General features: G+C 33.1%; 21 protein-coding genes across 21 annotated transcripts in view; 11 read left to right on the top strand and 10 right to left on the bottom strand.

Annotated features, from left to right (window-relative positions):
• TRIADDRAFT_57838 (uncharacterized protein) overlaps positions 1–2,308 on the top strand; it is a gene marked incomplete at both ends in the record, with an annotated part of 5,736 nt that extends 3,428 nt beyond the window's left edge. Inside the window, 6 exons of the mRNA XM_002114204.1 lie at positions 156–384; positions 457–1,578; positions 1,654–1,802; positions 1,872–1,997; positions 2,075–2,122; positions 2,207–2,308. Coding sequence (XP_002114240.1) covers positions 156–384; positions 457–1,578; positions 1,654–1,802; positions 1,872–1,997; positions 2,075–2,122; positions 2,207–2,308 — 1,776 coding nt within the window. The remainder of the gene's footprint in view (positions 1–155; positions 385–456; positions 1,579–1,653; positions 1,803–1,871; positions 1,998–2,074; positions 2,123–2,206) is intronic.
• A 4,547-nt stretch (positions 2,309–6,855) lies between these two features.
• TRIADDRAFT_57837 (uncharacterized protein) lies at positions 6,856–16,147 on the top strand (the record flags this gene model as incomplete). Its single annotated transcript, XM_002114203.1, has 21 exons — positions 6,856–6,919; positions 9,539–9,826; positions 9,990–10,379; positions 10,589–10,726; positions 10,893–10,988; positions 11,160–11,462; positions 11,603–11,812; positions 11,993–12,093; positions 12,228–12,410; positions 12,589–12,657; positions 12,777–12,897; positions 13,004–13,129; positions 13,279–13,345; positions 13,810–13,849; positions 14,015–14,106; positions 14,236–14,338; positions 14,571–14,718; positions 14,859–14,925; positions 15,182–15,248; positions 15,766–15,807; positions 15,956–16,147. The coding sequence occupies 21 exons, from the start codon at positions 6,856–6,858 to the stop codon at positions 16,145–16,147; spliced, it is 2,907 nt and encodes a 968-aa protein (XP_002114239.1).
• A 2,270-nt stretch (positions 16,148–18,417) lies between these two features.
• Positions 18,418–21,642, top strand: TRIADDRAFT_27353 (uncharacterized protein; the record flags this gene model as incomplete). The annotated part of the gene is made up of 13 exons (XM_002114202.1): positions 18,418–18,546; positions 19,032–19,169; positions 19,253–19,357; positions 19,511–19,629; positions 19,774–19,866; positions 19,986–20,114; positions 20,297–20,412; positions 20,508–20,592; positions 20,700–20,796; positions 20,891–21,062; positions 21,162–21,239; positions 21,311–21,425; positions 21,528–21,642. The coding sequence occupies 13 exons, from the start codon at positions 18,418–18,420 to the stop codon at positions 21,640–21,642; spliced, it is 1,491 nt and encodes a 496-aa protein (XP_002114238.1).
• A 655-nt stretch (positions 21,643–22,297) lies between these two features.
• TRIADDRAFT_57835 (uncharacterized protein) lies at positions 22,298–26,339 on the bottom strand (the record flags this gene model as incomplete). The annotated part of the gene is made up of 11 exons (XM_002113885.1): positions 22,298–22,393; positions 22,482–22,597; positions 22,824–22,890; positions 22,974–23,128; positions 23,268–23,378; positions 23,490–23,577; positions 23,756–23,839; positions 24,348–24,373; positions 24,693–24,800; positions 24,960–25,008; positions 26,301–26,339. The coding sequence occupies 11 exons, from the start codon at positions 26,337–26,339 to the stop codon at positions 22,298–22,300; spliced, it is 939 nt and encodes a 312-aa protein (XP_002113921.1).
• A 1,208-nt stretch (positions 26,340–27,547) lies between these two features.
• TRIADDRAFT_50449 (uncharacterized protein) lies at positions 27,548–35,311 on the top strand (the record flags this gene model as incomplete). Its single annotated transcript, XM_002114201.1, has 24 exons — positions 27,548–27,646; positions 28,790–28,865; positions 29,118–29,374; positions 31,307–31,437; positions 31,587–31,662; positions 31,813–31,935; positions 32,010–32,128; positions 32,234–32,294; positions 32,390–32,579; positions 32,681–32,833; positions 32,901–32,974; positions 33,039–33,137; positions 33,206–33,258; positions 33,350–33,446; positions 33,517–33,591; positions 33,672–33,758; positions 33,844–34,107; positions 34,198–34,285; positions 34,360–34,458; positions 34,555–34,650; positions 34,724–34,799; positions 34,883–34,982; positions 35,057–35,131; positions 35,204–35,311. 24 exons carry the CDS (start codon positions 27,548–27,550, stop codon positions 35,309–35,311), a joined length of 2,676 nt encoding a protein of 891 aa, XP_002114237.1.
• A 2,871-nt stretch (positions 35,312–38,182) lies between these two features.
• On the top strand, positions 38,183–41,284 carry TRIADDRAFT_57833 (uncharacterized protein; the record flags this gene model as incomplete). The annotated part of the gene is made up of 4 exons (XM_002114200.1): positions 38,183–38,504; positions 39,590–39,663; positions 40,240–40,338; positions 41,006–41,284. 4 exons carry the CDS (start codon positions 38,183–38,185, stop codon positions 41,282–41,284), a joined length of 774 nt encoding a protein of 257 aa, XP_002114236.1.
• Positions 41,285–45,950: 4,666 nt separating this feature from the next.
• Positions 45,951–48,346, bottom strand: TRIADDRAFT_27796 (uncharacterized protein; the record flags this gene model as incomplete). The annotated part of the gene is made up of 8 exons (XM_002113884.1): positions 45,951–46,109; positions 46,249–46,386; positions 46,461–46,564; positions 46,638–46,687; positions 46,826–47,134; positions 47,223–47,298; positions 47,723–47,819; positions 48,230–48,346. The coding sequence occupies 8 exons, from the start codon at positions 48,344–48,346 to the stop codon at positions 45,951–45,953; spliced, it is 1,050 nt and encodes a 349-aa protein (XP_002113920.1).
• A 3,114-nt stretch (positions 48,347–51,460) lies between these two features.
• Positions 51,461–54,860, top strand: TRIADDRAFT_64058 (uncharacterized protein). The gene is made up of 7 exons (XM_002114199.1): positions 51,461–51,561; positions 52,729–52,821; positions 53,092–53,242; positions 53,327–53,554; positions 54,063–54,156; positions 54,298–54,408; positions 54,650–54,860. Exons 2-7 carry the CDS (start codon positions 52,729–52,731, stop codon positions 54,729–54,731), a joined length of 759 nt encoding a protein of 252 aa, XP_002114235.1. The 5' UTR covers positions 51,461–51,561; the 3' UTR covers positions 54,732–54,860.
• Positions 54,861–55,678: 818 nt separating this feature from the next.
• TRIADDRAFT_27735 (uncharacterized protein) lies at positions 55,679–60,878 on the bottom strand (the record flags this gene model as incomplete). Its single annotated transcript, XM_002113883.1, has 23 exons — positions 55,679–55,828; positions 55,929–56,121; positions 56,210–56,254; positions 56,395–56,522; positions 56,594–56,775; positions 57,013–57,080; positions 57,165–57,272; positions 57,385–57,464; positions 57,547–57,655; positions 57,754–57,836; positions 57,983–58,065; positions 58,165–58,434; positions 58,520–58,588; positions 58,717–58,782; positions 58,845–58,965; positions 59,053–59,225; positions 59,361–59,493; positions 59,605–59,659; positions 59,813–59,945; positions 60,053–60,167; positions 60,301–60,393; positions 60,675–60,719; positions 60,741–60,878. The coding sequence occupies 23 exons, from the start codon at positions 60,876–60,878 to the stop codon at positions 55,679–55,681; spliced, it is 2,640 nt and encodes an 879-aa protein (XP_002113919.1).
• A 779-nt stretch (positions 60,879–61,657) lies between these two features.
• Positions 61,658–63,385, top strand: TRIADDRAFT_57829 (uncharacterized protein; the record flags this gene model as incomplete). The annotated part of the gene is made up of 8 exons (XM_002114198.1): positions 61,658–61,699; positions 61,856–62,043; positions 62,146–62,263; positions 62,494–62,583; positions 62,717–62,786; positions 62,910–62,970; positions 63,061–63,211; positions 63,338–63,385. The coding sequence occupies 8 exons, from the start codon at positions 61,658–61,660 to the stop codon at positions 63,383–63,385; spliced, it is 768 nt and encodes a 255-aa protein (XP_002114234.1).
• A 2,144-nt stretch (positions 63,386–65,529) lies between these two features.
• Positions 65,530–67,678, bottom strand: TRIADDRAFT_57828 (uncharacterized protein; the record flags this gene model as incomplete). The annotated part of the gene is made up of 5 exons (XM_002113882.1): positions 65,530–65,748; positions 65,877–65,940; positions 66,348–66,504; positions 67,312–67,415; positions 67,659–67,678. 5 exons carry the CDS (start codon positions 67,676–67,678, stop codon positions 65,530–65,532), a joined length of 564 nt encoding a protein of 187 aa, XP_002113918.1.
• A 4,650-nt stretch (positions 67,679–72,328) lies between these two features.
• On the bottom strand, positions 72,329–75,453 carry TRIADDRAFT_27646 (uncharacterized protein; the record flags this gene model as incomplete). The annotated part of the gene is made up of 13 exons (XM_002113881.1): positions 72,329–72,487; positions 72,580–72,638; positions 72,747–72,865; positions 73,240–73,458; positions 73,567–73,649; positions 73,791–73,901; positions 74,048–74,173; positions 74,325–74,416; positions 74,566–74,592; positions 74,681–74,770; positions 74,906–75,006; positions 75,143–75,189; positions 75,358–75,453. Coding segments are annotated over 13 exons (1,329 nt in total), but the record flags the coding sequence as incomplete, so codon positions are not given.
• An 8,408-nt stretch (positions 75,454–83,861) lies between these two features.
• Positions 83,862–90,446, bottom strand: TRIADDRAFT_64057 (expressed hypothetical protein; the record flags this gene model as incomplete). The annotated part of the gene is made up of 17 exons (XM_002113880.1): positions 83,862–84,160; positions 84,259–84,336; positions 84,532–84,565; positions 84,653–84,723; positions 85,011–85,084; positions 85,637–85,784; positions 86,019–86,149; positions 86,265–86,333; positions 86,467–86,505; positions 86,589–86,664; positions 86,827–86,881; positions 86,995–87,052; positions 87,260–87,318; positions 87,865–87,989; positions 88,430–88,517; positions 89,746–89,821; positions 90,317–90,446. The coding sequence occupies 17 exons, from the start codon at positions 90,444–90,446 to the stop codon at positions 84,107–84,109; spliced, it is 1,365 nt and encodes a 454-aa protein (XP_002113916.1). The 3' UTR covers positions 83,862–84,106.
• A 2,549-nt stretch (positions 90,447–92,995) lies between these two features.
• Positions 92,996–94,345, bottom strand: TRIADDRAFT_57825 (uncharacterized protein; the record flags this gene model as incomplete). The annotated part of the gene is made up of 3 exons (XM_002113879.1): positions 92,996–93,074; positions 93,504–93,657; positions 94,012–94,345. The coding sequence occupies 3 exons, from the start codon at positions 94,343–94,345 to the stop codon at positions 92,996–92,998; spliced, it is 567 nt and encodes a 188-aa protein (XP_002113915.1).
• A 548-nt stretch (positions 94,346–94,893) lies between these two features.
• Positions 94,894–96,242, top strand: TRIADDRAFT_50448 (uncharacterized protein; the record flags this gene model as incomplete). Its single annotated transcript, XM_002114197.1, has 4 exons — positions 94,894–95,056; positions 95,275–95,334; positions 95,964–96,067; positions 96,156–96,242. The coding sequence occupies 4 exons, from the start codon at positions 94,894–94,896 to the stop codon at positions 96,240–96,242; spliced, it is 414 nt and encodes a 137-aa protein (XP_002114233.1).
• Positions 96,243–97,085: 843 nt separating this feature from the next.
• Positions 97,086–101,993, bottom strand: TRIADDRAFT_57823 (uncharacterized protein; the record flags this gene model as incomplete). Its single annotated transcript, XM_002113878.1, has 23 exons — positions 97,086–97,148; positions 97,250–97,385; positions 97,504–97,664; positions 97,745–97,861; positions 97,940–98,071; positions 98,158–98,225; positions 98,329–98,422; positions 98,519–98,668; positions 98,775–98,910; positions 98,973–99,127; positions 99,250–99,357; positions 99,402–99,499; positions 99,651–99,687; positions 99,762–99,829; positions 99,926–100,010; positions 100,081–100,202; positions 100,284–100,426; positions 100,509–100,599; positions 100,685–100,816; positions 100,924–101,052; positions 101,159–101,263; positions 101,346–101,600; positions 101,711–101,993. 23 exons carry the CDS (start codon positions 101,991–101,993, stop codon positions 97,086–97,088), a joined length of 2,868 nt encoding a protein of 955 aa, XP_002113914.1.
• Positions 101,994–107,016: 5,023 nt separating this feature from the next.
• Positions 107,017–109,847, top strand: TRIADDRAFT_64056 (uncharacterized protein; the record flags this gene model as incomplete). The annotated part of the gene is made up of 13 exons (XM_002114196.1): positions 107,017–107,064; positions 107,592–107,648; positions 107,712–107,810; positions 107,927–107,992; positions 108,061–108,163; positions 108,267–108,339; positions 108,455–108,500; positions 108,597–108,659; positions 108,735–108,827; positions 109,131–109,271; positions 109,372–109,476; positions 109,612–109,704; positions 109,806–109,847. 13 exons carry the CDS (start codon positions 107,017–107,019, stop codon positions 109,845–109,847), a joined length of 1,029 nt encoding a protein of 342 aa, XP_002114232.1.
• Positions 109,848–115,698: 5,851 nt separating this feature from the next.
• On the top strand, positions 115,699–118,336 carry TRIADDRAFT_57821 (uncharacterized protein; the record flags this gene model as incomplete). Its single annotated transcript, XM_002114195.1, has 6 exons — positions 115,699–116,131; positions 116,550–116,822; positions 117,091–117,621; positions 117,740–117,874; positions 117,974–118,132; positions 118,218–118,336. 6 exons carry the CDS (start codon positions 115,699–115,701, stop codon positions 118,334–118,336), a joined length of 1,650 nt encoding a protein of 549 aa, XP_002114231.1.
• Positions 118,337–125,137: 6,801 nt separating this feature from the next.
• On the top strand, positions 125,138–131,383 carry TRIADDRAFT_57820 (uncharacterized protein; the record flags this gene model as incomplete). Its single annotated transcript, XM_002114194.1, has 13 exons — positions 125,138–125,228; positions 125,565–125,690; positions 126,080–126,184; positions 126,510–126,623; positions 126,747–126,860; positions 127,068–127,421; positions 127,497–127,778; positions 128,119–128,214; positions 128,795–129,106; positions 129,264–129,542; positions 129,646–129,762; positions 130,038–130,882; positions 130,973–131,383. 13 exons carry the CDS (start codon positions 125,138–125,140, stop codon positions 131,381–131,383), a joined length of 3,246 nt encoding a protein of 1,081 aa, XP_002114230.1.
• A 1,563-nt stretch (positions 131,384–132,946) lies between these two features.
• On the bottom strand, positions 132,947–138,779 carry TRIADDRAFT_57819 (uncharacterized protein; the record flags this gene model as incomplete). The annotated part of the gene is made up of 11 exons (XM_002113877.1): positions 132,947–133,132; positions 133,234–133,267; positions 133,538–133,579; positions 133,750–133,858; positions 134,023–134,278; positions 134,814–134,896; positions 135,914–136,073; positions 136,504–136,664; positions 136,977–137,258; positions 137,368–137,694; positions 138,758–138,779. 11 exons carry the CDS (start codon positions 138,777–138,779, stop codon positions 132,947–132,949), a joined length of 1,662 nt encoding a protein of 553 aa, XP_002113913.1.
• A 2,958-nt stretch (positions 138,780–141,737) lies between these two features.
• On the bottom strand, positions 141,738–143,991 carry TRIADDRAFT_63329 (expressed hypothetical protein; the record flags this gene model as incomplete). Its single annotated transcript, XM_002113876.1, has 13 exons — positions 141,738–141,808; positions 141,923–141,994; positions 142,063–142,151; positions 142,242–142,297; positions 142,374–142,443; positions 142,594–142,697; positions 142,777–142,908; positions 142,985–143,066; positions 143,138–143,267; positions 143,433–143,542; positions 143,633–143,693; positions 143,784–143,846; positions 143,958–143,991. The coding sequence occupies 13 exons, from the start codon at positions 143,989–143,991 to the stop codon at positions 141,738–141,740; spliced, it is 1,074 nt and encodes a 357-aa protein (XP_002113912.1).
• Positions 143,992–144,179: the final 188 nt, after the last annotated feature.

Raw genomic sequence — 144,179 nt, 5'->3', positions numbered from 1 at the left:
TTTTCCAATTTTTCAACTGCAAATTCATACGAGCTTTGTTGAAACAGAGGCAAAAGGATATAAGTTTTCGATGTAGGTTTTTAATCTATTTATTAAATTTTCCTTTTAAGTTATATTGACAAAGTCATAAATAATTTGTTCGTTTTAGATCAAAGCTGGATCATATAGATGAGGACAACCCCGATAAGTACCCTTCTGGATTTCATGTAGAGTTGGCTGTGAGCGTATTAAAAACTCATCAGGGTCCAACAGATATGGATGATGATAGTGATGATGAGCCCGATCCGATACTGCCTCCAGATGCTACTCATCTTCAGGAGCGTGTGATATTATTTCCATGTCTCTCATCCAAGAAGGAGCTAGAAACGATTCGTTTACAGTATGGTAAGGATATCATTGAATATCTGCATAAACAGATCTTAACTGATGTCAGCTAATATTAATATTTTTATTAAGGCCAAATGGATACTATTTCATATGAAAAGTTAGAAAAATTGGACAATGCTCGAACAGAAGCATTACAGCGAAAGCAAAGTGCTGATTCAATTTCAGCTATTAGAGATACTAGCGGATTGAGTAAATCGTCTTCCAATCCTGGAAATATCCTTGATTTAACATCTGACGCTGTAAATCGCGCGGATGAAGCAGAGGAGAGATTTTTAAACCGAGCGAAAGTCGTCGTAAATGTCGAGCAGGAAACTACGAAGACAGAGGATACATTATTAGATTTTAGCTCTTCGAATGTAACAGCAGCTCCTTCACATCAGAGTGTTTCTAACGATAAATTCTTACAGAAGAGCCCGCCAGTAAAGCTCGTATCTCCAAGTTCTGAAGTTAATTTGATCAATCTTGAGATAAGTCAAAAGTCTCAAGGGATGCATCGAAGTAAGAGCGCTGATCGGATATCTGAGTTAGTAAATCAATCTCCGATCTCGCCTACTGACCCTTTTTCAAGTTTTTTCGATAACAAATTACCTACGAAAGCAGTTTCCTCCGATTCTTTTGATCCTTTTGCACCAACTGTTAAAGCTAGTAATAATGCTTTAAAGAAACCTGAAACAAACCCTACTGGCGCTGTTCAACTAGACGCTTTTGATCCGTTTTCTCAAAATAATAATAAAAGTGTTTCTGGCAAGGACGATTTGATATCCATATCTCCAAGGGCAAAGGATTCTCCAGATGTCTTCGACTTCGCAACTCAAAGAGCCCCGAGTCCATCAGCTCAACGCACTCATAGTCCTGAAAGCATAATTTTTGATCCTTTTGGAGCTACGGGCGATACAAATCAACGCCGTACTCCAGAACTATTGCAACCAAGTAGCACTTCAAATCAACCAATCATAAAGCCACAGAAAAGGGAGTCTGATAATAAGAAACAAGGTTTTCGAAGTAATTTAGAGTCACTTGCACAGGGTAAATTTGATCTTAATCTGAACCAAACAAACAACATTGGCAACAAGCAACCAATGGCAGCTCAAAAACCGACACAGAAATCACCGATTGGAAATTTGCCTACCGGACAAAGAGCATCATATGTTATTGGATCAAGGGAAGAACGAGGCTTACGTGGTTCTATCGGTAAAGGATAATGATGATTTTAGTAACTTTTAATTTCAGCAATAAATATATAATTTAAATCAACTGAAATTCTAGGTGTCAAGCCAAACGTTGCTAAGAATGAGTTCAGCGATTTACTTGGTGCTCAAGGATTTATACCGAAGGCTCATGACAAAGGTCACGTAACTATCAATGAAATGAGACGAGAAGAAGTCGAAAAGACAACTGACCCTATTAAATTAAAAGTTCGTTGTTTTTGATTGATCATTTTGATTGGATTTTACTTGGTAGTAATGTAATAGTGTAATTTTTAGATTCAAGATTGGGTGGGAGGACAGAAGGGTAACATTCGGGCCCTACTTTGCTCTTTACACACTGCTGTTTGGGAAGGTTGTAAATGGAAGGAAATAGGAATGCACCAAGTGATAGAATCGAACAATGTTAGTATAAAAGAAAAGATTGGATAAGACTTTACTGAGCATTTAACTAATCTTTAAATGCTTTAATATGTGATTAGGTTAAAAAATACTACCGAAAAGCGTGCTTGTGCATTCATCCGGACAAGGTAAAACTGTAAAGGAAGTTTTGGAATGACATCGTTTGTTCAACGATTGAAAATTTTGTTTTATTGATGCAACTTTGACTTTAGGTTGTTGGAGAGCCACATGAGAAATTGGCTAGGGCAATATTTGTAGAATTAAATGAAGCTTGGACTGAATTTGAACAGTCTGGCGCTAAGCCACTTTTTTGAAATTTTCGCACGTACTTTTTATATTACTGCTGTTGAGTTCTAGTGTAACAAATCCAGTTAAAATACTTGTTATATAGTGCAAATTTGATATTGTTAATTAAATTAATAGCATAGATTCATATTATTCTACAGTTATATAAAGGAAAAACTAGTGTCATTAATGTCGGTTTACGTGCCGCTTAGGGCATATACCATATGAAAATTTTAAAGTTACAGGAATATCTTTTGTATGAGTGTCTGCGAACACTTGAAGTAATTCGTACAATATTAGATTTAGTTCAGCCCATCACGCTGCACGAAATCAAGTATATTCTATGTGCTTGCCAATATTTAAGTCCGTATAAGGCTGATACATTCGCTTTTGGAAATATCGAATTACATTTACTGAAAAGGCATTAATCTATTTAGAATATCCGAAATTTTGCAGTTACTGATAACGAACTGATGGTTATGGACCTACAGAACATGCTGATATATGAGCTATATTTTACTATAACTTAAATAATTATATTTAGGGTATATCTGACTTTAGATATAGTGGCAGTTTTTGTGTATGAATTTTACTACAAAAAGAAGATGAATCTTTTGGAGACTGATACTCAATGAATATCAGCTATTGATGGTTTATTACCTACTTCATACGCGATTCTGTGCTCACGATGCTAGAGTCTGCGAAGCTATGGCACTTTTATAATTCTAAGAGTGAAGCCTAGATTGAAATTAAAGTTGCAAAGAAATAATTGTGACAGAATATTCTTTGATGGTTGTACTATAGAGTGACAGTATTTATGCAGTACTTAGCGATGATTAAGCGTTGTAAAATATCATTTTAATAGCCTTGCAAGAAGAGACGTTAGCAATAAGATTAATCCTTGCAGCCGCATAAACTTTTTGGTTTGAATCTGAATAAGACAACCAATTGTCATTTGTGCTAATACCTTGAAGTTAAGTATGAAGAATCTTAAAATTTTTAAATCTATAGTATACGCTTAAATTCAATTTATCGAAATACTCGTTGCAATCAAATGATATCGATCGATACTGTATGAGTCATACGGTGATGGTAACTCAGATAAGTTTTCGGCAAACTCCTTACTGTTTGCGTATCGTTCATCATTCCTGCTACAAGAAATATGTTTGCTATTAACATTTTTCCCTCCGCTTAATTAAATGTCTTATTTTAAATCTATCTTTTTGGTTAGAAAAGCAAATAACCTATATACTATACACGTCGTCGTCGTATATTAAACCACCTATAGCAGTAAATGCACAGATTATACGATTTGAAAAAAACTAACAAATAGTAACAATTCACAATGTACAGTAATAAGACATTATCGTTCCTCAGGCTGAGCACATTTTTAAATACCCTGCTCTTTAGCAAACTACCACAGTACATTTAACAATATGCGTACAGTACCATCTATAGTGTACATAATTTCATAAATAGGTTTTATCACGAAGCACTAGAAATATTAAAAGCATGATAATATGCAGTACGTATTCTTTCTCATGATCCGTAGTTATGTATAGTTTCAGAGGATGGACTCTGATTAGAGCTGCATTAATTGTAAAGGTATGTAAACAATTTTTATCGACCAATCGCTCAGAAGGCAAATTAATATAAACGATTTATTTATCATGATATCTCAAATCGAGATTTGTCACGAGGAACTTACTACAGTATCCTGGAATAGTACTGTCAGGCTTATCCTCCACGATATTTGCCTGTAGCACGACTCAATACTGATAATATCAGCTGCAGGATTTACTGTATACCCATACATTATATGGTACATGCAGTACACGTAAAAACACTGGTACAGAGCTTGTGCAATAGCCATTTATCGAGTGTCAGTAATAATGCATCAAACGTAACTACTTGCATGCTTGTGATGTTTTCTGCGATAATTAATTACCGTAACAGGAGTAGAGAATACGATAGTTCCTTATAGTTTCTAATTATTATAACTTGAAAATCAAGTGTATTCTTATCACTCTGATAGCATCTTAGATAGTATATTCATGCTCATGTACTGCATATAATGTATTTCGATGTCAGGTTCAGTTAATCAAATGAGAGATAGAAAATTGAGAAGAGAATCAATTTATTAGAAAATAGGTAACAAAGAGATAACTGCACATGTAAGACAGACGGCATATAGTAAGATTGGAATAAAACTGAGTTCATAATCGATTATGCAGCTTATAGACTTTTCAAAGTTGCAGTAGGAGATAAGCATAGAATAGTAGCACGAGCAACAGCAGCATTTTGTACAACATAACAAAGTAATTCATATCATATCAGAAAGAGACATACACGTATAGCCTATATCTAAACATGTGATAGCTATGATAGGAATGATCTCTATGTTACCGTATTCTCATGCTAGGTAATGTGTTCCACTAACATATTATACATGATTCATAGTACTATATTCTGTAGTATACTCGTATAAGATATAGTAGCGATATTAGTATCTACGCAATTATGAATCTACCGCTCAACTATATAAAGAAAGTATGCGATATCGCGTGGAACGGCATACGAATTACTGTATATACGCGTATAAGAATAAGAATATTATGCACTGACATTCAGTTATACTTAATACAGTATCACAGCTAGAGATATCAAAAGTATATGTTTGCTGTTTTGATTGTCCAAGAAACAATACCGTAGCGTTATATACCTCATATATTACGATTTTAATCTATAAACTACTATACTTGGTTCTAAATATTACAGCTAGAGTGTCTAAGACTACGCTAATAAATGGTACAGTACTTGGGTAAATTTATTCTCATAAACAGTAGTTAAGTAAAACATGATACTTAATGTAAATACTTGATAAGTAATTTTCTAATATTTTCTGACATTTTTAAATAATAAAACCAGAAGCGCAGTAGTAAGATCGATTATTCTTATAACCATAAAACGTAAAGCTGTTAAGCGTTTTAATAATTTAATAGGATAGGATATGCTTATTCTTATGTCATGCCTATATCATATATACAACCCTGCGATGCTTGATATCTAATTCATTTCGAGTAATGGATACAGTAATTACTGATATTAGAATATAGTACGTCTTCTAACTATAGTAGCTCTTTAATAACACACCACACGTAAGGTATGTAGCATGTGCACGTATATGCTCTGGCTATTCGTAGCAACGGATTCAGTCTTATAAAAAATATATAACGGCAATAGAAATATAATTTTTTCGATCACTAGATACTCTAGTAAGAGACTTTAGGAGAATTTACTTCATAGCTATAATACTTTTTGTTTATTAAGGATGATTTCCATGTATCCGGACTATTTTAACTCATGGCAGTATGGACTATTTAGACTGTTTAAATAATAAGTAGTTGAACGACATTAGGCTAGAATTCATTTAAGAAAATCAATGATGTAGCATATTGGAGCTATATCCATACATTGAGAAACTAGCTGCGGCGCTTAGCAGCGGTGTAAAGGAAGACAGTTAACTGTAAAGTAAAATTAATGGGAGGTATGATAAGGTACCGGTCGTCGTGTATAATTTCAAACAATATAATCAAAAGCGATCTATTGTCGACCGTTATCAAGATTCTTTCTACCAGGTTAGTATCAATCATTATTGGTATAAAGAATAACTATGACATTGGATGTACGGTGTGCCGTACAGGAAAGCCAAATACAGTCTTTTGAATAGAAAGAGTAATTAATAATAGTATTATCTTCTATAGCAGATTTTATCATGAAATGCTAAAAACTAAAGCTAATAGCAATGTCTGATATAGTATAATAGGTGTATTTGATGTACCGCCCACAAGACAGAGGAGCATTTATGGATCAGCTGGTTAGGCTAGTAGACAATAATTGAATCTTCATTATTTGCATAACAATTTAATTTTAGTCTGCAGTAAACAAATGACTATTCTTTACTATCGCCTTGTCAACTCATCATTGCGAACTTTTTTCTCCATCTTCAAAACTTCTAATACGCCGTATAGGCTGGATAAACAAAAGAAATGACAAAAAGAACCCGAACCCTTACTGTTAGCTTACTATAGATTTATTGCGTTCCTATTAAGCAATATAATAAATAGTTGATCAAATGATTAACAATAACGTTTCGCATAGTCTACGAACGTTGTTATTTGATGCTGCAAATATATTGTATTTTACTCAACTAAAACCATATGTGGTCGTTAAATGAGCACTAATACTATAAGAGTACCACCATAGCTTTTTTTAAACTGCTTTGAGAACGAAAGAGAATAATTATTTTTAGACATCGAGACTCAATTTTATCGTGACTCAACGTTTAGATATTTTAATCATTTTATGATTTCGCTTATCTTGTATGGTATAGGGCAAATTTGGTTCTGTTTAAACATTAAATTACTATACAAACAATTATTTTATAGTTAATTTTTTAATTAGTGATAGTCTCGTCAAGCCGATGACTACGCGACCAAAACTTATTTGATAGCGTAGTGTCAAGTGGAAGTAATCAACGACAGCGACCAACTCGTATATTAGAACGCTTCTAAGAATGGGAAAGTTGACATATTTCATTCATTCTATTGCCTTATTACTTTGTTTAGCTATCCAAATTGGTAAGTCAATTTTAAATTGAATTTTTGATAACGTGGTTATAGTGAGTATGTATTATCGTTTTTCGCATCGTAATACAGTTATTGGCCGAGGCTTAAGGGATATCTTATGTAAATAGCCTTAGAGTGTGGCCAACATTGTCGTTATTCGATTTTTACTAGTATCGCAAATATCGGATGACAGCATGTAATCGCTTTCATTTATTGGTTATAATCAAGCTTTACTATAGACCTAAATCTCACAATTTGTTTCTTTCAGCTATCACTAAGTGATAATATTTCCCTAAACTTTATTACTAGGTTTATGATTGATAAAATATGCCGGCCTAATGTATGTTTTAATATTAAGTAAATATCATCTTATTTACCCAATTATTTGTTGGTTAGTCAGTCAAGTTCCTTTCTTTAGTCAATCTCGCACCTAATCTTTAGCTGCTACTATCCCTTTTTATCTATCTAGCTAATTCAATTACATTGAATTACCCTAATGTTATAGGTATCCGTACAGATTTTTCTATATCACGATGATTGATGAGATGAATTAGTTACGCTACAGCGTCCTCTTATTTTAATTTTCAATCTTATATTTCTTAGAGTTTTATTATTGAAAGCTTTGGCGCTATTTTGTATGATGCATCACTTGTAGTTAGTATTGGTATTTCGTCGATAATTTTATACTGGATTGTAAGAAACGCCATATCGAATGAATAATATATTATTTACTTTAAACGCATGAAGTAATCGTGCAATTACTACTAGTTCGTATTTTAGAATTATGACTTTTTTTATCGATCTATTTCGTACTCTACTTCTCATTTTAATAAGCTCAACTAACGCTGATTAATATGACTAGAATTAATTACAATTTTTGTTTAATTTGTCCCTGAATAAAAGAAAAATTAGTGCGATGAAATATGATCTTTAAAGTTCTCGAGGAGATCAACCTAGTTAACAAGTAATGTAGAAGGAACAGTCTTCGCCTCGACATGGTATCGATGGTGTTGTAATAAAAAGTCTAAGAGTATTAGTGATGCTAGGAGATTGAGGGATACTTTTGTAATAGCTCATACACATACTAATCGAAAATGTCATATCTTTACAATATATCTTGTTATACTGTAAAATTACTGCTAATATAGAAAATATATTATGGTGAATGTTTTTCATTATAGCGTTAAATAGCTAAACAAGGCTTTTTGAATAGAATACTAATTTAAGATGACCCTCCTATTGCTGTGCCTATTCAGTCATTAAATCGCGTACGATCGCAGATAACACCAGTTTTCCCCATTGACATAGTCTTCACTTCTCATTTCGGTTAGTTCATTATCGATTTATCAAAGCCCACAGTTTGGAGTAACATTAAAACAGCTTTTAATCAGAATTAGAAATGTGTTTTAACAAAACGCGTATACGCAACGATTTGCTAATTGAACTATTGGATAGTTGATTTGTAAAGCAAACATGAATTGTTCTTGTTAGTGGATTTGACTGTTGATTAATTAATTATATAGGCGATAATAGTTTGAAGAGTAGGAACTGATTATATTGAGCGAATTTAGGTGATTCGAATAAATGAATATCTTAAGTTATCCATTTCAAAATAACAAACTTTGGTTCGGAGTAGGCTTAACAAGCATAAAATAGCACTAACGGTAGCCAATCTTTTAATTTAAGTCTTTAGTACTTATAATGAACTGAAATAATATAGAATCGCTACCTCTGCTTTTACACCGTAAACTGGAATGATAATATTGGTTAATAACATAATAAATCAAATACCTGCATACGTATACTTACACAAAAATGCAATGTTAGACAATATGTACAAATTTTTTAAATTGGTGATGACATGTAATCGTTCTACATATTTCCTTGCTTTGACGGAAATCAGTTTAAAGAGTTAAATGGTTTCTTCTACATTCAAAAAGTATCGTTTTTTCAGTAAAAGTAGTCCTTGAACCACTACTGTATATGCAATATACAGTACAAGCACGGCGTGTGATTGTAGGATCTTGTAATTGTATTTGATCAACGTTCTTATTAAGATTTTAGAGGCCAAGTGGTTCCATTTACATTTTTTATTTCTATCTATCATCAACTAAAGCATTTCATTATAATTATTGACTGCATGAATTTTTATTATTATTGCATATTGTGGAATATTTGAGGCGATATATTTGTCCGGGCTTATCCTCTTTGAGTGAAATTAACTAATATGTATAATACAAAGTATTATTTACTTTGTTTTCATGAGTTTTGAATCTACTTTAGTTAATAGTGATTGTACTTCTATGCTATATTTTATCATCTTTACTACAAATCTTGAAATTTCGCCATGACTGAAAGCTAGTAGCGCCATTTAAATTCTTAATATGAAATACTTACAGCAAATTTACGCTTTACAACTGATAATGGTAGATGATACATTTCCGATTTACACATTACTTATAAAAAAAGACATATGACAGCACTATAATTGGAATCTTTATGATATTCTTAACAGACTTCTTTACGGTAGATTTTAGAATTTTACTCAGTATCTTCATTAATTATAGTAGATGATATTATTGCGAAGATTTTTTTGATTAAAATTGATTCCTTTTGTGCTATCAATTCCAGATGCAACCAATTTCGGCATATTCTATAATACGAGTGGCATCTTCAATGACATAGTAGAATTTACTTGTTTCTTTGAGGGTCCAGAAAAAGTCTCGCTAGAATGGCGATGGGATGCTGATTATGCTGGCATCAGCTTGTATAGTGTGCAGCCACAAATACAAGAAAATGGTATTGTTAAAAGAGTGATTAGGTTGAAATCTGATAGTGCTAAAGCTGGGCCATATCGATGCACTGCTTCAACTAATGCTACTACCTCATATGCTAACGCAATCTATAATAAGGATCGAGGTATTGAACTTTGCAAATTATTATTTTTTTGCTTTGTTGAAAGGGATATCTTTATGGCACATAATGTTTGATATCTTTTATTTCCTGCTACACTGTAGCAGGAATACTCTGTAATGCAATAAGGTTTGCTACCGTTACGGTATGTCTTTTATTCTTTCTACAGATATTCAACCTGTCCGGCCGTATGTTGCTAGAGCAGTTCAGGAAAGAACGACACTAAAAATCGTTACTGCCTTAAGTGGGTCATTTAAGTGGTTTCGACGTGGTAAAGAAGTTCAGACTTCCAGTTCTATTAATATTCAAAATAACGGGAAAGATATAGTCTTCAGTTCAGCCGATGCCTTTAACAGTGGAATGTATAAATGTGAATCAAGCAATGCCGAGCGAAATGCCTGGGTAAATTTGGTAATTCAACCTTGTTCAGCAGGGACGTATTCAACTAGTCGTGGTCGTTGTAATGGCACATGCACGTGTTTTAATGGTGGCATTTGTGATGCAGCTAATGGTAAATGTATTTGCAGTCCTGGCTTTGCTGGAGATAATTGCGAAATAAGTAGGTTTTAAACTTGTAGTTGACTAAAATTTACAAATTTTGATGCATTTTTATAGTTCTAGAGTTCTCGCTGTATATTGTAATGCTGTTGTGAATTTTTTCGAAACATAGGATGCATACAATTAGCGCCCTGAGCGTTTTATTTTCTTTTGAGTAGTGCATTACCATTGTACGTATTAGCGGAAACTAATCACTCATTCTTATCTTAGCTTGCTCTGCAGGTTATTTTGGACATAATTGTGATCAAAGATGTCCAAAGGGATCATGTACCAGTCAAGTAGTGTGCACAAGAAGCCCTGGTGGTTGTACTTGTGTAACTGGCTGGAAGGGAAATGACTGTACTGATCGTATGTCTTAATTCTTTATTCATTCTATTTTAAATTCTACATCCCACGACAGTATAATAGTGCCTATACAATTCCGCTAGTTTTTTTATTTAATAAGTAATCACATAGCTACAATCATTTTGCTCTTCGCAGAACTTATTTCATAATATTATCTAAATTATTCTAGCATGCACAGCAGGTACCTATGGAGATCACTGTAAATTAACTTGCGATTGTCCAAACGGTGCTACGTGTGACATTGTTAATGGAGCTTGTCCAAAAGGTGAGATCTAAACACTGTTATATCTGTAGCTAGTTAGCAATTTATTATTAATATCCTACTATAAATCGCCATTTATACTAGGAAGGCTTGATTAAGTAATTTTACGCTGTCATTGATGTAATAAAGTCTTCATTATAAGTAATACTGGCATTATGTTTTTATTTGCTTCAGTGCCGCCAAAGATCCTAGTTAGTGAAAGCACGAGCAAATTAAATATCAAAGAAGGTGAAGCCGCCCTTCTTCGGTGTTTCGCCTCAGGTTCACCAATACCTAATATTACCTGGAGCAAGCAAAACCGAGATATTACAAATTCATCATCAATTTATTCCTGGCAAACTTATCATAAACTTTATGTTCGAGTTTCGTATCTTTATATTCCTAAAACATCCTTAATTGATAGCTCGACGTATACATGTACTGCAAGTAATAACATATCGAATGCTCAACGCTATCACATGACCCTTAATGTATCGAGTAAGTGAGATAGTATTTATTATATTATTGAATCAGTTCTTGCAGAGATATTATTACGAGGGTAAAGTGCTAAACTAGAATTTTTATCCTAAGAGGTTTTAGAGATTTCTTCAGACTAAGCACGCTGCTTATACACTTAGGTATTACAGTGAGACCTGTTACAACAGCAACCACTATTACTACTGCTAGCACTAACGCTATAACGACCCAAGTAACTACTAAAAGTTCCGCGCCAACCGAAGGTACGATATCGTCTCAGTGGTGCCCTTCTACATTAGTATTAGGCATCCGTTGGGATAGAACATTGATTGGAAAGATCAATTCTAAGCCCTGCCCTGCAGGTAGTACAGGTAAGATTACCATTCATAAAAGATAAGAATGATATTTCTATATAATATTGCATCTTTTTTTAAGTTAAAGATAGCCTTCGGCCTTTAATAGCCAATTAAATATCTTGAAAAAATAAATAGAGAATATGAATAGCTTTATTTATCTTCTTTTACGTTATATTCCTACATTAATTATCTAAGGTACGGCTACCTGGTATTGCCTATCAGCTGATTATTGGTCAAAAAGCTGGCCTGATCTTAGCCAATGCAAATCTGCACGATTCACTAGCCTTAAAAATCAAGTTAGTGCAATGTTGATTTCTGAGACATAATTTACCGTATTTCCTTACTAAGGCGTAAACAGAATGTAGAAATAAGCTTTGTTAAATTGTCATAACTGCTAGGCATTTTTGATAAAATTTAATTTTAATTTTAGGCTAATAGGCCAGATTCCAATAGCACACTTTTAGCGGCTTCACTTAGACTCAGTACAGGTTTTAATCAACCCGTCTATGGAGGGGATATCGTCACAGCTATTGAAATATATAATCGATTATTAGCGAAAAAAAGGGACGAAATCAGGAAAACTGAAAAGTCTAGTATTAACAATTTTTTGAAGGTGAAATTTCTAATTGTAGAACAGCTTAAGATCAGTAATTATTAGCGTTGCAATCAACAGTTGTTATACAATTCAAATTCAGAATATTGCGTTTATAAAAGAAGTATTAACATTGAGCAAAAGTCTAATCGCTAATCTATGTTATCGTACGTGTTTGCAAATTTCGTTCATTGGGTAGGACCTAATTGAAAGCTCTAGTAGCCTTATCGATCCTCTACACTATAACGGATGGGTGGGACTTAAAAAGGTAATCACTTGATAATGGATGTAGTGACTTTTGATAAAAATATAATGTATTCAAAGTATTGATCGATTGTAACTTAGAGCATATTGTTAATGTCCTGTAAATTACTAATCTTTCACTAGGCACAAAGAATGGCTCTGGCCACAAATTTAATGCGTGTAATTGATAACATTGCATTTCTCTGGACTAACAATACGCGTAATGTTGCTGAAGCCAATATTACCATAATTACTAAGAACATTGGTGAGTAATAAATTCTAGAAAAGTATCCGTATTTAATAGAAAATTCTGCTATGAGTGTAATATATGCTTAAAAACTGTATTAATGGCTGTTGTTCTTATTTTCAAGTTGTTGTAAGTTCAAAGTTGAGAGTGAATCTTCCAATGTCTGTAACATTTCCAGTTACTACTAATCCTGCTAGCTTTGCTAGCACATTAAAGGTTAATCTTCCTTTAGCGTTGGCAACTTCAGGAGGTAGTTATTGCTAGCATTAAAGATTAATTTTCTGTGTGTCACTCTTGATTATTGTAAATTTTTTACTATCCTAAACCCTTTCTAAGTGAGTTTGTGTAAATTCTGCCATCTCGGAAATAACTGGAATTTCTTACTTGGTATTTTAATAGAATCACAACTTGCATACGCAGCCTACAAACAGATATCTAATTTATTGTCAGAATATATACCTGGAATGTAAGTAAAAATATATCCGAAACAGCATTATCAAGACGAATAAGTAGGTTGGAAGTACCGATTAATGTTATAATAAATTCTCTTAACAGTGATAATAAAATTAGAAATAACACAAGTGTTGCCGTTGATCAAAAAATTTTGGGTGCCATCGTTTCTATTTCGACGAAGCCTTCCTTATCTTTAAAGTTCTTAAATGAAAATCCCATTATCTACATTATCAAATATACAGAAGTTCGGATTATTTACTTATAAAATTTTTTCGATTTTGATAAGATATCGTTTCCAATCCTGCATAACAAGTTAACAGCGTGAATTAACAGGATTGTTGACTGTTTGATTAGGCTACCAGAGATGATGCGGAGAAAAAATGCGTTTATTGGGATTTCTCAACTTCGTAAGCCTATAACTATGCAACATTAGATTTTAATTCATTGTAAGAATAAAAATATTTTGTCATTGATTAGGCAAGCTCAAGGATTATGGAATAATCGGGGTTGTTCAGTGGTATTATTTAACAGTACCCATATCACTTGTCGATGCAATCACCTTACTAGTTTTACCGTCATAGAGACTATGCGAAAGAATTTAGTGAGTGACCGTGGATTCTGTTGTGATTTTTCTTTAGCATTCATAAAATGATTGAATATATTCGTATTTACACTTTCTTAGATTCCTCAAAATCTTAAGGAAATAACTATTATCGGTTGCAGTATAGCCACTGGTGCGATTGTAACGGCATTGTTAATTCTATTTTCGTTTCGGTATGATTGTACTTTCTGATAAAGAATTTTTAAATCATTTGTTAAGCTTTATATTTTTTATTTTTTATTACTTTTGTCGTGAAATACTTGCTGGATTTTCAAATGTAACTAAAAATTTTGTTTTTACAGATCGCAAAATACGTTCATGAACCATATTCGTTTAAACATCCTGTTTACCTTGTTTGTGTTTGAGTTACTTTGTCTATTTTCAATATATCAAACCAAAAATAAGGTATGATCATAACATTTTAGTTTTGTAATTTTCAGAAGAGTATTTTTACTAATCCAGTTTTAATATATGAAGGATAAATTTAATATCATCCTACAACGATATACAGTTTCTTAACAATACGTTACAACCCGTTTTTAAATCTTATTTTTGCATATCTTTAAGTCTGTAAGCTTTAATTTTATGAGGTTTGACTTCTTGACTGGAAACTTGGGTTTTATTCTGTTTTAATTAGGACGTTTGTCTGGCAATGGCAGTTTCTATAAATTACTTTTCTTTGTGCACGTTTTTCTGGATCTTTATCAGCAGCTTCGAAATTTATCGTCGAACTTTTCATATAATGGAAAAATTAAAGAAAAGATTTTGCTACATATTCGCCTACGGTAAGATGACAAATACTGAAACTAAATTTAGATTATCTGTAGTGCATGTATCAATTATAAGCGTTTAATACTACCAAAATATTAAAGTGTGCAGCATTCATATCTAAAAGAATTCTCATTTGGGGTGTTCTAATTTATAGCTATTCCGGCAATTACCGTTGTCATCGCTGGATTTGCCGCTTCAGACAATTTTGGCACGGATAAGTTGTATGTTATTAAATTAAGAATTAATCTCTTACTTGTAGTGTGACATGAATATACATGTCGTGTTTGCTACGTTTCTGTTTGTTTAGTCTGATATGATAGTAACATTATCACTATTATCTTGAGATGTGAAAGTAACTTCAAAGAGGATTCACTAACTATGGATAGTAAAATTTTTTATGCTTACTTGCAACTCTACGAATGTGTTAATGTTTATAAATACTGCATATAAATGTTTTAATTAAAAAATAACTTTTAGTTGTTGGCTGAGGATTGGTAGCGGAGCATTTTGGTTGTTTGTTGGGGAAGTTTTATTGCTTGTTGTAGTAAGTATTTTGTGTATGTTGCTACATAATAATATGAGTGCATCTGCTGTTTACTAATTATTGCATGTAACAGAACTAATATCCAATACCTAATATTCGGCATTTTAAAAATTTTTAGGTAAGCGTTATTATGTGCTCACGCGTAATGCATGAAGTATCAATGAGGAGGAGAACGGAACAAGAGAATTATGCGGGGAGCCCCAGGTTGATAATTGTATAATTATACTGAATTGTGGTGTTTGTTCAGGCCTAAAAAAGGATCTATTATAAGTTTGCTATTCTCTGAAATCGTGTTGACAAAAAAATGTAGAACGATAGCCCAGGGATCCGTTATAAGCATTATTTTGCTCATCATGACATGGACCTTTGCTATATTATATATGAGAGAAATTTCCACCATTATGGCTGTTCTATATCTAATTCTGAATTCGATTTTGGTAAAAAGCTAAATTATTTTGCTCAAGTCGTGATTTGATTAGTAGTGCTTAATATTATTATTATTTGTTAATTCTTTTAGGGAATCTTTTTATTTGTCTTTTATACTGTGGTTACTGGACCGGTAATTTTGATTGTCATTTTTTGAGATCTGATATTATAATACAGCATTGTACGAGAAGTACATCTATGTTTGATCGTTTACAACCGAAATTATCTCACAGTATTATCGTTACTAAGGCTGTAACATCATTTCTTGCTCTTTTATTTAGATGCACAATATCTGCTCTCAGTTTTGGCAATCACAAATCTTGGGAACGAGTGGTACTGTTAAGTTTGCCAGTACTAAACGTATGACATCACCTAATGATACTGCGAGAACGGATGATAAAGCAACTTACGTAACTAGAAATACAACAGAAAATTTTCATGAATCTAAGGGACCTTATGCGGTGAGCAGTTAGATAATAAATAGCAGCACCGGGAGCTATTTTAAGTCTTTGCATGGGTGCCTTATTAGCGTTGCAAGGTGTATTAAGTGAGAGAGTTCTAGTTTTACAACGTTACACTAAAAATACGTGTACCACAATGTATATATAGTACGGTAAATCCTAGTTTAATAAGAACCTTATAACTATTAATCGGCATATAAAACTTACAACATTAACCTACTTCTTTTATACTCTCCAGTCATACACGCCAAATGATGATAACGTAAACAAGAATACGAGATATTCGAAAGAGAGTGGCAATAACAAAATCACAAATTTATAGTCTTGAATAGATTTGTAATTATAATTCATTTTTTTGTTATATTTTAAATGCGATATGTGTATATTTTACCATATATGGATATGTATCGAATTGTAAATGGCCACCAAGTTATCATTTTCGAAATGGAATAACTCGTCACTAATTAATTAATTTATATACAATTTTTGTTACTGCCACAATCACTTAATATTCAGCGGCGAATTACAACTACAACTTCCTATTTCGTTTAATTAACTGGAATATTTACGGTATGTTTTGTGAAAAGAATAGAAATTTTATGTAGCGCAAATGATTGCATTGATACCATATGGGTATTTCGCATGAATTTACGGTACTTTATTGAATGACGGGTTTCACTTTAAACTTGGAACTGCTATATACATGCAGTTAACTTAATAATAAGCAATGATTGAGCTAAGTACTGTAGCAAGTGCCACTGTAAACCTTCGTTAGTTCGTTTAATGTTGTGGTCCCGACGTCTAGCAGATTTACAAATTGGTATTGCACACAGTCGCTATGTGCAGCATGCCTGTCTTGACTCTAATGGACGAAAATGACTCCCATGAGCTATAGAACAAATGAAAAATTTTAAATTTATGATCATTATTAATATTGGCTGTAGACTTCACGATTAAATCATTAATTTCCCTTTATAAAAATTGTTTATAATAGCAATATTATAATAATTGTTATTGCATTTATACGAGCGTATATTAGCGTGTTTTAAGATTTTAAGAATAATCTTGTTAAGTAACTACATTACACAGTAAATGCTAAAGTCTGTAAAAAAAAATTAAAAGAAAACTATATGAAAGGACTCCGAGTAAACTTGATTATAGCTTTTGACGGTCTTGATCATGATTAACTCATTGAAGATGATCTCCGGTTGCAATCGTTAATATTGCTTATTAGCCAGAAAAACGCTTATTTTGTTCTGTTGCGACATATTAGTAGTCGAAACTAGTCTTGGAAACATAGGTAAGAAAGACATTTTTTACATCTATCGTTGAAAAAATGCAATAGACAATGCAGGTAATAAACTCCAGCATTGATAGTATCAATAAATAATTATACCATCGTAATGGACAACTAGGACAAGACGCTCTCTTCTAACAGCAGTTCATAAGAGAGCGCTGATAATAACAGTAATATACATACAGTATACCAGACTTCTCACTATACAGTATACAGATCAGTGTACTGCATTGGGGATTATTACAGATAGCTTTGCAAAGTAAAATTTATTTGCTACAATAGGACTATATAACTCTAGAAGAAGAATACTTGGATTGATTAATTAATTAATCACTCTTGGACGGACAGGCCTTTTCGGCTTCATTTCGTCAGAAGGTTGTTTCGAATACTTCGTTATGACAGCAGGGACTTCTCGATAATAAATTCGTAAAAGAAATATTTACGAAAGTAATATTACGTTAAATCTTATCACCCATTACTAAATTCTGCATGAAAACAGTTATATAAGATCGTAACAGTTATTTAAATTGGTACCAGTGATTTAGAAAACAGATACAGAAGATCCATACTGAGTAGCTATTTTTCGATATTTACGGCTTCATTGGGCAAGAAAAGTCCGTCTGTCCCTAACCATAATCCTGCGGGTGGCCGGATGATTAATTGGCCGAGTTACTATACTAAGCCATACATTTTTGAAGTCCTACATAGATACTATGTGCTATAGTGTACTGTATGAAGGAAAGGTATCCGAAGGGTGGCCGAATGATCAAGCGGCCGTAAAATCAACGGTGTAGTCGCTGTAGTGTATTGTAAGGTCTGGTCCATAGCAATGTACAGTTCAGTAAGTACTTTTACTTTACTGTCTGTACTGCACCGTACTCTGCCTCTGTCTTTTAAAGAGACCTGAAAGAACTTGTTCCTGATCTGAAATTAAAAAACAATTTCTCCATTATTAAATCAATCTACCTAATCTTTGCTCGGTAACATGGATAAGACTATTTTGGAAACGTTATCGAACAAAGGAGAATTAAATACTTATGATCTATCTCAGGAGTTATCGGCTGATCATCAAGCGATAGTTGGGGCAATGAAATCTGTACAATCTCTCGGAGAAGTATGATTTCTATAATACACGTACAGTATACGATTTCAAATCTTATTAATTATGAGTTTTGAATTGATATTGTGGTTTATTCGAGACATAGTAATGATATATTAATATTAAATACGGAAACTATACTTGGTTATGGCGATATTACTTACTATTAACAGTTAGCCATTTTTTATCATAATGTACATGCTTAGCGTGGGCATATACGAGTATATCTTGTTGGTATACTGTTTTCCAGTTTTGACTCTTAACTTTTTGAGTACAGTACTATATTCGATTATATAATTATACGCATAAATTTTTTCGAGTACGCAAAGAATTAGACTACTGTAGTTTTCTACCGCATGATATACTAATAATGAAATATACTCAAGTAAGAATCTAGATAAGAAGGGAGGACTGGCGTATTTTCTTAGCTTATATAATGCGGTATAGCGACGAAAGACTATAATTTTGATTGTACTGTTTTTTACTTGTCAACTTTTGAGGTCATTTGTGTTACTCAGAAGCAAATAAATTTATGGGTTTTGACTAAAGAAGCTGAAGAAATTTTATCCAATGGAAGTTACGAAGCTAGGATCTATGAAGTAATTAGCGATGATGGAAGCTCGCAGAAATCGTTAATGGTAAATTTTTACTTGTTTTAAGCTATTTATAGTAGGTTAATATTACGTTATGGCTAATCCCATCTGTTGTTATTGATCCCTAGAATCTCTTTCCTAATGCCCGTATCGGACTCAATAAAGCGATGTCATTAGGTTGGTTAAGAATAGAAAAGAATTCCACTGGTGGTGACCCAAAAGTGTTTAAGAAAGTAAGATTTTTAGTGCAAATTAACATACTTTTATTTTATACTGTATGTATTAAAACGACCAGTGCGAAGATATTTGTACCGTATGTATACAGTAATGAAGTAATAATTAATAGTAATAATATATCTGGAGTGATAAATTTATGGCCAAAATAGGTAGATGAGATAGAAGATCGAACGAAGTCGGTTGTGCAGAAAATAAAAGATGGCAAAGTAAAAGATATCCCAGATGCAACCTTAAAAGAATTGAAAAAGAGAAAATTAATAAATGCTGTGTAAGTGAATAGCTGATTAGATGGTTTGTGTACTATAAACAGTTTCAAAATATTCAGCTCTCAATTTCTAAATATCCTCAGAATTCTTTTTGTTATTACCGCAAGCGTCGCGATTTGATCAATATTTATAAATTTTAAATGTAGGATTATTAAAAGTTTCGATGTCACTAAAGGACCGCATTTTACAACTGAAGTTACTAAAATGGAAACTGAGTTATCTCCGGAAATGCTGGCAACGTAAACATATATAAATAGTTGTTATTTTGATGTTGTACAGTCGTCAAGTCATTTTCCTATTTATTTTCTGGAGTATATTGTTACATAATCGTCTTAGGCAGAGTCGATTTTCTTTGTAGGAATTCTTGGAAAGAGAAGAAGTTTAAGCCCTATAACTTTGATTCGCTTGGTATTATGCCAAGCAGCGGGCATTTACATCCATTAATGAAAGTTCGCGCTGAAGTTTGTCAAATATTTTTGGAAATGGGGTATATAACATTATACAGTTATTGCTATGATGATATTACTATTTAAAGTCAATGTGTTAATTTAGATGTGTGCAATAAGGTATAATATTTTCAGTAATTGTAGGTAGAACGAATATACATGTTTCGTAGCTTATGCTTTATGAGCACAATTAACTTAAGATGTGTTTTGCTAAAATTTATAGATTTACGGAGATGCCAACTAATAATTACGTCGAAAGCTCCTTTTGGAACTTTGATGCCCTATTTCAACCACAGCAACATCCTGCACGGGATGCACAAGATACGTTTTTTTTGAGCGGTAATTTATTTCGTACTTTGTCGGCTAGCCTGTAGATTAATAATAATATGATATGTAGGAATAAGGATAGTCGGCTATATGTTACAATACTTTAGATCCCGAAAATGCGCGTGAATTTCCCACAGATTATCTTGAGAAAGTACAGAAAGTGCACGAGTCTGGTGGCTATCGATCGATAGGGTATTTTTGTTAATCTGAAACGGTTTCATGTAGATTATTAGCATACACATCAGCAATTATGTTGTTACCTAGTTTAATTTAATCGCCAACATGCTATGTATTTTTAGGTATCGAAGTGAGTGGAAATTATCGGAAGCAAGAAAAAACGTTCTCCGCACCCACACTACCGGAGTTAGCGCTAGGATGTTGTATAAGTTAGGACAGGTGATACCTGTTTTCTTGATTTAAGGATCCGGTCTGTTGGTATGCATTATAAGCTTTGAAAATTGCTGAATTATGTTTATTATTAATTTCCTAGATGGAAAAATTTAAACCTGTGAAATATTTTTCCATTGACAAAGTCTTCCGTAATGAGAGTGTTGATGCAACTCACCTAGCTGAGTTTCATCAGGTAGAAGGAGTTGTTGCAGATTATGATGTTTCCCTAGCGAGTTTGATTTCTATTCTATATTCGTTCTTTTCCTATTTAGGTAAGTTTACTTGCTACTGTATAAGTAATTAACCTTCGGTAGATAACTCATATCTGTATGATGAATTACAATAATGATTCTTCTTTACTTTTTTGGAAGGAATCAAAAACTTACGCTTTAAGCCAGCGTACAATCCCTATACCGAACCTAGCATGGAGATATTTACTTTTCATGAAGGTAATCTGCGGTAATTATTGGGGATCTTAACTGTTGCAACCTAATTTAAATGACCTAATATATGTGTTCAGGGCTAAAAAAGTGGGTAGAGATTGGAAATTCTGGTGTTTTTCGCCCAGAAATGATTAAGCCTATGGGATTACCAGATAATGTCAATGTGTTAGGGTGGGGCCTATCTTTGGAACGGTAATTAATTCGTATTCATATAATAGCTGCTAAGTGAATGTGTCGGTGATGTTATACGCTCGTACTAATATCGGTACTTCTATTAACTTGAAATTCTCAAAGACCAACCATGGTTAGGTATGGAATTAACGACATTCGCGATCTAGTTGGTCACAAAGTTAATTTACAAATGGTTTACGACAGTCCAATTTGCAGACTTGATTCGAGATTATATTGAACAGATGCCTTTAAACCTAGCACCTAAATATTATGTTTAATTACAGTCACGAATAAGTAGTACTCAAAGGCGGTGTTACATTGTACTCGTATAATTGGAGATTCCATACAGTACACAGCCATTCAATCACGGTACCGATTCTTTGATGGCATTATTGGGCTAATGCCAATGTTGGGTAATTAATACAGAATGTGATATACATTTTAATACTTATTGCCGCATAATTTTATTACAATTCAGTCTCTTCCGACGTTAGGAACAGCGATCTTAGGATTAATCTTGTATTGGTACTTTAGTAATATGAGTAATGTGACACTGATTTTCGCGTATGTTTATATAGTTAGATTAATAAATTTGATGTGTCTGGTCAAAATAATATGCAATAAAGAATATGTAATTGGTTTATAAAGATTCGGCACTGTAGTTAAATTAAGTAAATGCGATATGTTAATACATTCTCTGCATAATCCACGCCCGGCAATAGTTATAGCCATACTGCGTTCCCTCATATGAGTATTATGCATACCTCGTATATATGCACATTACGCAGGTGTTGCGGGTACAGATTTCGTTGTAGACCGGTATGATTTAATTTTAGGAAAAGTAACAAATTATACGATCATAAATATAAATGTATTTTTGTATGCTTGTGATACTAAAGCGTCATAGGCGTCAGAGTAGTCCATGTAGAAGGACTTGCAATAGAAGTGCTATTTAAAACAGCTTTCCCGACGGAGCCAAAGAAATATACCTGAAAAGGGATTAACAGTAAATCTTAACTTCAACGGTCCATGCCCTTTCATATGGACGGTATTAAAATAATCATGTATACTTCAGACCTTGAAGCCGATAGCCAGTAAAGCGTGTAAAGCCAGGACGATTAGAGAAATTAGAGTAGCCATTTGGCGATTTTCGTGTTTCAAAAGAGGCCAAATCGTAAATACAAGCACTAGTCCTAGGAGAACGAAAACTATTAATATTTTGCCGAGTTAAACACGCGACATTGTAAGTCCTACAATGAAACGATTCGTATTGCAATCAGTGTAATTTAAATTTCTAAAGGACTCCGTTCACATTCCACCTGGAATCTCGATCTGACAATATGATGTATACTGTGTAGATGTTTTAACTTGTGCTGATGCTATAAGCGGTTTCGATTTCAGGTGTATAAAGATTTATACCTGATGAGACAGCTGCTAGAATAACTAATATCCATCTTAACCATTCGAACGGAATAGCCCATAAAATCTTTGAATCAATATATAAACAATTCAATACAATATTATTTTCCATATTTTCACTTCATTACAAAGATTAATGAACTCAATTACCGACACCGGCACGTAAATGGACAATGAATAGCCATAAATACAAACAACTTCTGTTATATTCGCTCCAACAGTGTCGTGCCTCCACCAGAGTAAACCCCACAACAAAACTGGTAAAAGCCAAGCGTAGACATAAATTGCGCCAGCAGCTGCAGTAACTAAAAGTAATTTGCTTTATGAATACCAAATAAGATAACAAACAACGACATATAATACTTAAAATTTCAATATTTATTTAACTTAAAGAACAATTGGAACTCAGTAAATTATCATTATTGATTGATATAAATATTTAACCTTTATGAAAGTCATATGTCCATTGATGATCTCCAGCATGGGTGATGTAATCAGCTAGATTGCCACTGATAGCAGTAGTGAATACTAGTGTTGCACATATCCAAAAAGGACCTTTAAGAACGAAATGCAGTTGATGATCATTACATTACGGTACACTATTTAAAGAAGCTAAAAAGCAATTGTGTCATATTGATTCAAAGTTTATGATCTCTGCAAACGGACCATAAAAATCAGGGTTACTTCGTATATATTTTCTTAAATAATTTCCTTGAAACGATGGAATAACAGATCCGGTAATTCTCTGTAAAACCTGAAATACAGGCGTTACTTATTTATGTTCTATACCTTACGTTAAATAGCTTGCAGTGTCAGTAGCGAATTTTACCGAACTTTTAACAACATGCTCACAGAAACTTTCGAGATTTTGAACAAAGAGAAAAATTAAATGAAAACATTAAAAAACCCTTATTTTATCTAAGAAACGAAACCTGAGTTGTGGTTATGTCGAAGAATTGCATATAGTAATCGAAGGTCCACATGGGCATATTTTTCTTTCGTTTATTAGTCAATAACTAGAAGAAGAAATCAATTACGAGAATAAAACGCGTATTACTAGACATACATTACACACGCGACATACGCATTATGTTCGCAATTGTTGTAAATGACTCCCAACTTTCGAAAGCTCTTAGGTTGGCAGATACTCAGTAGAAGAATGGATCTATCATTGTTTATCTTTACAGAATTGTATAGTACTATCGTATTCATCGATTTCTGTAATAACCACTTTTGATTACTAGCGATATGTGTACAATATAGGGAATAGAATTTCAACTGTTCATCAAGTTATTCGTTTTATCATATTATCGTTCCAAGTTTTATCAGCTCATTTCGTTCGCATAGTATCATAGTCAGATACATATTTATCATACAATATGCACCGTAGGCGCTATTTCGTATGCAACATTTGTCACTACGATCTATGGGATAAAATGCAATTCTCTCAGTACTGCGTTTGCCCTTTGCTACAAACTGAACGAGTTGCATAACGTATAGTAAAGTGTCTATGGGATAACTTACATTTGAGGCTGTATCCTCTTGTTCATCTATAGTGGGGGATATAATGAACATCATATATATTTAGAATACACATACATTACCCTTAATAATTAATTAATGTGTAATATTATTTAAAGGCCATACAAATACTAGACATATACGTATTGGCGATTGCTTTGCCGTAGTGACTGAGTGGTATATACTATACGATTAACATTGGATTAATTTATACTGAAGTTGACGTTAGTAAATTTTCTGATTTGCAATATCAATCTACTATACATTTACCAGAATATGCAGTACTATAGTATACTATACAGTACACCTCACACTGTACGTACTATATTTTAAAAACTTTAGACTTACCAGCGCTATCAAATGAAATGGGCACCCCACGATTTGTTTGGAGACCTGCATCTCCAATTTCTCCAGCATCTAATGGTATAGTTGTCGCCGGATTTCCATTTCCAAACTCTATATAAAGTTATTAGCAAATCACATACCGTATTTTTTAAACGATTGCATTCAAATTACTATTTTTTCTCAAAAGTCGTTATTGCCAAATTTTTAGAGTTAGCTCCTTCAATTTTACCAACATTGTGAATGTTCAATTATAAAAGTAGCATAAAATACCTTGAAATTGCAAGCTACCAACGGAAACGTCGTCTTGGTCTTTCTGGGTCTAGATACATATTTAAAAATTTGTTTCCGGGCATTACATTAAAAGAATATTCAGTTACTACATTCTACTACAGTACACATACGTTATCAGGTCCGTCTGAATAGTATTACTGGATTACAACATCACTGGGTAGTAGGATTATACTTATTTATTTATTTGTTTCTTCGTTACGAACTTCAAGAGCTGTTGGTGAAATACTGACGTATACGTTTACATTAACATACTGTATGACTACTCTACAATATCTTGAACCTATAGTTCCATAGCCAGTGTTAATGTCGTGATATGCAGTAGAGTAGAGTTTTCAGCCTGCTTTCAAGTTCTACAGTTATCAGTGCTATGTACTGTATTCAGATTCAGATTTAGTTGGTGCAAGACAGCTTGTTCCTTCAAGCATTTTTGTAATTCTTTATAGTTAATTAACGGCATACAGTATATGCAATATGATTCTATAGTGTACGAATGTTTGTAATCGTAAATGGGAAGATGTGTATTCAGAGAAATTGGTATTTAAAATGTGCTTGAATCTACTATCCATAAAGTGAGTGAGCATCTGATGAACGTATTGCACGTACTGTATGCAGTGGATAAAGCGTCAAGTTTCAGGCTTCATCAAGCATCGAAAAGTGGAAGCTGTTAGCCATTGACTATAGTGGCTTTATTTGTGTATATTGTATTTGACGAGCAGTAAATTACGTAGTCAAATTGCGCAGCATTTCTATTACAAGCAATCGACACGTTGGCAGTTTCACTTGCAAATGCTAGTACCTAATATTACCGAATACAAATACTCAATACTTGTTGCTAATATCGGGTCTGCAGATTCTGCAGGTATACTGTTCACTGTTCAGTAATACGGTACTGCATAGCTGCTTCAAAAGACTTTAATGCGTTCTCCATGAATAACTACGACTGAGAAGTGGATGATTTGATGTAGTTACTGTATTTTAGCAGCATTCGTGTACGAGTAATCTCGTAAGTACAGTACAGATAAGTAATAAACAAATACCCATACAGTCCAGTATACGGTAGTACAGCACAGTAATAGAAATGGAAACGTACGCGGGCTTGCAATACTGTAACTGTATTACTACTGCAGTGTACAATTGTGCGAAAGACCGTACTGTACTGTAGATAGTATTCGTAGCAGAGACAAACATAAACTAGCTGAAGTTTATAATAAAGACAAAATTGTGTAGTAGAGAAACAGTACTGCCAATCATTTAGGCATTATTATGAATACTGAAATACAAGATACGGATCAACAGTAATATAGGATACAAATAGTAAACCTTCAATTCGGCATTAGCTTCTTCATTTTCATCGTTCATTTTGAAATGTAATAGCCGATCGCCTTACACAGTAACACGTAACACGTTTACTGTTTACGGGTCTGGTCTGTCAAGCTTACAGTACTGTACAGTACAGTACAGTACTTCTTATGGTAGCTCTAGGCTACAGTACATACTGTACAGTAAAAATCAATATTGTACTGTAGAGTACTGTGACAGTGAATGAAAATGAAAAATCTGTCAACGTTATTACAGTACTGTACAGTGTACAGTACAGTACAGTACAGTATAGTACCGTACTGTACACTGAATGTACTGTAGTACTGTAGTTTGATAAAAAGTCTTTACAATTAACACTACAGTACTGTACTGTCGTCGGAACTAGTTGGAACCACGAAACCAACAGTACGGTACTGTATTGTACAGTACTGTACTGTAGCATTTTTTCTTCTATTTTTGACCTCTATGGCTGAAACTATCCTCTTACTATTTATAGAGTGGCGGCAGGGACTGCTAAAAGAAAGAGACGAGACAAGGAACGATTGTATCCTCATGATGTGGAGGCTGATTATTTTTACTGGTCATTTCAAGTGTATCGCATGTCTGCAACGGTCCATTATACTGTCTATCATTGACGTCCAAATTAGCTACTATTAGCCTGTTAAGTTTGGACTGGATTGTATACGGTTTCATCGGTAGCATATACTGTACGTGTAGTAGAATGACCCCAAGAATGAATAAAAAGCCTCCACATTACTGTGTTTTGCACTGGTCGTTTCTTTCTTTTTAGCTAGCTCCCATGGTGGCGGGGATCTACAGTACTGTACAGTAACGTACAGTACAATTTACTGTCCAGTATCAGCTTCTAGCAGCCGGAGCTACAGTACTTACAGTACTGTACTGTACAGTACAGTATCAACTCATACAGTACTGTACAGTCATGGACTACTGGATGCACCGCACCGTACAATGTACAGTACTGTATATCTACTGTAGTGCTGTACTGTGTACTGTGAACTGCTGAATCATGGAGTACTGTACTGTACAGTACATGGTACAGTACCGTACTAGACAGTAAAAAAATAAAAACTTCGCTAGCCGCTCCAATTCATGCGTTCCGCTATCGTGTCACATTTTTTGTCCTCAATAATTATATTATTTGAACCTGTGTTGGCTGTCAGGTAGTCGGAATCGACTTGATATTTTTCTAATAGTTAGGGTATACTAATACACTTTACTCAGACAGTATGGCGTGGCAGCCGAATGAAGTTGATTTAAGGCAAATTTTGCAACTTCTTAAGGAATGTCAAAGCCCTAATACGGGAATTCAAACTCTTGTACAGAACGTATCCTTGATGCAATCTGCGATGGCATTTCTAGATTCCAATGATCGAAATTCAAATTTATATTGTCTGTATTTATATTGGTATAATATTAACCCGTTATTCTTGATACATAATGATAAAAAGTGGATAGTTCGTGCAATTTTACTTGTTGATTCTAGTATTTATAATCAATGTTGAACAACCTGATTGCTATTGATCGTTGTGCTTGGATGTACAGTACTGTAGTCTTTAGAATTTGATACCTTTTAACTGCATCATTGCGTTCTAAGTTTTAATGATCCGTAAAAGATACCACACATATTTCTGTAATCTAGCAATTGAAAGTTTTAAACTGTAGGTACGACAGTTTAAATCTTTCTATGGAATATTGAGATGTAACGTTTGCTTGTTGAGTAGACTGTAGTCATGAATTATGGCACCAAATCTTAGTTTGATTCAATCATAAAAGTTATTATAGTTTTGCTCCTTCCTGTACTGTATAAAGGCGACAATGCATGTTTAAACCGCACGTGTGCATTTTACTGTAGTATTGAGTTGGATTAAAAGTACGAACTGTATCTTATAATTTATCGCTAACAAGACTAAAAGGATCAGTACAGTATATTTGTATGTATGTATGTATGTATGTATATATACTGTATACTAATTGGACGATTGCCATGTGCAAGGTAGTACTGTTGCGTAAAATCTCAAAGAGTTGTGTACAGTAATCTCATAAACTAGTATAATCAAATCTTTTTGATGCCAGTTTACCACTCGTTATCACGTCACTAGTTGATTAGTAGAAGGTTCACTATTCATACCCGCATCAAATTTGTTTATACTGTGCTAAATGTGAGTTCTTATGTGATGATCTTGCCCTGTACAAGGTACTGTAGCAATTCTACTTATTTCGCAGTATCTAACGTATCAAGATTATGTTACCTTACGTAATCGTAAAGGCGTATTTTTAAGATAGGATCATTCTCTCTTGACAGCATCGCCCTGACTGCCTGATTTACTAGCTAGTTGGGTTAAATTTATGATATGACGCTTTTTTGCTAATTATTGTTTACGTTTCGCATCAGAATTGAGAGTGTAACGGAGGCTTTGATGTAAATTTCTTAACTAAGTATGCAAATTGCAATTATTCGGCAATATTAGAAATTAGAAAGTTTAAGTTGTTATCCGGATTTCAACAATTATTTGGTATTTGTACTAACTAAGATGACAACAGAAGGTTAGTTATATGATTTATGGTATTGTTATTCGTAAAATTGCTCATTTCACTGCATCTGATATAGCTTAGCTTGAAGAGGTTAGCTTCAGTAGCAGTGTCGACGTTGATTAATTACTCTTAGCACTCGATATAGTAAATATATACGTAGATGGAAACTGTAATGTTTGTATCAACAATCTAATATTGCAGTATAACGACAAGCATAAATAGAATAAAACTAATAAAAATCTTTTATACGTTCTACTGTTATAGATGATCATACTCGTTCATTAGCTGGATTAATTCTTAAAAACAACGTTAAATCACATTATGAAAAATTTCCAGAGAACGTAAGGCAACTGATAAAGTATGAGTGCCTGCATACGATTGGTGACCCTTCGCCTTTGATTAGGGCAATAGTTGCTATTTTGATAACTGCAGTTGCTCGAAACGATGGGTTTGCTGAGTGGCAAGATCTAATACCGGCACTTTTTCAGTTGGTTGACAGCGGAAACTATGAGGCTTGTGAGGTGAGATATACGTTGTTGGCAATGTATTATCGTGGTGTTAGTACAGTATTTCATGGTGCACTGCGGTAGTAATGAAGTTTCAATCGTAGAAGTAGAAAGGTGTGCGAATTGGATGTGAGGGTTTGATACAAATTTCAGTTTAGCTGTTATGGTAATAGCTAATTAGATTGAACCTACTTTTCGAATAACGCTTTATCGGGAGTTTATTCTTGGATGTTAACAATTCAATAGAAGAGTTCGATTCAGCGAACTGTCTTTTATTGCCTAGTTGCATGATTTATTTAGTGTTACTTAGATGTATTATATTGTATACTTCATTTTACTTGTTGTGTCATTCAGTCATCATAGTAATAATAATGAGAGAAAGCGTTGTTGGTTTATGATGTTAATCAAACCCTTTAATTAAGTAACCAAAATAGCTACTTAAGTTTCATTTTAGCACTATACTCGTAGTAGTATAATTTGAAAGATTTTTGGTGTTATCAATCGAAATTCGACTCTATAGCAGTTACGCTTGTTAGCTGGATGTTAGCATAGAATTGTCTAATATTGATGCAGTAAGTTTAGTATCGTACAATCCCATGCGGCGTTATACAAATTATTCTTGAATTTACTGTACTACATTGAGGTGTCACTGCATGCATCGTGAACTGCTTAAGGGTTTATAAAGCTGCCTCAACTCTACCAGTTGATTGCCTTCTTAATTGCACTACTGTACTACGTGGTAGAGTGCTATATACGCGTATTCATAGATGCAAATGTAAAAATCCCGCTTTTTATGGCACGGATCGACCTATACCACTGGTATGGACTATTAACAGCTTATAGTTATAGTCATTAATCACCTGTGCACATTTGGTGGACTGGCTGACGTTCTGGCTAATATAGTTTACAACTGCAACTGTTATTTCATACACAGTCTTTTAATTACATTCAGTTAATCTCTATCTTTGTCGGTTTACTGATCTTCAAATACTATTTAGTTTGCGCGTGAAGAATTTTTAGCGACAGTGGTTGACTGGTTCCTCAAACAGGCATTGTAATCTTTAGTTTATAATGTAATTCAGTTACCGTTTGGGAGATACGTGTACTCAAGATGAGAATTCATTTTTATTCCTTGATAAAATTTACGGTGCGAGCATATGCAATGGTAGATTCGAAAAGATCTTGGGTTATACTTATATTGTTTTAGATTGTTGTAACTTGTATGGATGTTCTACATGCACATAGTCATCTGAAAAATTTGATTTTTGACATTTAATATTACGGTCGTTTCACGGTTTTAGTAGATTGTAATTATATATATATATATATATATATATATATTGTTTGACGGTATACATTATAGTGCAGTATAACATCACAAGTACTCGCAAAGTCCTCATACTCAGTTAATTTCATGTTATTGAATATGCCTGTATCAAAAGGGCCATTATCACTCGATTGACCGACTTGGATTACGATGTACGCATATGCTCGTAAAGCATTTCAGTTACTCTTTAAAGATGAGTGCAATGTTATCACGTTTGTGCGATTTCGAATATAGATCTTGTTATTTGTATATAAATGTTCACAATCATTATTTTCAATTTTATGGACTGAATACTATACTCGAATACTCGTATGTACTGTACTATTAGTACACTTTATCGAATCGAAAGTGTAGGGCCTGCCATAGAATTTTTTTATAATGCATTGCATAATAAGGAACGATAGGTCGGATACGTACTGTAGCATTTCGTGTTTCACTGTATCGGAGCTATTGCAAAATAGCAATAAGCTGTAATGATAGCAGATTGATTTTGCTTGGATCAGGTATCGAAGAATTTACTCCTGCTTTCAGTAATGTAATTTAGTAATTACAAAAAGAAATTTCGCTTGTCGATGTGACTGCTATGCTTATTGTTCGGCCTGTATTTTCTGTACGAGCAGGGTGCCTTTCTTGCATTACATAACATTTGCGAAGATGTTGCTGATGTTGCCGATGTTGTATCTGGATTGCCAGTGGATTTCATGATTCCAAAGTTTATTCAATATATCAAACACTACAGTCCTAAAATTAGGTATCCAATTACAGTACTTGTATTAAGTTTCGTGGATTTTCTACTATACCGCTTAAGGATCGCATTTACCAGAGTTACGACCTGTAGCAAACATATAACTTGATATTTAGTATTACTAGCATTAATGAAACACATTCTGTATTTTATAGATCATTAGCAGTCGCATGTATATGCCACTTTATGCAAGCGTCAACGATTTTGCCGCATATTCAAGATTTAATTCAGGTATGTTCTCCGATGTACTCTTTCGAGTATTTTCGTTAGATATAGTTGATTTAGAGTGTAATAATTGGCTTGAAAACATTTAGTTCTTTACGGTATTCAAGAACCTTTACTCAATAAAAGTTCATCCTGATTGTACGTATGTCATTTCAGAATTTGTTCTCTGTTGCTAACGATGAATCGGGTGAAGTTCGGAAAAATGTTTGTCATGCTTTGGTGACTTTATTAGGGATTCGAATAAGCCAATTGGTGCCGTTTCTTAATGGCATCATTGAGGTAAGTTAAAATGTAAATATTTTTTAGTAGTTTTATTGTACCTAACCTTACAATGTATTTCGAAATTGCGCTAGTATATGCTGGTTCGCACACAAGATGAAGATGGAAATGTTGCACTGGAAGCTTGTGAATTTTGGTTAATAATAGCTGAGCAGTCTATTTGTAAGGAAGCATTACGCCCTTATTTGCCAAGGTTAGGCGTATACCCTATTAGTTTTTGAAGACTAAGTTTTAGGTGTGCAATAACAAACAAGCATAACTGTAATATCTGAAATTTGGAAATTATGTTAATGAATAGTTTAGTTCCTGTGCTTGTAAGTGGGATGAAGTATTCAGAAATCGATGTAATGCTACTAAAGGTACGGTTGTAAAATTACGTATTGATAACATGTTATTTGATATTTTTTAGCATATTGTACAATATAGCATTAGATTAATAAAGATTTGATTGCAGGATGATGAACATGATGAAGGAATTCCTGATAAGGAAGAAGATATTAAGCCACGGTTTCATAAACCGAAGCTGCAGAGTCATCAGCACGTAAATGGGATAGATGATAACCAAGGTTATGGTGACGTCACAACAGATAATAATTATGATGACGACTCAGATGATGACGAAATGTTATCTGAATGGAACCTAAGTAATTGCTTTATTAGATTTCGTCTATATATATATATATATATATTCATGTAATATAATTTCTCGGAGAAAATGGTTTATTTCTTCTAACTTGCTATATAGGGAAGTGCTCAGCTGCGGCTTTAGATATTTTAGCGAGTGTTTTTGGGAATGATCTTCTGCCAGTGCTACTACCCATCCTGAAAGAAGTATTGTTCAATAGTGATTGGGTAGTTAAAGAATCAGGCATTCTTGTTCTTGGGGCTGTTGCAGAAGGTTACAACTGCACATTTGCTATTTTTAAGTGACGCAATTCAAGAACTTGTTTCTGTTACTTCTGCAGGGTGTTTAAGAGGGCTGAATCAACATTTGCCTACCTTGATTCCTTTTCTAATAAAATCATTATCCGATGATAAGGTTGGTTTTATTATTTGTTACTAGACGGCGCTGAAACTGAAAGATTTTATGATATCCTTGATAGGCTCCTGTTCGTTCAATTGCATGTTGGACACTTAGTCGTTACGCACATTGGGTTGTAAATCAGTCTGAGAAAAGCTTTTTTCAAGATCTGATAAGAGAGGTTTGATTTTAATTTTGTCTTTGCTTGTAGTACGGTGGATTATCTTTCACGGATTTTATTATTTTTAGTTACTAAAGAGTCTGTTAGATAGTAATAAGCGGGTTCAAGAAGCTGCTTGCAGGTAAACTGCAGATATCTTTGAGACAATCTTTCACGTTTAGTATAACCACTTATGAGTTATCGTTCATCGTATACATTTTACGTAAATGTAGTGCATTTGCTACCCTTGAAGAAGAAGCCTGCTCTGCTCTTGTTCCTTATCTGGAGCATATTATTCAAACGCTTGTCTTTGCGTTTAGCAAATATCAGGTTAGATAAGACTTTGTTCAAGAATAGTTCCATTGCTATTGACTACTAATGTGAATATACGTTTGTTTAGCGCAAAAACCTTCTGATATTGTATGATGCCTTTGGTACGCTTGCAGACTCTGTTGGACATCATCTTAATAAACCGGTACGTAGTTGATGTAGTAATGAAGAATTTCGTAGTATACATGTATTCATGTTGAAATCTATTAATGTTATTATGACTAGGAATTAATTATTATGTTGATGCCACCGTTAATACAAAAGTGGAATGCTTTACAGGATCAAGATAGAGATTTATTCCCATTGCTTGAAGTAGGATTCAATTAACATTTTTATGAAAATTATATTAATCGAAGATGCATTAATTTGGCAATTTAATAATTTGCATTGGCTTTAGTGTTTGTCATCAATTGCTATAGCTCTTCAATCCGGGTTCTTACCGTATGCGGAGCCAGTATTTCAACGATGTGTGTCTCTGGTGGAACAGACCTTAAGTCAGAGTACAGTTCAGATACCTATAGATCAGTATGATCAACCGGACAAAGATTTCATGATAGTTGCTTTAGATTTACTGAGTGGATTAACGGAAGGAATTGATAAGAATATTGATTCACTGATTGGAAAGAGTAATTTGCTGGCACTTCTATATCAGTGCATGCAGGTTGGTTCTTTAGACTAATGAGTTTAATACTGTAGCTAATAGATACAAATGTTTCTTAATTGGTTTATTAATTTTATGTTATGTATATAGGATCAAACGGATGAAGTACGACAGAGCTCATTTGCATTGCTTGGTGATCTTACGAAGGCATGCTTCGGACATGTACAACAATATGTTGGTATGTTTCAGATTTCTTGGCAATTTTACTGAAACACCATTTAAAAAAATTCGTATCGTATTTTTTAATTTTAGGAGATATGATGCCTTTACTTGGAAAAAATTTAAATCCGGATTTAGTGTCTGTTTGCAATAATTCGGCATGGGCAATCGGTGAGATGGCAATGCAAATGGGTATGTACTACTTTTCTGAAAAGAAAAATCTATAAACCATTAGGGTACAAAAAATATGATTACAGCAGTATTTAATTGTTCGCATTTTTTATTTAGGTCCAGATGTGCAACCCTATTTGCCTTTAGTGTTAGATAAACTGATTGAAATCCTTAATAGAGATGACATACCCAAAACTTTACTAGAAAATACGGGTTCGTTTTATATTTTTATGTTGTATATGATTGATATTATTCTAAAAAGTTATCCTTCAATGTTGGACATTAGCAATTACGGTTGGACGATTAGGATATGTTTGTCCACATGAAGTTGCTCCTAAATTGCCAAACTTCATTCAAAAATGGTAGTGTATCTTTATTAATCAATTAACTTAGTAAAATTTAATGTTAGAGACTTACTATACTTTGATCCTGCCATATTTTGAAGGTGTAAAGCACTAAGATGCATTAGAGATAATGAAGAAAAAGATTCTGCATTTCGTGGTATTTGTAGGATGATTAGTGTTAACCCTGGCGGTGTCGTTCAGGTAAATTCTCTGTAAGCTGTTATGAGCTACCATGTTAAACTACGTTGTTCATAATGACGATTATGGTGCATTAGGATTTTATGTATTTTTGCGATGCGGTTGCATCCTGGCATAGTCCGAAGGAAGATTTGAAGGAAACATTTCATAAGGTAGATTGTACTCTGATTATACACGGTCGTTCTTGTGATTGTATCCTGAAAGAGATTACGCTTTTGCTTTAGATTTTGCATGGCTTTAAGATGCAAGTTGGTGAAGAAAATTGGAGAAATTTTTCTAATCAGTTTCCTCAACCTTTAAAAGAAAGGCTTGCAAATTCTTATGGAGTGTAATCTCTGTAATTTATGATCTTCAAATAAAAGGTACTTGGATAATAATAGTGTATTATATCACATTTATTATAATATATTTTTTTATGGTGATGGTATTTTTAAACTTAGCCTTGTTATTATAGTATAAGTACAGTTAGGTGGTTTGTTTGTTGTTTTACAGGAAAGAATCCATCGTTAGATTTAACTCGTTAAACATTGGCTCGTATTTTTTGTGAAATGCAAGAATCCACAGGCCTTAAATCAGTTAATTTTTATGTTTTCTCCGACATTGCCTGAAATTTTTTGCGGACGATTTTTTGTAATGAATTACTAATTCTTAATATATAATATACAGATTTAGTTGCTTTCGATGATAGCTATCGTAAGAATTATAATTATTTGTAAGCCTTGTTCTAAAGATTCCAAAGGAATTTCTTGTAGTAATATTATAGTGGAGCAATAGCCACACATTTTTACTCCTGATTTATTCACAATCAGTTATATTCAATATTGTACAGCATAACCTCGAATTCACATTTTGATTTGACAGTTATTACATTAACACATATAAAAGCGCATGAATAAATAATAGGTATTTCAAATTAATATACATGTAAGCAGTAGTTACTGCAACAGCGTATAAATCGCTAAGGTATTACTATAAGAACGTGTCATTAATGTTTAATAATAATCCAGGACGTGAAATTAAAAATTATATGCTAAGCAGAATACAACTTAATACTTGAAATATTATGAGACTGTGCTACATTTGCGCATTATATATATATACATGTTATGCAATATCAACAAATAATTGCAATTTATGTCATGATAGGTTGATGATCTGGGTTTTTATTTATTGTTTAGCAATGTCGAGAGATTTTTTGAATTTTTTTTCGGTTGGTAAAACAACATTTTCGGTAGTTATGCGTTATAGTTATAGTTATACTTAGAAAAATAATTGTAATTATTGTGTATCTACTATTTATGACAGTAGTCTCTATCACTGATCTTAAATACTGTACACTAAGATAAGTAATCACTTGTACAGTTGAATTTGTTATCACTGCTTTCCGTATTTTTGTATTCTCAACATATTCTGTATAAGTTTTACTCATAATTTCTGTTTAGTAATCTGTTAATAATTTTACAATCGTTAAATAGAACTTATTAAATTTGTCAAATTTGTTGGTATTTGTAACATAGTTTATTAAGCAGACTTAATACGTCTTATCTATTATATTATGCTTTAAGTATTTAAGGCAGTATAATGACGTAGCTACGTGACCAAATAGCGCACATGTGTGCATGTGATGTTAAGGTTCTATAAAATATGTGGTAATCAGAAATCCGCACAGTTCTCAGTGTTATAAATTGGAATGGCGGTACTATTCTTATGATATCATGTGTTAAAATATTCACATTGTGCTGCATCGTTCCTAGCATGAATTGTATCTGTAACAATGTAGACAGAATTTTCAGTATAATAAAACTAGTTGTTAGGATAATTTTTTGCTCCTAAGTAGGTTGCATTTGACTACTGCCTGATTGGAATATAACACTTGATTATGGCTTACATTTTCTTGTACGTTTTTTAAAGTGATTTAATTATAACTATTTACTAGTCTGTACAGATCTGTTGTAACAAGAGAAATTATTACTTTACCAATCTGTTGATCTTCCTAAATTATTATTAAGGAAGATACGAGTGAAGTGAATTATCATAATTACAGTGTTTAGGTATCTCGGTTATTGAACTATTGCGAGTAAATATGATTTCTAAAATTCTCTTCAACCACAGTACAGTAAAACGCCTGTGTTGTAAACTTACCGCTATTAAGATCTCATACTTCTAGCTAATTAATTAGCGAAGTAATCAGTACATTCGTAGTTCATTATACTTGTTTCGTAGGTTTTCAGTAAAACGATTTGTTCAGAATGAGGTATCGTACTCTTGTGAATTACGATTACTACGGTGTAATACATACTAGTAAATTATTACAATGGTTAATTGACTGCAAGAATCACACAGATTTCTCGCATGAGCAACTTTGAACTACCGTGGTCGTATTTCATCACCAATCGGAGTTCGGAGTGACATTTGTCTCCGATGCAATCCACTAATATCTAGTGTTGCAGTAGTCCTTAATTACATAATCCGTAGACTACGTATGCAGTAGCTGTCCACTGTATAAATGCTTTGGATTGTTGTTAAAGTTTAGTATACCATTATACTGCACTGTCGTAGCCCTCTAACAAAATTATTATACGAATTGCTCAAAATACTGTTTATTAAGGGCTTTAGTAGTTACTTTTTACTATTTCACTTTTGTGGGGAACAGCGAAAAAATTCAATCAATGTTATATCGAGGACTACTACAAATCACTACCAGGGTTTCCAGTTGTTCATGGCTAATTAATTAGCTATACAGTACTGTACTGTACACTACAGAGATACAGTGGTTTTGGGCTACTCTAGTATTGTAGTCCATAGCAGTCAGTTACAATCATACTAGAGCTCGTTTTACTGTTTTACTGTACAGTACACCAGAACAAAATCTGATCTAATTAATTTTTACGAGAGATTCGTAGCCGCACAGAGTGCAAAAGGATGTAAATGTGTCTACTGCGCAAAGAGCTTTCACTGCAGGTCTCTGCTATGCAGTAGTGTTCTGTAAACGCCACTCCGACTAAGTACAGTACAGTATACTGTAAAGCACAATACTGTAGTTTGGTTGAAATTTTCTTCGATACGCATCAGTTAATTTAATTTAATAACAATGTGTAGAATGCTGATTTACTAACTATAAATAAATTATTAATTATAAATTACTCACATCATCAATAACGGGAAAACATTAATTTCCCTAAATAAAGTAAAATTCAAGAAGGATGAATCATCCAGTGCAGGGCAGTCTGGTTGAAGGAGTAAGTGATGAAGCTGTACTCATAGCTGGCGGATTGCTATGCATTTGTTTAGCTTTTATCTTCTTCGAGCTTTGGAAATCTCGATGTCGATACTTGGGTGTACGCGTACATCCTTCTCAGGAGCATGCAGTTGAACAAGCTAGATCATTCCTTTCGAACAGTGATCATTCTGAGGGCATTCGCAATGGCAGACCAAGGGTATCTTATAACGCTGATTCTAGATGTCCAATTTGCATTCTTGATCCTCGAGCGCCAGTGGAAACTAATTGTGGTCACATATTTTGTGGTTAGTTTTACTGTTCTGGATTTTGTCGGTGGGCTCACTACATTCATAATGTGTACAGTATTTATCTAGCTAACATTACATACGTTTTCACTCTCATTCCTTTTATTACTTGATACTATAAATACGCTTATAATAAATCAGTTTATTCACTACTAATGCACCGTACTGTCATAGATTATGGCAAATGAAAGACTCAGCGGAGTTTGAGACGTCTCAAACGTTTTACTGTATTCGTTTGCTGTACAGTTAGTTTTTGTTCGATGGTAGTTGCATAGCATCAAGTAGAGGCGAGTTTGTCTGAGGTCTTTGTTACAATAATGAGCACGTTTGTAGTTGAAAAACTTCTATTTGGCTGGATTGTGTTATAATTATATTATGTTATTTTCAGGCTAAATTAATATTTTGGTGTTGTATTCGTAAGTTTTCGCATTTGGGTAAAAATTGTTGTAGAAATGTAATAGTAAACCACAGTACATTATTCTCCGCCGTAGATTGATATACCAAACATAGTATATACTTATACTATACACTGTACAGTACTATACGAACATGGTGCATCGTTGTGTTTTATTGCACATATAAATACTCATAGATTATCCTCGTAGTAATAGGTGTTATGTTATAACTTACTTAATTTTAGATATTATAATACTGCTTATATATTTACAGCATGAAAGTTGAAAAGGGGGTTTTCCTCAACCTGCTGTATAGTAATTTGCAGTACCTTAGTTAGCTGGTAGAACCTTTAAAATAGCAGTGAGGAGGAATATTGTAAGTAATCTTCTCGAAAAGCAAAAAAATGGGGATGTTTGAAGTTATACTGTAATATACAGTACTGTATCGTTTACTTTGTTTGATCAGTGGCAATTGTAGCGAAGTACTATACGGTATGTTAGGATCACTGATATTACAATTAGCATAGATGCATTTCAAATCGTTAGAATTATGATTGCTTTAAAGTCCAATGTGTTTTGCAAATTGAATTCAGATGTATGTTGCACCTGACAAATTGAGAAGTGATATACGAACATGTCTGCTTGTCTGTTTTGGTATTTCTAATCCCATAAATTACTAAATTTTATTAGCTGAATGTATAATTACTTATTGGAAACATGGCTCATGGCTAGGTCCCATGAATTGTCCAATCTGTAGACAAGAGGTAAGGCAACTTAGATGTCTTAGAATTCTAAATGTACCTGTATTATTATACGTGTGCAGAGTACACATTATACACGTACACCATATCAGTGAAATACTGTGTATTTATGCTATGTTAAGTGTCACCGTAAGGTTGTGGAAGTGTAGCTTGTGACCACTGCTTCGTTAATCCTTAACGGTGTTCCAGGCTATTTACGCTTTGCAACGTATCGTGCACTAAATACCCTGAAAAGCCTCTTGACTCTATCGTTCACATATGTGTAACGTTGCATAACAAGCTTCATTAGCGACTTCGTTAATTATAATTATAAGTCGCTTTTATTATTCCGAATGTAGTAATCTGATAGTGTAGTCATGAGTAGGATTACATAGTTTTGTAGTAGGTAGAAGATGCTTTTTCATATGTATCTATCAATATACAACAATATAGAACTTCGTCTGTACCGTGAGCGTGATGGAAAAGGCGAATTCTCACATACTTATTGCACAGTACTAAAGATCAAACTTTCTTATTTTAATGCTATGCTTCGTGTATTTGTGAACTTAATGATGTTTTATTGCTGTTAATGTATGCTAGATTACGATCTTATTTCCAAATTACGAAGATGGACAAGAAACTGATGTATCAGTGGACATTACTACGTACAATAGAAGATTTTCTGGTGAACCGCGATCGGTAATGTATTATATATTTAATACTTTCCAGAGTGCTATATTTTGTATATTCGTGAATGGTCGCATTTAGTAGTTCGCAGTTTTGTGTGCTACTTCAGGCGCTATATGATGTTAAAGCTGCAGTGCTCTTGCTGGATACTGTATGAGTATGCTCTTAACTTATTCTACAAACTGACACTAATTAGACGCAACCGGATAAAACGCATTATGGTGAAATCTAATTGTTGCATTATAATCATTTCACATGATCGTTTTTGTACAAGTTATGTCTTACTAAGACTGAGTTTAATTCTGGTGACATATGTACAGTACAGCAGTGAATAGCAAAAGTGGCCCGAAATTCGGGAACCCTCAAAGCTATTCACTGATGTATAGTATCTACGAAATATACATGCGAGCGTATAAGGTGCAGTATATTCGTGATACTGCTATGTCAATACTTATTTCTACTTTAACAGGTTTTAATCTCTTGAAAATACAAGTAGAACTATGTTGCATAGATCTGTTAAATATTTGATAGTTTGGTATTAGGATTGCATTTCGTCAATTTTTGATGTGGTTTACGATATCAAAGCGCACATCTACGGTAGTGTTAGGTTTAAGGGTTATGATTCATGCCAATATTTTAGTGCGTATTCTCGAATGTGTAAAAAAATGCTTAATATTAGGTGTTTTATCGATTTCAGCTCTGGGACTACGTTCAAGATTTTCCTACTTTACTTCGGCACTTTGTACGTGAATGCTTTACTGTCAATGGCATGATAGCACTGTTTAGAGTTAAAATTGTAGTTTGTGTAGTGATTGCTATGATTTATGTACTATCACCTTTCGACATAATTCCGGAGGCAGTCTTTGGTATACTTGGGCTATTGGATGATTTACTAATTATCGTTGTAATTCTGATTTATGTGACTATGATCTACCGCAACATAATAGCTAACCGTTAAATGTAGAAATACCTCACTTTATCATTTTGTATTGGTTAATGAATAATGAAATTTTGCTTAAAGTCTGTTTAAGACTTATCTGACTGTAATATCTATTATCAACACTTGTTGTACTGTATATTACATATTGTAGGTCCTGTTTTTGTAATGACTACAAACTGAATTAATAGATTTTCTACGAATTTGGATAATGCACAGAAATTATTCAGTACATATTTACTACTACACTGTCAAGTTAGTTCGGTTTTTCAAGTTTCATATGCTTATGTAAAATAATTATAACTGCTGTATTTAATCGTACAGTATCAGCTCTTCAATGTAAAAATTGTAAGATATTCAGTACGATACATTCTGTATCATGCAATGTAAGTCAAACTATTTAAAATAATAAAGTTCGGTTATAATAAACTGTTGACATACCGGCGTGATTATGGACTTAAATAAGATTAATTTCAAATTTTGCACATCGAAATAGATTTGTTTTATTATGATATACTGTGCAAATGGATAACAATAAAATATGGGCATCTGCGAAGTACCTTAGCAGTAGTTTGGGTATAGTACGTATGATAATTTATAAAAGCAACATAATAAGCAGTAATCGACCGAAGGTTGATCGTCATAGTTATCGAGTGCTTCGGTCGAATGATTAATTATATATAATTATACAATTAATAAATATTGAGGAATCGACGGATAGCTTTGAGCAGGAATGTTTCTGAATAACTTATTTATTAAGTAGTACTGTATACGCCAAATGGAATAAAAAATATTGGTTAAACTAACTAAAATCTTATCCGAGTGTTGTATACCGTACGTATATGCAATCAACAGAACATTTTGTAATCTTACTATTCATGCTTGTTATCATTGACGAGAGTAAAGAGGAACGTATGTAGTTTTATATCAATATTTTAGAATATAATTGAATGCCTCCGAACTTTAATAATTATAATTATAATCCACACAATTTTATTTGCTGACTCCATTAGTATAAATAATCTCCTTTAGCTTACAAATTTCGAATATTTAATAACGTACATGTACTGTATGCGGCTACAGCCTTTCAGCATGACTGTACAGTTTTTCCACACATTGCTAAATCGATCGTACGAAACTACCAGTCATTGCATTATGGTGGTTTACGCAAAATAAAGTGATGGTGCATAAAGTGCACACTTATTGGCTGATAGCAGAATCAGTTTTAACTAATAGAGTAGTACTATGATGATATTTCAATTTGATAAGAGATTTTGCCATCAATTATAAGACCGTAAGTCATGGATGGTATCGTGCTTTTCCAGTTTCTTAGGCCATGATACGCATACGGAACCCATTTTATATGGAAATTACGAAACTTAATTTGTATATTATTATTATAGAAAGTACATCATAAAGCAGCAAATATCAATTTTGGAATTTACTATATACAAAGGTTGCTATAATTTTAAACTTCATAATATCTACATTCTAGTGAATTTACTCAAATAGCAAAATCTGAAATTGAGCCAAATATAGAATTACAAATTCTGGCTGGTAATAATTATATTAACGATTTCGAAGTATCCATTGGAATCCGGATTCGACTTACATATAATTACTCTACTATACTAGTTGTAACCAACAAATTTTACGTGATATAGTCATTACTACTGTATTTCCCACGCCTTCCTTTTGTTCTCTTTCCTAACAAATCCGGTAAACTTTCGTCCATATGCGTTGGTTGAGTAGAATCCGACTACAAATATATTCAAAGGTTGAAGAGTCTTAGGTTAGATACCGAATAATTGACATGTGGTATTATGAATTACATGTTCGGTATAGCGTAGGATAATACTGTGACTGAATATTTCATGTTGTTATAGTTCATCGTATACTAACGATCTTTAAACTAATCTTCTTTGGTATATCATCTTCATTGGAATAAAATTCGGATCGTTGCAGCGTAATAACGGAGCCATTATCAAAAAGTATCTGCGGAAACAGTACGTAAATGCTACCATTAAACATTGGAAAATACGACGTAAATAAAAATGATAATGAAAATACAACTAAACAAAAATTTTTATATCTGGAATGCAATATCGTCAATCCGATCTAACTCGCACTTTGCGATTCCATGCTTTTGTTATTACCTGATACAGCTTTTCTTCCCTTATTCCAACCACTGTTGCAGAATATGAAATACCATCGCTCCACATCACGGAAATGTTATCACCAACGAGTGGTATTACGTCATCTTTAGAGTTATAATTCTAAGATAGCCGCATATCTTTAGTACAGATAACGTGCAAATATTGGTGAGAGTACATTATTACCTCTATATCCTCGATCAATACATCAGGACTGAATGATCCATCTGTAAATGTCACTTCGAATAGATTCCTTATTGCTATGTCTTGAACAATGCTGGAATAAAATCTGTAATAACCAAATACATTTCAGATAGCACAAATACAGTATATTATAATATGTTCTTATTATTCACGTTTATATCATAAAGATTTCATATATTTGACCTGCCATTTTTGTACTTAGCAATGACGTGTTCTCCACTACTAATTTCACTCCAGTTTGAGTCAATAGTCTAATTTGAAATTGTAGGATAAATTGTTTAAGGCTGTCTGTTACAGTAAGCGCTTGGAATTAATTTCATTTACTACATTTTTATACAAATTCGACTGCATAATCAATTAATCAATCAATATACTATTTAACATATAATTAAACTGAATCAAATGTAAATGACACCAATAAATACATTTATAATTTTTATAAAACAACTCGAAGTCATATGTGCATACAATACTGTTATTACCGTACCTTAGGCTTTGGATGCATTCCACAAGAAGCTAGCAGTTGATTTTCTACTTGATTTACGGTTGCTTTATCAGAGCAAATAATACATGTAACGTGGAATGACCTTGGACACTTTCCAACAGAACATTGTATACATGGTCTTCTTTTACGCTTTAAGTCTTTGTTTCGCTGTAGTTTTCGGCAATATGTGCATTTCTAATACAAAAACGGTAACTATGCTTAATTATAATTACTAATGCAAATTAATTATTAGTTTCTGCTTAAGCCTGTCGTAAGTATTACCAATAGCCAGCGAGTGGGAGGAATTGCAGTTATATCAATTTCACTTCTTCGTAATGGATTTCTAAAAGCTACTTCGGGTATGGCAATCGCACAGATAACGTGTACCCATCTAGGTCGGAAAGTACAGTTTTATTATAGGCTACAAGCTAAGCATTGTAATCATAATTTATTTGACACATGCCTGTCGTTTGTAGTTCGTTTCAGGGCACCCCCTCTAAAGTAACATAGTTCGCATTCCTATAATAAAATATTCTATATTTGAGAATAATTTTCGAATTACGTTTTTGCTAGCTCATCTTCTATAATTAATTACACCGCAAAATTAATACTTATGCTAAAGGGTAGTACTGAATAAAGAATATCGTATGTATGCAATTGATACTACGGTCCTCTAAGCTAAACTATCGTTTATGCAGATTTTTGTTTACAGCATTCATAGAATTGGAGCGACAGCGTTCGCAAAGCCAGCCTGTCCCTATGTTGTCATCGCCTATACCGTAACAGACTACGAAATGATATCGTAAGACGATTTAGATCGAAATAGGCTAGTCACATACATATAAGAAGCTATTGCAGTATTGTCTGAATACAGCTATACATACATTCATGCACCAATATTTGACATGAATTGCAACGACGCAACACTCCAGTTTCTAACGAATCCGTTAGTGAAGTTTCGTCAGAATTTTTTTCGTTACATCCAAAGTTACAGTTGCGTGTTAGAATAGGGGCCTCAGATTGATCCATTGTTGCGTGCGTTCCAAGAACATCTCTGGACACCTAAAGTACATACATTGTTATTAAAAATATGCAGTCTAAAGGAGTTATTGCAATTATTAATTATTATTACTTCTCACTTGCAAAGAAGTAAAGAATAATAACGCTATTTTTAAAATTACTTTGTTATTTGCAAACAACTGGCAAATACAGCAGTAAGGTTGAATGAAACTAATTCTTCTGTTATATCGTCTTTCATTTTCAAAATCATATTTCCTAGACTGTTGCCATAAGGTAGTATCATCTAATAGATTTTCATGTTCGCTAGCGGTTGTATCTAAATTAATTATCATAAATTGAGGTATCAGGCATCATCATATTAACATTACCTTTATTGAGTAATATACTGTAGAAGTATTATCATTTGTTGAATATAAATAATTTAATTGGAATAACGACACTGGTTACTTCAATTTCTAACCTTGCAGCTGTAACCTATTTGATGAATTTTCAACTTCAATTTTCAACTCATCATTACTTTTCAGTTCGCTTGGATTAGAAACTTCTTCAGAAGAACTGTTCGCTTTTGAGGATAGGCTAACCATTTTACTTGAAATAGTATTCGAAGATTTAGTCTTTCTTTTCCTGCTGCCGGAAATAGAAATAATCTCAAATTAAAATTGTGCACTCCTTTAAATCTATTTGCGACTTTCGATGCTATTTTCATTCGTAAAAATATAGACTAATATGCTATAGTAGAAACAATTACCTTGTGATTTTCCTGATATTTAAAGATTCTTTTGGTGAAAACTGACTTTCTTGTTGGGCCAAGAGATTTTTCCATTGTTCAGGCTGTGAGAAATAGAACAAATAGACTACCGTTACTACTCAAATAATTGTGTTTAGCGACAGTAGCGAACAATATAAGCACTGTTGCTGAAAATACTTGAAATAACTTGATAAAAACATCCATGTTAATTCGGACGTTATCGGGTCGGCAGCGACACTAATATTACAGGCAAAGATAAAAGTATTATATATTAATCAGCGATGACAAAATATATATAAATCCTTGCTAGCTAGTATTGATTATATTAGCTATGCATCATATAAAACAAAGTCAGCCGTGACATACTGCGTTTTACCTGGGTTGCGACTTTACCATAATCAATCCATCGTTCCGTAGCAAAATTAGTTGATTCCGCACAATTGTAGCCGTGATTAAACCCGGCATGGTATGCGTATGGAAATGTGATCATAAATTCGCCCTGTTCTTGAGTAATCTATGCAATCGATATAGTCTAAAATTACTAATCGTAATCTAACCCACGATCAGTCTGGGTAACAAAAGGATTACCTTATGGTAGGGAATTGCAAACTGTTTTAGAACTTTTGGAGATAAAATTAAGGACTTATGCCGAAAATAAGCTTGGCACTCGCGAAATTGATTTGGAAATAACCCTAAAAGTGATCAGTTATTCTGTCTTACACAGCGTTAATTGCATCTAAATTTAAGACGTTCAGTTAGATTTACCTGAGGCTAGGCGTTCTAATCGTTTTCCTTGCTGAGGTGGAATACAGTACCTACAAACGTTTAGTCATGACAAATCGAAATTTATGTTAAGAATCCTTGGCATGCAAATATAGCTAATCTCATGCAGCAATAATTAATGATGATTATTTAAGTACAAAATTTCTGATATCTATCGAGCTGAATCTTACCAGGTTTTGGGCTGCCCATAGTGCAAATAATTTATACTATATAAGTCCATGTCTTCCGTATGCCAAGCAAATGTAGTTTTCCACATTCCAAAATATAAATATGCAGTATTTACACCGGGAATTTTGACGTCACATTCTTTCTCAACAATATCTAGAACAGAATTTAGGTGATTTATGTTCCAGTCCTTGATATCGGGATCATAGAGACTTCCTGAGACATCAGCTCCATATATTGGTGAATGGAAGGTAATGTTCTTCCAATACTTTCTCTCCAAATCATTGTAATCTGTCGATTTTGGAGGCTTATATCTAATTTGATCGCAAGTTGAATGGTAATAAATAGAATTGAGAGACTTAAAAAGAATGGACTACATGATCAAATATTTGATAGTAATACCTGTCACTGATAGCCATCTTTTCGAAATTTTTTAACGAGACAGTCTTTTTCTGAATGTTGATTTGTTCATACATTCCTTATAATATAATAAGTTATTGTTGTAATATTAGTCCGTATTGTTGTAACAGCGATTTAAGTAAATAAAGATTCTAAAATGTCGACTATATTCTGTAGCACATATATATATATATAGCTTGATAAAGTGTATTATATTGAACGGTACTCAGACGATCACATTAATCACGGTCGGTACAGATAGTTCGTTTGGGACTACTAATCGAGGAGTACTAATTCAATTGTATTTAATGTGGGCTATGTAGGATTTTGTACAATTCAGAATAAATAAGATTTAGATTTCCCTACGTTACAGTAGCATAAAACTATAAATATCAACCTAAGATTTTGTAAGATTTCTATGCTAGTAAATGAATTAATTAATGCAATTTTAAATGTTAATCAGTAGTATTATGGACTACTAATACGAGAATTTACGTATATACCGTTTTTTCCAAGGATTGTTTGCATAATTGGGGCTGTAATAGTTAATTCGATGTCATCATAGTTACTTCTAGCTTTCCACGACGAAGGTGGTATTACCTAAAATTATAAAACGTGCATTAATTATTATCCTGTAGGATCTAAATGAATTTACTCAAAATTAAGAATTCGAGTGTGTGCTAGATTCTTCGTTTGTACATAAATGAATTCTCTTTAATAAAGAAATTAGCAACCCAACACATTGATCAAGTCTAAAAAAAATGACAGGTTATACTTATGGCGTTACTGTTAATTAATTAATTCTACGAATCTGTAATGAAGTAAGTAAATGCAAGCATAGTCATACTGGCATTGAATTGTCTGTAACTTTAATCGTTCAGTTGTCGTCGTACGGTACGTTAATACGAAAGAGCTTGCTTTAAATTTATACTTTTGTACTTGTTACTTCTTAAAATATCGAAAGAATCAATTAGGCGCACGTTCTTATACTGTATATTTGATAGTTATACCTTAGCAAGGCCAATCTTATGAGCTCCACATTCTTCAATGAATTTTACATACTGATTGAAGTTTTTAAACTCCTCTTCTGTAGGTCGGAAAACCATGATATCACTTTTCGTTAGCATACTATCGGCAGACATTGCGGTAACCTAACTACGTTGATTTAGTGAAGAAATACCGATAGATAATTCGTTGTTAGCGTGCTGAATGATAAAGAGCGATTGTTTTGTCACTGCAAAACGTTAGCAGCTTCATAACAGTCTTCAGGTTATAGTTATAGTAAATAAGTTAATTGTTCATGATTGAATCTATAGTATCGTAATTAAAATTTGAATCATAAATTTTCTTTCTGTTTGGCTGTGCTAATTAGGTAACAAGTTCTACAGTGAAATTTTGAAAGGATTGGTTGACAGCAACCAAATTGTATTGAAATTTTCTTTTCTATAAAATTTAGCACGAAGTGGCATGGATCTGCAGATTGATTTAATTTAGCAGCCATGCACGACTGTCATTGGAAGATATTTAAATGGACTTGGATAGCTGCTTGAGGTCATGCATACTTAATACAGTAGACTTTGTGAGTGAATCACAGTGCTGTATCGTAACGAGTAGTTAAGGATGGCATAGGATTCATTAACCCTTCCAGAGGCTATGTTATAGAGCATGTTCTACTGTAGTTTCTCATAGAAAAGTAAAATAAAAGTTGTTATAATAAAATTCTTGCATGAAATATAAAGGGAATGCCAAGTACCTACGAGTAATTTCTATTACTAGTTAGTCAGCAATGTATTTATTCTAATTTGTTCAACAGTATTCTACGAATTAGTTTTGAAGTGGATGGATAAATTGCAGTTTTGTTCACATGTATTGTATTGTATAAAGTTTCTTAGACTGTAACTACTGGTTATGGGTTTATTGATATCATCAGCCTTTGATAAATTTTAATGTCTCCATTACACGCCTTTTACGCTGTATGGATCAGATAAATACAGCAGTCTAAATAAGATTGGTAAATGTTCAGCCTACTGATTAATTAATAACAGCATTTCATAGACAGAGTCATTCCACTTGACCATATGGGTCACCGGTATCCAAATATTTTTAGCATTCGCCATTCTCGTATTATAGCATAAGATATTGCAAAATAGATTCTTGATGTACCTCTACTCTCGAGCAGTCGTGAATCATTCGTTCTTATTTATACAGAAAATGTTTAATAGAGCTGATTACTCTTTGTCATAATGAGTACTTGACTACTTGCAGTTTCACGCCATGTTCACGCTTGCTGTAGATTCACATTGCAAGTTGCAATACTTGAAAGATGTTTCATAGTATCAGAACTAGATGCATAATTATAATCACTGTACATTTTTTAGTACTGTACGGTGAGGGTCATTGAAAATAGAATGGTAGATGACACTTATATTGAACGCAGTTGTTTATTCCAGCGTATGGGTGTTATTATGTAATGCAGCGTTGATGAGGATATGGTACTTGTACTCAAATTATATTAAATGCATTTTCCAAATTACGAATTATTAGGAGTGCGAAGGTAAATATCAAACGTGTGTTAGCTGAACTGTATACGCTTATATACTATACTGTATATACTATATATATGATATATAGTACTGCATACAGTACTGTACAGTACTGTACACAGTATAGTATATACTATATAAACATGGCTTTAGAACGGTGCAAAGAGTTGGTGTCAGGGCATCAGTCAATGCTTGATTTTTTCCAATCATAAGTTGATTCATAACATAATATAATTTCCAAATACTGCAAAAGGTCCCAATTTACAGTATTTCAGTGCAAATTAATTTCAACTAGATAGTAAACAATAAGCTGTAATAGGTCGTTAGATTACATTTTCGTACCCTACCTTTAGCTAGACTCTTCGATGCACGATATACAGATACAGTTTAAGTAAAGCGTACTCTTTAGCTAGCTAGTATGCCAATAATGAAGTGGTAAAAAAGGAATCCTGCATTTGCCGTATCCAATGGCAGTTGGGGCTTGCTCGTTAACGGAAATCTTGATCTAGAAAACGAGTTTCAACTAATAACATAAACCGAGCTTAACGGTCTTCCAATCCTCTATTACACGTCTTCTCCGATACTGTACCTTTAAGGTAATATGATACCTGTCCAGTTTTGAATCATTTTTAACATTGTACAGTATAGTTTGCATTACGGTGTGTACAGTATGTCCATACAGTATACGGTACAGTACAGTACAGTCTTATACTGTACTGTCTAGTACAGTACACTACGTACTGTACTGTACTGTACTGTACTGTACGTACGTCTTTCTCCTGTACAGAATCTGTACTGTACAGTACAGTATAAAGTAGCGGAAAGTTTTCTCTACCTGACTGTCCGTTTACTGTACTGTACAGTGTACAGTCTGTACAGTCTGTACTGTACAAGCGTACACTTACAGTACTCGTACTCTTGCTTAACATACAGTAGCTACACCGTTTGTCTACTGGTTTGTCGGAATCGGCTGACGAAAGAACACGCAGTTTGTACTGTGCAGTACAGTGTACTGTACTGTACTGTACAGAACATTCTACGATACTTCGCGTACTGTGTACTGTATGTACAGTACAGTACAGTACGTGATTCTGTGAAGTTAACTGTTTAATAAGGCAGTACAGTACAGAACACGGTAGTATTTTCCATACTCAGTATTGTACTGTACACTGTGGACGGTGAATTTTTCCATTTTTTTGTACAGTACTTGCAAATAAATGTACTGTATAAAAAAATTTTTGTTTTTTACAAATAAATTTTATACCTAATGAAAGAGAATGAGTTGATTGAACAATTCTTGCATAGACAGTTGGGGTAAAGTTTAGTGAATGTGTCCGTGAAGTTAACATACTGTAGATACCCTGGATTGTGCTATTACATTTGCTATAAAGTACAGTACTGTACACTGTACACTGTACACTGTACACTGTACAGTACAGTACTATGAACTTGCAACTCTACAGTACTTGCAAGTCGCAATTGTGACGTCATTTGGTGTATCTAGGGAATGTCTTCCAATTCGATGTTCAGTGTTTGGTTTCGAAGCGATCTAATTTAAGGTTAACGTATACTGCAAGTGTATGTATACTTGTATAGTATTTTTCAAATAAATTACAGCTGATAGAGGAAGCATGAATGCGTAAGCCCAACACATAAATTGCTGCCATTATACAAGTACAGTTAATTAGCAGGGTTCATCTGGGTTTTCACTCTTATGTGATTATATCATTAGGACTTATTGGACTCAGTAGTCAATCATATCATTAAATGATATTTCTATACTCATCTGATATAACAAGGTAGGGCGAAAATCTTTTTTGATCATACTCATAATTATACGTACACATGATTTGTAGCACAGTATGTGATGTGCTACTTAATGAATTATATTATATATGATTATGTATTTATTTGTTATACTTAATATAAGAGTAATGGTCATTCATTTTATTTATTTATTTCAATTATAATTATCATAACGTACGATTAGCTAGCAGTTAAGGCGAAATATTGTGCTTCATTGACCATTATCGTATGCAATAATAATTGTTATTGATTTTGAAAGAAGACAATATATAATTTATTTGCAAGATTTGATACACGTAGTAAAACAGTGTACTATACGCGTATCAAGGCGTTATACACATTAGGAACGTAAGCAAAAAAATTATCTAGAAACGGTCAACTATTAAGGTTAATATTCTTAACTGTAAGTTTAATCTTAATTCTTATTACAGTACAGTATACGAGTAGACGCGTATAACAGTTGGAAGCACAAAGCTGAAGTTTACAATTTCATCGTGCCAAGTTATTAACGATTGTTTTAGAAAAAAAATCGAATTCCTTCAAATGCAATAAATTAAGTTACAATAGGAAATCGAGGCTTGATTCTCAGCTACTGCAAATAATTAATTGATATGTTACTTTATTGCAAATCTTAGATTTAAGTTATATATAGTTGTCGCATGATTACAATCCATCAAGGTTTGAATCTCAGCTGTGTTCTTTTCATTAGATTATCCATGTCTGGTTAGCAGTGTCACACATTTTACTGTAGTTACTTCCTCAATACGTATCCATTTACACTTACATTATAAGTAACTTCACGCTTTTTCTCCTAATACACTTATGCAATACAGTTGCTAGGTATGTTAACATTATTAAAGAGGTAATAGACTATTCTATCTGGATAATTTTAGAAATATTACAAATGTTGCAGCTGTGCAATATCATTAAAATTGCAAGCAGTGCAACATGCTCAAATTTATAGATTGCATATTTATGCTTAGAGTTGATAGTAATTCCGTGAAGCAAACGACATTACCGCATTACTGTTCGTATGTTACTTGAAACCTACAGGTGCTAATTCCATTTTTCTGGTATCCTTCCCGTAAAATAAATGATCATACCTTTTAAGATTCATGGACTTTTTGACTGGTTTTAATTAATTATATTAATTATGACAGATGGGTACAGGGGCTTCCACGCAGGCTAATTTAATGATTAGCCCTCGAGAGGAACTAGCGAGAAAGACAGCTCAAAAAATCGGGGATGAGAAGGTATAATGTTTACAACGTTAGGATTATTCTATTCTTGTTTATACATAGCGTAATAACAGGCGATATTTATATACAGCGTGATTTGAGACTATACGTACATGTAATAGAAATCTATACCATGAGGTTTTAAAAATCTGATCATTGTATTGATTTATTACCGCTATCAGATTTTATAATTTTTCTATAGTTTTTAACATTATGATGACTCAACTTGATAGAACACTCGTATTTTTTATCTGATGACTACTGTATTCTTTTCTACTACAACAGCCAGCACTGGATTCTCATCCTATAGTCGATTTGACTCATGGTACTGTAAGATATAGATCGAAAGAAAATGCGGCTATTTCTTCAGCCGACGATCATGGTAAAGTTAAAACAGGGTATTTCTATCACGCAAATTTAGAAGGCTATGAAAGAGGTTAATAGTTATGAAGTCAATCAGCTTATTTTATTTCATGTCGTAAAATTTCGCTGGTATTAATGGATGTTAATACTTCTATAGGAAAAGCTTTGCCTGCGCAACATAACTTTAAACTGCATTACGTCACTAAAGGACCTGCTACAGACGGAAATAAACAATTACATTATGTATATGGAATTGGTTTCAATGCAAAAGATTCTGGAATAAGAAAGCAACCTTATAAGCCGCAAGGGAAGGGATACAATTGGCCAAAGTCGTTCCGTGATCCAAATTGCCTATACTATCAGTTACAGTTTGCGGAACAAGAAGGTACGCTAACAATTTCAGCTTTTAATTGCTAGTTTCAATCAGTTATTACGAAGCCAACATTGATACCATAAGAAAATGCGATGGATACAAGAGCATTACAATCCGAGATTTTATTATTACTTTCGCGTTTATGGTCTACTTATATTGCCGGTTGTAGCTTTGTATTGTTACGCATTAAGGGGGTTGTCAACTACTTTTCGGATAGTAACATGAAGCCCTCTTTTAGTGCGATCAAATAAATTGGTTAATAATCTATAATTAATTTGTAGTGAATGACCGTTTTCAGGACAGTATTCGTATACTATATTATTTGGCTCATGCTGTAGTAATATGACAGCCAGTCATATTCATACATTATTATGGTGGTCAAGCATCAGATAATTAGAAAAATGAATCATTCGTATTATCTACCTCAGCGTATTACACTATCTGTGCAGAAACTATCACTAGATAAATTATTTACTGAAGAGTAGTAAATCAGTCTTGTTGCTGTAATAATATTATAAAGGTGAAGCTGAATTCAATGACAGTGATAATGAAGATATTGAAGATATAAAGTCTGTGAATGTCGATTCAACAGAGACTCTCATTCCTGAAATAAAGTAAGATATTTGTAATAATAACCTAGGGATTTGTCGTAGTACGGAGTGTAAATGCAGTATGCTGTATTTTGTAGCATATTCGCTAACGAGTTTTTGAGATTGTAAGGCTTTACACGTAAACATGATTCTGTTATATTTTAGAATCACTGTAAGAGACACTGACACCGTTCAGGATTTAAAGAAACGTGTCGCGCTAAGGATATTTAAGCCTATAAATCAGCTGCATGTTCTACATGATAGCCTCGTTTTAAGGTTAATATCAGTAATCAATCATGATGACTGGTTAGGATTTCAGCTAGTAATATTTGAAAATTTCACGGAGGAAATATATATTTGATTTAATGAATTAGAATACTACCTACTGTTATATAAAAGCTAGTAACACTTTACATTATGCAAGAATGATTTATTTAATTAAACAGTACTTGTAATTACTATTAGTGACTAAGTGCTATCTCTAAACCTACATGCTTATTTTCTCATCCCTATAAAGCAACGATAAGGTTATTGGCAGCCTGAGAAAAGACGAACACGGAAAGTGGGAGAAGTTTACTGTTATTTTGAAGTTGACATAATTGTAAAGGCGCCGTATATCGATAACCATATAATAAAGCTGTAGTTTAAAATTTTTGTCAAGATAATGTTGGTAAACTTATAGTTTAAGTTGTTATAAGTCAGGATTACACAATATGCTAGTTGTAGAAATTACTCTTTTTGAGGATAATAATTAACGCTCGTGGTAAGTGCAAAGGCTTTATAGTCGGATGCTCATACGTACCCGTGCAATAAAAAGTGTAGCTATTTTTACTAGATATGCCTAGCGCTGATCGATTAAACCAAACAATTCTTATTGTAAGATGCTCAAGAAACGAAGGACATCATTACTAGTTAATGATGCAATATATTTTAATTAATCCAAGTTTCACTATAATTCATAATTATTTTCATTTTAATACCTTAGAACCAAACTCTTTAAATTGAAACATCAGGCTTCATCTCGATGTAATAGACATACGTATGTTTGAATAAATTTTCAAATCATTTTACAACCATGTCATATTTCGGTGCTCCGCTTCTGTAGTTCTTAATAATTAATATAACTGATGTAAATTTTGACAGAGTAAGTATATAGTAAGATATGACCTTCAATTGTGTTAAAAGTCTTTAGAGATAATATTATTTTGAAGTACATAATCGCGTTTGTTAGTCCACAACTGGGATACTACTACTATTCTGCTGAGAGAATACGAAAGCCTACTGTCACTGTTAATGAATGCTACAATATTGTGCAGTACTGATATTCCAATATGAGCGCCTTTGTCAGAATTTTAATAAATTTAGCCACATTACTGCCGATGTAAAATTTAAAACACTTGTAAACTATTGGTTCATAATATTTGGCAAATACTGTATTGGCTGATAGGAATTTGCAGATTCAGCATTGGTATGATTCATAGTATCGTTTTATTCGCTGTATTTACTCTACCATGCATTCGCATTCTTCGATACATGATAATGTAGCCTATAGTACGAGATTTTTACAGTAAGAAACAAGGCATAAATTTTCATCCAGTAGTTTCGCTGTCGTGGGCCAAGTTTGATTAATTGCCTCAAGAAGACACTTTGCTTGATTGCGTAAAATCTGATTGTCGGTAATTGTCTTCATATGAACCTACAATTATCGGATAGTAAGTCATAAATCAATCAAAAAGTTATTATATCTTCTTCTCTAATTACAGGAATCATGCAAGATTTCTGAATCCTCCGTCTACCTGTAAGAATAGCGACAAATATGACTGCACGATTTCGTAATCATTTCCAGTTTTAAGTAGGTCTTCACAAAGTAACATAAAGCTTCCGAGTAAGTCATGGCTTCCTCCAGTATCCGGTCCTAACATGCGGATTTCAAAGTCTATAGCTGATGGTCCCAGAGATTTCATGATGCTAATACCATCAGAACCTAATCTCAATGTTTATAATTTAAGGGTGGAGATGCTTCGTTAAATATGTAACTATACTCTTTACATAAGTAGTGTGTTTACTAAGTTGTCACATACTCTTTCGAATCTTCGGATATAGAGTTAAAGTCTCTTGCAAACTGGAGCGTGACGTTACAACAGCATTAATTACTCCACGCAGATTCGTTTTCTAGGTGATAATCATGGCATATGTTAATTATTGGCCATAACAATAAGCAATGCTTCTTTCTTTTCTATACATTTATTCAGAAATGATTACCATCTTGAAAATATTACTGATACCTCAGATTCTGACTTGGTAGGATCTGTCTTGGGGCTTTTACTGTGACGTAGAAAAAAAGGCACTGGCTTCACTGTTACATCCTGTTCCTTCGGCTTATTACGTTGCTACAAGTTTGATATTGGATGAAATATATGTAAAGAGGTGAAATGGCACATTTTGCAAATTAGATCCTTACACGAATGACTTCCAGGTTTGTTATGTTTCTCCAATGTGTATGAGGCAATTGGGATAACGTGATGAGGTTACTAGGCTCATTATTATGTCTAGCGCCGACATGCTTAATCTGATGGTCAGTATTGTCGATGATCACAGTTTTTTCTGAAATATAAGATTGCAAGCTTTGTAGTGAAGCATGATCTCCAAAATATTCAAGTTTTCTTGGGTTTATTTCTATCGATAATGTTTACATTTATTATTTTTAATTGGAAAATAGACCATTAACGGAATCAGAAGGGATGTTTTACTAATGCCGCTAAAGGTCATCTATCTCGATTACTACAAATTCTTTTACAGCAGATACTGTATCCAGTAGGATTGAAAGGTGAAGTTAGATACATTGCGCCAATAAGTTTTAGCTGATTAAGCTAGCTTTACCTTTCAGCTCCATAGATGTCGGCGATATCGAGAGAAACGGTACTGAAGAATAAATAATTTTACTTGACCTACGCCAATTGCAATATAAATACATAAAAAATTTAATAGGTGTGCATCATAAATTTATCAAGATTTTAGTGTGCAGAACCCACCAAAGATGCAATCCGACACTGTCTGCAAGTGTTATAACCAAATATTCTCCAGTAGAAGAAAAACAGAGACTTGTCACTGGTGATTCTAGCTGAAATGTGTCGATTAGCCTATAGTATAAAACCAGGTGAGGTTGATAAAAGGGAATAATTTGAATTTCCTCATAAGGTATCAAAAATTCTTTGTTAATGTACAACAATTGCGCTTGAAGATGAGTGGTACCTTGCCGATGGTATATCCCATGTTCTAATTGATCCGTCTACCGAAGATGTCGTTAACCATCGAGAGTCAAAACTTAGCGCCTTGATAAGGGTTAAAGAATAAACGAAAAATTAAGTTTTATATACTGTATTTTGATAACTTGTGGTTCAATGGCATAGCTACCAAATCTGTTATGCAGTTTTCATGTCCAGAAAAGGATCTGATGATTCTCATCATGTCGATATCAACAACGTAGCAGGTAAAATCTTCACATGCGATTGCGACAAGGCAGCTAATTGTAAATATAAATAGCTCCTGTTAATGAATGACCGTTACCATAGTGTAGATACGTACAGAATGACAAGTGCTTTTCAGATTCTGAAATACTACCTCTCTTTGTGTATCGTTCCAAGACTTACAGGGGTGTTAAATGTGACTAAACTAACTTGGGTACGGCTGTGTAAATTCCAACACTATACTCGTACAGTCAAGAATAGAGAATTAATTATTGTGTTTGTTAGGAATATTCTATATAGTTATTTATCAACAGCGTGTTATAAATAACAATGGTGCACTTTAGTACTATGTAAAAAGCTTTAATAAAAGAATCTAAGTGAACCTGTAGTATTTTATCAGAGCCACCAGTTATTAAATGACGATTACAGGCATCATTAAGAATGCATTGCACGGAATCTGCATGAGCTTTAAAATGAAGATTACCATTAGCTTAATCTAAGAATGGTGTAGGTTTCTAGAGTGCTGGCATATTCGTATTACTATTACGTAAGTAATTATCTATACCTTTCGGATTTCCGTAAGAGCCTCTGTATTGGCCCGATTGTATATTAAATTTATTTACATAGCCAGTAGATAGTCCTACAATAGCGAAATTTCCACAACTCGTGATGGTTACAGCGGTAGCAGTTGTTAGACCATTGTTTTCCAGTTGATCCGATGGTGGTCGTAACCTGTGCTTGCCAATACTTTTGTTACGAAAGCTCCACATAAGAGCTGCAGCTCTACCGAGGTGACATGATACGATACTATCCCACTCTTTTTCTCTAGCAGAATCTGGTTAGAGTAGACTGTGAGTAAATATCCTGTAGTAATGTACTCTTGTACTAATATTTTAAGATATTAAGTAAATTATGATTACCTGACGCGAAGGCCGTTATTTGTGGTATGTTGGCATTTCTAACTTCAATCCTTTTTTCATTGCCGTATCCTTTTGAAATTATTTCAATAGAACGTTATGTAGTTAATACAAAACAATTAAATATTATTTCGTTGCTTCAGTTATTAAAGTAATGAAAGATTACTTTGTTAACACTAAAATCAGATGCAATGGCGAACCTTTCGATAATTCGTGAGCGTAGGCATCATTAACAACGGAAGAAATTCTTAGAGAACCAGTTGCATCTATGGATTGGTTAGATATCAAAAGCCGATAACATAGTAAAAACTTTAACTTTATAAAATACCTGAGCTTATAATTAATTGACTGGAATTGCCGTAAAATCGCGCTCTATTAGGTGGTCTACAATGTCCCGAACGACATATTAACATCCTAGCGCTTTCATCGGATTTGTCAAAGACCCATACCTAGAAGTGAATTTAGTTATCTCAGCTACTGTATAAACGAAGAAATTTTGTCCTATGAGTGTAAACTTCTTTAATTCTATCGCATACTTTGAGTGTGTTATCAGAACCACCGGAAATAAGTAAAGGCTGAGCTGCTACGAAATCTACCTTACAAAGTCCTCCATGAGCATTTCGTAAGGTAGATGAAAGCGTTCGTTCATTTAGATTCCAAAACGATACGTATCCAGATGGACTGGAGGTGGCCATAATTGGAACTCCATCTTGATTGGTTAAGAGATTACATTTAAGATAAATCGGAAGTCATTTAGCACTTTTAAGACGGCATGTTTTGTAAAAAAAGTGCAGCGAATGAAAGAGCTTGAAGTGTAATACGTATATCCTCAGTGTGAATTTACCTGTTCTAAATGATATGGAAGTGATTGGGCCCGAATCTTGCTTAAATTTCATTAAAGTTTTGTCTAATTTTAGATTGTGAAGGATGCAGGAACCGTTTGCAAGACCGATAGCTACAGTATCTATAGCTGGAGCCTATTGGGCATTTTAATTATACGCACATAAGTACATTGAACTTTTAGCGCCGAATAACACCGATTATGCCTCCTAAAATTTTATATAATTTTGCAACTAATACAAATTTACCTGTACAGTGGTTAACACAGATGATGACCAGCCACGAAAAGTATACACAAGCTTGCTGATATATGTGTGTATGATTAAAACAACGAAAGGGGTTACAGTTATCAGTACGAAAAAAGTAATTAATCGATCTATGTATTCACAGTCAGTCGTCATTTTAGACTTATAAATTATAATTTTACACGTTCAATGTTAATAAGAGCTCTCTTACTGAGTTTTTATGTTCCATAATTGCAGCATGCCTTGTTGGCAGCCTAGTAAAACTTTGTTTAAGTAGGTATTTGGGTGCATAGCACAAGTGACACGAAATTCTTGATTATTAAACTGAAACTCTGTGTAAAGCTCTAAGTATAAAGCAAACATTCATTAATCGTGAGTAAAGCACTTGACAGTTCCTACTTCCTAATGACAATACATAGCAAAACCTGTTTCAGAGTGGTATAAAATTAACCTGCAGTTTCGATAAACCAAATTTTAACGTTGCTCCTCTCATCAATTGATAATAGAAATTCTCCGAATGTAACAAGGGAATGAATCCTTCCTAAGTGGCCAATAAAGGAATTGCGCTGGCGAAATAGTAAGAACAATCATTAATTGATGAGCATAGAATAGAGATACATTCGATAAAATCTGAACGGCTCGCACAAGTAGAGAATTATGCGAATAAGGAGCTAGCAAAAAAGGTCAGCATGCAATTACTTTTTCTGTGCGATGAAAAGAGAAGATCTCTTTAGAGCAGGCAACAAAAATTAGGTCAGGGTTAACTGTAAGACATTCGATATCGCTAGGAAGCTGCGGTCCTGAAATGAAATACAAGTATTAAAAGTTGTCATTCGACGAGATGGAGGATATGATCGGTTCTGTAGTTATTTATATAAAAAAGATATCAGTAAAATTCCTTCCGCTCCTTTATTACAGCGCTGTACAGTATCTCATTAAGGCTAGTCTACCGTACCTTCAAATAATAGCTTCAGTTTTGAAGACTTCGCAGTTGCAATTAGTTCAAAATAGTAACGAAATAAAAGGTATTATTTTGAAGAATTGTACAATATAGCAGTGTAATGGGTTGATACATAAAAAGTAAAGCTCATTAAAGAATATAGCTGTACGTCGTAAAACTAAAATCTCACATTATATACGTGAAACGTTTTCCCAATCGAGGTAATGACAAAATGTTCACCACCTTTAATTTGAATCGTATAGGGTACATGGTTACAGATACATCCTATAGCTCGATAATATGAATAAAGATTGCTGCAAGTATTGGATAGAGCCATAACAACATATCCAACAGACGCGGCAAATAGATACAACTAACTATCAGAATTGAATGCTGTTAGCTAATAATATGCAGCAGCATCCTGCAGCAGCCTCCTGTGCAGAAAAGGAGCTTGAGTACTTTGCGTATCACTCTTTTTCCTTACAGTGCAAGGGCCTCGAGATCTTGAGGTCCATGTCCATAGGCCCTACAGTATTTTGGAAGTTACCCCTGTTACACTCAGTGTACCGGTGTTGGTAAAGCAAAGTAAACAGCACAGTACCGTAGCCCATGCCATGGTGCTGAACTATAGTGTACAGTAGCGTACTGTACAACTAATTATTCAGTAAAGCGACGGTTTGCGTGTCAGGCTCGTAGGTACAGTCGTAATTTTACACATGGTTTTACTGTACTGTACTGTACTGTACAGTGTACAGTCAGGGACTTCTACAGTAAATACCACGGTAGTCTTTACAAGTCCATACAGTAGTACTGTACAGTACAGTACAGTCCTGGTACGGTACTGTACAGTAAAACCATGTGTAAAATTTCAAAATAAAATACAGTACTGTACGCTACAGAACTGTACTGTACAGTACAAGTACAAGTACAAAATTTATATTTTGATAAAAGTAAAACTATAGTACAGTTCTTTACTGGATTATACTGGGCTTAGTCAGTGCTTGCTGTTCGCCGGTGATAGTTTATGTATATAGATATATATACTGTATACAGTACATATATATATGTAGTTTGTACAAGACCAATCTAGAGCGTTAGCCACGTAACAGTCTTAAAATGGATGTTGCTGCGGAACATCGAACACAGCATAACGATACGGTCAGTAATTTCTAACTTTTGGTAGTGGAACATCTGTGTAATGATGTGAAAGTGGATCATATATATGGAGTATATCATGTATAATCTACGAAAGTTATGCTGTACTTGTACTGTTCGTATAATTTTTCGATTGCTATTTTATTTACGGAAACGTAGGAAGGCTTGCGTCGGAGACTCTCCGATATTTTCGATGGTGTTAATTGGTTGGAAAGGATTGATGTAACTCTAAGTTACTGCTTAGCTCAGGATCTATTGCATGCTACAAAGGAAGTAGCTGTGGATAAAACTTTTAGTGATGATAATGTAGCTAGAATTCATGATGATTTCCAGAGGGAAGCGTCATTGTAAGAAGTTTTATTAGAATTTATGTTATTTAAAGTAGGAATAATTGTGTGGAGACAGTCCCATAGTAGAGTGTAAGTACTGTTATTTATCTGCAGTTATAGGCAAGCTCAGAAAGCTGTGATTGAAGCTCTCCCCAAACTGCATTCGGAAAATGTTATAACAAAGCGTCCAGCTGACTATTTTGCGGAGATGGTAAAGTCTGATATTCATATGCAGAAGGTCTGTTAGTTGTATGATCGTGTAATATATCGTATTCATAAAGGGAAAACCTGATGTAAAATTGGGTAGCTACTGTGCAGTACAGTATGTAGTGTGTAATGTAATCACACGACAGTATACTAAAATCTAAGCTTGCATTTCTCAATTAATTCACTATTTTAATGTAAAAGAGATTTTATCATTTTAAGGTAAATTTAATTTCTCTGAATATACATATTATGGGCTCTTAGATACGCCGTAAGTTATTGGAAAAACAAGAAAATATTAAATCTTTTGAAAAAGCGAAAAGAATCCAGTTCATTAAAAAATTTGGGAAAAAGGTTTGTTTGCATGGCCCTATGCGATATATGGCATACTAAAATATGTAGTATGGATGGACATAGTCGGAGTGCGATTAATTATAACTATAGATGCAGTAGTCTTAAGTGCGTTACTCTTAAATCGCTCATTTAGGTAGAAAAAGAGGTAATATCTAACAGAAAAAATCTCCAATCGGGAAAATCCAATGGGAAACTAAATAAAGGTGATTCTTTTCTTCTATATACGCGCAGTGATACAGTATATGATGTACCTATTATGTACCTATTATGCTTAAAATATTATATTCATAATCATAATATACGGTATTATATCCATATTCTGTTAGGTGCGAATTTAGTTGAGATGAAAACGCAGAAATCGGTAGATAACTACGTAAATAAATCTAGGTACTTTTATTTAAATATAAATATCTTACTTTACAATGGTATTGCACGGCATGTTTGTAAATTAACTGATTGAGGACGTACTGCATACAGGTCTCCGCGTTTGTCAAATAAGGGAAGGAAAGATATGAAATATGGGTATGGTAGAAAGAAAAAGAATATAAAAAAAAATACTAGTGCAAGCGCGAATACGTCATTTTTTGACTCTGGGATTCATGGTAAACCTCGAAAGAAGCGCAGTAGTGTAAGAAAATTACATTGATAGCAGCAAACGACCATATTTAGTGGTAGAAGTTTCTTACAGCTAATTGATTTTTTTATCCTTGTTTGTGTTTTTATATACGTATATGCTTGCATGAAAATCAATCAGGCCGGTAATAAACGTCCGGGCAAGAGAAGAAGATTGCAGAAACGTTAATAGCTATGATTAGAGCCTAGCTGTATAATAGAGCCCCATAAGTATTATACATTTTAACAATAAAATGTGTTCTGGGATCACCTCTGTATCATCTTAATTAATAGGAAGCAAATCCTTTTTAAACAATCAGCCACGGCGTCTACTAGTTTTAATATTTTGCTGCATATAAAATCATGCTGTATATAATGCTAGAAATTTATTTCTTCTGTGCTTGTGGAGTATTAAATGAATGATTCATAGCATGTTCTATGTCCAAGAATTCTTTCTGGTAAAATTAATTTTTCAAGATGTATTATGCAATTTGACTACTGTTTGTACAGTTAGTATTATGAATAGTCTATATAGGACTTTACTTAGGTGATATTGCTTATGGTTACGCTATCATACTAGATGGGATTAGTTTGATTTTGCTTTATGAGAAGGAATGGCTCTTGATTAGTAATCGATTGTTTAGTTAACAGTCGTAATAAAGGAAATAACATTGTGAAGGCAATAAAGCCACAACATACAGTCTATTCAGAAATGGTTACTATTGTTAGTAGTCACTGTTATTCTTACAGCTGCTGCAACCTTGCTACAAACCAGTTTTGCAAAGTTTTTGTATTTGGAGAGAAATCTTTTGCCTGAGCATATACAGCAGGAAATAAGAGGTATTCATAACGGCGTAAGCAACTGTATCAGTGCAAAGCTTGATATTTCATGATTTCAGAATTCTTATTACTTGCCAACGTGCATAATATGAGGTATGCTATGCTTCTGAATATGTACATGAGATTGTGAAGGCAAAAACTAAAACGTAATTTATTTTATTTACGTATTTACGTTATACTATATTTGGTGAGGAACGTAGTTGTGCTCTATAAAATAATTTCGAAGGATACATTACGATGTAGAACAAAAATAGTTACACTCTTATGATAAAAGCTGAATGGTTTGTTATAATTATCAGTGTCATCGCGTAATTATTATCATTGATTTTTACCATATATAATTTAGGATAGATATACTGTAGCTTATTATTCGCAATGCAGTTAAAGAGGTATCCAGATCTATACCGTACATTACAATAGGTGCTTCTTTTCCAACGTTAAAGTAACGTCACCTTGATTACGAGTTGGACAGATGGCTTTGTGGTTGCGCCATGAAGTGCTTGTGAGCTATAATGCTGCTAGCACGTTATCTAATATTTGGTTAGTTAAAATGAATTGCTGACTATGGTACGACAGTGTTAGCTGAAAGGTACTTCGCATAACATACTATTGCAAAGTAAGATCTGAGGAAAGGCACTAAAACGCACATTTAAATTCTTCCCTTTTAATTACAATTTACAATCATGTAACATAGATATACGATAAAAATAAATAAAAAATTAAAAGGTTTTAGTTATGGATTACATGATCCAGTTGCCGATAGCTTTGATGCCAATGAATGCTTCATAAAACCTTACGCCGATTTTAATGCGGATCGCGCTCTTAAATTATTGGCATTTTACGTGCGAATACGAAAGGCATGATTGTAAGTTTGGGAAACATTACTTTAAGCTCTAATAGCATTAAAATTGACTACGTAAAATGTAGTTTTAATCCTGCTTTGTTCTCTTTTCTTTATCTTCCTGACTTGAACCAATCATCAATATGTTATATATAAGTTTCTCAATAGAAGCAAATGGGTTGATAGAATTTTCCATAATCACTGATAGAATTCCGAAAGCTACAAATATTATGGCCGATCCAAGTAAAATTGTTTCTTTCGTGACGTCAATCACTCTTTGAAATTGATAGTGGTAAAGGATGCTAGTTATAACGGCAATCCTTAAATTCCTAATATTATCAATATAAAAAAGGAACCCAAAATTAGTCGGAACAATAAGTTAAAGAAAGCTGTTTAGCAACGATGCAGCAAGGCCGTATAAAAAGTATAATCTGATAATGTCTACAGTACATGTACATGTCTTCAGAAATATAGAATAGACTAGCATATCAATATAGAAATAGATTTTCTATTGTCGAAATCTCCGAAAATAATGTCACTAGTAAAATCACGTAATTCACCCGGTGTGCGCAACTATGCACTCGTATATAGAAAACATAAATATTTGGCGTCGATTTTAATCAGAGATTGTTAACGATGCTACTGTAGACTTCCTACAATGATGGCTTTAGCAATTCATGCTTATAATCTTCGATTTTAAAGGAACCACGTAACATTCTGTGTATGGGACCAAACATAGAGCCTCCACAGCTTTTGCTGGCCGCAGGTAAAACCGTTGCTATGATAGATGATGGGTTTGCAGTATACCCCAACTTTGAGCCAATTAGTACATCCTTAGCAGTTTTCATCATTTTCATTGATGTAATAATGATCTAAGAGTAAAGAATTTATGGTATCTAGCTAATGTCTTATTTAGGTAAAACAAGCGTTCATCCTAGAAGTATTTGAAGAGTTAATGTCACTGGTATAAAAATATGTAAACCATTAACGATATTACTACCTTTACAGGCTTCCAGCTCGCTACTGACATGACTTTATCAGCAGGTCCCCAAAAAAACAAGTACCTGAAAAGTAAAACTATTTTTAGGTCGCAATAAGATTGGATGTGATCCAATTATCTCAGGTAAATTTTGCTTTTACTTAAGTCTTATAAGTTAGCGAAAATACTGCGCAATGAGCAAAGAATATTTCATTTGTTAAGTGTAGTACATTACTAAAAGTGCGAGCTATTGAGTTCATATAAACTACACGTAGGAGTATATTAGCCATAAGAACGGATGTCGTGCTCTTTGCATTATCCCTACTAGTTAAAGCTACGTAGTCCTATAAACCTGTGTAAGTAATATGGCAATAACAATCCTACCCTATCTTATATAACATTTTTTGTCCGCATGTTAACTAATAATATAATGATATTATGTGGCTTAATTAAGTGAGAGGCAAACTAATTATTTTAGAGCAACAGTAATACCATATCAAGAGCGCCATCAGGAGTTTGTCACTACTTTCTAACGGTTGGAAGATACGGTTACCGGTAAAAAAGTTAGCCAAAATTGTACCAGAAACTGTAGTAAAATAGAATGATACAAAGGAAGCCAACGGAAACGTTCGGGTTATCTGCATAATTTCTGTAATTTAATGTAAATTTGGCAATTATTATCGGCATACATACACTACACTAGATCGAAAATAACAATCAATTCATTATAAATTTATGCCTGTTTTATAGCACAGTCCTGTACTCTAAATTTTCTTGAAGCTAATTTAATTAATTAAGCTGACAGATAGCTATAGAATGTTATATATGTTATATATAATCTATGTGTACTGTACAATGTACAGTACTTAGTCCTTTAATATTATTAAGTTAATTGCTATTGTTGTACTAGCTTAAACCGTATACCATACCGTGCGAATAAAATTCCTATATTATGCTATTCTATATTTAATAGTCGATGACTTATGCCGAACCTCAGAGACAGAATAAATCAATACTGGAATCATTTCCAGCTCGTGATACTATATATACAGTATATAAAATATACTTCAAATAATAACCAACGTACGCTATTGTACAATACAGTACATTACAGTAATACAGTTCGGTATTTGACCACAGTATGTGCAAGTAATGCGAGTATTTATACGTCAGTTTAATTAAGCTACATTTGTTTTTCAATTTTATTTATATGGAAACTTTTCAATACACCGTAAGGGATTTTGTCTACGTACGTATGCAGTATATCATTATTTCGCACTCGCCGTAACAATATGTTATACGAAATACGAGTACAGTATAATACTAAATTGGTGGATATCGATCAATAATTAATTAATTTAACGTGAACACGCCGTAAATTTCTTTCATCAAAGCACGAACGGGTGTGACCAACTGTTGCACAATTTATTTATTTAATTAATGCTATATAACTAACCTTGCTCTTTTCTTAGTTTCATCGCGCAAAGTACCATATGACAGAGCTGCAAATAAGGAAAGATAGGAATTCGCGCAAATTCGTTTAGAGCCGTTGTATATAACCTACCATGAATGACGGAACAAATCAATGAAAATGTTTATTTAAAAAGTAGTAAGTCTAATATAATAAGTCAGTGTACTCTAAAGTCTTCTATGCACGCTATATACGTACAGCAGTGCACACTTTATTAATTAATGACTAGTAATAAATAATAAGACAATGAATAAACAGATTACTCTAAAACGTCGCGCTGCCATTTAGCGATCTTGAAGCTAAATTTGTTCAGTCAATTATACGATACTTACGAATGAACCTCACCATCCATGTTTGTGTGAAATTACGTTCAGAACAGTAAAGTTCAGTACACAGTAAAGAGAACCTGTAATTTATACTGTTCTGTAGGAGGGATAGTCAAAGATTAGTACTGTACAGTACAGTACATTGTACAGTACAGTACACTATACTGTACTGTACTGCACAGTCTGTAGTGCACACACGACTGTACTGTACTGTACTGTACAAGTGGACAAGAATCTTATTACAGTAGTGAAATTACTATACTGTGCAGTACAGTACGCTGTCATCAATAAACTATCACGAGCGGTAAACATGATTTACGGTACTGTACAGTACAGTGTACAGTACACAGTAAGTTGAAGCTACTGTACGTACAGTACAGTACGGTAACCCAAGTTGTATCACACGGAATCATTCTTGCTGCTGATTGAAATACAGTATAATATGCTGTACTGTACATTCTTAAATGCGCTAAACGTTGATGCAAGCAAGTTGTGAACGACATCAAGGGTATTTTACAGTTGGGGATTTCTATATACAGTATCTGGCAAGCAGGGCGATGGTGACGGTACAGTCGAAAAAGGTGAGGGACTATTTTCACTGCTGTATCCTTTTTAATTAATTAATTCATTAGTCCTGCTCTCGTAGATGCTATAGTTGTGAGTATGGGTCTATTCCGTGTTTATAATATTATACATGTGTTTATGTATTAATTATTATTGATTGCTTTAATACCTTAAACACAGACCAAACTAACTGTAAATTAATTATCAATATTCTTATAACGCATTTACTGTAGTTATAATATGGCTGTAAATGATTACTCCGATGTGGATAAATAATTATAATAAGGATTATATGATTGTATTTAGTCGTTTGTCAATGTGGATGGTACACCAACAGCGATCGTATGCTCCAATTTTGGAAACCAGATCTTCATCTATGTAACACAGTATGGAAGAATTGGTACAATGGTAAGAATCTCCTTACACGAAAAAATTTATTACTGCCCTGTGCTATCTGAATCTTCAGATGTGTTGTTGTCACTAGCATTGCATTTTGCTGCTGATCTGTGCTTTGTATTCACCCATACACAATATCAGAAAGCTTTATGCAAAGTGTACTATATCAGAGAATTTTAAGAGAAAATTCTTAGAAGCCCCCGTAAGATGGCGGCTTGTATTGATTTATAGTTGAGATACTGCACGATTGTAATTATCTAATCTTTCTAAAAGTGGAGGCAATTTTTTTAAAGGCATTGCTTCACAGCCAGCGGTAATTTCACAATTTGTTAATGTAATTTTAAAGAAGGACTGTGAAAATTTTTTATTTACCTCTAGATAAAAGCGGAAGCTGTTGGACATTCTCATGGTATTGGTGCTAGTTGCGTAGATAATAATAATAATAGTAATAATAATACACTTAATGTGTATACTTGTAAAGTTTTATTTGGGATAGAAGAGGTGAGATTGATAGGATACGGAGGAATGAATAAGCGTAGCATTATCAGCCTACTGTATAATTTATATATATGTTATATATAATCAGAAAATAGTTAAGCACTGTTTGATAAGATTTCGCATACGATATTAGCCTTCTCAGCTGGTACCAATCTACTGTATTTTTATACCTGCTTTAGCCTACGTATGTGGTCTTAGCTAGACAGCTGATTGAAGAAATATTCAGGTCGAGCAATAAGAATTCTATTATACTAGCTGTTTCATTAAAGAGCAAGTCGGCTCGTTGCCTAAGATGTCTTAAAGATACTGTCCTGGCTAACAGAACGTGGTAGTGAAAGCGCACTTGTCAAGCATGAGCTAAATACAATGTTTGTACGACTGGATATGAGCTGTATCTGAGCGAAAGTTATTTCATGTATTTTCTCGTGCGAACATGGAAATTCGTAATTGGCGATCAAAGAAATCAATTCATTTTTATTTTGTTTGAGCGGAGTTTACTGCATTTTTCGTACTGAAATAGGCATTAATTCGAATCATTGTACAACTGCGTTTCAAGTATCCTTCGCATTAGTGAGGTTGTGGTAATGCTAGAATATGATGAATGGAAAGCCGAATACTGTACATTTTATTTCATTTCGGCTCTTATAATGCGACTTGTCAAATTTTTATCTTAACTTTAATTATTTAAATGGTAATATTAATAGCTAAAACATCTTCTAGTAATAATAATTTTCAGTAATATACTATTACTCCCTAACATTCTGATTTGACTTTTAAAAGTTGTCACAAAGACTAACAGCTCCGTAATCGTTTAAAGTGAACCAAGTTGCCAATATACTGAATAAAATTTGATTCAGAATGTTAACTGTAGAATCTACCACGGATGTTGTAATAATAAATCAAAATAAAGTTATGTGTCTGTCAACGGTTCATACCGTACCGATTGAAAGAGTAAACTGTCAATACCAGTTTTAAATCTTCTATTGCAGAATGCGAAACTTTAACTTATAATATAATTATTATGATATCATTAAAATTGGTTTAAGAAATTACAACATTTAGGATGTTAGTGTTGTTTCACATATTAGAAATAGTTATATCAGATTTACATTGTATCGGAATGTTTTACGTGGTAGCGGTATTGCTATGATCAGGCCTTTAAATTCATGCATTATCTCTAGCCTAGAAATCATCTAGTCTCTCAATAGTGTATGTTTTAATGTACTGATACATATTGAGGATGACGTTGGGTTAGCTTCAAAACATTAGGAAAGATCAACCAGTAAAAGTGGGTTTCGAAGCTAGCAACGCAAGTGGCGTATGATTATGCAGTACAGTAAAATTACTGTTGTGCTCAGACTGAGAGCTGTATCGGACCGGGTAGCACATGTCTTTTTTCACCTCTTTCAGGTAGTGAATATGCACTGAAATCTCTCCAGTGAACTCTTAATGTTTTACGTTCAGTGAAGATGCATAATGCAGTACTGTACATTGACTATGACGTTATAGCTAGGGACCTAGGATTAGCTATTAGTTTTAGTTTAATAATCGTACTATTCTGATAAATACTATAATGCTCATTCCAGAATGATTTGGATATTCTACATCTTAAGCTATATAGTATAACTTTAAACAGTGTACACGAATATTAAGGTACTGTTATGTGATAGTACTTCTTATATGATAGAAGATTGAATACAGTATGTTCATATTAATTCAGTATAGTAATCGTAACAGATTGTAGTAAAAGTTATAATAAATGAATTTCTTTAGTACAAGTGTGTACATTACTAATGAGCCTATCTACAACCTAGAATTGTAACGGGAAATAACAGTGAACTAGAAGCTAGATTTACCATCCTGGATATTTGAATGCCTGGCGAGCTTTACTATTGTACTAAATGTCTTATAATCACACCAGAGGTATAGTAAACAAGAAGGTTATTTCCCTTACACCTAATCGCTCGTCAAATGAAACTGTATCCTCTAACATTACCAAATACTATAATGAAGTAGTTTATAAACATAAGTAAACTAGATAAATACGGAATAAAATTTCATTTTTATATGATAAAAGCTTAAGAAAGTATGCAATCAGTGTATCTTAAGTGAAAATGCAAATGTCGCAAACGTGATCAAGACCTAATTCTAGATGGCTAGTTTCAATTGTTAGTAGCAGCAAATAGAACCTTTACTGTATATATGCTTGCTGTTGTGTTCTGAAGTCACGATTCAGTGTCATTTGTTGGTCAGTGTGGTAATATCTCAGTGTAGTTTAATTAAGTATTGTCATAGTATGTGTGCTGTGTTGTGACTTAGAATCTATACAGTGCAATTTTGATATTGACTTAAACTTCTCAACTGGAAGATATTTTGCAGTTTCTAACAATTTATTTCTTCGATATTAAATTTAAGATTCATATACTGTATGTCATACCGTATCATACATAACATAATATAAATAGACATTTACTGTTAATAAATAGCATTCGAAGAGTAACACAAGGGCGGCGTCATGGTCAGAATTAATAATATTATAATTAGAGGGGATCGAAGCATTTGAGTGCGTAAATTAGTCATTTTATTTAACGAGTCAGCTAAAATTCAAGATCCGGGAATTATTTCGAGGTGAGATCAATAGTCATCACGTGTATCTTTGTAACTTCGCAGGGAATTGGAGATAGCAAATTCGTAGACCAGAGTATTTTTCCTTCAGTGCTGGAATATCGGTTGAGAGTATAGCTTGTAAAGGCATTTTAGCCTTTTAAGAATCAAGTGTCACTACAGCTCGCTACAAATAAGTGGTTCCTTAAATTAACGACTTCACAGCTCGTAGTACATCATAGCCCAAGAGTAAAGTATTATTGTGGGTTCACTACGAATAAGTTATTCTATGAGTTTAAATACCTCAAAGCTCGTATTCATATATTAATTTATATAATCGAAAGTATTACTTGCTAACTAAACAAATAAAACGCGCAAGTGACCAATGCTGGGAATAATATTTCTATGTGTTTACTTTCAATTATAAGTAATAACTTGAATATCATCATCAGCATGACAGTTTTGTTTTATTCGTAAAAATACATCAGAACCGTTTAGGTTTATTGGCGAATATTTAATTAAATTTTCACAGATGGGTATTCTATGGTTGCAATTTAAACTGTTGCAAAACAAAATATCTGCATTATGGAACTTTAATACATAAGCTAAATAGATCATTCGTAATAAGTCATTGCCAAGTCATAAAAGTGTGGACATTTACTATCAGGATTGAGTGCTAGTAAACGATGATTAATGTATTTAACAAATTTTATCGTTTCTGTATCTCGATATACTATTGATAGTGTGTTATCGGTAGGTTGAATGGTGAGTAGCTGAAAGAATTAAAATCAGTACAAAAGTTAGCTAGCATAAAGCAGAATTATTACTAGTGCTGACTAAGATAGCATTAGTTTTGAATACAAACCTCATCATCTTCGCCCTTGGCAATATATGCTGTACTTCCTCCACATTCAGGTTTCCATGCTATGTACAGATAACATAAATTACAAAAACGGACTGCAATCTAAATTACATTCTAACAATTAATTGAATTCGCTAACTATTGTTACCGCTTTCAATACGGTTCCTTACATGCTGAACAGAAGAAAATGACAGTATCTAAACCAAACTCTGTCATTTCTGGGTCTGAGTCCCTTATGAGCGTGTAATATTTGTGCTTCCAGCGCCGGAAATTACCACAACAGCATTGTCTAGTATGAATAGAGTCGCTGTTATCAGGATCGATGGTATCTGCCATTTGTTTACAGTCCAGTGGCAATGATAGCAGATCGTTCGATGTACATGGGGCTTCTTGAAACATGAGCTGGCCGCTACCTTTATCGATCTCAACATTGTAATTATTAAGAACCTATCGTTTCGAATTAAGTGTGAAATCTAAGTCGTTTAATTACTGGCGTAGTGAGTACAGCATAAAAAGAAGACAGTGCCACCGAATGAGATAATAGTTACAGGATCATTTTTTTAATATCCAAAAAATGGCAATTAGAAGTAGGTTGCACAATATCTACTGTATACAATACGGTATATATATTTCAGGTAAATTACAGTTCGTTATGAAGTTTACATATTACATACATCAGGGTCCTCGCTGTAGTTGCTTGATGTATCTGTTTGTAACGTATCACTATCGCTTTCATCAGTTTCCGTGGAAAACAGAGGTTTGCAACCTCCTATATTTAGCCCCGTTAAGGTTGCAATAAACGTGTAGAACTTTATAGAATTGAATAAATCAAAGCAATCCCTAGCACTCACTGGCAACGATGAAATTTTCGAGATATCTGTACTACTAAAATCCGTAAATTGGAAAAGTAAAGCAAGAAAAAATTATAGTATGGTATCGATAAAAGGATTGGATTCACTGTATCAAATAATCTATTAACAATTACTTCACCATTTATTTGCGGGTCCTATACGAGACCAAGCTGAATTGGCATGATTCCGTAATTCAAAACACACCGCATTAAATTTGTCGTTCTGTAAATGTGGGTATGAGAGTCATTTGCTTTTAATTTTGCATATATATGATCTTGCAATGCAGTTTTAGTGCAACAGTGGTTGCTGTTTTGCTATTTAATGGAGGTACTAACGAAATTAATTAATACGAATGAATTTTACCAGCAAAAAATCTATTAATTGAATTTCTGAATTCTCTTCAAATTGCTTCCGAATTTGTAATTGAGTCTCAATATTAAGATAGACAGGGTTAATCCAATCCGATAAGGAAGTCTACCAACCGATTCACATAAATAAAAAAAACGCCAGCGTACTTATGCAATATCCGGTGCGAAATAAGATTCATGTAATCACGCTTGTAATATCAATCTAAAGTAAGTCGATAATTAAGTTATAATTATTTACTGTTGGTACTGTACCAGTGTTTCAGTCTCTGAGATAAGGGGAATGGGAATTTTATGTAACTTAGGTCTGTCAATATTAGGACCATGAAACCATCCGTTGATAGACAATCTTTTTTTGCTCTTACTAATAACTTCAGATACCTGCGACGTCCATGAAGTAATGAATCGGTGAAATGTGAAGTAAATTTGAAATATAGCCTTTGTATGAGATAGGCTGATTAAAATTACAGATTAACTTCAGGATTAGTTATTTTATGATCTAATTTCTAGAAGTTTCTTTTGGGTAAGTAACCTGGTGAAAAGATATAGTATTGACTTCAAAAAAAACAAAGTTATTCCACTGCGGAACCAGTGATTTAACAACGGTATCGGGATCTCCATTGTCTAGCATTTAAAGGCAAGAAGTGAAATTAAAAGGATTCCTTTTCTTGTGATTAGATGGCATCACGTTTAAATTATAATACAATACATAACTATATAATTCATCACAAAGCAGACTTTTTGCTTTCGAATCTGTAAGTAATACTACTTACCGTCTATCGAAAACAAATCTAACGTTCCTAAGGCGAAAAATTTAAAAGTCGAACTTATTAGATTAGCCACGGAACGCGAAAATCAGTAAATCGTAAGCTAAAGACAGTATGTAACCTCCGTCTTCGCTAGACCATTCAGGGACTAGATAGTAAATAAAAGCAATTCGTCTTCTTTCCAACTCATCGTCATGACATAACAGCACATCTGTAAGATATAAGTTATGACCGTGACGTAAATAATATTTCTCTCAAACATCACCAACAGTATACTCAAACAGTATGCAATGCATGTAAATGCAGGGCGACTAGTTTTACGCTAGAGTCCGAGATTGCAAATCACCTCCATATTCATACTTTGAGCAAGTTATGTCAAGCGTATCGTCGAGAGGAATTTCTGTCAAGTCTCTCAACCATGGCAAAACATCATCAAGCAATAACTCCCTAGCATTACATTATAATTGTTACAATTTACATCCTAAGAGAAGCTGTGTAAAATGGCGACGTTCTCGGGATGTGTATTGGAGTTAAAGTTGAAATAGATCTCAATTTCTGTAATAAAATTTAGCATTGGATTTACCTGAAGGACTGAATTGCTGGCAAAGGTGACCCTTTTAAATCGGCCGACTAAAAGCCAAAGATTATCATCTTTAGATATTAACTGTAAATACGCGTTTTTGACCTATATCATTACAGTACGTACTATCGCATCACAGCATATCGGAATGCATAGTGCTCACGAAAAGATACGAGTGCTGAATAAATCACATTTAACTGCAGTCTGAGGCCGGCTACCTGATTTAAGGAGTAAAGATCGTTGGACTTTTTAAAGAATTTCACTTTTCGTAGTTGATTCCTTAATGAGTGAACAGCTTTAGTGTCTGATAAGAAATTAGGTAGACAACAGCACTGGAATGGTTGATTATATAAGGTGGCTCCTGTAATATCTATAAAATACGAGATAAGTGTTAGATAATGCAGTCCACATGTAGAAAAAGTACAGTACAATATAAAACCTATATAAAATAAAATAAACTTCGTAACTAGTTCTAAATACTATGAGTATCGTTCAATTACTACTGTAGTTCCCTTAAGGTTATAATCTCCATTTTTACCATTAAGAAGTTACTACTTGAATAAGGAATGCGTAAGTTCTTACCGTCCACGAAAGATTGCCGATTTCTTACATAATATGGTAAAACATATGCACATAAAAAAGAGAATTCAGGCAAGTATGTCGTGAATTTATTAGTAATCGCTGCGGTTTACTTATTTAAGGTAGCAATCCTTATACTTATACAGTATTACAAAGCATAATGCAGTTGTACAAAACCTAAATTAAGTATCCAAACATTTTAGGTAAATTATTATTGTATAATGATTGAAACATTAAGATGACGTAAGTAAACGAAAGTGCCATTTAACCTTTAAGAAATGTGCAATACAAGTCTATACCGTACGTACGAATGTGCCGTCAACGCACAAGTGTTATCTGATAAATGAATCGTCTTCAATTCTAATTTGTATTACATGGATCAGTAGTAACGGAAGGCAAAATTAAAAAGCGGATCAATTCCGTTTATTGGACTAAATGCATTAATCCAAAAAATCAAAATCGCAATTATACGCAGATCGTATGTTTTCTGATTTTTTTTCAATTCACGTTATATAATGGATCGGCAAATACACTGAATCCATGCAAACAACGTGAAAACCATACTGAAAACTAGCCACGTACAGACAGTAAATGCGCATGAATGATCGGCAGTAAAATGACAGTAAATTTTTTATAGATTGATGAAATACAGTACGTCCGATGGGTTCTGTATTTTGATGTTGGACAAACGCTGTACATTTGCATAAGTTTCAAATTAGTGCGCTCGACCTATGTTATTAACGCCAACATGAAGAAGGATGTTTTAGCTCATCAAAGTAATTTCAAATTTGCAATTACGAGCAGATTTATACGTACAGTACCGTACTGCAATTTACAACTTTATACTTAATTTAATTTACAGTACTATAAATACCTGTACGAATGCGATAGTGTCTTACGAAAGTTGTTTTCGTAGTATCTACTATTTATAGACATCCGTGTTGCAGCTGCATCATTACTAGATTTCTTTATTTCAGTGGCGCATAATGAAGAATTGTATTCATCGCCAGTGATCTTTCTTTTAGACATTTCAGCTCTGATTTGCACTGAAAAGAGTAACAACAATTAACAATCGCCTTTTACTATTATACCGTACAGTACGTTAGTCCATGGTCTTGTCTCTAATTCTGTATCTTAGAGTGGTACAGTACTGTAGTTCGTACGGCAGGAAAATACTGTACAATTAGTACTGTACAGTACAGTACAGTATTTCAGCAACACATTGTACTGTACACTGTACAGTATACTGTACTGTAGGTATGCATACAGTACAGTACAGTACTGTACAGTACAGTATAACTAACGGATTGTGATTACAGTAAGTTGTAACTACCTGTTAGAGTTCTAGTTTCAATTCGAACCATTTATTGTATTTATTTAGCAAAAACTGGGACTCGAACTTGAGTACAAATTTTCTCTAGAGTAGTCTCTCGTAATTTGTACTCATCACGGGTCGATCCGTAGGTATCAAAAATTTATTTGTTGTAATCGACTGGTCCATGGCAGTGCAATGCAGAATTTCATGTTCTTTTTTTTACAATTTATCAACAGCGAATCTATTGATTAAAGTTAGAGATAAATGATAAGCATACGCATACAGTATTAAGACGGTTGTGCCTAACAATCGCTGATTGCACGTAATTAATGAAGGTACGCCGGGTTTTATTGGTTACTATATACGTACTCGTATACGTATATTATTATTGTTTTTCCGGTTAATGTCAGATTATATTATCGAGAGTTATGGTTTAAATACTGCATTATATACTGTAGTGTAGTCAACAACTGCAGGTTATACTGTAGTGAATGTCGACCTCGGACCAGGCCACTGAGCCTAAAATACTGTAAGTACCAGTGAGACTCCCCACGGAGCAACGACATCGCATACTGTAGGCAATAATGCAAATATTTAGCTATTAATTATTATAAATAGTAATGTGTTGTCCACTCGTACCGTTTGCCTGTCTCTTTCAGTAGTCCTTGCCTGCATTAATAACTCTATGACTTACCCGCTTTTAGTGCTGATCTGTTGTTGGTGCGTCTCCGTACAAGTGCTATAAAGCTATTTTTGGTAATCCTCTGATCGATAATTATGTAATACAACTGTCAGGTCTAAATTACAACATATATTCGAATTTTCCTTATTGACACCGCTAGCATTTGTACAGTACGCTAATATTTCTGATATTTATCGTAAATTTATTAGGAATGTCAGTTATTGTTTATTGTTTAAGAAAATGGATCAATAGGGTAAATAATTTAGTTATTAATCTGTAACTACATAATTACGACTAGTTCAATATGCTTGCAAAATTGCTTTTCTCTTGGATTACAATATAGAATATTGGAAATCTCTGCATAGTTAAAACTCTTGAGTTTTAGTAGCTTGTGTATGTAAGAGTCTATAACAAATACATTGAAAAGTTTGTTACAGAACAGGGTGGACAAGTTGGAATTCCATTGACGATAGTACACTCTATTTTTTTAGGGGGGGGGGGAGAAAGAGGTTATTACGTGTATGATACTATGATGCTTGACTGAAATATCGCATAATTGTGATCAGTTACATATCAGTGATGCATAAAAATTAATGTTTTCAAGTTCCTTATGAAGTGATAGTTTGATGTTATGAACCCTATTTTACGGTGTAATAATATCATGATAATACAGATATTTTAAATTTTTTAATACTTTTCGGAGCTACTTTAATTGTACGTGCACACAGGATACCATTATTCGAAAGAAGCCGTGAAATTTTTACGGGGCACGCTACCGTATATAATTATGATCAAGCGGAACGAGATGCTACAGTTGTTAACTAATCAAAGATATAGTATATAGCATTTAGACGTATGACACTACGGCTTAGTAGAGAACTTGTAAGTATTTTTAATTATTAAATACATGTAAAGTATTATGAGCTGGAAATCTTTGTACCAGACTGAGTGATATAAGTATACGTATATTTACATTAATTCTTATACTGTAGCATTACTATAAATCATACTTGTACGGCACGGTGTGCTGGTTCAGTAGTAAAATAAATGTACAAATAATTATAAGTAAACGCAAGATACTTTTAATGTACGAGTATTTATCTACAATAATTATACTTATAACAGATTACTGATCTTAATCTCTTCCAAAGTTAACTTCGAATCATTGAATGTACAGTCTAGTATACGTGTAAACAGTATGTCATGAAATTATTAAGCGGATAAAATATTTATAAGCTGTGCAACATAGCACATAAACAAGCTTTCTGGACGCAATACATATTCATGAATTAGCATTACGAGTTTTAACATCTTAAAACAGTATTACATATACACAGTTCTTGAATTCATTGTCGTAGATTCCCTATTAATTCTTCATTCAGCACTGGCAGTTAACAACCATCTGACATGAGACTACCTATATAAACGTACCAAAATTTTCAATTCATCATTATAGTGATGGTTAATTATTTTACGAACAAATCTAGCGTATTACATTTGAAATTCAGATAATACTTTCTTGTTGAAAACGGTCTGTATCACAATATCAAACTAGAAAAATGATTTCTAAAACTATAAGTGTCTGTTCTTTTCTGTGTTATAGTAACTGATTTGCTGCTAGCCAGTATTATTGCCAATTTATTCTGATACCTAGCGTAAAAAACTTTTAACATTGGCTAAATATTAAGAAATTCATATTGTATATAGCCATTCACAGAACATTCCCAAGTACTGTACTGTGCGGTACTTCTAAAATTTACCGTACCCGAAACTGAAATACATGGCATTGCGGGCTCTATTGCCGCACAGCACTGTAGCAAGTAGAAACACTTCTGACCGCGTTACTTAGCTGTTCTATTGAATTCCTTAAAATACTTTTAACCGTGTTCAGATACATCTGATATAGTGTTAAGTGAGCTCTGAAAAGTTATCAGTTATCAGAAATTTAGTATGGGTTGATTCAAGTATCCTTCAAATAAGCTTTTTACATGAACGTGTTTCAAAAGCTTTTAATCAGTTATGACTATATAAGGCGATGTGTAATTAGATCTGTATTTTGGTTCTTCAATAATGGTACGCCTTAAAATTTCGATATCATGTAAAAAAACTTCAGAAAAACCAGCAATAAACTTTAAAATTAAATGAGCTTTGGTACATTCTAATTGTGGGTAAGTGATATAAACTCACGTACCGTTGTATAATGAACGGCAATAATAGCAACTGTAAAATGATATAAGTCAATTAAATTTTTAATTTGCGGTTTAATTAAGGTTATTTTTTTTAATTTTCTTTAAAGATTTTGAATTTTTAAAGTATTATGGCTTTAAAAATAAACCATTTAGTTTTATTACAGTAGACTTTGCTAAGTATCTTGGTATATTGCGAATTTGACAACTCTATTCGGACTAAAATCTAGCAGTATAAGGTACCAAAATTTTGTTGTATACGTTGTAGATTGCAATTCTAGCGATATACAGTATATGCGGAAGTTGATGCCTGATCCAATTTAATAGTTTCAGGTGCCAATACTTAGTTAAGAATTCTACGTTATAGATTGTTATTTCAGCGATATATAGTCGATACAGCAGTTAATTTATGCCTGAGTCATTCCAATAGTATCAGGCACTATAACTTTGTAAAGAATTATACGCTGTAGATTGTAATTTCGGCGATATGCTATAGTTAGTTTATGCCTAAGCCATTTTTATCTAAATTGCTGTCATATATACCAACAGCTTACGTACACTTACTTATAAACTCATTTTAAAGGGCTAAATCGGGATCAAGATGTGCCCCCCCCCCCCCCAACCATGCTTTACACTACATCATACGTATGCAGTACGATAAGCAAAGCACTAACGAAGTATAAGATTCCCATATCAGTATATATTCAAAAATAAGCTATTCATAAATAGCAAATATTAGTTCTGAGAACGAGATACTGACATGAAGTATAATTAGAACGAAGCTTTTTAACAATACAAAAGTTTATACTGTAGATTATTATAAAGTAATCACTCTATAGAAATACTTTTAGTCTTTGTGCAGAGTACAATTCGTTGGTAGTGACATTGGTTGCGCACGAACTAATAGTGGCCAAATTTTACGTATTAGCTTTAACATGGAATGCATTAATTGCGAGGTCGGGGACTAGTAAAAGGTTCTTCCAATGACGAACTAATTTTGAGTACGGGGGTCATGGGTACTAATGGATATCTTTACTAATGGGTCCCTGTAAGGGTATCGAGTAGAACTTTAATCTGTAACATAATTGGTTGTTAAATCACCATTTTTATCGATTTTCGTGTCATACGAGTATATCAGGAAACGGCCACCAATGTTATAATTTTTTAGGTTTGGATCTCGTGCTGGATCTCATTGGATAGGAGGTTTACCTTTCGTTGTAGCGAATTTGATGTGATAGGATATTTACTCTTTATTGCAGTGAATTGACCGATAAGTTACTATTTAATATCAATCTTAATGGCGACTACTCCCAGAATGCATTTTCGGATCAAAGCACAGTATCCAACTAACGCATACCATTGATTATATATACCAGACTTATAACCCATCGCATTGCTGACGGATTGTGACTCATAATGTTATTAGCACATTATTCCTTTAAATATTAGAAAGTTCTATAATTGTTGACAATTCAAACAATTACTCTTACGTCTATTGGACGATCAGCTAATGATTGTCTGATGATTGCATATCCATTTAAAAAATTCTAGCATTTTAAAAGTTTACTTACGTGCTTTATACTATGTAGCGTATACTGTACTATTTGATATTAAGAATGCGATACATATTCATCCATAAATTTGCTCTTTCATACATCTCACATAATTATATGTAATTATAATTATCACAAACTTCTAAAGGAAGAAAACTCTAGAAATTAGCTATTGCATTTTCCATAAGGTTATCAATCAATTAGATATGTGTATGTTGTACAGTATATCTATATTATTATTTTTATACTATAAAATATTTATAGTATACTATACAGTCATCGCTACGGTTTTGCTTTAGCGAATTTTACTGACTTTCAGTTTATGAGATCACTCTGTATACTACTGTATACGTACGAGAACGGCTGAAAGTATAGCTTGCTAGAAGATGATTATAATTATTACCATCATTTATAATACGATGAATGGATGCTTTCTTATGCACTAAACATTTTAAAATAGGGATGATTTCCATTGATTCTGATTAAATAGCTGACAGTTAGAAGAATAGATTCGATTTTTCGCCTATGCATATCAAGAAAATTCTGTTGATACTACCAATATATAAAAATGAATTATATCGAGCTATCTAATCGCTTCTTTTCTGTATCCTGTCACATTCCTGTTTTCCCATTATTAGTTAATACCAAATGGGAACCATCTGCTCCATATGGATATGGTATAGAATAGCACGTTGGATCATGACTGAGAAGGAGATTTTTGAAAATTGCAAATTCTGTTACCGATGTCTTGCTGAGCTCTAAAGTTGTAAACAACCATTCGCTTCCCATGATTTGCCGTATTTTCGGCGATATCGGTATGGCCTTGTGTATCCATTTTTACAATTTACCTGTAATCATTATAAAACTAAATTCAAAGAATGAATAACGATGTCAATAAAACATTAAGATTAAATCACGATATATTATAACGATAATAGTAATATCGATGCAAAATTTTTTATTACAATATACGGTAGTTTACAGATAGCAAATATTATACAGAACTTCATGAATATTTTAGACTTCAGGCCGCAGTAACATTAAAGTGCATTAAAGTAAAGATTTACAACATACGAATAAGTTATTGAAACTAGTGTATGTTTGCAACAGAATTTCTTCAAAATTTAAATTCGTCTTGTTTTCAATGCAATAAAAGATAATTGCAGGTAGTAATAGAACGAAAAGAGGAAGAACAGTATACGTATAACGATCTTTGATATAGTAAGTCCATATGTATTCATGAGTAAATTAATAATAAATTGGAATAGATAGTGACAAGCAATAAAAGAGGTGGGTATTAGTCAATTAAGGACAATTAGATTGAAGTTCACAGAGATTAAAACTTGAAATTTGAGATAGCTCGGCTAACGCCTTGTCTTTGACTATGTAATGCAGGACTTAGATAGACTACAAAACGCAACTAAACTACAGTTAGTCTGTGTGTAACTGGGACAAACTAGAAACTATCCAAGATTTAGCGAAAAACTAAAGTAGAAACATGGATCCTTAGATGATTTATTAACTACTAAAGTAGATGAGCCTCAAAAATCTACGTAGGAGATACACAATAAACGCTTCAGCAAAAAGGAACGCTTCACGTCAACCGCGTGTCATCCTTGCGCAGGGGCCATGCTAATCTTCTCTGTATCGTTCCAATTTTAGTAAATGTATTACACAAGGTAATACGTTAGGTTAAAGTTCACGTATTAATATATATGTAACTTAAGAATCTTTTACTTCTATTATAGGCGCTTTAATATGTGCTTATTTGCATTTTTTACAGTACTAAGTACTGTAACTTGGTAAGTATTCGTACAGTACAGTACAGTACAGTACCTGCCAATACAGAGCTGCTCTGTACCGTACTGTAACATTGTTATACTGTACTGTACAGTACTTTACAAGTCCTCGTGTACTGTACACTGTACTGTACACTGTACTGTACTTCAAAGCAGTATTGCTTATGAAAACATGCGTTGACGACGCGTAAAAAACACGCAACACGCGGCGGCTGCCATGTGCTTTCAAAAAGAAAAGACCTACTGTACATTATATCCGCTTTGCAGTACTCAAAAAGTATCCGATACTTATAAAATAGAACCATACTGTGCACTAATTAAAAAGTAACAATTACGTTTCCAGAGTATCGCAAATTACCAAATTTTCCATAGGTAAGAAGATTATAAAGTTAATATCTACAGGAGGGATTCACTCTACAGTTCCCTTCCCCTTATAATCCTACAATACAGTACTGTATATCAATTTCACCTCGCTACCACATTTTACCCATACTGATTTTTTCCACTACATATTTCTACACATGGCAGCGGTACGTATGCTTAATACAAAAAATACATATTTCACACTTAGTACTCTTACTTCATAACAACTCCACTGTACAGGATTCTGTTGATTTCGTTAATTTATTAATTGACACTTTTAAATTCTCCAAAATCGTGATGCGCGACAAGTCACACTAACCGTAATATCTACCTCCAACGATATTAATCACCTATCAGTAAGGACAATTGACACTATAATTTCAATAGCATAAAACTAGACATACACATACTAATTTCCCAATCTTCACTAAATCGAAAATCTCTCTTTTCCAAATCTTTCTACCATGTTCAGCTAGTGTAGTAGCATACTCTAAGGGCCGCTTCTTGTTTTAATCACGTACTTCACAGCACAGATAGGCATCGCCTATAGACCAAATTCCAATCAACTTACTTAGTGAATCTCCTTTCATTATACAGTATCTACGCAATCGACTACCTTGATGTGATTGAGTATGATAGTACCTGCTCAGGACGAAATAGAATATATTCATGCTTATACAGTGGATCTCTTTGATAAGTTATAGAATGTCTTCCTTTAGTCTGCCATAAAATATCAATTCACATCATTGACACATACACAAGCCATAACATCAATTATCACTAGCAATACAGCAAAGTCTATATTAGTACTTTCTTAATTCATAAATAAATATATTTTCTACCCATACCAACACAAAACACACGAAACTTAACATCACTAATGAACTATAATCATACACACTAGCTCCTCCTTACCAAGATAGAATCAAAACCTTCCGGTGGTGTGCAACTAATACAAGCAAAGATACAACATCGAATGAACAAACACAATCATCAATCAACATAGAATGCTACAAAAACACAAGCACAATTGTACCAGTTTTCATCACTTCTCACAACCGACTCTACTCGACCAAGAGCCACTCTTGCAATCAAAACCTCATCTGGCTACAATAAAAATTCGCAACATAAATTATTCTCTTTATTGCTCTATTATGCATATTATGAAATACTGTACAGTACATCGACTGTATACGTTTCACTAATCATCATAACAATGATAGACAGCATTATCATTTCTCTACTGTACTGTACTACTACTCCTATATTATTATTACTATATCTTACGTAATTTATACTGACGTTAACTTTCCTACTTATCCATTACAAACCTACCTACTGCAACACTTCCACATCATAAATAAACAAAAAGTACAGTACATTGACTTCATTACCTTGCTGAAATAAATCGCTTGTGTTGCGTATTTTGAAAAATACAACCCTTGCCCAAAAATATCTCTTACAAATTCTTTCACGTTCGTATTTTTATCATACGTCCATAACAATAATTGAATGAATGAATGAATCACAGCAATAAATTATTATAATTATTATCATATTATCATCATCAATACTCTAAAAATACACACTACTACAAGTAGAAATCACCCTGTCAATATCCCACTTTTTACGCTATTCCTTATCCCTCACCTAAACGAATATTGCACTCCAAATGAAATCATAATAAACTACTACTACGATCATACTCTCCAGTACTGCACTACCGCATTTGTATCAAGTACAACTGATTATATCCATCAATAAATACTCCATAATAAAATCAGTTAATCATATTGCTACACGTTGACAATCTTTGATTACAGTATTGTAAGTAAATAAATAAAATACAATTGGGTAGCAATGACATCAACTAGGACTAACTAAGTTAGCTCATAATTCTCTATTGTACCGTACTGGACAACCTAATTGTTTCAAAAGCACAGCATCAATTATTACCTTAAGCTAACTACACTAACGGTATGCACGATTGTCTTATCGTGTCCTACTACATAGCTTTTACCTTCTGTAGTAAAACCATTTTCTAATATTCCCTTTAAGCCGCTTTTACCTCCACAATAATACAACGTTAGCACAGAAGCATTATCTCCAAAAGAGTTCACGCAAGAATCAAAATTATTTTGAATTTTTGATTTAGCATTCTCAGAAACCTATAAACCAAGCACATACCCTACTATGTCAATGCTATCCTTAAATAATAGTAATATAATAATACTAGCAGTTGACATCTTCTAGGACTAAATAATCATAATAATAATAACAACTACCATTTATAGTCTATTTCCTGCCCCACTGTAGTAGAAAACAACAATCACATATTCTCTATATAAAAGAGGCGATGGAAATCTCGTCGTTTAATAGAAAAATAATAATCCATATTTAACCTGATAGATTTCTTGTACTTCAACGCTGCTACCAGATTGCATACATTGTTCCATACACTTTACAAATTCCTCAACTGGATACCGTAATTCTTTCAGAATTTCATCTCTACAACCAAACTTCCCAACAAAATCTGCAAAACCATATCAACAAAAAATTTCCTTACTTCAATGGACAGCTACAAATTTCTATAATTACCTATTATTATATTAATATTTCCATCAACACCCAAAACTAATCAGTCATACTTTGTGATCTATTATCACTCAAATGTAGCCTTTCTACATCTTCAGTCATTCTTGACAACTCTCTAGAATCTGGCAACAGAAATACATCATAATAAATTTCATTTCTTACCACCATGTCAACTTTCTATTGACACATCCAACCGAATTCAAATAAAACGTATTACGAGCAATGATAACTACCAAACCAAACATGTGCATTTACCTACTGCAACTTTCTGACGATACCTAGTAAATTCTTTTTCTACATTTCAAATCACAACATTGAAGTTAATTCCTGCTCCACTATTCCATATTGATGCAGTACTAGTCTATAGTAAGTAATACCAATATATTCCAATTGCTGCTGTTTTCTACTTAAGCGATCTTCCAAATCTTTGATCAACTCAGTCTGCTCTTTTACCTATTTCATAGCATAACGGTTATTTCCAAGACAAATGGCACATTATTATTATTATTATTATTATTATGATGCATTTGATTACAAGAATTATATATACAATAAACACAGAGAAAGAATCTTCAATTTATCGACCGTTTTCCTAAGCTGATGGTTTTCATGTACCATCTTAAACATGCAGCCAGCTTGCATTTGATAAGCCTCGAGACTTTTCTGTCTCCTAAAATCGGTATACCCGTTTTTTATATATCCAGTATTACATCGAATTATAACTACAATTTCAACACTAAATCAACACGTTCTATCAATACTATAATCCTTTTTCTAACTCACCATTTTTCACATTCTTCAACAATTTCATCAAGACTACCGGCGTTGTTTATATTAACAGCTAAAGCGTTCAGTCAAATACAAATTGTTATCGAACGGTAAAACACCTACAATGAACGTTGCGACAATACAGGGTATGCGTTACATTGTTCTACTTTAAAGTAATTAATTCTTTCGTATTGATGTCATTTTTAAAACCTATGTTGCTGTTCAATGTAAATTTTTACGCCTACACTGCTGTTTACTGTCAATCTAGCTATTCCTCTACCTGAAACCATTGGCAAGTAGCACATCAATGTACTGTTAATCCAGTGATTGATATACTTCCTAATAAGGTAAAGAAAGAGTTATAATAATAATTTAATTTAAAAGTACAGTATGCTATCACAATAAATTGACTGTCCTTTAGTGATACAGACGGTAACAAACCAAAATTTCAAAAGAAGTCCATGTCAATAGAAATCTATAAATCTAACTTTACTACAATGTACATTTTTTATAAAGTACAGTACTTCCAAAAGGATTAAATTTTTAACACAACTACCACCACTTGAACACCGAGTTAATTTTGTATCCACTTGATCAAGAGACTTCACTTACAGTATATAAGTATAGTAATTAATTATGTTACTACTGCACTCAAAATAAAGCCTCATGGACATATACTCATAAACCTAAACCTGTAAAAAGCAACCTTTTCCAAAAACTAAACAACTACGAGCAAAGAGGTTGGCCAATAATTCATTAATTATATTATGTATAGTTTGAAAAATATCGAGCTTGATGATTCTACATACTAAAGGTCTTAAATAATTAAACGTCTCAAAGTATTATACATATGGATCTCTTAAACTGCACTGCATTCGCACATACTTGTACCGGCTGTTTAGCAAGACATCATCGCTGAATCCATTATTTAAAAAGAAATCTTTGGCACCGTCATCTACGTACGCTGCGATCGCATCGTATTCCCCCATTATATTCACATTCATAATTATCTATCAATTAAAACAATTTCACCGATAAATTACAAGAAAAATACACAAAATAATCATATAACATAGAAAATTAATTTACTTTGCAATAATAATTCCTCAAGACAGTCAAATGAAATCTTAATCGTAAACTCATTGGAATATTCTATTGGTAAGCAAATACTCTACTGCAATATCACGCATGTACATCTTCATCGACAGTTCAACTGGGATATTAAATAAAACTTACATCCAAGTAACTCTTAAATTTTAAATCGAATAAAAATTAAATATAGCTAGCAACATTTCTAATTCTATTCAGCCATTTGACTTGACCTACACTCTATTATGGTCATACTTACTCTCTTTCACAAACGATCTCAAGGCAATAAAAAAGTTGCATATACATCTCGCTCGCATATAACATGACAATGCTGGCGTAAAGAATTGCATATAAAAATTACCTCAAGCAGATACTTTCCAATATGGCATCGCCTATATCTATTTCTCACAGCCAGCAAACTAATCTGTCCAACTCTCTCATTTCCTCGTCTACGTTAAAAAATGAAACTAAGCTCGTAGGTAATAACATCGTTAACACGCTTGATAATTTAGCATTCCTTTGTAACAATTTCAAGTATGTTTCATGACCCAAAGAACAGCATTACCTTGCAAAGCTATGAGAAGTGCATTTACGCTAAAATTTTGAAATTTAAACTGGTCCAGGTTGCTGTGAACGGTACTAATCGCAGGCTATTTTGTACTTTAATCTTATCAAATATTATATTATCACGTAACCAAATGCAATCCACAACATCATGCACGAGCGGTGTATAATAACATAATGCATGCCCTCGTCAACAGTTTGGAGTCATTTATAAATTATTAATGACAGCTAGTACAAGTATTGTCATGTTGCCAATACCATAAGTTTACCAATCTCAGTTTCGTAGGAAGCTATAGTAATCGTAGAGATTCATTCATTTTAATGCTAAGTCTAATGGGTAAATGATTGATTCAGCTATTTCTTCTCAATTATTTTGGGTGTCGTAAACAAACTAGCTATATAAGAAGCTATATCAATAGAGTTAGAATGGTACTTATTCTTGAAACGATAATTTCCCGTTGTAGAAATTTGGTTAACCAAAATCAGTAATTAAATTCAATTTTACTCGAAATCGTTTCGTGATTAGTACTTGTTGTAAATAATAATTATATATATAACAGGAGCATATTTATCACACTATGGCATTAAACATTGCTTATTGTCATAAATATTACGAAAAAGTTGAAATGTTTAATATAATACTTTTATTAGCGAAGCGATATAAAATCAAGCTAATTATAAGTAAAACTAGCGTATCAATAGACCAATGGTTAAATAAGATACTTCCAACCATTTGCAAGTTATAGATTTTTACTGAAATTTCCCTCTCACAAGCCGTCAACTGTAAATAAAGTAACTATCGTAATTAGCATTACACTCCTAAAAATACAATATACAAAACATGCAGTATTACAAGACTTCATGTTATTAATTTAAACTGTAAAGAAATGAATAAGGTTCTTACTTTCGATTTACTTTATCACTAATGCCTCCGTTTTTTAAATTAGGTGCTCTCAAATAAATAATCTCCAGATAAATGTCTTAATACACAAATTGTTAGTGCAAATTGTCCGCGTATGCCGCAATAATTAATCAACTAGTAGCTTTGAGCAGATTACCTCAACAGCTATGAAGCAATATTGCACAGTACAAATCGTTCAATTGTTACCATACCTGTAAGCCCTTTCAAATGTAGCACATCCTACTAACAAGCATTCAGGACCAATCAACTTCGTAGACAATTCTCCCCCTATTAACATAGAATCCGTCGTACCAAGTACAATATGATGTCAAGTTTTCAGTGAGACCGACAACTCCTACATCTTGTCTATCAATTTCTAATGGCATAAATTAATCAATCATTCCATTTTATATCCACATCTACTCAACAAATTTATCAATGTTTTCAATCAGATTGATTATATAGAATTAGTACAGGCCTACAACCAGTTCAAATTAAATTAATCACCAAGACAGGACCAATTTGACACTGTTGTAAATCGAAATTTGTAACGACAAACCAAGCTACTATGAGCCTGCTGAAATGCTTGTCCTCGCTGCCATTAGCCTACAATGCGACTCTAATACTAAGGATCAATCGCTAACAAAACTACACATCTCTCGCCTACCGCACTACGAGATCTACCAATCCTTATAATATTAACAGACAATCATTAAATTATCCTACTTTTCATTCAGGTAAGCCAACTGTTATCGGTACTAATTTAAGCCTATCTATTACTACCTGTAGAATCCGCAATCATTCTACGACGTTCACGGGCGGCCTCTATAAACTCATCAATTCCAGCACTATAATTCTCCTCTTCAGAGTTATCGCTTTCACTGCTATAAGCCCAAAAAATATCTGATATCATTTCCGCAAGTGAACTCGTACACTGTACGGTATGTATAAAATTATGCGTACGCACATCATTAAGACTTATTTGCAAACTCTAGCTTTATATCCTTAAATAAATGCTTAAGGAATTATAATCACACAGATTTAAGCTTTAATATAGAAAAGTGATTATCCATTGTATTTAATCTTTCGTAATCTCCATTAGGCTGAAGCCTCTTCCGACATTTAGCATTTAACTACTAAAGTTGACGAATATGTAATTGATGATGTAGATGTTCTTTTATACAGGAATACCAATCAACAGACCTATCCGCCGACGAAGCCAATACGCTTTCTTCTGAATCGCTATAAATTCCCGTAAAGATACTTCTCTGTTCGCCTCTAAATACTAAATTTTAAAAGAATTTTCAAGTAAGGATTTACTATAGTCTTAATCTGTAAATGCGTGTTTTATCATATTCTTAATTTCATTATCGGCGTTTCAGGGTTTGCAACTCCACAAACTGCTGGATACGGTATAAGGAATGCAAAGCAACTAGTTATTATGTAAGATAACCAACTTGATATCTACTACATAGCCACCTCTAGCGACACAAAACTATTTATACACAATGCATAAAATGAGATTTCCCATGCACACTATGAACACAATGCATGCCAATTACAGATAGATACAACATATTTCACCTTGATCAACAGACTTGGTAGAGCCTCCATCATCCACATCACAGTCATTTTGCTCCTTTTGCTCATTTACTATCATTGATCCTTTGATATCTAGTATAAAAAAATGAGACGGCTCTAAGAATGGGAATTTTGCAATCCTGTTACAGTTTCGAAATACTTCTACTTTGTAACAAGGAAGATTAGCCAGAAATTTTCAGACGAATCCGATAAAGCTAGAATATTGGACTAAATCTTTATTGTTATTGAACTGAACTAAGCTAATGCTGCTAAGAACACATTCTAAAAACTAGGGTACGCGATAGCATTCTCGAAAATAAGATAATGACCGATGAATCACTATAAGTGATAATATATATCCGCGATTACATTTAGGCGAATATATTTAATCTATAAACTTAAATACTATAAATTTTAAACTTAAGTGAAGATGTATTACTATTGTTCAATAGTCCAACAGAATCAGTTAATATTGTAATCAGATTATACTATAGAAGCTACTTATACATGCTAATAATCTCATTTCGTAATAAACCTATCATAGAGACTTTAAATTATATAACAAGAAAATAGTGTCGTACAGCATGTATTCATGCATGAAATGAATAAAGTAATTAAAGTCTCCCACACCAATCTACTAGTATTTAACCAATACAGACAAAGGTCCCACTCTTCTCCGCAGACTATATACAAAAAATTCATTGTGCAGTCGTAATAATGATTGCATCTTCTAAATTTTAAAGTACTGGATAATCATCCAAGACATTTGCAACCGACTGTAGTGATACTGTTAAATAAGCTATTGTTGTCAACGTACTATGTACTGTACAAGTAAATTAGATATAACTTAAAAATAATCACAAAATCTAAGACAGTGTAGTGATGCACCCATATTCGATTATACGGATAGCTATATTTGATATAGCTAGGTTACTTTGAATAGATATCATCGCGAAGCTAATATTAAACGATTGCTAACTACTATATTAGAAATTGTTGATGACTAATAGTAGCCAGTTGACTAATTATGATACAAGATTTATATGGCTAGAAAAACTATAGTTGTTAAGATGCCATGCGGAGAAAGGGCCTAGACGTTAATAGGAGAGTAGTGACATCTTAAGTAGAATGATTCAGATTGTGGAAAATAATGACTTACTATTAGAGAAAAGTATTTTGTTTGATGACTCATGTCTGATTGTAAATTAATCAATTTGTCATAAATGGATTTAACGAAATGTTTATAATAACCGCAGAGATGAGCTCACGGAAGAGAAGAGACTTCACTTCGCTTTGAGCTCAGAATAGTTTAGATTTGGACTAGGTTCTTGTAGTAATTAATTATTGCTCCACTATTCCTAAAACCTTGCAATAAAAGCCTTTTAGAAAATACCATTTGACTAAGAGAGTTATTGTGAGACGCATTTATTAGACAGTTAACAATAATAGGTGTAAACCGTACAAGCAATGTTTATAGCAATTATTATTTAACTATATTGATTTCTGCGTCGTAGAATATAACAATAATCACAGAATTTTGCTCTCAAGCTAAGTTCTGTAAGTGTTTAGAGACGTTGTTTATAACTTTTATATTATAAACAAGTTGAATAACGTATTTAAGCAGCAACGTTATTCTATTATTATCGTTCTTAGTCCCTCTTTTCTGAGATCTGTGGTTGTAAGAAGATTTTTCTTGTCTGTCAGAGCTTGTACTATTACGTAGTATCTTAATCGTTAGAGAATCAGTAATAATATCTGCTATTATAAAATTATTTATGTAATCTATATGCTAATTACAGTTAGCAGAACAGGCTTTGTTAAACCGACTGAGCCGTATCGAACTGCTATAGCTCGGAACATTATTTAAACAGTTAGAATTCATCAAATTCTTTCGTAATCAATACCAAATCGACTACCCGATTTTTCAATGTTACAAACTCCAACTTCGCTACCCCACCTACTGTATTGAAATCATGAAGTTCTAAAGAACACAACGTCATAACTATTATTACTAACTGCATGACACTGTATCGAATCAGAATATTGCAGAAGTATCTAATATACCTATTTGATGCAATAATAATATATAACTTAAACTCGAAAGTAACACAGAAATGTCAATCAAAGCGTAAGTACGATATAAGTATCCTTTAGCCTCAAAAGCGTCATAACTTTTCTTTCAATATCTCGGTAAGCGATTGCCGATTACTAGCGGTATTCCACCAGTGTATTACTGGTATTACTATATAATTTGTAATGCCAAATTTATACAAAATGATTTTTGTATAGAATACTTCAATGAATAATTACGAATACACTGATCATATAAAAATAATACTATTACATAGATATCTAAACATATTAAATGTTACTAAATCACATTTCTTACCATTTATGTCCCGCAAAAGAATAACCGTTTTGGAAAATCTTGCGCACACGCAATCGTATATAACCTCTGGAGTGACATCCGGCAGGCATATATCGTAAAGTCCAACGATGGCATGTAAGAGATCCCGATTTGAAATCTGAAATCATTAATACGCCTTTATAATAAATCAAGCACCAAAAGTCAACATCCATCCGATTGATTGAAATGTGAAAGTTCGACGTCCATCACGTTCAAATACGTATTAATGTAATAATATATACTGTAGTAAGCATAACACCAAGCAGCTAGTTAATATATTCATTTTCCTTTAATATAAATTAACAGCATAGTTGAACGTATATCTTCGGTACTTAATTAAAGCATACGTGCACAATAATAAGTTTATATTTATTTATCTGCGGTAGCGAGTTCTCTACCAACTAAACCCTAGCAATTAATGCATATTAATTGGGCAGTAACAACTTCAAATTTTCTTCATTGCCTCTGTAACTATAATTTTAATTTTCACCTCCTACCATTACAATAAAATTCGTTGCTTTTTGACTGTCAATAACAACATGCAAGCCGTCACAATTACCAATATTTGCAGCATAAATGCAGACATATATATATATATACACGGATGCATTAAATCCAGTCTTTTGATAGTTTGATCTCAAATCCTCTCTTACCGAGTCAATGATCCTTCTTTCACTCACAAGCAATTTTCTAAAATCAACAACAATTCCAGATGTTTCAAAATTGCTCGACCTGTCGCCAGAAATCTTTCGAAATGTTCGTTTTGGTAACTCCTCTATAATCCCAATTTCTGTATTCTTACTGTGGTGCCAGCTGGAAGCCATCCTACAAGGTTATTACATGAAGGAGCTCAAATGAAAGCCAGATGCACGCATACAGTATCTAACACTTAGTTTAGTATTATTTTTTTCTATTAATTATAGTTACTTACTCACTGTGTTAATGTATCACTACTAACAGGTTATTCGCTTACAACATCCTAATTTGACTGACAAAGACGCTACACTGAACTTTTCAACTATTAATAAAATGACTAATGAAATATCTCGCTTGGGATACTTCGCACAAAATATACTAAATATACTACTGTACAGTACTATATTACTATATTGTGGTGCTTTATTTATTACACTATATGATAATATAATTCTTCATGCTCGTATGTAAAGAAACATCAGCATTAGTTTCACTCTGTAAATGCAGTAAATGTACGGGATTTACCTCTGATCAGACTCTATGCAGGGTAAGATAACTACGCAATCTCAATACTTTAGCCAGTGGAGTCCTAATGAATGTACTATACTGTACATATACTCTGTAATATATAAATATTGCTTACTGCACAGTACATCGTTACTATAGGAACGAGATCATGGCTGACACTAAGAATCGGACAACGGTTAACAAGAAGAAACAGATAGACACGGAACCACTGAACTTCGTTCATCAGAATGATATCCTTTGCGAAACTATCAAAAAAGAGCAACGCCAGCAAAGGATCTATACTACCTTTAATGTAAACCCTTATAACAAACGTAAGGCAATAAATCATGGTTGATCTTATTACGGAAAAACTGTTTACAATACGATTTATTTATTAGTGAAAAGCATCTCTGTATTTCTATCACAAGAGTATAATATAGACAATCATATTATCGTCGCTTCCCGATATTTTTTTAAAGCCATATAACACTTCAAGGTAGAAGCAATATTATAATTTAATCCTAACGTCGCCATTTTAATCCTAATATAGTTTACACACTAACAAGCAAAGTCAATGAAAATGAAGACTTCAACGATAGCAATACAGACTGTAAGTGACTGTTATGTTTTTATAGATTCGTCCTACTTATGAGTTAGCTCAAATTACACTTTGAGTTTTAAAATGTAATGCAGAAGTTGGGATTTATTTTTAAAATATATAACATATATAACTAAACAGTAGAATGTAACCAATGCAATGGATAGTGCAAAATGTATTGCAGAAATCTATATGTATATGTACAGGACTATGCATTGTATGTAAGCATAGACAAACACAAAATGCAACTAAGGCACTAGTTTTCGTGCTGTCGGAGTAAAGTCATAAACACATAATAAGTTAATAACGCAATATATAATTTTATTTTCAATGTTGATGTTACAGTACTTAAGACCTAATTCAGTAATTCTATTCCCACTGAAAGCTGTTCGATAAAATTTGAAAGGATGGCACTTTAAGTAGACTCGATGTTCATGACAAATGTAAAGTATTTGTGATGATTCCAGTTAGCGTCTGTGTTGCATAATTTTAAAGCGTAAAGTAAATCTACAACTTTCAGATTTTTAACTATTGCATATAAGCTTTATTTTCCATAACAATTACCAATTAAGCCATCAAACTGTACCGTATATCATATGAATCATAAATCTTTATTCTACTGCGTTAACTACACAATATAGCAAATTTTCTCGAAAAAGTGAAGCATTCGCATGATACACCCAGCCATAAATACATGGAACCACAAACTGAAGCTCAAGAAATAGGATGGTACACCGAACCTCTGGTAATATTATTTTAGTTTGTCAATGCAGATAGATACTGCGATATAATATGGCAGCCTTTATTAACCTGACATTAAATCATTGCTTCAGATACATTCCAAAGACAAACGCATTCATCATCCACGACAAAACACAGAAATAACTCGGTACATGGATATCGCATGGAGAAAACAATAATTTCCGAAGTTCACGAAAAATCGTTGATTCAATTACCAAAAATTAACTTTAAAAATTGACCAAAAATAAAACGGTTGCATACATATAGATTGTATAGTACAATTAATTTTTACAGACAATAGAAAAATGCTAATAATTATGATCATTTAGTATATTAAAAACACCACAACTTATTCAGATAATATAAGTGAATTTGTAATATATTTGCATAACTAGGCAATATGAAATTACAACATTAATTTATCTTTAGATATTGGCATTTTAAGTACGAAATAAAAAATATAACTTATAAACTTGAACGGCATGGGCTTATCTGACTGTTTTCAATCCATAGCATCAATTTTAATTAATCAATTACTATATTTAATCCTTATATTGGATCTTAATTTAAAATTTATGTACTATCATCGAGATTAATGTCATTGTATGAGATATATAGAAACAATTCTGTTCCTGTATTTCCGCTAACATTTCAACTTACGACGATATAAGTAAAGTTATTCTTCTATGTATTATAGTGATACACAATACATGTAGGTCACAAATAAACTCAAAAAAGAGCAAAGAGCTGTGCTACAGTAAAATACCAATTAAATTTTCGTAATCGCCGGACGATGCGTTATCCGCCGAAGATATATAAACCTAACCGAAACACCTGCCTTTGACATTACCTATATAACACATATGCTGCACAAGAATTTTTGCACGAAATAATTAAGCGTAAGCAGCAGCACTTAAAAATGTTTTCCGTGACGATTTTACTGATAAAACACGATATGGTTATCTTAACTATTATAGCTGGTTATTCATAAAATCAAAAACTTCATTATTATCCTAAACGCGCTACAGCAATCCAGTATCTTGAGTGTATTTCACGACAACTTCAAAACAGAATCGTAACTGCTCCTAAAATAAATTTAATTCATTTCAAAATGGAAATTTATCAGCAACTGAAAATAGTTCGGCTGATAAATCAGCTCTTCAAAAGACGCAGCATAAGTTCTTACTTCTGACTGAACTAATCCTCGTCTAGCTACTCTCATTGAAAGGACATCAGAATAAATATCAACAGCCTTTTCTTCAATCGCCGTATTCAACGCAGAGTAAATCGTGCAGAAAGTTCCACTTTGTCCTCTGCCATTACTGTTAATGACATACGCGAATTATAATTATAAACAATAAAATGAAACTAAGACAGCATTACCTATAGCTCAACATCAAATTAATGTAAAAATGTATTGTGCTTGTAATATTAACGTACAGGCATTGAACAACAATAGGTCCTGGTTCGCGAACTGTTTTTATACATTCTTGCACACGATTTACTAAATTAATAATCGTAGAAGCTTGGGCTGGCGCTTTATCCTCATCTTCCCAACCACTGAGTTGAAATTGGCTCATTATATTAGTTTTAGAATGATTCTAAGAAAAGATAATCAGATAACATCGTAATGAATAAACGCATGAATAAATCGAATCACTGGTAAATGGAATTACTAAACCTTCTCTGTTGCCTTTAATTGTCTTATAGTTAGGTCATCTACCGTCGCTACTTCCAAAATCTCAACCTTAATGTTATCGTATACGTCGTGCTTCTTATTAGAAGGCCACCAATAAGGCTATAGAAGCACCAATGTTATAAAAATGATTAGCTATCTACATGTATTTTCAATAAAACATAAATCAAATAAGTTTACCGGATGATTACTAAATGATCCCAAGGTAACAACACACGCAACGTTCTGTTCCATGATTAATTTCCAAAAATCATTTATAGTATTCGGTAGTGGATATTGGGTGACAATAAATTCTCTTGCTCTTAAGTAACTCTGTAATAAGTGTTTTGCTAATATTACATCACATCAACTAGCAGCATAATAAATGTTGCATAGTACAGCATCATCACAAAACTTACGTCAATAAATACAGCATTTATATAGTCTGAGCTGTCACTGCTTGAAAGTTTAACCCTATATTTATCCCCTGAGTCATAAAATATATAATTATTAACGCTGATACACTTTCATACAACGATAAATATAAATGAAAACTGCCTATTTTAGAATATTAGACTTAAGGACTTTACTAGCTAAGATATCAGGAAAACGATTTTTGTTTTCATTTGCAGATAACGAAGCTCCAGCGAAATCATCATGTTCTCCCTCCTGACATCGTAAGCACTTTACCAAAACGAAACGTAGCTTAAATATTCATCGGCTGATTTCGCATATACTAATAGCAATCTCGATACTAATCTAATTCATTTGGTATGTTACCTGAAACATGATGGTATAAGGATTGTTTTTGGAGCCCGATTCGGATGTATCTGCCCGGCTTACGAAGGTTTGCAAATTCTTAAGCGACATTTGCGTATTGCCTCGTATTAGAGCATCAAGTATTGCTTCGTATACAAATAAGTATTCATTCTGAAATGAAAAATCAATACAGAAACAAAAATTCTTACTGGCCTTAAATACAAATGATCATGGTGGTGTTCAGACAAAGCTATCTATGAAGAACAACGTCACTTACAACACGGACTAAAATGTTTTTTCGATGATGCGACATCAAACCAACGTTTTCTAAAACATCAATATCACCTTGCTTGCGGGCGCGGTCAAGATTGATATCGAGTGCAACAAACATAGCACAACGACTACTTCCTTCACTATAAATGAAAATCACCATTCTTAAGATAAGATCAAAAGGCGTATAGGTAATATGCCATACCTGCTATGAATAACGATAGGACCAGCATCGGAGGGGTTAAAAGCATGTACCAGTGACCTAAATCTAAAAAGCCCTGTACTGGATTCAGGTATACCACCGTGGGGCCAAGCAGTGAAGTGAAACTGTTTCACTTCTTGCTTTTCTACTTCTCCAACCTGCATAGTTTTGGAGCAAATACTAATTTAGAGAAAGTTTATGTCACGTAACAGTATTAAAGGTTATACACTACCTTTTGCAAATGAAAAGTTCTGACTGTATAACAGCTCCTCTTGCTTACGTTCTCTAGAGTGACACATACATTACCATAAGTATCCTTTTCTTCTGGCCAGTACTTGTAACATAATTGCTGAAAAAATTTAACAGGTACACGTAAGGCAAATTTGGCCTAAATTTATAAACCTAAGAATCAAATCCTTTTGAATAATTAACCTCGTCCTTCTCAGATAACTCTGTGAGCATCACTATTGCACAGGTTTCCTTTTCCCAAACCATGGTCCAGAAATCATTGCATGTTGACTTTAGAGGACCTAATTTCATAGTCAGTTCTAAATTTAGCTAATCCTGGGAAACATTATCTAACAATCTACCCATCTTTACGATTAACTGATTAATAACTCGAAATTATCTTCAAGCCATATATGCAATTTAATTTTAGCCGCCAGGATAAATTGCAATTACCTTGAGTTACTATGTAACCATTAGGTTTCATGTATCCCTGTTAAATCAGTAAAGCATTAGAAAAAGCTTTCTGTTCCCTACTATGAATCATTATAAGGAATCTTTACTAACATGAACATGAGAAGCATTAATATACGAATTGACTCCTCCATCGCCGACTGTGACGATTGAATGATCATCTAGGAAATAAATCATTTAATCTGATGAATAGGATCACCGATATCGTAAATAAAAAATTGGACGTTTACTGTATATTATATAATTAATAAACGTACAACTAATAACACTTTGAGAACGATTCTTTTTCGCGTTCCCTTTCATGTCTGCAATAGCATGGGTCTCTTTACAAGGAGGGATGGACTATAGGAGCAAGGAGAATGAATGCAGTCATGCCACTTTATATCAAAGCAACCGTTCCAAATTTACTCACCTCAAATTCCTTTAAAGCAAGAGCCGAATCTTCCTTCAAAGCGTTAATACGATCAAGCAGATCCTTAACAATTATAGGTTTAGTCGGGATCTTAATATTTTGAACCAATGATGCCTTTTGCGCTAAAATGTACAAGCGACATAGAGGTATTACTGTAAGCCGTATCGACCAAATTATGCAACTTTTCTCCGTGTAACAGTTACCTTTGGATACTACGTATTTATACTGTCCTAATCGTGACCGGATTAAATTAGTATCTAAGGACGATGGATTATCACCAGATGCATCAACAATGACGACAGGATCTGGTGATTTGATATTAGCTAAAGCTCTAGCGCGGCGACGGCTGCAAAATAAATTAGCATTAATTTGGTTTCTGGAAACAGTTGATAAACAATTTCAGTATTGTAATCTACTACGTTTGATACCTGTACCAAATGTAAGCAATCACTCCTAAACTAACAGCAGCAATAATTGCGACAACGACACCAATTATAACAACTACGGAACCGCCTGCAACTGTTTAAATTAATTAGGATTTAGAAATCGAAGAAACAGTCATCGCAGCAGTAATTTTTTTATTAACACAGAAAATAATAATAACCTTCTTCACAGTAGATTCCAGAGTATCCAGACTGGCACAAACAACCCGTCTTTGACTGACAGCTTCCATGATTATTACACCCATTACATTTCAGTTGACAATTTGGTCCATAGTTGTCAGCAGGACACGAATCTAATATTAAAATATAACCTTCATTCTTACGACAGGAAATGAGTATTACATAATTTATTTAATACCGCCTGTTTGTCTACAGGCAGTTTCAAAAAACCTCAACCTACCAGTTTTACAGCTAATGCCAGTTACTCCAGATGGACACATACACCCATACATATCGGAACTGCAGTACACACTTTCTGGCTGACAAGCAAATTGGCATGCAGGCCCACAACGAAACGGAAGACTGCAAGCTAATAATAATAGAGATTGTCCTTTAATGATAAGCTTTAAGCGTATCTAGTTGCAATTTAATCATGTGATAACAGAATGAATGACATTTGTAGATTTACAGTTAACCTGTCTGGCACGAAGTACCATTGAAGCCTGGAAGGCAACCGCAACTATTGTCTGTCATACAGATGGCTCCGTTGAGGCAGTTTTGATTTTGGCTACATTTTTTCTCTGTAAAGAATAAAATAAACTAATACCAGAAGAGCAGAGATTCCAAGGTATATATTTCCGATGTACTGTACGCGTAACTTACCTAAAACAGTTAATGTCATAAAAGCACCAGTAATATTAGATTTGTCAGATGCCGGATAAATCACTTCATAAACTCCGGCATCTTGTAATCTCAAGCTATCAAAACTACAGTTGCAAGCATTGTCACATCGGGTATAACGTGAGCCGTTGTGGTACCATATATAATTACAAGTTACGACATTATTCGATAACGTGGTTAACACTAAGGTATCGCGAACATAGCCAACTTGTGAAATAATTGATGGCTGTACAGGAGCTAAATAAATAATTAAAAACAGAGGTGTTAACGGCTTCTAAGATCTAAATATATCACAACTGAAATCGTTAATGCATTAATTAAAAGGTCGAAATTAAATATACCCTTACATGCAGAATGAGTAACTCCAACCCATAAAGTCTTCCTTTGGGGAGAATTACTGGCTGTGCTTGTTGCTTGGCATTCATATACACCAGCGTAACGATAAAAATCGTTTAGAGAATTCCACGGCAAGATTAATGTTGATTCACCGGACTTATTCTGTATCTGATACTGATCCGTGCTGACATGAAAAGGCGATACACGAGATGAAACTCTAGACCAAGTAAACTTTGTATTATCATTGTTAGTCCAGCATCTAATAGAGTAAAAGTCATCCTCATCAAAGCCCATCGGCAGGCGATAAGAACAATACAAAGAGAGACCTCTTGTACAATGTCCTGATGAATAATTATAATAAAACCAAAAGGGATATTAGTTGTCAGTAAGATCATAACTGATTTTCCAGATCGCGTATTATTTACTTCGGAAATATTATCTGCTGCATCCAAGCGCAAAAAAGGACTAATACAGTTCTGCAAATTTATATTTAGGTTAATTGAAGATATGATGCAGCTACAGAACATATAAATTCAAAGAGTATCAAGGGAAAATCAACGTTCTTCGACATTATTCAACGCAAAGCAATTCACCAGCGCTGGTCTAACCCCGTGCGATATAACATACGTTATGAAATATATTGGGATCAACTAGAAGCAGCACCGTCGCCTACTGTGCGAAGGATAGCGTTACATTATACTTTAGTATGAATACTACAGAAAACTTCATAATTAATTTACTGTTAATGCTGATATAAGGAACATACACGTATAATATAGCTCGCAGTTTGTCCAGGATAAGAAGAATCTACTTTACAATAATTACACCACAATTACCAGTGGGACAGCAGGATTAACCAGGACTGCTAGAAAAAGGTCTTTTTTGGTAGTCAATGACTTGAACCTATCAGCAGTAAGTCATAGGGGATGGATAAATATTGTGCTGTACTTGATACGTAAAAATACGTAAATTATGGCGCTACTCCATTTGCAGTTATATTAAGAGCACGTACTGTACTACCTTACTTACAGTACAGACCACTCATCCAGTCATTCATAACTACATAATCTACTCAAACACTACTCCGCGTCTCCACGTATTTCACTCGTTGTCCCCGGTACGGTACAGTGCTTGCCCGCAGATTGAAAAACTATCATCAAAATTAATCGGTATAGTCATTTGACAACTAGCTACTAGTACAGCACAAGGATCAACATGAATCTGTCGGCACAGTAAGATCGTACTTGCAGAAGTGCAGCGTTCAGAGATTCAAAATTAGTAGCTTACGACGATAGGCGATCATCCGAAGAGTATAAGCGCACAAAATAACTTGCCTACAGGCATAAATAGACTGTAATGTTTAAAGTCCGGAAATCATGAACAGTGCTACTACAGTGCTGTATCCTTCATTTACTGGACGGCTCGTGCACAGGCAGTTATTAGCTATAGGTAGTAAAATTAGATCAACTTCCCGTAAAATGTTTCATTCTGTATACCGATATTCATTGTCAATAATACAGCCATGACTTTTTCTTGCATTTCACTATATGGCGTTATTATTGATACTAATATTATGTGCAAATTCGTTTACAGTATGCGTAAGTTCAATTAACTATCAAAACAAAATGTCTTATCCCACTAATCAACGACTACGTCTACCATATTACTCAATGTCGTAATAAGCGTCTCCGAGCTACGGTGTTAATCAACACCAGTGTTGCATATTCGAACGTTGACTAAGCCTTTTAGCCTGGATTTTTAATTAAGTAAGTTTTAAGAAACTGAAAAGACGATATCTTCAGCATTTGCAGGTTCAGTCATAGCTAAAAAAAAACACCTGCACTCCTGCACATTTGCCGGTTTAAACTGGTTATTTATCAAATGAAATCCACACCGAAATATGAATAGCTAGACGTCTACGATTCCATCTCAGCCATATTAGCGATAATAATTATTAACAAACCTGTAATGGACACGATTACAATAAAGGCTAAACCAAAGCCAATATTTAAAATCCTTGACATCTTCGCCGAAGTGGAGGATATAAAGATATAGTACGTGCATAAAATTACATTATAATTAATTATTATTATTATTATTATTACTTTATTGTTACTGCTATGGTATACTGTACTGTACTGTACAGTACACTGTACCGTAGTACTGTACTATCATACTGTACTGTACTGTACATTGTACAATACTGTATACTGTACATGTACAGTATATTGTACTGTACAGTACCGTACAGTACTGTAGATTTAGTAAAGGTCTCTAATATACTGTAGACGGACGGACTTCTTTCACCAAACGAAACCGTCAATATCGAAAATGACTGCTTAGTATGGATCTTCTGACTCGGTTTTCTATATCACTATTGACGATCTTATATGGCTGTTTCTAAGAAGAGCTTTAGTAACCAATAATAAGATTCAATGTACTATTATACAGTACATACAGTACAGTACAGTACTGTACTGTTAATTTAGAAAAATCAGGATCAGCCGTCTGCATACTGTACAGTACAATACTGTAAGTTATCTTGAACCGTACAGTACAGTACGGTACTGTACAGTAGAGGTTGGCAACATTGGCACGATGTACTGTACTGTACTATACAGTATACTGTACTGTAGTGTACAGTATGCGGTACTGTAGCGAGGAGTAAAGATCCGCGGCAATAGATTTGAAAAGCTTTAAGACCCGAGCGGTAGCTGCGGAATTTTGATTGACTGTTATTTAACTGCAAATACAGAATTAAAAACTATTTCAGACTTTGGGTAGTTTAATTGAATTTCTCGGCAGCTTCTCAATTCATCTAAACTGTGAAAGTACACTGTCTACGCTGGTTACATCGCGTAAGTAGAGGTAATTAAGTTATTTTAAAATCCTGCGCTTTATAGTAACGGTCTTATAGCATTTAAATATTTTATTTTAACATGAATCGGCTGAATTCAGTGCGGTACTGTACTTAATCAACCGGCTTTGCACGTATAGTGCACACAGTGTGTTCTTGATGTTTTAATTAATGTTGTAGTGGGATCAATTTGATTTCACTATACAGAGTTACACTCTGTATCAGTGTGTGGGTTCATCTTTTTAAATTTCTCAAGGTCCAAACGTCGCTAGCGTAAGATACCATTCTAACTGTAGATAGCCTTCAAAACTAAACATTTATGCGTATCTTGAATAATAAAATTCCCCAATACAATAATAATATCCATACTGTACTCGTAATGAATTACCATATCAGCTTTACAGGTGAACTCTTAACTTAATTAAAGCCTTATAAGTCCTGTTCAATTGTACCTATGAATACTTAAAACCTGAGATTCTTGGCTTAGTTTTCTGCAATGGTGTTCATTGGACAATAAATTTCGTAATGTCTTTTCCTTTATTTATGCATTATAAGCCTTCTAAAGATTGCTATACTATAATCGCAATTAATTGCAAAGACTTATACGGTACTACAGTTGTACACTCGTAATTATAAAATTTCGATCGTAGGTATTCGGTGCAGTGTTTAGTATATTGCAAATGTACTAGTTCCAAATGTGAAGGCCAAGCATTAAATATTTAACGAAATCACTTTGTGAGAAGATCAGGATTTCTTTCAAGCCCCTAAAAACAATACATGTAGCTAGATCAAGGGAATTTCATGACCCACTTCGTAATTCCCTCGCTGTCAGCTTAACTCGATATAATGCTCAATTAACGGATGAGATTATGTACAAACTGTTGTCTGAAACTTCATCGAACTTAATAAATTGATTAATGTCTTAAAAAGATGTATAAATACTGTACGGAATTCTATTATCTTTTCATATCCGACTATAACACCACATATCTATTATAATCTTAAATTATTACTACTCAACGAATCAGCCCGTTATCCTGTTTCTGGTTATATAATACGTTTGTATTTACAATTGCTTGTTCATTGATTTAACTACCATCAAGTACTCTAATGCCACTCAAAAGAACTGTTAAACTCTGACGTACTCACTCTTCAATACTTTTAACTTTAAAATAAAAATGCATGTAACACCATTAACTAGCCACAAAGTTAACGTACTGTCCGATAGTATGTATCAGAGACTGACATTAGTGCTAATTATGGCGCCCGTGCCCGCGCAAACGTTCGACAATAATCACCAAATGCCAGAACACTCTCGTCCAAATTTCAAATCTCGCTCCCATGGAAAGCAGTAATAAAAATTATCGAAGATTACATGAGATAAGCCTACAGTTTGCTTTTTAACCAGTAATCCGATTTCCTGTAGAGCACAAATTCAAATCTGTTATGACAGTTATATCAGTGAAATTGCTGCAACTTTATTATAATATAGTATTTTCACTATGAAATTCGTAAAAGATTTTCAATTTTTCTAGATTATATGCTATCTGGCTGTCGACATGAATACCAACTACAATAAGCGTTTGATGAATAGTCCATCTTCTACTTTGGTATTCTCTAACCTGGACTAAAACTTCAGTTACCATTTTCATTGACGCGCACATCTTTACTAATGACTTCTATCTGATTAATTAACCTTTCAGGTCGGAGCAGAGCACACGATGATGTCACCACTGCCTTCCAAAGAAAAGTGTTGTAATCGGTATACTATGCATTGTAATATATATATTTCGTCTTAAGATTTCACAAAAATGCTAACAAACTTGTCTTGTTAACCATCTCATGATTCCCATGGGTACCCAGCTTCATTCCTGATCGATCATCATCCGACTGGAACGGAAAATTTAATTTATTGCAGGTGAAATCACTGTCTGTTTAATATGCTATGCGATGTGCAGTATCAGTATAATTGTACCTTGTACCTTTCTTCATCCACTTCAACAATAAACAGCTTTTCATAGCTATTACTGGTGTATTTACCAATTTAAATAATTTTAATTTTAACGGAATTTCAATCTGTCTTTGGTATTTTCATTACTAACTAAATACAGTCAAAGGAATCCCCAAATAGAAATAATACAGTATTCTCAGATGGCAACGCGCAATCTAGTAAAGGTTTGTGGTTTTGATGATGTTTATGACTACGGTCCGTAAATAATATAATATTCCTGAGAGAACGTGCGAATGTAAATGCTATATCAGTTTTTTATACGGGTCCCTAGAGATCCGTGGTTTCTTGTAACTCTGCGCTTTACTCGGCTTAAGCAAAGCTTAATGTTACTATTGCGAGGGCAGCCTTCTTGAATAGTAAACAGAAACGTATTTAATGCACTAAACCTTGAATCACATGTATCTACTCACGGATTTCCTTAAACGTATATTCAATGTAAAGAAAATCAGATGTACAATTGCGTAATAGCGAATGAAGTGTTAGGAACAAGAGCGGAGGTAAGACATAACATGGTTTACTAGCGAACTTGCAGGTTTGCTTTGGCTTATTTTTTAATATGTTATTAAAACATCTCTTAACCGAAGCAAACAACACCGAGAGAGATCAGCACTTTAAGAGAAAACAGTTGCAACCTTTTCGAAGTGAGTACCTTTATCTAACGGCAACATGAGATTTTGATAATCTTTTAATTTAATAATGGCGACATACCTGATAACCTGTTTATGATAGTATCAATCCCCTGCTAAAAGAAAATTATTTGATGACTCAAAAAAGCTTATTGCTGGTTATGCAATGTCGCCTCTGGGAATCGATAGGTACTGTACAATTCCTATTACGTTTATGCTTCAAGTTTAAATTTTAAGTTGTATTGCTCATTATCTACCTATATAGTCAAAGTCTGCTGTGTTCAGCAACTAAGGTTAGACCGAAATTATCTTTACATGGTCGATAGCGCTCAATAGTTTAGCCTATGATCCTATTTCACAATGAGTCGTTAAGCTGCATTTTTTTGGTACGGATATAGCCACCTAGAAAAATACCGAAGGCACCGTATAAAGTTTTGGATGCACCAGATTTGCAGGTTACTTTGAGTTAAAGATACCCGGAAAAACCAAACAATAACTTTCCGCCTCTACTCTTTCAGGATGACTTCTATTTAAATTTAGTTGACTGGTCGCCACAAAACGTGTTGAGTGTTGGTCTCGGAACGTGTGTGTATTTATGGAGTGCAAATAACGGGCAGGTAACCGACTCTACAATTTTTATTAATGTTGTTAATGTAAAATTCAACTGAATTTAACCCCAAAACATTGTTTCGATTAACGGGGTGTTATTTACAATGAAATGTTTTTCATTTAGGTTACTAAGTTATGTGATTTCCAAAGTGAAGGAGATTCGGTTACGTCTGTTTCCTGGACTGAAAAAGTATACACTAATTTCTTTTAATAGTGATTTAAACTAATTGAACTAGCACGCATGGCTTTACTTTACAGGGCAATCACATTGCCGTAGGAACTCAGCGAGGCTACATTCATATATGGGACGTAACTGTCTCCAGACTTATTGCTCTTCTAGATGGCCATACTGCACGAGTTGGTCCGTTGATCTCTAAAATATGGCATATATGCTATTTATATTGCCTTTTGGTTGAATTTGTAAATAGATTCGGCTAAAATTCGGGATTCAATTTATATTCCAGGCACACTCGCATGGAATAATGATTTGCTATACTCCGGTAGCCGGGATAAGTGTATCTTCCAGCGCGATCTGAGGTTACTACTTATTTCCTATATCAATAAATAATATCCAAATTTTAAAGAGGTTACTCTAGGTGTTTATGGCATTAGCGCTAGCAAGAATCATTACAACTTTATTTGATTGATCTAGAACGCCATGTTCAATTACACGAAAATTAAGGGCTCATAAACAGGAGGTGCAGTACTACACTTCATCTTGCAGTAACACCATCTCTTGCAATATTCCGTCTTCCTAAATGTTAATCTAATAATGATAACTCACTTATTCGAAGGTTTGTGGTTTAAAGTGGTCGTCTGACCGACAATATTTAGCGTCTGGAGGAAATGATAATAAGGTTTTAAATTTTAATTTATGTAATAAATATTACGATCACGAATACGATTATAATTATCAGTACTTTTTCTGTTAGCTATTTATATGGAACTTGTCTGCCGAGACTCCTATCCAAACGTACGCTGACCATGAAGCTGCCGTAAAAGCAATCGCATGGTCACCTCATCAGGTTCGAGATATAAGCAGGATGTCGAGGAGTCTACATTACTAAATATAACTATCAGCATTCGTTGTTCATCTGTACGTGAATTTTTAACTGCAAGCTATATTGAAGTCTTTGCTAATTTAAATGCTCTTCTGCAATGAGATTTTGCGAAAATTTATGTATGTCCGCAAGTTAGGAAAACGAATTTTATGATTCATTAATTCGGCTACACTACCTTAAAACGAGACCTTTTTAAAGTTAACATTTGCCATAACATTTGGGTTCGTAATAACAATTTTAAGTCAGAAATTTTTTTAATATCTGAAGCATGGTCTTTTAGCCTCGGGGGGTGGAACGGCTGATCGTTGCATCAGATTTAGAAATATTTTGACCAACCAATCAATAAATTGCATTGATACCGGCTCGCAAGTATGCAATTTAGCTTGGTCAAAGTATACAAACGAGTTGGTGAGTATTTCAAGCAGTAAAATTTATGATGTACTATATAGCAACTAATGTAATTAGTTGTCAGCAATCATATATAACTACCTGTAAATTCGCTTTACAGGTAAGTACACATGGCTACTCTAAGAATCATATCGTTATTTGGAAATACCCGTCTCTCTCCAAAGTAGCTGAACTATCAGGGCACACATATCGCGTCCTCTACTTGGTATGATCTATTATTAATTAGTCAACATATCACGCCTTAAACCGAAAATATGTCAATAAGTTTCGTGCAATTAATAATAATTAGTTCACCATTGATAACATGTTTGCTTATCATATTGATTATATACATTATTAGTCCGTTTCACCTGAAGGAGAATCTATTGTGACCGGTGCTGGCGATGAAACTCTCAGGTTTTGGAATGTTTTCTGCAAGCCTAAAGCTAGCAAGGTTAATTCATGTATAAAATATATAGCATAAGTCAAATGGAATCCACCTTTAGATTTATTTATACAACATTCCTATCTAAGACGTTTCTTTTTCCATAATAGGAGAGCAAATCCCTCTTGAACCCTTTTCCTTGTGCAAGATAACGAATGATGTCTACGATTCTTTAATAGGATATTGTAAATAGTGAATAAATATAATTTGAAAGGATTACTCAGCTTTCCGATTGTAACATTGTTACTTACTACAATTCAGAGTGGCAAAACAATAGTTAAATGAATTTTAAAGAAATTTTAGACATAAGTGGTCGAGGAGGGTAAATTCGCTTATGGTACTCATTAGTATTTGAAATGACTTGTTAAAAAATCGAAGTCTAATACTCCTGCATGCATTTATATGGTCATCACATAAACTGTATACAAGCTAAAGAATAAAATACTGATATCACATCCTCATACTCAGCAAGAAATCAGTTAGTTTATTATTGATGCATACATATTCAAACAGTCTCATAAACTAATTTCCAAATCTCTATTATAATTAATTATTCTGATAGTAATTTGCACAAGTATGATCATATCTTGCCCATTTTAACAGATATACAATTATAAGACTGCCAAGCGATAGAAATAATAAAAATAAATAATTACGATTTACCCTAACATTATGGCTCTGTACATAAACAATTATCAACTATACAAATGATCATTATTTGCGTTGAACTATACTACTACGCATTAAAGAAACGTCTATAAAGTTTTTCGTATATATCGTACACATGTTAAACTGCTTATTCATTAATTTACTTGACTACAGGCTAATATGTTGTAAGCATTCAGCCATATAATCCATGCCCAGTCCACTGGTAGGGTTCGATTCTATTTTACCATGCTAACCAAAGCTAAACATTTTCATCCGATAATTCAATCGCAGAATTAGATAACCAATGATACTCGTACCCTGTTGCAAAGATCTTCAAGCACTGAAAAATCTAATAATGTAATACTGCATGATTAAACATTAGCACGAATATTAATTATCTCAGAGAAAAGCTACCTACATGATCATTCCAAGTATTACAAGAATATTCCACATTCCGATGAAAATTCGAAAATAACACAAACTCTGTAGAAATTCTCTAATCTTTTCGCCTTAAAACAGCACAAAGACGGAAAATTAATTAATGTAATACACAGATACCGAACATCAAACCTTACAACTGTGAAAGGATATTTGGTTGCAACACTTCCTAAACTTTACCACAAACCTACAGTTCCTTGACTTTCGTAATGTGCACCCGCTACACCATCTCTATACGCAAATGATAGTTAAGATAAAAGGGGTTTAAGCAGACTTGATGGATACCGTAAGTATCATCGCCGTAAAGATTTTATGTGTCTTACTATGTCAACAAGTGACCTATACAGTGGTAGTAGTGTAGAGATTACAATATTAAATCTTTTATAAATAACGGTACATGGATAATAATTATTTATAGGACGTGTCGTGTCTATCATTTTTTCAGTAAAAAACTATGAATATTAAAGAAGTCTTACAGTCTATAGTTCAGGACAGCCCCTGCGTTTATCAATAGCGTCCTATCATTCGGAAAATTAAAAGAAAGAATAATAATCTTAAGTAATAGAGCAGCTAATTACTACAGTATATTAAATACCAAAAATCAAACATCTGCAGCATAATTAATAAATATATATGCTGTACACTGTATTTAAAATATCAACAAGCACGATATTGTCAGATAGTAAAACACATTAAACGATACTAAGTTGACTACATTAAATACTGTACGAAACGTTTGAAACTTGAAATTACAGAGTATTAACAGATTTAATTGTAAGTAATAATTTACAAGCATTACCCTATAATTATGATATCTGACACCAACGCCATAAAGAAATATTTACTACTGTATTAGAACAAGAATTTTCTCAAGCAAGCATCAGTGAAATTAAACTAAAATTTAAAAGTTAATGCTGAACAGTAAATACTCAGTGCTCGTACTGTACAGTACTGTACACTACGGTACAGTACAAACCTTCTGAAATTTTAGTACCGTAACAAAACATACTGTACTGTAGTAAAAAAAGAGTAAAGCAATTCAGTAACTTTACTGTACAGTACAGTACTGTACAGTTCACCATAAACGATACATACTGTACTGTACACTGTACAGTACAGTATGTCCATAATTACGGTACTGTACTCCACATTCTACAACGGACCAAGTGTGATTACTGTGCTGTACAGTATGTTTTCGGTATGCATGCTGTACCATACAGTGTACAGTACTGTACAGTACAGTACATTCTAGGGGTCTCTACTGTATTTTACCGTACAAAATTACGCTCAGCTCAGCACCATGATGATGTTCTGAAATTTAAATTTCTTGATTGCAGTAAAACATAGTATAAATTATAATATATATATAAATTATAATGGTTAGGCCATGGAGACTTTATTATTAACCGTAACACTTTTTTTTTCATTTTGCTGTATTGAGCTGAACTTGATATTGCTACTGTATCATCACTAAAACACGTAGAGCGTAGCCTGCAGCTCTACCTACGGGCTAAGGTTACGATGTGCTATCTTAGACTCAATTCTTATTACCCGTTCCCTTTTGATTAAGCTGGCTCTCGTAGCAGAAAAATCTAATTTATTTCATTATATTATTTTTAGAAGGACCAGACACTACATATGTACTATTGATGCGATTATGCAAACATAAGGGTAGAGAGTTCAAATTTTTTGATTTGCTATTGGCACAGCATTTTGCATCCCAATAATAATTATTATAAATTAAATTTTTTAACCGAGAGCAACGAAAGTTAGACCAGGAACTACTAATTTCTCTTTAGTAGTCCCTGCTTATGCTCTAGTAACTTGAGCTTTTGTGACAGTGCCAGTGAGAGCAGACGTAATAAGCTACCGTAATGCGAATCATTGTATCTCAATTAGATATGAGCTCGATTTAACTGAATATTTTATTATATTGCTGTCTCTTAAGCAAAAATACGGATTTAACCTTTGTAAATCCATTTATGATTTTTTTTTATTCACAAGTTTAATTCAGAGTTCAATCCTGCTAGATCAAATTTACCACTCAGTTTCGAAAGATTTGCCAAAAAACTACAAGCTGCTTAGCTCGTTTCACTGGTGGTTCATAGAACATCCTCTTATACGTACAATACAACAGTATAGTAACTTTTGAAAAATTTCTTTTTCATATTGCTCGACATTCATTTATAGCCTCTGCAACTTGATAATTTCCGGTGCACTAACAAGAAAACTTAACACAGGGCGTAAGAAAATGTTAAATAAAAAAATGAGGTGACTGCCAAACGCTAAGTTAGCCTGCTTACTCCTGCCATGATTAAGAAATTCAGAACAAGCTCTTTTCTACGTTCAGAAGATTTAAAACATTCTATAATTGGTATACTATAGACGTACATCTACGTGAAGCTGTTACATAATTACAATTACATACAGTATATTTTTATCTACTTATATATACTTATGTATTTGTAACAAAACCTGGTCTATTAACTGTAATGAAAGTGTAGTTCACACAAGAAATTTTAGAATAGCAGATTTTACTACTTGTTCTCTATCGATTGAGACACTACGTACATAACAGCACAACAAGCTCTGACAAACAAGGAAAATTTCCTACAACAGCAGATCTTAGAAAAGAAGGACTAACAACAATGATGACAGAAAAGTGCAGCTGCTTAAATATGTTATCTAACTTGTTTATGACATGATAGTTGCGAAAAACATAATTCAACACTCGCAGTACAGAACTTAGCATCAGAATAAAATTATATGATTAGTATAATATTCTACGAAGCTGAAATCAACATACTTGAATTATCACGAATATCACTTATATATACCTATTATTATTGTTAACAACCCTAGATTTTGGTATCATTTTTAACTTATGTCTAATTCACTTCTACATAACAAGTTGATAACAAGAGCTTATCTAACAGCTTCACTACAGTATTATTATCAATTGCCAATTAAAATCAACCAATTTTTATACCTCTATTTTTCTTCTATAAAATTCCGGTGACCATAATAATCAGAACATACCGTAATTTACCTGTTCACTGCATGACAACTTGTTATTAATAAAGCTTGAACTATCTATATGAGATCCAAATATTTTTACTGTGAAATATCTTAATACTATGTATATGAAATTATGTAGTAAGAATCGATAAAATATAATTAGAATCGAACTCCATGTACGCTAACAAATAGCATTTCGCAATTGTAAGTATCGTAGACTTAGATCGAAATATATTAAAACTTACTTGAATTAATTGAGTAATTTAGAGACCTAGATTTCGAAATGTTATCCATGAGATAAATCACGATAATAATGATTCATTGTAGTATAGGGCTGCTCCCTTGCTACATGTTTCATCCATCGCTTTAGACAAGATGACAATGAATAATAATCGCTATGTACTATTAAAGATCACTATTTGTCATGGTGAAATGTCCGTCAATCGTCTTTTTACGCACAACCAAAATTGGGCGTGTACAGTTAGACATACGTAACGATTAATTAAAAGTATGATAGTTCCGATCATAAGAATGACAATTACTTGCTATGAAATATTTATTTTGTTAAGCGATTTTAGCAAAAGTATCACAATTTCTGATTTGGTAAAATTTCAGTATGATATCACTACCGTAGCTTTTCTGCGGTGTAAGGATGTAAAGTTAATTAAAAAAAGGAGCCATGAGAACATTCTGGAAGCAAATCGGAGTAAATTTAAGTTATTATTCGCCTAGTAAATTATTAAAAATAATCACGTTATTCTGTAAATTAGCATACAAGCTAAGCATTTTATAATATTAGCCAAGTGCATCTATCTGTGATTATGAAATGAAACGGAAAGAAGAAAATAGACAGGTATACATATGCAATTTAATGACATGATAGAATTTTCGAATGAAATCCAAGAAGATTTTAATAGACTTATCTCGGTACTCTTTAAAAAATAAATCTTTAAAGCCGGGTACATTTAAACACCAAAATATTAAAGCAGTGAATCTATTTGTTATATACCAAAATAAAAGTTGCTTTGTCGATGCTCTAAGCACATTATTAAATTGCTTATTTGCACATGAATAATTATTATTAAGCACTACTACTTATGCCTAAAAATTAAATTTACAGTACTTGTTATATAAAGCTAATCAACCGAAAGAAGAAACAGAATTTTGCAAAGATAATTATTTAAAATCATCTTTAACCCATTTAAATTACATTTTAGGCATTAATTTTTAAGAAATCATTGCACCCGTTAATTGATAACTTAGCCAAATTTTATTCCGCAAAACATTTCACAATGAAATTATAAATCTACATATAAAGAGCTTCCAATAAACTGTAAGCGATAGCGGGACTCAGTATGACAAATGAAATAACTTCAATTGTCATGGTTGCAATTATTTTGCAAATATTGTTGTCATCAGATAAGAATACATTATGCAAACAATACCTGTCATCCGTTCTATTGGTTATCAAGAAGCTAATGTAAATAAGATAAAAATAATACGAGTGTATCAATTATACCAAGCTGTTACTGTGCTGCATCCCCGCAAAATAATCCTTTAAGCGTACGAAGTCGATACTTTATGCTGATGGTTAAAAGAAGTTTCAGACGCCATTTTAGCTTAACATAATTTATTTCATACCGATTTTACAGTCCTTGTATACCAACTTGTCACTTAGCTACTAAAAACCTACTAAAATTTCGTTTTATTTCAAATCATTTTAAGTTATAATACTTTATTCAGATTGACTGATATGTACCTCACGACATTTGGAATAAAGGACTTTTAATTCTTTTTCCAACCATATTGAACGCACGAGGGCAGTCATTAAATTAATTTAAATTAAAACTTTCATTTTTCAATGTTAGCCTCCGCAATCAATTGCCGCTCTTTATTCCTATGGCTAAGTGGCTAAAGCTTTGCTATATGCTGCTACTCTTTAATGTCGCCGCTTTAAACTTACCAGTAACCGAAGCCATTTTAGCGACGCCATCTGGCAAGACTTACGCAAGAATAAATGAGGATATAATTTTATTATGTACAGCCAAAAAGACCGATAACTCAGGAAGAAACTTAGAATTACTGACACTGACACTTCAGAAGTCCCCATTCCCACGGTTAATGTTAATTATTGGTCCTTTTAACGAATATATGACTGGCGAAATTAAGCCATCAAATCGTATGAAAAGTTTCTACAACAAGACTTCAACAGAAGTAACATTGGGATTAACCATTAAGAATTTGGTCACCAGCGATGGCGGAAACTATATATGGACAGCCTCATATCAACCAAACCATGAAAAAGTCATAACTACAACAGTCGTTGTTATGAGTAAGTACAGCAAATTTAGATAGAGCTTATGCAAAAAAGAAAGTAAAGTTCTAGTAATTATTGATAGTCGTTACAAAATATAATTTTTCCTACAGCAGCATGTAAAATCTTTTAAATTACGACTTTCCCTATAAAACTTATCATCTATTAACTATATCGAAGCAGATTGATTATTGTATTTGGTTTTACTGTACTAAATTCACACTATTTAAACCCTCAATTACAATTAACTTGTGTAATTCAATCAGAATAGCGAAGTAGCACCTATGAACTAGTAGCAACACAGTCGTGATATAACTAATTACTGTGTGATATCAATTTTACATTTCAAGAACAATAACCTCTATTAGATTATGATAAATTCTTTGTAGATTTACCAATGCGATAGATAGTCTTCAATGTAATGTAATTTTTTCAGGCCCACCGGAGCCTCCTGCTTCTTTTAAGCCTGAGAACCTTACGAATTCCTCAGTCTATTTTTCCTGGAAGCCGGGATACGATAACGGCTTCAGGCAACATTTTATAATCAGATGTAAGGCACAAGGTCTTTCGCAACATCTTGTTAACACAGAAACAAATCAAACATCACTGACGATGAAAGGTCTTAGAAAGAACACGCTATACATCTGCTCTCTGTCTGCAAGAAATCGAATTGGTGATAGCGGGACTTTAGGAACTATGTTTATAACTGGTAAGAGTTCGGTAATGAAATGAAATCTCACGCTTCCTAGTTTGACGTCCTCATCATCCTTTGTAAATTACGTACATAATTAAAATTATTGATTTCAAGTATCTGCAAAATTACAGTTGTTGTACATGGTATAACAACTTGCTGATCATATACGGAATTGTAAATATCATTTTAGTTAATATTGCCTTAATATTTGAGTTGAAAGATGGAATATATTTGGGTATACATTAATTCTGATATTTCGTATCACTGCACATTTTTATGATAGGAAACTACGGTCCTAATCCAACAGACACTGTTATTGCGCTAACTGTCACCAAAAGTACAACAACATTCTCGACATCTCCTATCCAAACTACCACAACTCCCATCAAAACTATCACAACTCCTATCAAAACTACAACAACTAATCATATACCTACTACAGTTGCCTCAACGACGAAAACTCATACTGTAGAATCATCAGTACCTACTAGTTCTCCAACGTGGCTATACACTGATAGCTTTACAACTTCGGATATTGAAGAAGAAACTGCTACAGTCTCTATTGGACAAAGTGAAAATTCAGTTAAAACTGAGCCGTCGACACCTTCATCGACTTTAATTGGCGATAGTACCGATAATGTTATATCCAACTCTAGCGATGATAGTACACCCAGTGATAGTTACGTGCAAACTACGCAAACACCCGGAACAGACGAAATCGTAACTATTGAAAATAAGACACCAAGTAATGCTAGGAGATATCTCCAAACTAGCAACTATTTCTATAGCAATTTAGCGATAAGATTTGAAAATAGTATGTTTTAAAGCTATTTTTATCGATAAAATATCGCCTCTGAAACTATGACTTATTTTTAAAACATTTTAATAAGGTAATAACTCTACAAGCATTCATAATAATCTAACAACGCTAGAACCAAAAACGGAATCGACTACAACCTTAAAGAGCACTTCTAGTGCTGAGACTGTGGTCAGTCATCCTTTTACCGATGGAATCTCAACCACAACATCAATCCCTACTATGACTAATCCAGTAGCGGTTACAACCGGTACGCTTCAATGCATTGAGTTATTACTTCGATCTTAAATAATATTTTTATAAATATAATTTTTAAGCCTTCATACTCGTATATCATTAAAAATTTCAGATTTCTCTAAATCAACGACTGCAAATGCTCTGCCAAATATCGATGGTGGATCTATCATTGGAATAAGCGTTGGATTAAGTTGCGTGCTAGTTATGCTCGTAATTTCAGGCATTATTTTTGTAATGAAGAGAAAATCCAACCATAAAAAAAGGGAGGAAGGTAAGAATGTATTTTCGAATGAAAGCAATGTTTTCGATTGAAACTTCTGTCGTTCATTTTATTGTATCGCGTCTTCTTATTTTAGTTGAATTATTCTACTTTCACATTTCCAGTAATCCAGCTATAGTTGATATTCATTTTCGATTTTTATTCACAAAACTAACGATAGACAATTTCATTAATCGTTCCTACAAGGGTACATGAGTCCATATTTGTAGTGTTATGGAAGTTCAGATCCAGTCTGAATTCAAATAAATATCCACAACAATTGATTAATTAGTCACTTATTATGTAGCAACCACTACGTGGTTATGAATTCAAAATCGATAAAGACGATCGGAAAATCTATATTTATCTATTTATTATCATTAATTATCAATTATGCTATAATTAATCTTGTCAAACATTTAAAATTAGTCGAGTTTAATGTGATGATCGATCAATTCATGAAATAATATAGATGTATAAAAAATTAATAAGTACTACAATAACCAGATTACAATGCTCATTCTTTTGGTATGATACCCAATTAATTTTTCATACACAAAGATTCATCGTATACTTTGTGGCTTACTAAATTTTGAATTCTTACGCTTACAAAATGTTCTTATATCGTCGTAGAACCTACTCCTGTCTGAGGAAGAATCAAGCCTGATAAGATTCACTAATTCTCTGATTGAGAATATTTTGTACAAGAACTATACGATTTTGGTCCCTTAACTTAATTTGACATCCACGAATCTATCACTAAAATAATATAATAGCTGCATTTGATATTTAAGATTACTTTTCTTAATGTTAATAATACCGATATATCACGGTTTAAAATAAGTACTGTATATTCAAAAAAGTAATAAGTTTAAAATACGTAAATATCGGTTTTAATTTAAAAAAATAAGCTACAGAGCATCGTGCTTAAGACGATAGATGAACATTACTACACACACTAATTAACTTACGAGTTATGAAGCGAGTTGATGTCGAAAATTAGCGTGTCTAATATTCAACCCGATACAAAAGCGTAACATCATAAAAGAAGAACTATTCATTTACAAATGCTACCGGATAATTTCAAGAATGCATTAAACCATAATAAACAAAGGCATCATTCCAAACAATGAAATTTTTTTACTTTTGCTGTGAATGAACTACAATGAATGGATGTGTCATTACTTTAGTATCATGCAACAATATAGTAATCGGAACAAAATCATTTTCAATTGTCAATCAGCAATTAAAATGTGCCAGAACGATCTTACGGGAAAAAAATTAATTACAATAGGTACCTTAACAACTATTTGGGTAATCTGCGCGCACAGAATAAGAGCGGACAATTAATTAAGAATGACAGTATTAATTTCTATGGCAACTAACCCTGCACTAGGAAGAGCTGACGCTTGTACATTATCGCTTAAGTGCTTATATTTATGGCGTTTGATTCTTACCTATACTTTCATTACGACATTTATTAATACCAGAATAAAAAATGGTCCTACGAAACTGTAAACTAGCGAAACGTTGTATCTTACTTAGAATACAGCTTTACGTGTATGCTACAACTTCCGTGTTAATGTACAGTAATATGTGATGTATAAGCAGCACTTGTAGAGAAAACCCTGTATTAATTGTAGTGCAAACTTACCTTTGTATTATAAAGAAGCTGACGTAATAAATACAAGATTTCAACTCCTACCCATGATGCAGTTAAAATCGTCGAGATTGCTCCTTAGAAAAGGCGCCAAATAACGCTAAATACATCAATTAAAACAATACTTAGATCCCCATGCTGGACCTATTGAAAGGTTCTATCTTTTTATCTCGCAAGATATGTAAAATGCAATGTAGATGTAGTTATGAAAAGTAAAAGTCAGAGCATAAATCGATCTTTAGCATTTGCTCTTCCTTATTTAACGATAACTGTCTGCGCAATCTGTATTGTACCGGTATTAACGATTTATGGTACTAATCATCCGTTGCGCTAGCTTCATTTGCTAAGTTTGAAGCTTATAAACTGAATATATCTTACCATGGCTGGGAAACTATACTCGTCGTACATATATCTATTTCTATACAGTAACTGACTACCGTACTTCAATAAATCTATCCCTATTAACTATTTCCTATTGCCTTAATCCTAGTTTAGAATTCACAGAACGAAAAATCGCATGTTTGTTCTTCCCAAATAACAGGAATCTAAAAGTGTATAGATAGCTTACAAAACATATCCCATTTTTCAATCAATCATTTGAAGATACAGATGATAATAGCCACTCTATAAATTTGTCGCTCCCTTAGGTTCGGTAGTAGGTCAGCCGATTCAAAGGCATTCGCAATAATCTTCTACTAGTTGCAGAACTGGCTTACCAAAGTGCTATAGATTATTTTAAAAATACGATTAAAGTATATTATATAATTATCGGGCGACAAAAGCAAACTTTGAAAAACACCTTCGGAAAGCTAAATCAGAAATTAGAAATTAAAACCTTAATTTATTTTAATAGGTAATAAGAACAGCAATTTATAGTTGGATTCGTAAGAGAATGAGAGCCATATTCCTTAATATGATTTTAATTAAAGTAGTGCATTACTTTTTTAGTATGGTTGGCAGTATCTGCACTGCACAGGAATAAAAAAATCCAAAATTCTTTTAAGCTAATTACTATAAAGCAGTTCCCAAAATCGCGTCATCTAACATATTCTTACATCTATAGAATCTAGCTGCGATCGCGAAAAAAAATTAGGCATATCAACATAAATACTTCAAACAGTGCGCTCGAATATTAATGATATGGAAATTAGTATTTAAAATTGTTAATTCAAATGAAGAATCAGTTTGCATTGCGATAATTATTGCCTTTTCAAGTGTTTTATCATACAATGCATGTTGCCACAAATTGCATTAGTGTGCAAATTAACAGTAATCCGGGGACTTTTAATTTCTATATTAAAAGTAATTAAGACACTATTATAACGCTATCTTCGAAGTAATCTCATCGCCTTGGGCCACTAAAACGCTTGCAAATCCGGACAATGTGTCTAATAAAATTTTTGTAATACACTTCAAATATCGCAACCTATTACAAACCTTTACAACCTATTATCTCAGAAAATTATCCATAAATGAATATTTTTATTAATATCCATAGTCTGAATCACTAACTGCATTATCTAAAGATTGCATAAAGTAACAAAATGATGTAGTACTTGATTGGTTTCTTTTCCCCAACTGCAAGCCAGTTGATGTAATGCATAATATACAGTATTTCTGCAATAGAATTTCATATCAGGTTTCATAACGAATCTTTGGGTTGTAAGTGAATTTACATGTCGAAAAACTTCCGCAACAAATTAATAGTAAAAAAATGCTGAAAAGTAGACTATTCATACTGATTGAAATAAAGCTCAACCTTAGTAGAAGAGATGCTACGATCACTAGGTGCCCTATTTCAACTATCAAACCAAACTGAAAATCGATAACATTATATGATTGGGTGTTAACCTAAAAATTAGATACATGTAGCAGTGTACAATGTAACGTATCAGATCCACTGATAACTTTACAACTTTAACGTAGCAGAAATGAGTTGGTAATTTAACCATAAATTATCAAAAATCTCTTATTTCAGGAATTAATTCATGGTATGTCAAAGTCTAGAAAAAGTTCGCACAAAATCATAACGCATCATTTAAAAGTGTTGCTGATTGATATGTCTTAAAATTAACTAATTATTTCAGTCATTGATGTGGTCTTATCAATAATTTTTACATCTTATTAATAAAATAACTTAAGTATCATGAGAAAAATGCTCCTTGATCAACTAAAACAGTTACGAACTATTAATAAATAATTGACATAGATTATAAGGTTAATCTGATCGTAGTGTTTGTATATTTTATTAGTACCTATCTGGTAGTTCATAAATAACATTTTAAAAATTTACCATTTATATTCAGAAGAATTTTGTAGAGTATAACCTTTTCAGGAACTTTAAAGTTACATTATATGGAGCAAATCCAACATAATTTTTGAAATAGACACTTTCAAATAAAATTGGTATTAATAAATCTAATTATAAAGGTAACATAATGTTACATACGACCTATTCAATAGCTTACTTTATTGCGATTCTTTTCAAAACTATTCATAGAACATTATATATAAAAGTACTAATACATGCAATATGATTTCGATATTTATTATTAAATTTGAGTAAACAAAAATTTTGCAAATAATAAAATATAGTCTTAGCTAACGAACTTTCAGAGATCTATTTGTATGCAGGTATTAAAAAACATCTGAAATTCATTCAATTAAGAAACGCGTTTTACATAATAGCGAAATTTTATCTTCGAATTATCCTGATTTTTCGGCGTTTAGACTCCATCAATTTTAGGGCTGTCAAATAGACAATAACCGATAAATTACTTTACGTTCAACTAATGCTTAATAAATTTGCCTTCAGATAAATATTGTGATATATGGCTACTTGCTAACCCCTTTAGCATGATAACATAGTATTTAGAGAGCAAGTTTGCTGTATTGTTTATGCATCTAGGCCTATATTTGTTTGAAGCTGTAACGTATACAGTATTGTATACTCGCAATCATCTATTTACAAAAGTAAATCTGATATTAAGAAATTTATCAAGTGATTGTAAATTTTTCATCAGAAAACTGCACGATCATCTATATGTACCCCTAGACTAAGTTGCTACTGTAAATATCAATTAATTAATATTAGCATTACTTTCTAGTCGATAATTTTATTATTATATAATCTCTTCCTAATATAGATTTGATTGTAGTTAACATCAGTAGATAGCTTTGATTTGATTCTAATGCTATTAAATATAATTCGTATATCTGAACTGCAATAGAAAGTGATTATAAGTTTTAATAGAAGAGCTGAACTCGCTCTGTATTCAGGCATACGAATCAAAGACCATAATTTGTGTATTACCTTTATTAACAAATCTTTTTCGATAATGATGCAATCAGTAAATAGAGTTTAATTTATTTCGTCTGCCCTTACGATTCAGTAATAATTATAACTCTCGTACTGTGGTCACTGCTATAGTTCATGACAGGCATTAATTAAATATATATTTAACACGTACGAGTACTTGACTTACAACATCAGTTTCAATTAAGGCATTAAGCTACCATTTGACTTGTAGCAATTAGATGTACGATACTAGCTCAAATACCCATCACTTCGCTGACGGTACTGACTCCAGTAAAGCCAACCAGTTTACCTTAATCAAGCTACGGGCATTGTATGGACAGCTCCATGAAAGCGCTATACTTATGAGTACAGTAATAGTACGTTTACGTAAAATTAACAAGATTTGAATACTATAACCTTTCCGCTCCTGGTATTTCACATACTTGTTTGCTAACAGCTATACTATATTCTACAATAATTTACAGCCACTCACTTATTTCACTTCTCAATCTCTGTATACATAGTATACGCGTATATATTATACATATGCTACGGAACAAATGCACTCGTAATCCAGCGATGATTGCATATAAGTAAACAGTATGACTTCATAAGAGTCACAGTTCCGCAATATGCGCGTATACGAACATACACGATGTAATGAATGGCAAGTATTGCTTCAGTTTCTAATATAGAACTAGTTTTAGACAATGGTCATTTTCTTGCTCAGACAAATTCATAATTCTGATTTATCTCATACATTTCGAGATACTATTATCGTATCACTTACTAATACATAGGCATATAGTAAATAGCTACTAGTTATTTGCAGACACCAGTTCACTCCATACACACTTATAATTATTGTAATATAGTGGCATATCGTTAATTTTCCCTTATTGTAATTCCGGGTAATTGTGCAAATCTGTTACCGTAAGTTTACGAAATTGGCTATTTACCTAACCATTATGTTGCAAAGAATAATTCTGCGATTATAATTAATCTATGGATTTTGGCCAGTTTTATTTTAATTTAACGTAGTTATTGATTCTGATATCAGCGAGCATAACGCAAAGTGATTTATAGTTGCTAATGAACAATTTATCATATTACCGAATTTTAAATTATCTTGCTTAGCCCATAAATTTACTAAATGAATATTTTCGTTCTAAGTTGCAACGATATGTATAACAGACGGGCGATTTTAGAAAACATTTATTGGATTATAATCTTTGATGTAGTATGAATTAGATGTCGTTAGTTGAACTTAGTAGAACAAACTTTCTTTATACGGTACTTTGAGCACTGTACACATTCTACATGTACTTGCACTGTTAACTATACATTAATATCATACGAATATTTGGGATCTATGTTATATAAAAAGTTTTTGTGTACATAGCTTTAGTTAAGAGCCGCGATATTAGACCAAACCAACTGAAATAAGCTAAAGAATATTCTTAATACCATATGCTAAATCTACACATTACTTTAAATTATACTATTATCTTGAATGAGTAAAATTATCCCTTTGGTTCGCAATTCACTAACTCGAAATTAGAGTTATTAAAACTGAGGAAAACTCTAACGTGAGATGATTCACTGAAGTCACTGCAAGCATGGTTTGAGAAAAATTTCCTCAAGTAGTAGGCAACTGTATGTAGTTGTAAATATCCTATCTATCGAATAGCTAAAAATTTGACCAGCACTGATAGTGATAAAATGTTGGTAATAAACATTCAAGCGCACAATTAACTTAAGATCGGATTTTAATAACATAAATCGTTTGTACTTCGAGTATGTTTATTTAGACAAAAGTTGCCACGTGATGGATTATTGTTGTTTACTATTGACAGTAATACGCAAATTCATGCCTTCATTTATGTACTCTTCTAATGCAATTTTAGAGACAACCATAATCACATGCTAATATAACTTCCTGCCATCAAACTAATCTAACAAACGAGAGATACAGAGTCTCTTACAAAAGAACTGATTTAAACGGTGGACTAATTAATATTTAATCAAATAAGAAGCATTCGGTGATAACTCTAATGCAATGAACATTCTCACGAAGTCAAGTGTAATGTTTACAGCAAATAGCAGCTTCTTTTGTATCATCATTGCTACGTTCGCAATATTCATGAAATGTGAGTAAATTATCTATATTTGTAAGATCTACAAATTATTGAAATTTATGATCACCAAGCTTATTATGAGAACTAATGTCGTAATATGTATTATAATTCTTCGTATAGTATCAAGTTATTACCATGATTATTATCTGTCGTAAAGTTGTAATTATCAAGATAACTTTCATGGTTACTTAATCTGCATTATACAATAAAAACTCTGTATATGCAGTACATATGTGTTTGCGTTACGCTAAGTATATTATATAGATATTTTTAGCAGCTGATAAAGAGAAACGAACGAGACATAACTATGAGTATCAGTAACCATCTCATGTATTTTTTTCAAAATAGGTGAATCAACAAGTTGTGATTCGAGACCTTGCGCTCATACTAATGCTACTTGTATTAATACAAACAATGCGTCTGAATTTTTATGTATTTGCCCACCAAATTGGACGGGATTGACATGCGATATCGGTAAGAAAGTCCATTTTCGGGAGTTATACTAAGAAAATATTTTAAATTCAGACACTTGTATTCGAGCTGATACTGGTAATAACCTCTATGATGTATCTGGCATTAATAGAATACATTATCATTACAGTATTTCAGCTTTATTTATGCCCTATATAAATGATCTTTTTGCGAAAGTATTTGAGTGTTTTTCTCTAATAAAAAATACAAAATGCCTTGTAAGCGCTTAAAAATCCGGTGACTCATCCTATATCATTAGCTTTTAAGCTATAATTTTAAATTTAATTTTTGTTCCTTATATTTAACATAAAATTGCAATCGAAGGTTCCTTATTTCAGGGTACTTTAAAATTAATAAAAATCTACTGTTAGATATACTACACTGCAATTCAGGCAGTTGTCTTCAAAGAGGGATCTGCAGTACCAAAGAAACTAATGTACAGCGTCCTTATACTTGTGAATGTGAAAAAGGTTATTTTGGAGATATATGTGAACTAGGTAATTACTCTGATTTACGGTTTTTGCAAAATGGCGATAAATTATTTTAAGCTAATGATTGCAGTTTGGTTACGAGCGACAAGATAATGTTCATATGCAAGCTAAATCTTAAGGCTTCAATGTTCTGTAATTGCGAATATCTACTACTATATTCTGATGTGTTTCTTTCGTGCATATTTTCTCATGTTCTTATCACAAAACCATATAATACGGTAGTTGACATCACGTATCAGTACTAGAGACACTCAAACGTTCGGAGATTCACTTCCTGTATCTAACTAAATAACTTTCTTTGATTTTACTACGTATTTTTTCAACACGATAGCCGATCCTTGCGTTAGTTCTCCATGTCACTCCACAGCCACTTGTATTCCAGGAAAATTTAACAATGTGACTTGTAATTGTCCCATAACAAGAACGGGTACTTTATGTGAAATAGGTGATTATTAGATAACAGACTATTAAATTACTTGTTGGGCTATCATTATTCTCCAAAAGATAAATATATATTATTATAATGTAATTTGAAATTTTCCTATGTAAATCAATGGTTGTATATTAGCAATAAATCCATGCTCAAGTAGCCCATGCATCCACGGCGTATGTAAAAACATTGTACCAGACTTTAAGTGCGTTTGTGATGATGTTGGATATACTGGCATCTTTTGTGATTCAGGTTTGTTTACGGTATACGTAGCTACTTCTGGTTATTATATTGGAAGTATTGTGAATTCCTTAAGACTACTACTGACGAGCGGCATAGCTGAAGAGTCACCTTGCAATAAATCATTTTGTACGATAATACCACTACAAGAGTATCAGTCCCTGACCACAGCATATTATCGCATAATATCAATGAATTTCTTATTTATTTTGCGTTTAGAACTATACTCGGTGGATGATATTACAGTTTATCCAATAAATCAAACAGTACTTGCAGGGCAGCTCACAAATGTTACTGCAAATCTGACTTATATAGAAAGATTCGCTACGACCTCGGACTGGTACTACAATGGCAAAAGAGTGGCTTATAACTGTACCACTGATTTCAAGCATACCAGTGAAATAGCCGATCCAATCCAGAGTATTTGTCGTACATCTGAACAAGGTAGTGGAATCGACGTTCTGTCATTCCCATCGGCAACATTCGAATTTACTGGAAGCTACGAATTTTCTGTTACTCTACGGATATATAATAATACGCGTTATGTTAAGAAGTTCTGGATACAAGTAGAAGGTATCGTAAAATATCACAAGTAGCAAATATTTCAATTGGATAATAATGTAGCATAACGATACGCTTTTAATGAAGGTGCACCAAATTCTATGCGAATGATTCCTAATGGCCATAGTCCTTATATAATACAGCGGTACAGTAATTTTAGTTTATCTTGTAACGCGAATGGTATGCCTAGTCCAGAAGTTTACTTAATGTATCGTAACTCAAGAGAAAAGCCGAAAATAATATCAGCTGGTAAAAGTCCTCACGGATTGGTATTGACAAAGCTACGTTTGCAAAATACTGGTACTTATTTTTGTCTAGCGGTAAACAAGCATGGCAAACTTCGAAAGAATATAACAATCATCATCGCAGGTTCTTACGCATCACATTTTTGTTAATACTTCATGATTTACTTAACATAGGACACATTTAACAAGATTTTGTGCTAACTGCGTAAATGAAAAATACCATGACTTCAATGTTTATAATTTTGATATTTTTTTCCTTTAAAATGCTGAAGCTCCCCCGGAAACAGTTAGCGATATAACCGTGAATGATGTTACAAATAGGAGTTGCCTGGTCACTTTTCTTCCTGGATATCAAGGAATAACTAAATCATTCCATTTTCTAGTCTATTATCAACTTAAAAATAATAATACAGAATGGCTTACCAGAAAAGTATTATGTTTGATTAATAATTGCATCATTAAAGATCTCTATCCAAGATCGATCTATTATATATGGGTTACTGCCGTAAATGACTTTGGTGAGAGTAACAACAGTAAGATAGTTTTAATCAAAACGAAAGGTTAGGCTAAACTAATATCTAATTTTTGTAAACGTTCGTTAAGTAGTAAATTGTTGTTCTCATTAGTTGATTGTATACAAATATAATCGCAAATGTTTTCCAGATAAGCCAAGTAAACCCAAGATTATTAGAGCAATAACAACTTCAAACTCATCTCAAATTGTTTGGATTAAACCTGTGTCTGATCCTGTCCTGCCCGTAAAGTATCTTATAAGATATAAGCCAAGTCATGATCTGCGATTTCGGGCAATACAACCGATGGTTGAGAAAGCTTCCATAATAGGCGTACAGGAAACGTTCATTAGAAATCTAGCAATAAATACTAGCTATGACTTTCAGCTTCAATTCACCAACACTTATGGAAGTAGCTATAGCGACATCTTTATAATTGCTACTAAAGGTCTTGTTAATATTTACCGTTATAATATTCCAGTACTCTATATGCCGTTATATCAGTAGTGCATTAATTTGAAACGATATTTCAATTAAAGATCGCTGAATGATACCGTAGTAACAGTGAAACTTTCTGACTCTCAGACAATGACACCATTCATTCAATTTCTTTTACATTAATTTTCAGGATTTCCCAATCAGCCGAAAATCCGAAACATTGATAGTAATATGACCAACATAACTGTCTTCTGGGACGATGTATCATATAATGGTGGATATAATCTGTCTGCAATAACTTATTATGCAGAATGCTACACAACATCTGATGTTGTAATCACTTCAACATGCAACAGTTGTTACAAAAGTGATGTTAAAAAGTTTAACAATACAAAGGCGACAGTCCGCTATTTAGAAGAACGGACTCTATATCAATGTCGAATTGCAGCTATTAATGTTGTCGGCGTTATTTACAGCAGTTGGCTGCTTAAAAAAACTAAAGGTTAATGTGCGAATGTTATATAAACTCTATCATGCGATGTAAAACATCTCTATGAACAAATTAGAAACGATTTAATACTCATAGATGATATGCAGGTTGGAAACTAGTAAGTTTGTAGCTCGTTTAATTAAATATCTTACTTACTTCTAATTCAAAGGTTTACCCATGCCTCCAGAAACTGTAACTGCAGATGCAGTTACAGAAACAATACTATTCGTCCGCTGGTCTAGAGCAAGGTTTGATGGTGTTTTATTGCATTATTTAGTTCACTACAGAACTATTAATTCAATTCGCTACCTGAAAAAAATTGTCGATCATGGCGGTATTTCAACAAACTTGACCAATTTATCGACTGATGAGGTGTATCAAATATATGTCACAACAACGGATAGTTACGGAAATAGCAAACCAAGTCCAACGATTCATGTATCGACAAGTATGATCTGCGTAGTTATCAATAGCTACAACTAAATTTTGACATGTTGCCGTAAGCTCATAAATATTTTAATTCTTTTACTCGTAATAATTAATTGTTTTAGGAATGCAAAGTCAATCGACATCAACACGGACTATGACTTCGCCTACTACACCCATAACAGCGAAATCAATAACGTCACCTATAACCAGCATGCCTGGTATTCGGCCTTCTATTATCGGTATGGGTGTTGGATTCTCTGTTGCCGGCATAGTTCTACTAAGCTTTATATGCATTATCGGAATGAAGCTGTGGAAACATCTACAGAAAAAGGAACTTTATTTAAGTAATATCAAACATTGCTTAATGATAACAGTAGAATCGTATAGTATACTCAATTACTTTATTAGCTGATGTTAAATGGAATGATCTATAAATGCACTATGCAATTTGCTTTACTCAATATAGAACATAATTGTACTGTACGCTTAAAATTTAAATTTTCTATTATTTTAGTCCGGGATATGCATATGCAAAAATCTAGCAAGATAAATTTACAAGAAAATACTGTTTCAAGCTTAGAAAGTAGATCTCACTATCATAGCGAAGACCATACTTACGCGCGGGTAAAGAAGTCAAACACTACTCGTACTCTGCCAATTGAATATAAGAGTACCACTAACACGTCTCGAATTAAGCATGGAACAAATAGTACGTCATCATTGCGAATAAAGCCAAACATTTCAGGACGAGCAGGCACCCATATTCCGTTAGATTCTGAAAATAAAACTACTAAAAAAACAATAGTTAATAATCCTGGCGAAGGTTTAAACGCTGAACACAAAGAGCTATACTGTAGCGTTGGTGCAAAATCTTCGATTAAAACTCTTGATACTGTCCAGTCAGCAGTTGAAAACGTGGCAACGCTAGGAGTTACAATACGGCGATCGACGAGTATTAAGGACAAATACGAACGTATAAATCACCTTCGAAACGAGAAATTGGCTACTCGTCAATGTCCAGAGATAGAAACTAAAGCTAATAATGAAGACACTTTAGTGCAAAGTAATCTCAAATCAAATTTAAGAGAGAAAAATTCTTTTATGGATCAACCATCTATAATACTAAAAAATAAATTAAAAACGAAATGCGATACCAAAAACACTAATGACCCTGTTTATGCTATTGTAGTAAAATCTGCTATAAATGATGAAGTTAAGGAGAATTTCTCAAATACTTTACAATCTGAGAACAATGGTAGTATCGCACCTGATATCTTACCTGAAACAAGGATATCGAAAGATATTATCAATGATGAGGAAAACGCAAAGCAGTGTGATTGCGTTGTTCAATCCAAAATGGTAAGCAAGTACAGTAAATGGTGTTCACTATCCTATCTATTGCTTTAGTATCGTCTTACAGTAATTACAAAATTTACGAACTTTTAATAGCAGAAAATCGAAAACTCGGATTACAGTGAAGAAGATGGCTATCTCGAAACTTCGTTGAAGGATTCAACTGATATAGACGGGCATTATGCTATAATTCCAATCGACAAAACAAAATCTGAAACTTCATCCCCCTTATCACCTACAGGATTTCAGAATAAGAATAATATTCCTGACATTGTTGCACCCATAGATCGCGAAACATTGAAGAAAGGGTTCAAAATTGACCTGTTAAAGTTAAATTCGCCAAAAGCCGCCAATAACCTTCACCATGCGACACCAGATAATTCTGAAACTACCTTACAAAAAATTTCCACTCCATCTTCTCCTCGACTATCGTCGCCAGACTTACCGAAACGTCGATGGAGTTCAAGTCGTAGACGTGTTCACAATATTTCTCATGTTAATGACTGAATGATTTTCTCCCTAACAGTTTTCATAAACATTTTAATTACGAAGCTCTATATTATATTCTCGGCTATCGATATGGTAGTTAAATCAGTGAATATCATAAATAAATCCATTATTCTACTGTAACGTTTGTTATTTCGCCAAAGCAAGATTTAGCAATTTCTATTTATGGTATTGATCGCTTCTACATAATTTTTCCACATCAGAATATCTAGACCTGATAGTCAGACGGTTTTTGAGCTGATAAACGTATCTTTAGAAGACATATGCTATCGTGCAGCATGACATCATACTCTTATCTTAAGAATCATTTCTGACTTGTAAGCGTATACCAAGTTAGCTTAATCTATCTGGTATAAAAATATCCAAAAAGTAATTATGCGTAGTATTGCACAAAATTATCTATATAGTAGGTAATATCGTTTGTAAGAAATACGTTTAAGTGATAGCCTTATTATGAACATTTTTGATTAAAAATTTCACTTTATATTAAAGTGATAAACTTTTAAAACTTCGGCTTATAATTCCAGTTCAGAAAAGCAAAATTCTTCCTTAAATTGCTATTGAACAGTAATATTACATATAATAATGTCATACTATTTACAGTACTCGTTGCTATAGAAGATATTAAATTGACGGTATTAAATTAATTAAACTGTACCCAGTGTATCGTAATCATAGTTATTCCTAAACTGCAACGTTTCTCTTCAGAAGCAAAATACTCCTAACTCTGATTTACTATATCCTAATATTAAAATGATGCTCTTAAGAATATTAATTATCGAGTCTAATCTAAGCAAGCCCAAGTACAATAATTGATTATAGTAAAATTTCCAATTTTTTAGCAATATAAGTTTAAATTTAAATTTAAAACTTTTCAATTCCAAAATATAAATTTTTGACAGTTTAGTACGAAATTTGTAACTATTTTATCATGTTGAAAATACTTCAATGGGGATAATGATATAATCATTACTTTATTTCTATACTCCGTTTTTAGATCACTTTTATTTATTTGCGTTAATATTACATGTATAAGCGAAACGTCTATTGCAAATGTGAATAACATTAGTGTTAAAATGTGACAAAGCATTATCATAGCACCAGTACATAAAATGATTAGCACCTTTAGTAGCTTGCAACTTTTGGCGTTTGCAATTAGTATAGTGTATCAAATATGTAAGCACAAAGAAAAATCGTTAATTAGTAGTATGTATTTAAATCTTTGGCAGCAAGTTATTTTTCTAAAGCCTTGTAGATGTCCTTTAGAGTAATTGGTATACTACAAGATGATCAAAATTTTGGGTTGAAAACGATAAATGTACAGATATAATATTTTGTATCCTTTTAAATATAAACAATAAGCCAAGCTGGTTACCGCTTGTTTTTTCAACTCCGTCTATTAATAGGTTATTTTAAAGATTTTACTCTAAATTCCCTTAACTAGCGTACGTAGAATGATAGTTCAGAGCTGTATTATAGTTTACTACTATCTTAATAATCATAATAGTTTACAAAATAGAACACAATTACCGCTAAAAGTTCTTAATAGGAAGCCGAATTAGTTTAACAATCATCGCTTTCGTGATAACCTGAGGCAATAATTACGCTAGAATATGGACAGCTGTCAATTGTCGACATTGAAAGTCTGTTATCTTGCATTCCATCTTCTTCTTGCTTATTCACTTCGGCCTGATTGACGTGAATTATAGATGTAGAACCCCTGAACGATATTTGCTCATATATGTGTGACTAAAATTTAAAGCGCATTATATTTAAAATTAGATGCTAACAAACATGTACAAATACATGCGGCTAAATAAAACTATTATCTAGCTATTGCTTTTCCTAACCTCTGCCAGTGATTGCACTGAATCCGTTTCTTTCCTAAATCCAAACAGACAGAGTAAGTTCTGGTAGTATATAAATACTTTGATTTAAATTTATGCACAAATTTCTATCGCTACTCAAATCATAAAATATCATTTACTATCAATTATGTAACGTTCTTTTTGATGTTGCATTACAGTATAATGAGTCAGTATTTATGGTTGACAACTTCTAAGCACAGAATTACATCTACATTAACATCTTAGTATCATGATCATATTCATTGAACACGAATCTACTATTAGATTCTATACGGCAAATACATACATCAATGAATCACGATCATCTTCATTGGCCTTGCTTGTCAGTCTATTAAATAAATTAATTAAAAAAAAGTTAGCGAATTATCAACTCTTAATCATTTAAAATTCTAACTCATATATTAGATAACTTTCTTTAATTTTGTAAGTATTTTTCTTAGTTTACTGCAAGCTTTGCAGACATAATTATTCGTACATTAGATTGGTGCGTATCAATACCTGTATGTTATCGCCCTATAAAAAAATGCAACGGCCAGAATTAATATAGCAGAAACAACAAGAACAGATACCACCAGTATAATAATGAGGATTGTAGTCGGAGGGGTACCTATTTAAAGTTTAATACACGTGACACAGTCAATAATTTATCAGAGGAGTAACCTTGTTTGATCAACGCTCAGCTGCAATACAAACTTATTAACAATTTTAATAATTACTAATCAATTCTCTTTTAAGTACAATTCTTAAGAGAGTATGTAAATGATACTCTACCAGAAGAATCCTTCTTAGTGTTTGGAATCCGCTGAATGGTGAAAGGTTTGCTACTAACGCTACTACCAGCCTTATTTCTACCCACAACTGTTACAGTGTACGAAACCTCTGAAGAAAGATTTCTTAATTCAACAGTAGTTATATTGCCCATAGCTGATATTTTATTTGCTGTTCTATTCTCCAAATCCTCTGAGGCCACGATGTAATATAAATCATATTCCACTATAACACCGTAGGCTAGCCACGGATCAATTGACTAAAATTTAAGATCACGCATCATCATAAATTACAATTAGCCAAATTTACAATATCCATTGTATAACCTACAATTTTAGCAATCAAATAATCTACCTCGAAGTCTACTATTAGTAAACTAAATAAGAAAATTTTTTATGGCAGTTGAAAGACGGTAATTAAGCTAAGAAGTCTCTTCATTGTAGAATTTAACAATAATTTGTTCAAAAAATTGACTAAACTGTAAAAAATTGATTAGAATATATGGCAATCATGATATCTAATTTTAATGAACTAACAGAACTGAAATTATAATTATGATTTTCTCCAGTTAATCGCAACTCTCACCAAGTTGCAAATAATATGCACTACATATTTGTTATTTCGTGTAACTCAACGTTGCTCGTAAACTGTACAATCACACATAAGAATTTTGCATCATAGATTATCTTGATCAGATGTTGAATCTTAGAATATATATTATAAAACGGAGCATAACTTGGGGAATAATTCGATTTCAATTAATAATGTTTCTTTGAAAATTAGATTACACTAACTTTCCAATGACAAAAGCAAAGTCTACCCATTGGATCATGTTCTGAACAAGTACATTTTAGATCTGTAGGTCCAGCGTACGGTTCTAATTAATGAACAAAAATTTTACAGATTAATGATGGCATACAACCGGTATGACAAAAAAAGTATTTCATTTCACTACACAAAAAGATTATCGTGAAAACATCACTTAATCTGAATATGGCGTGTAGAAACGAAGTTTAATTTCACAACAGCGGTAATCGGATTTAAACAATCTGTAGGAACGCATCAAAAATTTATTATTCGCGACGCACAACGATATGATGGCTTGGATTGTAAGCGTATAAGGCGTTAAAATGTTTTACTTATCTTATATTTTACCTCAGCTGGGTTATTATTATACAGTATACCGGTACTGTACGTACAAAATCATGAAATGATATTAAATATACATTGCAGGTACGTGATGAATTTCCAGTCGATACTCATAATGTCAGCGATTCAAGAATAACAATGTCTAGTGATTTGAATTTCGAGATATTCCCAGTCTGACTTTCCTCATCTGCAATATTTCTTAGGCAAAACACCATTATAGGAATATGATATGACTAAAGATTTATCTTCTCGAGTAGTAAACACCAGTCTTGATAGAGTTCAGTATACATTTGCTTTGGTAACACATTTGAAATTCCCATTTAAGCATTGCAAACAAAATCAAAGCTCATAGAGTACGCAATAGCCCTACCTATGTATCTTAAGCAATTAAACCAGTATAAATAACTCTAGCGATTCGGTTTATTATAAATTCATAAAAGTGTAAAACTTTTTGGCAAATTTGTTAAGCCAAAAATGATTTTGTTAAATTTATTACGATAGTATGCATTTTACGTCCTTTATCGGGGAAAGATGGATCAAGAAAATATGACTACAAAATGTGGTATCATCCGCGCCTTTGATGGTATTAATAATAATAAATAAAGTAAATGATACTAAAAATGTAACACACTTCAATTATAATACCGTACCTTCTATTATAGTTGAAATTATCATCCTTAAAAATTACAATGACAAGGTTGTCTATTTAAAAAATTTACGAAGTAAATAATATAAAGCCTCTTACTTTCCTCAGGTAAGCTTATTCTCACTCTACTTGTTGGCTCGCTCACTTCCTGATAACGAGTTTTGCTGACAATATAAAATTCATAGGTTGCTCCAGGTATCAAATCAAAGAAAGTGTGCTTAAAGCTCGTTTCCAAATTGTCAGCGGAAATAACAACATTCTGCAAGTACGCAAAGTTAAAATTATTGAAATCACGATTATTGAGAAGATCAGATTTATTTTCAAGACAGTAATACGACGCCAAGTATCATATATATCCGTACCTGTTATCACTGCAGGCTAAGATATATAAACTTATACAGTACATAGATTTCTCTTTCATAAGGCATTACTTTTCTAAAATATAATAATTGATACGCACTATATCCTATTATGAAACTGCGACATCTTATGTGACGATAATTAACTGGCGAGATTGTAACGCATATCGGATAATACTACATATAATTCATGATTCATCAAATTGGAAAATAGTATCTGAATATCCTGTAGTTTATAAAGTGAACATTTTTTATAGTCTAAGTTACTAATTTTTCTTAAAGGATGTTGATGTATACCCAAATTTTGAATTCGATTAATTTAGTACTCACCTTATATTCTTTTTCCATCAGAACTAATGGTTTAATACGTCGTTTATATACTATAAATTCGTAAAGTAGCATTGATGTATAACCTAGTGGTGCTCTCCAACGAACTGTAATAGATCTATATTCTGCGTTCACCATAACAGCGTTTGGTGGATACGGCACAACTTTAAAGCAAAGTTTACCATTTATAAGTTGATAGCGAACTAAGTAGGTCGAAAGCATTGCCTGCTATCTTACACTTTACTAAAAGAATAATTTCATTTAGAGTTTTGAATTTTTTGTACTTCAGACGGATCGCAGATAAATTTTTATTACAAAAACACTTACAGAATTATATAGTAATAAAAACTATCGGACATACTAAGAAGCTACGTTCGAGCAAGTCTATAAATATAGCAAATGCATAAAAATTTATGGTTTACGGTAGCATGAACACCGTAAGGCTACATTATTTAGCATTCTAGCAAATAACATACCATTATTCGCCATGTAATAAATAAATCCATCGCTTGATGTTGATCCAAACTTATTAGTAGCAGTAATTACTATTTCTATACTTGTTATTATTATATGACGGCTCATAATACAAGAGCATTTTGTCGTATTATTACATCCAATGTACCAACGTTGCCCATCAGTATAGTTGACCTGAAATCGATAACCATTTAATTTCTGACACAGGTTAGATTTATTCCAAGCAACAGTTGTGGTAATTCCCTTCGTTGAAATGTCGGCATGCAAAATTTTTTTTGGAGGCTCTAGTTAAATTTGGTATTTAAAATTACGTATGAAGTCAGGTCCCTCCGATAGATTTTATAACTGATAAGTAATTATAATTGTGACTTAAGAATACTTTTTTGACTTTACCTCCAATGTGCAGCTCAAGAGTGGAAATATTAACTAAACCCGTCCTACTAGCATTAAGATATTTACATGTACAAATGTAGTTGCCCTCATCTGCTTTCGTCACATAAGAAATATTCAAATTTTGACCGAATGAATTGAAACCCACTAGTAAGTCTGCCGGGAGTTGTTTCTTTCCGTAAGAATCATTATGTTCCTTTAACCAACTATACTGGCAATCATTAAAGCTTGTAATAATATGTCTTTGAAATGGACATATAATATCGATTGAATTATTAAGAGTAACGAATAGAACTGTCTTCCTCTCTTTCTTAATTTGTGTGGAGATTACTAATATTAAATAAAAGAATCGGCATGAAATACATAGTTAATAAGCAAGGTTTATAACCATATTTTTCTATTTATTGCCTATAAAAATTTGCGTTACGAAGTAGATTTCTTATCGAAATATTGTACCACTAGTATCACCATTACTTCAGTGCAGTTAAGTTTGCTATTAATTATTAATAAAGGGTAGGACTACAGTAAATATAAAGGTAATCATTTAGACTTATGTTCCACGCCTATTACCGAAGTACGCTGAGGCCAGACAATGAAATTTCCAGCTAAGCTTAATATTAACTTGAAGTTCTAAGTACTCAATAATGATATTAAAAATTTATATATATATATATACACTCGTAGACTATACTATTAAAAGAAGAGGAGAAACTAATGGTATGCTTGAAATTTTTTCGTTTCAATCTTTAATTACGTGTAATTTTACGGTGATTATTACCATTGTTAAGAATTGAACCTATAAGCAGACTCGTAATGATTATTCTCAAAAACCAAGTAGAAGTGATAATAAATCTCATGTTTCATTTCTTTCGCGATGTCTATCCACAGAAGCAAAACTGAAGAGTCCTTGATGGGTAATGGCTAATGGCTAATTTATTTAGGATCGTACCATTGTAATGCGTCCAATAGAGGTACAAAACGCAGCAGGAAGCAATTGTTTATTTAACTTTTTTAGTTCAATCAATTTATATCCAATTAAGAAGGCAATTATTGATGACATAAGATAGGTAATAAAAATAAATTAAAATTTACAGTAATTTTGAAATATTTTCTGCGTGACGAAAATAGTATTGTTACAATAATTAGTCTCAGCAAAGCAATAATAATAGCATTTTATTTATTGTCGAAACTTACAGGCAGTTAGAGTAAGGATTTTAGTTACCTATTACTTACTTTACCCTTGTGATATCTCATCTGTATTGTAACTTTCTTGATAAAAAATTAAGCTTCGAAAATCTGAGGTTACACGTAATTTAGCACACAATCGAATCTGCCATCCTTTGTAATTACTTTATAATGGACTCAATAGGGAATAGCTGAATAGAGAAATTACCATCTTCATTGTTTTGAGGCATACGGTGCAGATACGTCGCAGCTGACAAAGACCAAGAATCATTTTACATAATATTACGATACTGTTTTATAAAGCACGTTATTAACTACAGCAAATAATATTATATCTTTATTATCGTAATCATAAATATAACAACCAGCATATCCTTTATCTTTCGTCTTCCTGCTATAGTATTTTCTAGAATCATTTAATTAGTACCGCCTGCTAATAAACCTGTAGTTGCTCATTGAAAGTATTTTTTGAAAGTTATGAAAGATTCCTTTAAGTTAAAGAGTACTTCACGTTGTAATTGTTCTTTGTATAAATTATGATCATCAATATCTTAAAAGCTCTATCAAAAAAACTGAAGATGACGCATGACTCGGAATTCAAAAATGATAGCAACTAATTGAAATATCAATTGTAGTACGTACAGTATATCATTAATTCAAGAAAGATAGATATCGAGATAAATAAGAGGCATGCGATGAAGAACTGCATAGAACTTACCATTCATACTAAATCTAGGTTAATCTAGAACTACTTGGTGCTGAAGAAATTTTAGCAACTCACTAAAACAACAATACCCATGCACTGCTTAAAGATTTGCGCGGATATATTGGTTTGTATGGTAATCCTTCCCGTTGTTGCAATTAGCTTCATTCCATAACATCACCGTAATACATTATCGACATTCTAATACAATGCTATACGCTATATACTGTATACTGTATATATTTACTTGTATTGACTCAATCTAAACCACATTATCGCAACACTCGGATACAACACATACAGTACATCACAATAATGTAACTAATAAGAACTTTAATATTCTGGGTTTAAAGGTACACCTAGAGCAAATAAGCAGCAGCATGCATGTAGCAACTGATATTAGATATTACCAGAACATAATACTACTAACAAAGTGAGCGTGGTAAAATTTATAAGCATTTTTTTAGATTCTACGTAAAGGTACAATACATTTTGGACTCTCTTTAGTAAGAATCTAACAAATTCTATGAGTAGAATGGAATTAAAAGCCATTGTACATTTTGTGAAGTCATAATTTAAACTAAAATAAATTAATTGGGGAATGGCTATCGTTATTCATTGTAAGACAGTAATAGTTGTCAAACTTATTTGAAAGAAGCCAAATCTATAGTTAAAATAAGGATCAATACTCAAAATATTAAGCAAAAATAAAAACAGATTCTCCTACTGCGACCAATCAAACTAGCAACAAAGAAATCACGTAATAACTCATTGTTAGCTACAGAATGGTGGTTAGATTTTATAACTCTCGTATTTCTCTATCTTTCTGCTAATTTATCGGACTATGCCACCTTTTCATATTCTTTCGCATATGCTATCATTTACACAATTAATTCTTCAAAACAATTAAAATTGATCAAACAAATATTCATCCAAGCTCGGAAAGATTATACCCTAGATTTTCTTGCATCAATTAATAAATTAGCTACCTAATCATAGATAAATCTGTTGACAATCAACAATTATAGAATACTTGTATATGATAGAATACCTGGTCAAGCTAACATTAGTAAACTAAATCTAGATAAAGGATCCGTTTACAGTAATCACACGCATATTTCAGGATAATGTACAGCAATGTAATTTTGCATAATTTATAAGCAAGGCTGGTAACCATTTTAGTGAAGGACACCAGTTTAGTTAATGTTTAGATTAAATGCCCATTCAGGTAAGATTAACTGACAAGCTTAAACATATACTAAAAGTTTTTATTTTAATTCCTAATGATTTTCTTATACCATTTGAGTTAATAATAGGGTTAAACTGAGCTAAAATTTGTCGTATTTACAGTAATGTAGTTGAGTTGATATCTTCTAATTGGATGTCTACTTTTGACCTATATTATATTTATCTTATTTAAGTTCGTATATAAAGCCACAATGAAGATAGAGATTGCTGGTTGTGAGCTGTTTCTATAAATTTTTTAGAATAAAGACGTAGCCTAAGTCTTATACTTGTCATGCAAAGAATTTTATCTCTGAGTCTTTCTAGAAGGGAAGTTCTAAGCAGTTTAGCGATTAGGAGAGTACAGTACGATACTTTAGATTTATATTGCTTGAGAGAGTTGCGACAGACTGTATCCCAGGCAAGACTATCGCAATGTATAAAAAATGATTATAAATATAAAATATGGCAAATTTTCGCAGTAGAGAATGACTAAGAAGAATGAGATACCACAGGCCATTGATGTAAATATACATTCATGGAAAGTTTCAAAACAGAATTCTAATATGTAGTTACATTTACAGCTGAGCGTCCACTTTACAATATCATCAGTTAGTATAGTGATTCTGCATGCTGTACTGTACGGTACATGCAGTGCATTGCATACTTACTGTACGAGAGTTTTACCGAGTATGATAGTGATTACGATTTCGCATATTATTTGTGTAGAGAATTACTACCATTTTCGTAAGCTTTTCCGAGTAAATAACTCAATATTTCATTCTGATTCGATAAGTGATTGGTGATTATTTCTTACTGAAGCTCCATAGCGTAGGTGACAAGATTTTAAATGCTACATTCTAAACGATTGTAATTTCTTCAAAATAAGCACTATCATGTATAACTATATGGCTTTGCTGTAAAGCGTGAGCTTCACAGAATATCGAAACGCGTAGAAAAATTTAACATGACATGAAGTACCCTGTCAGTAATCAAAGCCAGTCACAAGCATTAGTAGACGTTACATATAAACTTTATTTGGAATGCGTATTTAAGTTTGCTTGAGATTACTTATGTTGCGTTAAAAGTCGAAGCATCTTCTATATCTACTAAATAATAGTAAATGTCATACTATGCCATTCACAATTATAATGACCGTATCCAAAATGTGTTCCTCAAGTTGCTTTTAAAACGAACCAGAACCCATATTTATTACACAGCAGAGATAAAGCATGTTGCTTATAGAGTGTTTAACGTATGATTAATTGCTCGTGAATGATTGAAGTCCAGTAATTGCGCGACCAAGGATTAAGGCATGTATATCATGAGTACCTGCAGAAAGTGATCGTAATAATTATAATTTTTAATACCCATATGTTTCAATAGAATTCCATTATTGATACAAATAGAGGCAATCCTTAAGCCTGGCTTAATCTATACACCAACCTTCGTAAGTATTAACGGCTTCTAAATTCATTGAATGTCGAATTACGTGATATTCATCACAAATCCCATTACCTTTAATAGGCAAGCAGAACGTTACAACTGAAACCTTTTCTATTATAATTGTTGACATTATTTCATACCTCCCAGCATATCTCTTGCTGTTCTTGCTATTTCTAGTGCCTTTCCACATGAATTACGTTTTATCATTGATACCATTTCCGGTGTAGCGCTATAGATGATTGTAAAATATTCGACATGCATTCAAGATAATGTATTTGATCAAATGCAGCATCACGCTAAAGCTAACAATTGGCCTTACAAATTTTTATCTTTTAGTCTGCCTACTTGCAAGCAGCCTTGCAATCCAAGAGATATCTGGAAATTAAAAAAGTGAACAAGTTCTACTTTGCCAGTAAACTCAGGAATGTCAATATAAAGTAGAGGTTCTTGCCTCAGTAAGCATATTTGCCATTTTTAGTTGCATGATTTGATTACTGGCAAGAGCACGTCCAAACTGTTTTCTAATCGTGAAGTAAGATGCTAATTTAATTGATAAACAATACATACTACGAAGGACGTAAAAGGTAGTAATAAGCTTTGTCAATGACTCAAAATAGTTTGTATCGTTATCCACTGTTTTACACACCATTTTATATTAAGCGGAACTTTACCTGTCTATAGTATATTGGCGTACAAAGTCAAGACAGAATTCGGCTGCTCCCAGAGCTCCCCATGCAATTCCGTAGCGAGCGTTATTTAGGCAGCTAAATGGCCCCTAAAATTTTGTGCATCATACTGAGTAAGTATTTCTAAATGCCTCTAAAAAGATACAGCTGCTATTAATCATTTCTAACTTTTAGTCCTTCGACATGTGGAAGGATGTTGTTTTCAGGTACTTCAACATTTTCCATAACGATTTGTCCTGTAGGAGATGCACGTAATGAAAATTTTCCCTTAATGTAAGGTGCCGATAAGCCAGTCATTCCCTACGAGATTACAACTGAAATTAAAATGATTTCAATACATTCTATTCCGAATTACGAATGTAGTAAAACTTCTTACTTTCTCTAAGATAAATCCTCTTATTTTTCCTTCAAGTTTAGCCCATATAATAAATAAATCGGCTACAGGAGAATTGGTGATCCTAATAAAGATATAATAGATGGAAATTCTTAAAGGCGTTAGCCTAAAACTCTTTATGATTCAGTAGAATACCAGGATTTCGTTCCATTTAGTACATAGCATTTCTTATCGGTATTAAACGTAGCTCTGGTCTCCATGCTACCAGGATCGCTCCCATGATTAGGTTCAGTGAGTCCAAAGCATCCTATCATTTGACCAGTTGCTAACATAACCGTCAAAATTAAATATTTCAAGGGGCGATAATAACAAGTTTGATATGTAATATATATATATATATACATCTGTATGTTACTAAGATCTCATCGGCGAAATATTACATGCTCAATATATCTAAAATAATACAATCTGTACTCCTACGATAGCATACCTAATTTTGGTAGATACTTCTCCTTTTGTTCTGTGGTACCAAATGCATTGATAGGATGCATTACCAATGAAGACTGTACACTCATGGTTGATCTATAGCTGCTATCAACGCTAATTCCATATCATAACGGCCAAGGATTAAGATCCTTTCAAAGCATTGTGTGCAATTGATAAACATCGAGGTATGCATTGTTTACTTACCGTTCTATCTCTCTCGTTATAAGTCCATAAGCTACGGATGAAGCACCAGCGCATCCGTATCCTACATCAAAAACATACTAAAATTACGGTTTACCCTTTGGTACACGTCTAAGCATTTTCTTCCATCTCTACAATATATAATTTATATTACCACTAATAGTGCAACCAAGAATGCCTAAATCTCCCATTTCTTGGAGGATCTCCGGATGGTACTCTAATAAGTTACGCAAAAGATAGTACATTCACAAAAATTATTGAAGATTAAAATATTAAGGTTAACACATCAATCACAAAAAATAAATGTGCCCAACCGAAATGCAAATACCTTCGTTGCGATTAGACATCACAATTCGGGGCATTAATTTGTCCTGGCAATACGCTCTCACTTGATCTCTGTCGTAATAACGTACATAAGTATATGACTAGAAGAGCTTTCAATCTATTATGGTAATTCGAACCGTAGCCAAGTTTGTTACAAAAAAATTAACGAGACTCATTTATAATTTAAGTAGAAGACTTGCCAATTTACTAAGTCATGACGTTAACA

This window comes from Trichoplax adhaerens, genomic scaffold (assembly GCF_000150275.1).
Source record: "Trichoplax adhaerens TRIADscaffold_7 genomic scaffold, whole genome shotgun sequence".
Lineage (NCBI taxonomy): Eukaryota > Metazoa > Placozoa > Uniplacotomia > Trichoplacea > Trichoplacidae > Trichoplax > Trichoplax adhaerens.
Note: the sequence above shows the minus strand (reverse complement) of the source record. Positions and strands in the feature narration are given on the sequence as shown.

Coding starts and splice junctions, on each gene's coding strand:
- TRIADDRAFT_64058 (XM_002114199.1), top strand. CDS start 52,729: ATGGGTACAGGGGCTTCCACGCAGGCTAATTTAATGATTAGCCCTCGA. Junction 53,243..53,326: donor TTTAGAAGGCTATGAAAGAG/GTTAATAGTTAT, acceptor ATACTTCTATAG/GAAAAGCTTTGCCTGCGCAA. Junction 54,409..54,649: donor CATGATAGCCTCGTTTTAAG/GTTAATATCAGT, acceptor ATCCCTATAAAG/CAACGATAAGGTTATTGGCA.